This window comes from Podarcis gaigeae, assembly GCF_964106915.1.
Source record: "Podarcis gaigeae genome assembly, chromosome: 8".
NCBI classification, from domain to species: domain Eukaryota; kingdom Metazoa; phylum Chordata; class Lepidosauria; order Squamata; family Lacertidae; genus Podarcis; species Podarcis gaigeae.
In genome coordinates this window covers 32,853,839-32,998,017 of record NC_139684.1, presented here as the reverse complement: position 1 = coordinate 32,998,017, position 144,179 = coordinate 32,853,839, and the positions used below count along the sequence as shown (strand labels likewise).

General features: G+C 44.5%; 2 protein-coding genes and 1 long non-coding RNA gene across 8 annotated transcripts in view; 1 reads left to right on the top strand and 2 right to left on the bottom strand.

Annotated features, from left to right (window-relative positions):
• Window positions 1-50,432, bottom strand: part of LONP2 (lon peptidase 2, peroxisomal) — a 51,786-nt gene extending 1,354 nt beyond the window's left edge. Inside the window, exons 1-14 of one of the 3 annotated variants that reach the window (XM_083750493.1) lie at window positions 50,401-50,432; window positions 44,363-44,597; window positions 42,537-42,668; window positions 41,318-41,440; window positions 40,673-40,836; window positions 40,071-40,165; window positions 39,642-39,900; window positions 28,528-28,669; window positions 17,414-17,564; window positions 17,042-17,168; window positions 16,210-16,343; window positions 8,025-8,167; window positions 4,380-4,587; window positions 2,143-2,333 (exon numbers count right to left, since the gene is read on the bottom strand). In XM_083750493.1, coding sequence (XP_083606619.1) covers window positions 2,143-2,333; window positions 4,380-4,587; window positions 8,025-8,167; window positions 16,210-16,343; window positions 17,042-17,168; window positions 17,414-17,564; window positions 28,528-28,669; window positions 39,642-39,900; window positions 40,071-40,165; window positions 40,673-40,836; window positions 41,318-41,440; window positions 42,537-42,668; window positions 44,363-44,597; window positions 50,401-50,417 — 2,121 coding nt within the window. In that variant the 5' untranslated portion in view covers window positions 50,418-50,432. Of the gene's footprint in view, window positions 1-2,142; window positions 2,334-4,379; window positions 4,588-8,024; window positions 8,168-16,209; window positions 16,344-17,041; window positions 17,169-17,413; window positions 17,565-28,527; window positions 28,670-39,641; window positions 39,901-40,070; window positions 40,166-40,672; window positions 40,837-41,317; window positions 41,441-42,536; window positions 42,669-44,362; window positions 44,598-44,878; window positions 44,976-45,890; window positions 46,227-50,400 lie in introns of those variants that run through there. The other 2 variants (XM_083750492.1, XM_083750494.1) reach the window with 2 other exon arrangements.
• Window positions 27,195-28,515, bottom strand: LOC310849847. The gene is made up of 2 exons (XR_014567130.1): window positions 28,238-28,515; window positions 27,195-27,993 (listed from the first exon to the last, which is right to left on the bottom strand). It is a non-coding gene; the product is annotated as an uncharacterized lncRNA (long non-coding RNA).
• Window positions 50,433-60,199: 9,767 nt separating the features above from the next.
• Window positions 60,200-117,701, top strand: LOC310849783 (ATP-binding cassette sub-family C member 12-like). 4 transcript variants are annotated; one of them, XR_014567087.1, is made up of 29 exons: window positions 60,200-61,684; window positions 63,320-63,475; window positions 65,865-66,012; window positions 66,216-66,449; window positions 67,388-67,561; window positions 69,439-69,586; window positions 70,430-70,578; window positions 71,852-71,959; window positions 72,365-72,637; window positions 73,851-73,922; window positions 76,749-76,873; window positions 78,912-78,984; window positions 82,123-82,326; window positions 83,720-83,854; window positions 85,069-85,153; window positions 85,233-85,298; window positions 88,615-88,704; window positions 89,671-89,774; window positions 90,607-90,744; window positions 93,106-93,332; window positions 95,173-95,310; window positions 97,129-97,315; window positions 102,550-102,639; window positions 103,376-103,565; window positions 105,681-105,826; window positions 108,700-108,778; window positions 111,287-111,400; window positions 114,495-114,659; window positions 116,540-117,701. XR_014567087.1 is itself a non-coding variant. In XM_083750443.1 (29 exons), exons 1-29 carry the CDS (start codon window positions 61,659-61,661, stop codon window positions 116,630-116,632), a joined length of 3,951 nt encoding a protein of 1,316 aa, XP_083606569.1. In that variant the 5' UTR covers window positions 60,200-61,658; the 3' UTR covers window positions 116,633-117,701. The 4 variants fall into 4 exon arrangements, 2 of the variants coding, with proteins under 2 accessions (XP_083606569.1, XP_083606570.1); XR_014567088.1 differs by having other exon boundaries at window positions 105,681-105,830; XM_083750443.1 differs by having other exon boundaries at window positions 105,681-105,840.
• Window positions 117,702-144,179: the final 26,478 nt, after the last annotated feature.

The following is a 144,179-nucleotide window of genomic DNA, read 5'->3' as shown; positions in this document are numbered from 1 at the left end:
GTTTTCTTGCCAACTCTCTTGTCTCCATGTCCATTTGTTCCCTTCATTCCTTCCTTAAAGAATCCAAGTTATGTGAATGTTTGTCAAACAGATAAAATGTATTAAACATATACATAATTTGGGTTTGCCACGTACAGATTTGAAAGGGGGGGGCACACAAAAACACATGTAACCCTGGACTATGTGTTATTTAATCAAATTTATATTCCACCTTTTCCCATCATTAAAAACATACATGAGTTTCCTAGATGGTCTCTCACCTAGGAACTGAACAGAGCTGAAGCTATTTTGCTGCAGAAGGCTTGCTTTGTGATGTGTGTGAGCCTTCAGGTCATTCCCTGGGATCATTAACCAACAGGACTGCCTTTAACCTGAATCACTTGTTTGCCGATCTACACAGAACAAAGCAAGTGTAACAGTTATGCAGATTCTGGTTTTTGTTTCTTGTGTGTATTGGGGATGAGAGCAGTTAGCCATATTGGTTCAGCCACCCCATTTTGGCCCCAGCCTGCAAAATGAGAACACTTAAGACTACAAATACTGGATTTGCACAAGACCTGAAACCAACCTCAAGGGAGGGAAAGGAGCAGAAAAGCCCCATCATCAGTTTTAGCCCAATGACCAATCCTGAAAAGGTCTCGATTGGAATAAGGGCTGAAACTGGCAAAGGACTAATTCCTGAGATTAGTCAGTTTCTGGTCCAGTGCAAACTTGCTCTTTGCAGGCTTGCATGGCGCCTTGCGATGTCATATGGAAGAGGGAATGTTTTCTTGCTTGCTGTTGGTGACGTCAACCAACACTATGCACATTCCAGAAAGCACTTCAGATCACAATGGCCTGGGCTAGCTGAGGCATGTGTCAGTTTTGTATTTTTATTTTTGTAGCAAACCTATGATAGATGATTTTCAGCAAGTATAATGAAATCCCCGCAGAAGAAGTGCCTATACTGCCCTTCCATCTGAGGGTCAGAGTGGTTTACAGTTACATAGATTGTTTAATTTTGCCTAGCATCTAAATATATGTAACAAAGGTGCCAGGTGAGTCCCCCTGGGGAGAGCATTCCACAAGTGGGGAGCCACCACAGAAAAGGCCACTCATATTCCTACCCCCGGCACCTCATGGAGGAAGCACATGAAGAGGGGCTGAAGGTCGGTTCTTGTGAAGAAAGGCAGTCCTTGAGGTATTGTGGTCCTGAGCCAATTAAGGCTTAATAGGTCAAAACCAGCACTTTGAACTGGACCCGGAAACTAACCATCAGCCACTGCAGTCAGGCCAGGATTGGCATATGTTCAAACCATATTGCCCCAGTGAGCAACACTTCCAGTTCTTGGAAGTGGTGTTTAACCAAACGTCTAGGGCAGGCACATCCAACTCCCAAGGGACTGCGATCTACTCCCATTGTAAAAAAACAAAACCTGACTGTGATCTACCCATTGACATTAGAGGGAGGAGGAGCCAGAGTTGTTGAGCTTTTTTGGGGGAAATGCCATACATCTCTCACCAAAAAAACCCATAAGAATACAAATGCATGCACTGATTAAGTCAATGATCATATCCACGATCGACAGCAACAAACACCAAACACTTTATTTTAATCCCGAGATCGATAAGGGCCCCGCGATCAACCACGATTTACCAGGAGCACCCAGGGATCTACCTATAGATCAGGGTTGACCGGTTGAAGATGTCTGATCTAGAGGTATTCCTAGCTGTCATCAAGACAGAAGTGGGAAGGAAGTAAAACTGGCTGAATCTGGTAAAAGAATTGCTTCTTCAACAGCTCCCCAAAGAACAAAGTGATGATGCGACCACAGTTTTCAATTAGGCAATATCTGACAATATAAGCCCCACCCGCTGGAATAAATTACTATTATCTTCTCTGTTGTCTTGCAAATGTTGCCTGTGGCAGATCTCTAATGTAGAGCAGATCTGAAAAATAAAGTTCATGTGCTAACTGTTTGCTTTGTAGAACTGTGTTATCTTTACCAGACAACCTTCAGTAGCGTGACTAGATTAAAGAATTAGAACTAGTATTGGAATGTGCGGTGTGTTGGGTTTTTTTGTTTTGCAGGGGGTGGGGCAGGGGATGAGATAGAGAGATAGAAAGCCTCAACAATATCGTTATCTGCAAAGAATACTTACTGGAAGAACAAGGCCTCTTAGAGTAATTTCTCCAGTCATGGCTACATCTGAACGCACGAGCCGCCCACTGAACAAGGAGGCAAGGCAGGTTACTATGGTAACACCAGCAGATGGTCCATCTTTTGTGACAGCTCCAGCTGGGAAGTGCAGATGGATGTCTGTGTTGTCAAGGAGATCAAAACTTCCAGAAGCTTTAAGAAAGAGAATTGGGGAGGGGGGATGTTCAGTGTGGAAAATTCAAACCTGCGGTGCTTCTGGTCTTTTGTTCTTTGGGGAAAAGCAAACAAACAAATAAACAAACCACATCACTGGAGGACTTGCATTCCAGACGCTTGTTCCACTTGGCAGCAGAGCATTTGAAAGGAGATCTGCTCCGGGTGGTGGAGGAGGGGGAGGAGGAGGAGGAGGGGGAGACAGAAGGATTAAGGAAGAAAACACCTGTGTCAATATACTCTGCTACACTTTGAATCTGGAAACACTTTCCCAGATAAACCGGTTTAACAGCAGTAGGAACACTTTCCATGGTACTAAAATGAATTGATTGGATTAAAAATGGTGCCCTCCACTTAACTGGGCAGCAGATTTTTTTTTTTTTAAAGTTACTTTTAATTTTTTTTTAAGTGTTTATAAGAACTAGCTGAATAAGGTCCATCTCAGCAGAGGCATTCCCTTCCGCACATGTGGGAGGAGAAATGCTTCTTAGGTGATGATACGGGGTATGCAGGCAATAAAAGCACTGGTTTCTTCCAGAATTGCTGGTTTTGATCAGGCAAAAATGTATGCTGTTCGAAGTAGTCAATAGTAAATTCACTTGGATAAATCTGAATGATAAAATTAGTTAGAACTGTTATCTACTGTGGCTTGCAGAAGGTGGGACACCCAATTTTTGCCAATCATACCTACCTGCCTAGGCACCCCTCCCCTCAAAATTCCTTGTTGCTGAGGTTGGGGGACACTGAAATAGTATGAGCTATGGCACAGAGGGCTGCACTAGTCAGGGCCCCAGTGGAGAAAATCAGCTGCCCAGGTGGAGATGCTTTTTGCTAAGCCTAAGGCAAAGTTGGATAAACACACTGAGCATCGCTAGGAAGTGTCCTGAGTTTTCAAAGCATACTTTGAAAACACACACCACCTTTGGGATCTGTAAAGTGGATCTGGACTGTAACTCGCGAGTAGAGCACATGGTTTCGCATGCATTCAATCCCTGGCATCTCCAAGCAGGACTGGGACTCACTATAAGGTAGCTTTCAATGTTTTCATGTGCCTAGTATTATCTCCATGTTACAGATGAGGGGCTGAGGCTTAAAGCACATCTTTAAAAAGCAGCTAGAGGGAAAACAGCATTCTTAGCCTTTTGTAAAAGCAACCTTAAGAAACCAAGGTGCAGTTCATTCACATGAAGGCAAGTCCCTCAAAGCCAATACCGTGCTGTTTTTAATAGCGGCACTCTTCTTAAATATAGAATTTCCAGCTGAGGCCATTTACAAATTCTTTGTTTATTTGGAAACATTTCTATCTGCTTTTCAGTTTATGTATGTCCTGAGAACTGGAGTTAAAAAAATACAATCAAAGCAATTACTGCAGCAAGAAGAAAGAATTCCCAGACTAATTTAACCAGACAGCAGTTTCAAAATATACAGTACTAATTCAATTCCAAGCACTCTTAAAGATCAAACCCTTGCCCAAAAGATAAATTTAAAAAGAAAAGCTTCTGTTTTACATTGGGTTGCTATAAGGCTCTTTGGGTTAACCAAAGTGGTGCATTAAGATATTTAATATAATAAAATGGAGACATGTCAGTGCCTTTCTTAGCCAGCCTACTGTGTTTCCAGCCTGCTAATCATAAGCCTGATTTTAACTGGTAAAGGGTTGGTAAAGTTGGGACAGACTGCCCTGTTTGTTCTCTGCCAGGTCTTCTTATGGGTAAAAAGTAGGCTAGTAAAAAACTGAGCAGGCTAGTATTGTTTGGCGGCTTATTTACATGGGGTGTGATGAGGCCCAAACCTGGGACCTTTTCCATGCAAAGCACTTGCTCCCCCACTACTCAACAGTCTCCTTTTGCAACTTGCCCCAAGCTAAAAATGCCTTCCACCAAAAATGTATGGTGTCTGCCAGAGGCTTGATGGCCTCCACTTCTATAGTCCGAGGCAGGCAGCAAAAGCCAGACATGTTCAAAACCTATTCTATGCATGCATGAAGTATGCGCCAGATCTTTCCATTCATGCCTTCTCACATACCATTTGTCAGTAGGTATTTCTTTGCATTACTGCGCAGCCAGCTGATGGCAAGATGTGCCGACTCCTTCATGACATCGCCCAGCTGCCCGGTCAGAGTCAGCTGGCCTTCCCCATCCATGCGGCTGGCTTCTACAAACATGATCTCCCCTCCTAAAGGAGTCCAAGCCAAACCTATTGCTACGCCGGGTTGATTCAGCCGCTCGGACACCTGAAAGAGAGAAGCACAGTATTTCTATTGAAAAGGACAGCTCGGCGCCGAAAATAAGGCTCCCACTTGAAATAGGTCTTCTGATTTCAGTACTGCAGAAAGGCCAAGATGGGTTTCTCCTAATGACCCTAATAAGTGGTTTCATGTAAATGTTAAATAGCATAAGCAGGGGTGAAGCTGCCCTCCCCAATCAATGAAAATACATAGCAAACTAAGGTTCTGCTCCCCCTAACAAAAGGTCAGCCCCCCTGACAAAAGCTAAAGAGCATCTTGAACTGAGCCCAGAAACAAAAAGGGAGCCAGCAGAGACAGTATGCCCATGCTATTAGAGCATCCTTGATAATTATCAGAAATGGTCTTAGTTCACAGGCATTCTGGACAAGCTTCTAGGAACATTCCTAAGAGGATCACAGGAGGGGATCTCAGAAATGACTTCTGCTTATTGACTTCTGCTTATTATTGGGTGCAAAATAACAACAATAATAATAAATTTTTATTTATACCTCGCCCTCCCCAGCCAGAACCCGCTCAGGGTGGCTAACACCAATAAAATTACAATAAAATGTAATAGAAGGGGGGGGCCAGTTAATTAAAATACAGGTTAAAATACAATTTAAAATACAGCCTCATTTTAGTAGTGCCCCATAAATCAAAACCATAAGGGGAGGGAAACATAAGGGTTAGACTGAGTCCAAACCAAAGGCCAGGCGGAACAGCTCCATCTTGCAGGCCCTGCGGAAAGATGTCAACACTTTTGCAGCATGGATCATTTCCAGAATCCTAGTTTTTAACAAACAAAGCAAGCAAAACTTCAAGTGAAATGTTACCCTTTCAATACACACATTAATATTTTCTGGCTACACATATTTTTTCTTCCCTGCATCAGACCAAGGAAGCTAAGGACTGAAACAGCACTGACAATAGCTTTCTGAAAGGGTGGAGCTGCAAACATATACTCTGAGGAAAGTTTCCTAAGGCTAGGGTGCATGTGGGTGGGGGCTTAAAATGGGTGCTTCATAGAGCAGAGAATAGAGTACTGTTTTTTTTTTGTGTTTTTGTAACAGCAAAAATGAGTTAAAGTTTTTTGAAGTTGGCAGATGGAACTTTTCATTTATGCAGCAACCCAGAGATCTACCCTGTTCTTCAGTTTCTCCAAGTAAGGAAAGGTCAGCTCTTATACCTTCAACTTTAACTGCTATAAAGGAAGATGCTTTTTAAAAAGGGCTCTATCAAACCTTCACATGGGCCATCTAGCCAAAGCTAAGTGCCTTTCCGTCTCCCTGAATTAATGGGAGAGTTCTACAGAACTCAATGGGATTCAGAAGTGTTCCAACTCTGGTAGGTAGTGTCTGCACCCACAGAACTTCAACTGGCCCAGGCAGCTGTTGTACAGCTGCCAGACTGTTGACTGAGGCTGGCTGAATAGAACACATCTCACTTACAGAGCATCACTGCCTAATAGTTTGTCTCTAAGTACAATCTGAAGTGCTGGCTTAAAACCATTTAAGTCCCATATGGTTTAGGGTGTAGATATACGAAGGGCAACCTACTCCCAAATATTGAAGCCACATTTAGAGGCTCCCTGCTGCACACTTCTGAGACAAAGGGCCTTTTCAGTGGTGGCACCTCAAGTGCAGACTTCTCTGTGAAATTCTCTCCCTGGAAGGGCACACCTATTGCCAAGACTTGTGTCCTTGTAGCACCAAGTGAAGACTTTCTTATCCACCCAGATAATTCTATCTTAAAAGTTTAGTGTTAATGCTGCAGACAAACACCCCGCCCTGATTTTTAACCCATTTTCTGTTTTGCCACACATATGAGAAGTTTAGCTTCCAAATGGTGGGATGAGCTGCCACTGAATGCTCAGAGGAGTCCATTGTTGTAAACCTAAGGCAGCATTTTTAAAGCAAAGTGCTAGGCGAGTCAGCCTTACCCCCCCTAAGTCTGAGGGTAAAGCCTGCGGCTTCCCAGCTGCTGTTGGGACCCCCATCAGCCCTAACCAGCATGGCTGATGGTTAGGAAGAATGGGAGTTGGGCTCCAGCAACATCTGGAGGACCACAGGTTTCCAACTCCTGTCCTAACCTACAGCTTCCAGGTTGTCAACAGTCCTATACACCTGCTGTTTCCAGTGGCCATTAAGCAGCCCAGGATGCATCAACAATATTGTAAAGAAAACATTGCAGTTGGGACCAGGGTGGCAGCAGCCCTATGGAGCAGCAGAGACAGATGTGAGAAGAGGCAGGCCACAGGGTGTTCCTGGGCACACAAAGGGGTTTCGCATTTCAGGAAACCATCATGAGTTAATCATCCTCAGCCAGCACTGAGCCATCTCTCTTGAGAGAGGCAAAAGGGTGCTTTAGATATACACACTCAGACTCTGCCAGGATCGGATTTCGAAATTCCAGCAAGTGACATGTATCCGTCTGGGGTGTGCCATATTCTGATTCCACCAAAAGAGGTTTTGACTCTAAAAGCGAACTGTGACTTTGGAACAGCTGATTGAATTGATTCTTTCCAAAGCACCCTAGCTTATGAGATTATAGGCCTAACTTCTCTCTAATATATATATTCATTTGAAAAGGGCCTTTCCCTTCCGGAAGGGCCAGTCAATTCAATTACGGGAGGTTTTCAATTTCTCTCTGCCGGGCCTCCTCGAGCGGAGCGCTGACATGTGACTGGCCTTTGCAGAGTCTTGATTTCCAGCTAGTTATTGATGGCAGAGCGAAGGTTAGAGGTGAGGCTTTCTGAGCCGGGGGTGGGGTGGGGAGGGAGAGAGGCCCCACTGCAGACTGCAGCAAAGAAAAACAAACGGAACCAATCTGGAATGTTTTTCACAGAGACGGAAGTTCAGCGCTCCTCGCTGCAGAGAGAAGGGCAGCAGCAGCTTAAGAAGAAAGAAACCCCTTCAAGCATGCCAAAGCCTCACTTCTTTTATGAGGCTGCCATCCGGTAATCTTGGCCCCTGGATGTGGCCAGATCCTGGTGACAAAATCGCAAGGAAAAACACCCCAATGGTTCAAAGTTGCACACACATCTACTGGAGGTTTGACATTCCATTCCTAGGTTCTAATTTTTTCACTGGCCTTATAAGACCTACAGTTTAGTGGGAGCTACGTGCTACTGCATGTAATAAGAGGGGTTTTACCCTTGCGCCTGAGCAGAGCTCAGAGGCTTCAGATGTAGTCTGGATGTAACCAAGTAGCTTCTGGAAGAGCTTAGATTTCGTGCCACTAGAATAAGGTGGAGAACAGCAGGCCTGGGACCCAAATTCAGACCCCACCCCAGCCTTTCTATCTGGCCCATGGGACTCTCCCCAGAAGTCCCTTCCCAACCTGGCTGTTCTGAAGGTGGGGAAGCAAGCAAACCACCACCAACAACTAATTTATACAAGCTACAAAATAAAAAAGAGCAAAGATAGAAAATAGTCAATAATTACCTCCAGTTCGTACATTGGTGGCCCAAGAATGTCCTTCAAGGCATCTAAGTCAATTAGAATGGGCATTTCAGGTGGTAGAGCCAGATCGGCAGTGTCACTGAGAGAATCAGGTTTCGCATCTTCTGCAACATGCTCTCTACACTCTTAAGGTTAGAAAAAAGGTCACTTCACAGATATGATCATAAGAAACATTTTCTGGCAACTTCTAGAGCAGGCATAGGCAAACTCGGCCCTCCAGATGTTTTGGGACTACAATTCCCATCATCCCTGACCACTGGTCCTGTTAGCTAGGGATGATGGGAGCTGTAGTCCCAAAACAGCTGGAGGGCTGAGTTTGCCTATGCCTGTTCTAGAGAGAATCTTGACTGGCTCCACTAAATGGATGGGCAACCACTTGATGGAGCTACTCCTAAGGATCAATAATTCAGTCACATCACTTAACACAGCTACACACACACACCCAACCATTGTAGGGAAGCTGCATCTTCTCTCAAACACATATTCGTCCGAATGTGTGCGCATGAAGACTGTGCAGAGTGTGCAGCCTGCCACTACTCCCACAGCAGCTGGTAAGGTGCAAGTGAACACAAAGCTGTTTTACACCAAGTCAAGACCACTGTTCTCATTGAGTCTATTACCATCCACTTTGATGAGCAGCAGTTCTTCAGGGTACAAAAGGCAGGGGTCTTTCGCAACACTTGCTACCTGATCCTCCTTTAACAGGAGATGCCAGCTATTGAGCATGGGACCTTTGGCATGCAAAGTATGTGTTCTGCCACACAGCAATAGTCTCTCCCTGACGTATGTTTTGAACAATGGATAACACATTGTAGGAGATTTTATGTTCTTCGAGAAAAGAAGTGGAGAACCTTTGCCCCTGTTGCTGGACCAACTCCCCTGCTCCTTGCCCCCACTAGCTGGGCTGATAGGAATTGGGAATCCAACAACATTTCTGTGTGTGTCACAAGCCCCCACCCATGATCTAGGTCAGTATTTTTAACCAAAAGAACAAACACGTTCTTTGTTTTTTAAATCAACAAAGGAGAGAATAGAAGTCCATGAGAATGGATCTGTCCACGAGGAAGGCTTGGACAGGACATCTTTCAGAGTGATGGGGAACCTGTGGCCCCTTCCACATGTTGATGGACTTGAACTCCCATCACCTCTGACCATTGGCCATGCTGGGGGGGGGGGGGAGGCCTGATGGGAGCTGGAGTCCCAAGACAACTGGAGGGTCTCAGGTTTCCCATCCTAAACTGTGTGGGGCTTTTGGTCTGAAGGGAGCCTAGAGAATTCTCAGAAGATTTGGGCTCAGAGAGTCCTGTCTCTGAGGGTCCCAGTTAGGTGTGGGGACCTGCACTTGGATATGGTACTTCCACAGTCTGTGTTGCTAGGAAAGAGGGGCAAATACTGTGACCCAGCTTCTTGGAGGAAGCCCCACTGAGCTCTGTGGGACTGACTGCCAAACATGCAAGCACAGGCTTGGGGAGCAAACTTAAGACAGGGTGTATGTATAGTTTGGGGGGGTTGACTGGGTTCCCTTCCTGCAGTCCCATTCAGCACTCCAGGAGTTGCATTCCATGAACATCTGGAAGGCACCAGGTTGCCAGCCCCTGCTGTTGATATTACTCCCTTACACAGAGTGTTTGGAACACAAGCTCTACTCTTACCCAGCTCCTTGCCATTTTAGTGGGCCCAGCACCAGATAATTTTCTGGGCAGATTGTGCCAGTAGACTTCGACTTTTGCAACAGGGCAGAGTGAGGATTCTTTTGCCCTCCAGATACTGTCAGACTCCCATCATCTCTGATTGCTGCCCATGCTGGTAGGGCTGATGGGTCTTTGAGTTCAACAACATCTGGAGGGCCACAGGTTCCCTTCCCCTGCTTTATAAGCGATGGCGGGGGGTGGGGTGGGGGGCTTGGAGAGAAAAGAGAAGGTGCCAGAGACTGGGGGCCCTATCCAAGTGTTACATTTTTGCTGACATTCCTTTAAGTGTGTTAACCACAGTGCAGCTTTATTCAAAGCTCACAGCTGCCTGCAGCCGTATCACCTTGGGATTTGCTCTCATCAGATTTTCGTTAATGTTTCTGCAGCAAGATTGGCTGAAGTTGAACCCTGTGCTCTTTAGAAGGGGAAGGGGGGGAGAAAGCCCCAAGGCAAATAAGAGAGACTGGCTACTTTTTGTTAAAAGCCCAGGTGTTTTAAAGCCACATGCTTGCTATGCAAACAAATGCATTTAATAATAAAAAAATTGAGATCCCAGGATTTTATACCCTTCTCATAAAATTCCACATTTTAGCCAAAACAGACCCAAGACTGACTTTAAAATCCTAAGTATGAGGCAGTGTGGGTTATTAAGAATGGTGCCTAACTCGCAAGAGGATTTTTGCCTGGAATTCATGCTTTTCAGATTTCCTTTCAAATTAGTCGGGTCAAAAAAATGATTGCAGCAAATAATTCAATTCTAAGTAGTAACTACTTTGTTATATTTCTCTGGCACACTAAACAGGGAATCTCAATGTGTTAACTTTTTGTTTTAGTCATGCAATGCTAAGGGTAGTTTGTGATATGAGGAATCTGGCATTTGGCTGGCTTGGAAATCCTAACTCTCTCATTCATCTGGGTCAGGGTTGGGCCCTCCAGATATTGCTGGACTACAGCCCCCTTCCCCATCACCCCTAACCACTGGCCATGGTGGCTGGAGCTGATGGGAGTTGGAAGACTATAGATTAGCTACCCCACTTTAGGGCCTGCTTTACACCATCTGACTTTAGGGTAGCTGAACCCACTTCATCCTTGGATTTATCAGGGTTAAATTAAATTAATGATGAATAAATTTCACACTTTACATTTTGATAATGTAGCTTAAACAGTAAAAAATGATATTTTCAAAAGAAAAGAAAGAGAACATTAGAATCATAGAATTATAGAGTTGGAAGGGAACCCCCATGCAATGCAGGAATTCTGCCTACAGCTGTCTCTGGGTGATGCTCTGAATTCTGCGCTACACAATTTAAAGTGTGCCATTTGTCCAGTTTCCTGACTTCTCTATTGTTTCCTTTTAGGAGAAGGGCAGGCACTGTATGAGAAGTCAGGCAGCCTCTATTTGAGCTTGAATACTGTATGATGATATTTTGAGATATTTTTCTACAGAAATCGCGAGGTTTAGCCCCTGCAACTGGGGGCCTGAGCTGAAGACTTCCTACCAACTACGTAGTACAGACTGTTGGGTGGGTGGGCTTGATAAATCTCCTGGCTTTTGGCTGTGAGGTCAACGAAGACTGAAGAAACTGAAATGTTGCCAAGAACCCAACAAGTCACAATACATGGAGGGTGGCTTGCATTGGGCTAGGTGTTTTGAAGCTGGGCAGGCCTGAGCAAGGTTTTCCAAGACGGCTTGATTCATTACAGCTCCTTACAATTGCAGGGCTTGCGTGCTGCAAAGCATTTGCCCTCCTCTTCTCTCTCTCTCTCTCTTTTTACAAAACAACCCACCTCCTTCTGGGGCTAAAGCAGTGCGATTCTAATTCCAGCACAGCCAAACATCAAGCCCTTTCCCCATTTGTCAGGCTCTCTTTTATTTTGCACTGTTTTGCCTGCTGTCAATTTCAGGCCACACAAAGACAACTGTTCACAGATTAGGATTTCTGGGTTCTCTCCAGATAGCCAAAAAAGAAAAAAGACAACCCTTAACAAACTGGAGTTTTACACCATTTGGAAGCACTCAGCTTGCTATGACTTTCCTAGCTGGCAGCGATTGCCAGCTCTAATTTTAACACTGTAAATAACTCCTTCGCTGGATTAGCTGGAATGCTGAAGACAGCTTCCCTTTTGTTCGGCGTTTAATAGTAAACAAGTCACTGTATCATGTGAAGGGAAGAGCTTCCAAACTGCTCTGCTAGAAACACAGGAAGCTGCCTGCCTCATATTGCTTCCGACCATTGATCCACGTTGCTCAGTGCTGTTGTCTACACTGTCTGGGAGTGGCTCTCTGGAGCTGCAGTCAGGGAGTCTCTCCAAGCCCTACCTGGAGATGCTGGGAACTGAACCTGGGGCACCTTCTGCAAACAAAAAAGATACTCTACCACTGAGCTTTGGCCCTCTCTCTAGTAAAACTAGATAACTAAAATGTTATCTTTCCTCAAGTCACAAAGACCTCAGGGCTCTTAAACTGATTACCAGCACTACATGTGAGGTTTTTTTTCTTTATGAAATATCTTAGTTTCTTTATCTTCTCCGGGGCTCCACATTTTAAACTAATTAACTGGGTAGATTAATTACTTATATTAAAAAAACCCACTATAACAAAAATCAGTACATAGGCTACATAAAACCAAAAAAGTACAAATAATGGCATTCAGTAAAATCTTCTGTGTGGGGGACGCAGGTGGCGCTGTGGGTTAAAGCCTCAGCGCCTAGGACTTGCCGATCGAAAGGTCGGAGGTTCGAATCCCTGCGGCGGGGTGCGCTCCCGCTGCTCAGTCCCAGCGCCTGCCAACCTAGCAGTTCGAAAGCACCTCCGGGTGCAAGTAGATAAATAGGGACCGCTTACCAGCGGGAAGGTAAACGGCGTTTCCGTGTGCGGCTCTGGCTCGCCAGAGCAGCGATGTCACGCTGGCCACGTGACCCGGAAGTGTCTCCGGATAGCGCTGGCCCCCGGCCTCTTAAGTGAGATGGGCGCACAACCCCAGAGTCTGTCAAGACTGGCCCGTACGGGCAGGGGTACCTTTAAAATCTTCTGAAAGCAGTTAGAAACAGAACAAAACTCTATCACCAATCAAACCAATCAATTACTCCATTTACATTATTTTTAAATGGACTAAAGAATCCCCAAACAAGCAACATACTTAAAAAGCAACGGTTTTAAAAATGGTTAATGTGCTTTAATATGCATGCTTCATCATAGAAGAGTCACTCTCTCATTCTCACCTAGGAGAAGATGCCTTTTTCTAAGATGACACCCGTCTGTGACTTACACATCAAAGCAAGCATGTTTACCCACCTTCAAAACTTTTTTTTTGGTTATATGTAGATTTAATTTAATATTTGATTAACACATACTTTTTATTGACTAGGATTTCTTTAGACAAGATGTAGCCCTTGCCTTGCATTATTGGAAAGCATGTGGGCATTCAATGAAATCTGAGATGACTGCAAAGATTAAACATATTTGAGGTTTTCCTGCCTCTCTCTTGGGAGTGCTAAAGAGTACACATACACGGGGATCCTCCAATGACAGCTTTCTGCAACTTAATACCAACCAAATTGTTTGGACTACAACTCCTATCAGCCTCAGCAAACATGACCTTTCAAGGGAAAAAACTGGCCTTTTTAAGCAGGGATGATGGAGCCAAAAAAGCCACACAAACAACTTTTGACTCGAGCAAGGATGCACTAAAAAGGTTTGACAATAAGTGTTCTGTATAGGTAGTGCAGTTCTGGACTACAAGGCCCAGCTATCAGATTCCCAGTCTGCTCTAGCAGGCACTTTGGTACCTGGGAAAAACCAAGCACCGTCATGAGCTGCAACTTAATGTTTTCCGAGGCTCCAGTGCACACAGAGAACTTCAGATGAGCCTGCGCTTCACTTCAATTTTGGGAACACTAAAGAGAAGAGAACAGTGTGCATAGCAAACTCCTGATACAGGAGCTCCAGAGTACAGGACAAAATTTTGAAAATCAGCATCACTCTCTTGAAGCAGCCCAGAATAGCAACATGGGCTACCAAATACCAAAAGGTTTTTACTGTATGCCTTACATAGGTCATCCTGCTGCTATGGATGTATGGCCTGTATTCAAAACAGTTCACGGACTTGTTCCCACATGGGGGATTTTCTATTTTTTCCCTACCAGCTCCCACTACGAACTGTTTTTTTGAAACACCCATTGATTCTAAACAGAGGTTTGCCATGTGGTGGCGACAGACACAAGTCCAAATGGTTTGGGACGTTCTGGAATTAGTTGCATTGTTCTTTGACTCCTGGTCGAAGTATTCATAGAACTGAAGAGCTGGAAGAGACCCAAAGGGTCATTTAGTCCAACCCCCTGCAATGTAGGAATCACAGCTAAAGAACTCTGACAGATGGCCATTCAACCGTGATTTAAAAACCTCCAGTGAAGGAGAGCCCAGCACCTTTTGAGGGAGTCCACTCCACAGCTCTTACTGTCAGAAAGTTCTTTCTAAAGTTTAGTCAAAATCTCCTTCCTTGAAATTTGAAAACACTGTTTCGGGTCCTACCCTCTGGAGCAGCAGAAAACAATCCATCCTCCATGTGAGAGCCCTTCAGATATTTGAGGGTAACTATCATTGCCAAAATACTTCTTGTTTTACATATCTTGTCTCCAGGCACATACAGGCAGCCCCTGAATGTCAGCTACACCCTTTCTTAAATTACAATAGGGCAGGGTGTCAGCATCTGAGTGCACATGCCATGTAAGATATCAGTGGTACATTATCTTTTTAAAAGGTGTATTAACTGTTCAATTTTATTTCTGATTATTAATAACAAAACAGTTAACAGAGGGCTGCTTTTTTTGGAGGGGGGGGGGGAAGAGTATGAAATGCTTGTACAGACATCTGGGTCTCCCCTGTTCTCAGATCTGAAAAAAAGAAATTGGCATAAAGCCCTTAGCTGGCAATCACTGTATCAACAACTCAGCTGCCAACGAAGCCCCCGCCACAAACAGTTAAAGGAACCTGGAAATGAGGTAAAAGTTCAAGGGCGCAAGGCTATTCTACACTGCACAGATGCCTCGAAAAACATGCCTTTAAACTGCCATGTGGTAGGTAGAATGGTGAAGAGTTCTCCATAATGTCTTTTTGCTATCTCCCAGACAAGAAGCGAGTGCTAAATGATCATATTTAAGTCTGCCAACCAACACAGAAGCATCTGACTCATCAGCAAGACTGCAGCCCCTGATTATGTTTGTGTGTAGGCGGTTTATAGCAGGTATGCCCAATTGTAGTACTAATGGCCTCCTCCTTGACAACAGCACGTCGGTGATTTCATGCAAGCTTTTAAAGGATTTCTGAATGGCAGCATCATAACCCACGAGTAAATATCCACTGGAGTCAAAGGTAAATATCTACTGTCACTGATCACTTCTTGTTGCTTTCATTACTCTAGGTCAGGGATGAGGAACTTCAGGTCTGGGGCTCAGCTGGAGCCTGCCAGGCCTCTACCTAGCCCTCAGGACTCTCCCAAGCCACCCCCTTCACTGCCCTGCTTCGCACCCTCAAGTGTTTTAGCCTGGCTAGAACGCATCCTTCAGTTCTGATCATGCCTCTTGCTTGTCTACACAGAAGAGAGAGGGGTGTGTGACTGTGTGTAGGAAACTATCCCACTATACCAAGGTAAAATTCATATTCATTGCTCCACCTACTTTTGCCTCTGCACCCACCCACCACTGGCATGTGGCTCCTGAAAGGTTGCCCAGAAACAAATCTGGCCCTTGGGCTGAATAAGGTTCCCCACCCCTGCTCTATGCAGAAATCCTTTTGGTGCTACTGTTACAGGAAACGATCTGGCCACATTGCTCTGGCAAGAGGACTCAGGGCCTCTTTTTTCACATGACTGCATCACAGCATAGGTGATGCTTCTGTTATTGCTGGAACCTTATTCATCACACTAGAGGGGCCTGGCGATGCTGGTTTATCTGCATCCTTAACTGTTCCTTCCCATGTTATCTCCAAACTCCCAACATCACCCAAGCAGCAAAGGGTGACTGCTCAGGCTCTATAGTGTATTCAGGTGTTCAATGACTGCGGATAGCTCTCTGGAAACTCCTCTTTTTCTCCCTGCCTTTTTGGATAGCACTTGCTATGGGGGAACATAACAGGATACAGGACAGGAACAGCTTATCAAGGATGCTAGCTCCAAATCATTAACGGCTTCACAGTTTAAAACATGGTCTGAGCAGCCAGTCCTCACTGTGCGCCCATTTCTCAGCCACAAACTTGGCTTGAGTTTTCCTTTCTCCCCAGAGATGCACTGCAAATAATTCTATCGCTCATCATGAGCGATCGAAATGAAAAACACTGCATATTTATTTCAGTCGAGGACAAAACATATGCAAATCTACAAACTCGGAAATGTTGACGGCCCCCTTCCTTGGGCAACCTTCCAAGCCAGAGAGCTGGCAAAGGCTTGCGACTGGCAGAAGGATATAAAAGGCACACAAACCTCCTCCTTCTGTCACTTCAGAGCGATCTGGCTTTGCCTCCTTGTGCTGGCCTTCTGCCACTTTCACGGCAACTGCTCGGCAAATGGCTCCAAATTTGCGATCCAAAGAGCGGACTCCTGCCTCCCGGGTGTATCTAGTACAAAGAAGCAGCCAAGATTGTCCTTTTCAGTGCCCGTCTAAATTGACACAATCCTGGATCTGTCTAAGGGCCCTGTTCCACAACAAGGAAAGTTATCTCTTAGTTTGGGGAACATATTTCTATGAATTTGCAAAAAGGTATGGGGGAAAGGCTTCGTTGGACATTATTGCATCCTAATGAGGGGATGAGGAATCTGTGGCTCTCCTTGTGTTGTTGGACTCCAACTCCCATCAGCCCCAGCCAGCTTGCACAATGGCTAGGGATGATGGGAGTTGGAGTCCAACAACATCTGGAGGGCCACACAGCCCCCATCCTGGCAGGAATGAATCCAGGTGCCAAGGAACAACATTTTCAATGCAAACCTAAATTTATCAATTTTCCTAGGCAGCTGCAAGAACATAGGAGAGCAACTAAATGTACCAAACAGAAAAATAAACACATACAGTCGTACCTTAGAACCCAAACGCCTTGGTACTCGGACATTTGGCTCCTGAACACCGCAAACCCAGAAGTGTGTGTTGCGGTTTGTGAACATTCTTTGGAACCCAAACGTCTGATGGGGCTTCTGCAGCTTCCTGCAGCCAATCAGAAGCCGCACTTTGGTTTCCGAATGTTTTGGAAGTGGAATGGACTTCTGGAACAGATTCCGTTTGGCTTCCAAGGTACGACTGTAAATACCTTTTTAATATTACCGGGTGATGATTGCCAGGGTTGCATCTTGAGGAATCTGAATCTGTTGAGGAGTCAGTCCATGTTGCTCAAGCTGCTTTGGAATCAAGTGGCGATGTGCAATTTCTATCTTCTCTTCTTGCGTGTATCCTTTGAAAGAAGACACATCCTTTAGAAGAACTAGGATATTGAACTCAGATCAGAAGTCACATACAAAGCCAGATTTTTAAAGGAAATGAAGTTTTAGCCTCAGCTGGAAAGAGAGCGAGATGGGAGAAGATACCAGCAGTGGCCATCTATGATATACAAATATGGCAGGCAGCGCCAACAAGCAGCAGGAATCATTGATACATCCTGCCTTAACAACACCCACACCCTGGTCAGTTCTACATCACCTGGAACTTGGATGATCTCCATTCTATCCAGCAAAGCAGGTGGGATGGTGGCAGTCGTGTTGGCTGTGGCGATGAAAAGTACTTGGGACAAGTCAAAGGCTACGTTTAAGTAATGGTCTGTGAAGCTGTGGTTTTGCTCAGGATCCAAGACCTTAAAAAGCAAATGAAAAAGATTTGCAAATTTAATTCCTCTCAGAAAGTATGACCATAGTCATTACAGCTACATATGCAGTTACATTCTCTAACAGTTATATTTAGTTATATTTTAGAAGACAGTTGGCGGGAATTTTTTTTTTAAAAAAAATAGGTAAAGGACTCCTGACCATTAGGTCCAGTCGTGACCGAGTCTGGGGTGGCGGCGCTCATTCTCGCTTTATTGGCCAAGGGAGCCAACGTTTGTCCGCAGACAGCTTCCGGATCATGTGGCCAGCATGACTAAGCCGCTTCTGGTGAACCAGAGCAGCGCACGGAAACGCCGTTTACATTCCCACCGGAGCGGTACCTATTTATCTACTTTCACTTCATGATTTCGAACTGCTAGGTGGGCAGGAGCAGGGACCGAGCAATGGGAGCTCACCCCGTCACTGGGATTCAAACCGCCGACCTTCTGATCGGCAAGTCCTAGGCTCTGTGGTTTAACCCACAGCGCCACCTGCGTCCCACACTTAAAAAAAAACACCTTTGGTCATCAAGGAGTGGACCCACAAGAGAGTCACACTAGTGGCACCACAAGCTTCCTCTTTTTTATTTCTGTCCAAAAGAGACCAGGGTGTGGGAAGAGGAGAAAGAGAAAATGAAGGCATAAGTACACTTCCCGCTTTTATTTTATTAATATTATTTATTAACAGCCATCTACACAACAGTCTGAAGGTGATATACAATAAAAACAGCAACAAAAAAAACCCATTTAAAACACAAAGAACAGCCGATACAGTTAAAACAAAACTGAAACAACACAAAATAGATGCTCATGGCAAAGACCCAGTTCTCCAGGTGGGAGAGCCTGTCAGAACAAAAATGTCCTTCCAATTGTTTTCAGAAAGTATAGACAGACGGTGCCTGTTGTATCTTGACAGGAATGCTATTCCACAGAACAGAGGAAGGCACACCAAATGTATACAGGTTCTCCATTTCTTTCACTCCTGTTATTCCCTCATGACACATTCCTCAGAATTTCAGTTTTATAAGGATGGGAAGAATTCTCTGCTAGAGCTCCCTAAGTGCCACCACCTGAACTTCAATTCCCAGAGCTCTCAAGGCAGAAGAGAGGCTCAGGGATAGACAATAGATCAGTGGTAGATAAGTAATGGAACGCATGCTTTTCCTACAGAAGGTCTTCCAGCTTGATGTCTAGCATCTCTATTTAAAAGAATAGACATGCATGGTGCTTTGAAAAATTGCAATATGCCATATAAGTGCAAAGTATTATCTTAATCTCTGATTCTATTATTCCCTGGGTTGTAGCCAATGTTAGCTCCACTCCGAGTAAACCCATTCAGATGAATGGACATAGGCCATTAATTTCAGTGGGTCTACTCTGAGCTGGTTACCTCCCATTATTATTATTATTATTATTATTATTATTATTATTATTATTATTATTATTATCATCCTCTCCTGGTTGAGAGCAGGAGAATCAACAGCCAGTGAGAAGGTAGGAGTGAAACTAAATTGCACTTGTGATTGGACAGTAGAGCTGCCCATATAAAGTCTAACCCTGCCCTATTTTCTGAGTGTGCTCAACTGAAGGAAGTGGAATGGGCAGAAGCCAAATGAGCGGAGTAAAGGGTGAGCAACGCTCCAAAATCCAAGTGTCAATAATCAATTGCTGTTTTTTTTTTAAATGACTTTTAAATGGGTACATGTGAAAATTTAGGGTGAAAAGGGAAATTAGAGCGCATCGGATTCGAGAAGCTACTTTGACTGTACACAGCTAGGAGGGACGCAGTTAAGTCACTAGCTCTTATTCTGGTTGAGTGCTTGCAAGCATGGATCTCTGTTGAGGCTATCAAAAAGGACACAGCAGGGTAATTTACCATCCATTAAAGGATGAGCCAGTGTCACTGATACAAACACTGACACTCCAAGCACCTCCCTTTGCTTATTTCTCTGTCAAACAGCCACCAAGCAAAATTGCCACTGTCACTTGAGTAACGGGATGTTAATTAAGGATAAATTAAAATGGGCACTCCACTCTGGTTCCTGCTGTGTTTCAAGGTGAACACTGGAGCTTACAAGCGCTCACAATATGACACTTGTTTCAAGCGGTCACTTGGTGAATTATTTAGGAGTGTGGGGCCATTAGGTGGCCAATGGCACAAGGACTTGCCCGTTTAATTCTAGGCACGTTCTCAGAGCTGACCTTCACATCACAGGCGATGTTGGGAGTCTAAGACTCCTGCGTGGAAAATATGCTGCACCTTGCAAATAATTAGCAGATTGCTTTGAAGAGAAGCGCCACTTCCAGAGGGGTAGTTGTGGTTGTCTGCGGCAGCCCAAACATGAAAAAGTGTTGAAGCACCTTAAAGAAATGCAGCATCTGAGAAATTGCAAGTTACGTGAGCCTGCTTTTCTGGAAGTCTTTGCACTATAATGTTTGGATCAGTCTCAACGTTGCTGCAACCCAGTGATTTGGGCTCTGTTTTCAACATGCGTGTTAGTCAAGGCTTTTCTCTCTTATTTTCTCCCCTCCACCTTTCCTTCTCTCTCTTTTCCCTCTCTCGTATCCTTTATGCAGGGAGGGAAAAGCTTCAGGCTAGGTAGGTAAATGAGCATATGCTGGTGAGAGGGCAAGGATAGGGAATTTTTTTAAAAAAGTAGATCCTTTTGTTTAAAAACACTGATATACAATTTAAGTACATTTTTAATTTTTTTTTAGAAGAATGGGATAGTGGAATTCTGTACCATTCCTGATGAGAACAGAGTTTTGTTAATGTATAAGGGCTTATTTATGCAGAGAAAAAGGACAAGTAAAAGTTAGGTTTGCTGGTTAATTGGGGGGGGGGGTGTTTGTCCTGCACCTGCAACTAGTTTAGGGTGGCCATGCACCCAGAATTTCCCAGACACAGCCGGGATTTGGCCGTGGGAAACTGCTTGGGTGGGAATCGCTTAAATGTCCAGGAAAATCCGGACATATGGCAACCCATGTTGGTAGTGTAGATTTTGGCAGCTTTCCGTTAAAACAGCTCAAAAAATTCCTCTTTTTTTGAGATTTTGCTCAACAACTTTTGTGTCTGGATTTCCACCTTTCGAAATATGGCAAGCCTAAACCAGTTATGCATGTGAGAGTGAGTCAGCAAGCATGTGAGAGTGACTCAGCATAATCTAAAGTATAAATATACTTGTGTTTGAAGCAAGCTTGCTCTTGGCCTTTGCCTTTGGCCAGAGCCTAGTCTGTGTTGGAAAACTGCAAGGAGACTGGAAAGACTGCTGTAAAGACTGTATACTACACCAGTACGTAACTGCTAAGCTGTGGAAGTGCATTATACTGTCAGTAACGGAACCCACCCTACCCAAACTGTCTGGTGCTTTTTTCTGTTCCATTGGCACACTCCACTGGCGTGTTGAATGGGCACTCGGTACACGCCTCAACAAGTTTACATTTTCAAAGGCTCTCCCACATTAAACATTACCTGCACTTGGTAAACTCACACACCAGAGAAGAAGCTTTAGCATAGGTGTGGGGAAACCTTGGCCCTTCGGATGATGCTAGGCTAAACTTCCATCAACTCCAGCAAGCACGCCAGGAGGGCTAAAGATTCCCTGCATAATTCTCTCTCTGGTTAATTACTACTAACCATGAGGACTGTATTCAATATTAAGAGGTGCGATGGATCTAAATACCAGTTGCTGGGAAACATGGGAGAGAGTGACATTGTGCTCATGTTTTGCTTATGAGTTTACCAGAGACATCTGGCTGGCCACTATGGGAACAGAAGGCTGGACTAGATAGGCTTGGGCCTGATCCAGCCTTCCTACGTTCTCTTATGATGCAAGTTGACTATAAGGAGTTTTTCTCTGAAAAGGAGCATCCAAGATTATTAGCAATCCACACACACATAAAATATACCTGTAATCAGAGTGGATACCACTCAGAATACTACCGCCTCACTTTACCACCTCATGTCAGGTATTGTGCAGAACTGCACTAAGAATCCCAGGATTTGGGGCACCAGGATAAAACACTACCTTACATGCTTCTGCAACTGCTTATGCCCACCTAAGGGCAGGTGGGAACACAGAAACTTGAAATAAAATGTTAAATCTATTCATAAGGCACTGCTGTTCTTCACGGTGTTTGCAGAAAGGAACTTCTTAATCATTTCCAAGCTTTCTTTTGCTTTCCTGAGTTGCTGCCAGAAGCATCAGTTAAAGCAGAAGGCAAAAGCCCAACTAATGTAATACAGAGGAAACAGCAGAATGATGCTGAATGAAGGAAACAAACTGTCTTTATGGAGGTGCATGGCACCAGTCATCTTTAAAATGAGATCCGTTTCCTAAAAAGCAGCACAGCTTTCCAGAAAGCAGCCTGCAGTATCCATTACATTCCAAAACAACATTCTAACTTGAAGGAGTAGGGCTGGCACTCAAAGTGAACATGCAGTGCATAGAAAAGAAAATCCTGTAATTAATGTAATGAGGGAGGGGGATTTAATTTGTGGGTGTGGCTGAAGCAGAGTTCCAGCATGTCTGAAGTCGAGCACCCTCCATTTCACCAAAACAAAGACTCACTAATTTCTGTATGCCTCGGAGCGGGTTGGACAACCCTTGAGTTGGTCCATGCCGTATACACTGGGCTGTATATTAAGATAAGGCTTCAAATGAAAACTGATTTTAGTTTCTTGCCCTAAAAAATAAGGAAAGTTGCTTGCGTGTGCAAACCTAATTCAGTTAGTGAGATACTTGCATAGTCTAGTTTTACTATATGATAGTGCATTTGAATGGAAGGCAGTTCCACAGTACTCTCCTATAACTGATAGTGCAGAAAGGACAATGTGATGTTGAGGAAGAGTTACTCGGCAGGGAAGAGGGCTGGGGAAGAAGGAGTGTGAAGTACCTCTGATCCCACCCACTGCCATTTCTGGCACAGGCTGGCAATTTTCTGAAGATTAATAACAGTACGGAAGAGCAAAACAAAGTTAATATTTATCTGGAGGCCCCCCTTCCTGCTGCTTGGCTGATCAATGACAGGGTAGGTTGTTGGCCATGTAAGATTAAGCAGTGGGCCAGAAGCAGCCCAGGGGGTGTATGCTGCACAATTTCTGAACAAGAAATGCAGAGTGGGGAAACATGTTTTGTGGAGACTATGCATATTGACTGGAGAATATTTGCATGTTACCCAGAGAATGTACAAAATTCAGCTGAGATATGCACATTCCTCGAGGCTATTCCATAGCTGGAAAATATACAGAATTCAACTGATAGATACACATTTCCCAAGGCCTGCTGGAGACTATGTATACAGATGGGGAAATGTGCATCTTTCCCTCTTCATGGAAGGATTATATGCATATTCTCCATGAGGGCTGGTGAATGGGCACAGCGACTGGTTGTTGTGCACATTAACTACTCAACTTGCATTCCCCTTAACATACACACTATCTAAAATTAAGGGCAGACAGAGGATCATACAATGAAGCTCTTGTTATATAAACCTTGATATTTGTGGTTTCCTAGGTATCGAAAGGCAACACAACTCCCCTTCCTTAGTCACCTTCACTCCATCTACATAGAATTCTGTGATCCACACCCGTCGGCAACATCACACTCAGCTAGCACCTTTCTTCCACCACCCTTCCCTTGAACTCTAGAGCTCTTGCTTGGCGCTTGATAAATTATCAATGTGGCTTTGACATGAAAAGTTCTCACATAACACATGACAGGACCTCTGTGATGCCCAAGCAATTGCATGCTGCTGTCAAGATAATTTATCCTTTCCATTATGGCATGAATACATCCCTTTTGCTTTAGCGACTTGACTTATGGACCCAGAAGAGTGCTGCTAATTAAAATTATATATCACACGTACACACAGAGAGTTTGAACATTTGTCAAGAATAGAAAGCCATCTCACTTAGCTTTCATTGCTGAAACTTAAAATATATATATTGAAGAATGAGGTAAATATGAGTAAAAACAAAAAAATTTTTTCCTTCCAGTAGCACCTTAAAGACCAACTAAGTTAGTTCTTGGTATGAGCTTTCGTGTGCATGCACACTTCTTCAGATACACTGAAGAATATCTGAAGAAGTGTGCATGCACACGAAAGCTCATACCAAGAACTAACTTAGTTGTTCTTTAAGGTGCTACTGGAAGGAAAAAAATTTTTTGTTTTGACTATGGCAGACCAACACGGCTACCTATCTGTAACTGTAAATATGAGTGAGAGAGTGAGTGGGGGGGGGGGACCTTTAACCCCACGTGAATCTAAAATAGTGTGGAAGCTTCTACTAAGGGAGTTTCTTCTTTCTTGTGCTGCCGCTGACCCATTTTGAAATCAGAGATAAAGCTATAAGGAATGTCTACAGCCTGCTTAACAGAAAAGGCTTGTTACATTCACTGATGACTGGTGGAGGAGAGGGTGGGGGATTAATTATGAAAATGGTGCTTGGATTTCAACAGGTAAGACTGGGAAGGCTCATCATTTAAAGCAGGTAGCCCATCTGTCGTAGGAAAGCAATAGGCAGCTCCGACAGACATCTGTTGGCATTGCTTAACCTCTTCATGTCCTCATTTGAAACCAAAGCTTGCACACTTCAGTCCTCGGTGGATGGAAGCCCTGCTCTACATCCCAGTCCTGACGCAAGGGCCTCCACCAATATGGCCCCAGGCTCTGGTATTAACTGCTGCAAGATGCCTGGATGACCCTTCTTTGGTGATAGAACATCAAACATTATTCCGTCAGGCCTTTGGTGGCATTTTTTATCTTATGTCATTTGGCCAAGGGTAGGGTGCTTGTGGCAGCCTAGATATTGTTTGCACTGAAACAGATGCATTGGAGGGGGTTGGACTAGATTACCTTGGGGTTCCTTCCACCCCTGCAACTCTAGGGTTCTGTACATTGCTATGAGTTGCCTTGGGGTTTCGGTCAACAGTTTGGTCAATAAACGAAACTTACCATATCTGGTGAAGATTAAAATGTAAAATGATCAAAAGCACCAAAAAGAAGAGCATACATGGTAATGGTAATGAGACCCCTGACCATTAGGCCCAGTCGTGGCCAACTCTGGGCTTGCGGCGCTCATCTCGCTTTACTGGCCGAGGGAGCCGGCATACAGCTTCCGGGTCATGTGGCCAGCATGACTAAGCCGCTTCTGGCAAACCAGAGCAGTGCACGGAAACGCCGTTTACCTTCCCGCCGGAGTGGTACCTATTTATCTACTTGCACTTTGATGTGCTTTCGAACTGCTAGGTTGGCAGGAGCAGGGACCGAGCAACGGGAGCTCACCCCGTTGCAGGGATTCGAACCGCTGACCTTCAGATCGGCAAGCCCTAGGCTCTGTGGTTTAACCCACAGCGCCACCCGCGTCCCTTAAGAGCATACATAGTAAGGGTGAAAGGGAAAGTTTTTATGTATTAAAAACCTCTTCTGTATTACATTGTTAGGGGAAGTACATTATGTGCAAAGGAAAAAGATATTTTCTCTGGGGATCGCCTGATTGCAGAATGTTTTCCAGAGGAAGATATGCCTGGCATTGATCCTGTATTCTTTTCAGCACCAGGTTAAATGTTTATATTTGCTTAGGCATTTTGTATTACCTTATCTTTCCCACGTGACCTGGAAGTGTCTGCGGACAGCGCTGGCTCCTGGCCTCTAGAGTGAGATGAGCGCACAACCCTAGAGTCTGTCAAGACTGGCCCGTACGGGCAGGGGTACCTTTACCTTTACCTTATCTTTAGCTGGTTGAATGGTTTTGATTTCGCTGTACCATTGGTTTGTGTTATAATGTTTTTGTAACTTTAAATTTCTTTGTATACTCACCTTTGCACTTTTATGGAAGAGTGGTTTCTAAAGTTTTTAAATAAATTATTATTACTATTTTAATTAAGCTCCTTCATTTCCACAACATACATAAAAACCCCAAGAACACTTAGTGGCCTGCCCACTTGCTTTTTGCTTTGTATCTGCCTACCAAGGTTTTCCATCGAGACACACTTGGAACCTTTTCTGTCTACTCCGACCTTCAGTGGGGTCATCCAAAAATAGAACAAATGTTCTCTTGTTGATGGACAGTAACTGGAAATAGGAAGACGTTCTGCTTTGCTCAAGCAACACGGCACCTCAGTCCCACCATCTGAACTACCAACATTACCCAGCAATGGACAAACTGGGTCTTTCTCCCTCCCAGTGTATAGGGCAGGGAATATTTGGGAAGACACCATAAGTCCTTTCAGTTTTATCACAGAGGGTTGAAAAAAAATGAGCCCCAGGCAATGCTGGTGCCAACATATCTGGGGTATCTTGTTCAATGCTGGTGTCTACAAAACGAAAACATTTCTTCAGCCCTAGGATACGAATTTGTTCCTCAGTGAGAAATATTTCAGCACAACCTAAGGAACGGCCCAGCCTGAGGTGGGGAACTTTGAGCTGATGGTGGACTCCATCAGCATCAGTAAGAACATTGATGGGAGTTGTGGTCCAGCAAGATCTGGAGGCACAAGTTTCCCCAATACCAGGCGCAGCCTGTGTTAACCTGCCCTGGGAAGCTTTAAGGATAAAAGCAACTCAGGGATGCCTTGAGACTGTAGTCATAAAATCGTTTCATTCACAATCAAACTAACTGCAATCGTCCATAGCTAGATAGCAACCCCAGGTTACACAAAGCCGGCCTTCTCTTGTCTTCAGTCACACTAAAAAACAAGAGTTTTGCCACAGTGCTAGTACAATGTAGGCACAGCGCTTGGGGATCCTCCATACTATATGAAGACAAATTGCTTTGCACAGCCTCTGCTGCGGCAAAGCATTTGCCATTCTGCGAGATCATATTCATCCAGTACTATACAAGCTGCACTGGCTCCTGGTGGAGTACAGGATCAGGTTCAAGGTGCTGGTTTTAACCTTTAAAGCCCTATACGGCCTAGGACCCTCGTACCTACGGGACCACCTCTCCTGGTATGTCCCACAGAGAAATTTACGGTCTGCAAATAAAAACATCCTAAAGATCCCAGGCCACAGAGAGGTTAGGCTGGCCTCAACTAGAGCCAGGGCTTTCTCGGCCGCGGCTCCAATCTGGTGGAACGCTCTGTCACAAGAGACTAGGGCCCTGCAGGACCTGACATCTTTCCGCAGGGCCTGCAAGACAGAGCTGTTCCACCAGGCCTTTGGTCAGGGCGCAGCCTGACCCCCTCCTCTGGCAACCTGCACAGAATTTTGCTTGATGGTTGCCATTAATTTGATTTTAATTAATTTTATAATGAATGTTTTTAGAATGTAGAACTATTTTGATTGTTGTTAGCCGCCCTGAGCCCAGCTTCGGCTGGGGAGGGCGGGATATAAATAAAATTTATTATTATTATTATTATTATTATTAAATGGAGCCGGGTCATTCTGCCTGACTTCCTTCCTGTTGTTGCATGTTATAAATAAAAATGCCTTTTTGTAAGAATGTCAGCTAGTCCCACGGCAATCAGATGAAGGATCCAGCAGCTGCCCAAGGACTCTCCCTTGTGTTGTTGTTTTCTTATCTCAGTGCTCCAAAATAGCTACCAATCTCAACATGCCAGAAAGTATCTCTGATATCATCATAACACACACACACACACACACACACACACACAAAAATATATCGAACCAAAGCAGCCACTTTACTTTCAATAGCTCTTCCAACACACAGGGCCCAACATATGGATGCAACACTGGCTTCATGTTAAACTTGGTTAAAGGACTGGAAACCAGGCTCAAGAACACAGTCGAGTCATGATGGGGTTATGTTCCAAGGGTAGCATGCCTATGTGAAAATTGTGTATTGCCAAAATGACCTTTTCATGGCTGGTTACTGTCTGGCAAGCTCCACTGGGACACCCTTTCCTTGTGTACCCACTGCCTCTCCTCACTCCTCCACCTGCAAGGGAGGAGGACGGAGAAGGGCAGAGAGAGAAAGCATGGCAGATCAAAATGGCTGGAATAGATTCTGGAATGGAGATGCAGCCAAGGGCATACAGTTGAAATTGTGTATTATTTTTTTTAAAAAAAATTGAATTTATATACCACCCCATACCCAGAGGTCTCAGTAAGTTTATGCACATTAAGATGTGACCTGACTATATGCCCCTGTCCCTACGGCACCCCCCTTTACCTGGAGGAAATCTCCACCCCCACCCCCTTAATGGTAGTTAAGCCATTGACTTCTGATGTTAACAGCAATGGGGCTAACCGGACTTTCCCTTTACCCTGGATCTGAAGCCCATATCAAACATTCAGATTAATATGCTGTCAAAAAGCAAGTCACTACTTTAGTTTTTGATGCAGAAGCACACAAATCCCCAGTTGTTAATACAACAGTTTTATGACTACCAGAACCTGGGGACAACAACATGAGATGGTTCTTGTTCACTCCCTGCTAATGCATCTACAGTGGTACCTCGGGTTCCATATGCTTCAGGTTCCATATGCTTCAGGTTACAGACTCCACTAACCCAGAAATAGTACCTCAGGTTAAGAACTTTACTTCAGGATGAGAACAGAAATTGTGCTCCGGCGGCGCGGCAGCAGCAGAAGGCCCCATTAGCTAAAGTGGTCCTTCAGGTTAAGAACAGTTTCAGGTTAAGAACAGACCTCCAGAACGAATTAAGTACTTAACCCGAGGTACCACTGTAGTTGGTAACTGAGGGGAAAACAAGATGTTGAGCTAGACAGACTTTGGTCTGATCCAGGAGGTCTCTTCTTATGCTCTTAATCATCAAATACCACAGTTATTAAGCAACTGATGGCTCCACATACACAAATGGAATTGGCTTTCTTATTTTTTTTGTCCAGTGTTATTTCCATCTCCAAAAGCCCTACACTGTGATCAGGAAAAATGATATCTCCATTTGTCAAGCTCAGAATTAGACAGCTGATCTGAAGAAAAAGGTGAGCTACATGCAACAGAGAAGGAGCTCGTTTCACTTCTTACCTCAAGCAGAGCAGCTGCAGGATCCCCCTGCAGGCTCTTTCCAAGCTTGTCAACCTCATCGAGCAGGAACACCGGATTGTTAACCCCAACAGTCTTCAAGCCATTGATGATCCTCCCTGGCATGCTGCCAACGTAGGTGCGCCTTGTGGGGAGCAAGGGATGAGGTTGAAATACGGAACAGCAAATTGGAAGCAAATTGTTTTATGTTCTCTTTCCAAAGTCACCCAAAAAACCACAATCAGCTAATCATCAGCCTTCTGCAACCTGTTGCTCTCCTTCGTCCCCAACCATTAGCCATACTGCTTGGAGTTGATAGGAGCTGCAGTCTGTCTGGAGGGCTCTAGGTTGCAGAAGGCTGATTTAGATATTGGCTGTGTTCTGATGTTTAAAATCAACCAAAGCCAAAATACAAAGAAGCTTCAGACGCACACATGCATATGGCTCCCTACACCTTTTGAACAAATAGGGAAACAAATGGCAGGAAGTCACAGTGAGCTGCCCTGTTATGTCTGGCTTGAGAAGGGTGTTTAATGGCTTCCAATGAAACCTGGAAGCCAACTTCAAACTATGGTTTCCCAGTTGGGATCTTTTAGAAGCCATGAACCATATTTCCTGGTTTGGATGTGCGCCAACAGAAAAAGTGGAAGCTGTGCCTGCAGGGAGGAGCCAACAGGGGGTGTAGAAATCCAAAACAAGGGAGGGGCAGAGTTGAAAGGAGGGACGCCCCTGCTACTTGCCCCAGGTGAGCAGGCACACGGCAAGCTCTGCACCTAGTCCTTCTATTTCAAATTCATCGCTGCTAAATTAGCCAGTGTCACACAACCCTCAAGGAGTTTTACATGATACCGCGGTGCCTTTGATGATTCTCCTCCTCCTACTGCCCAGATACTGCTCAAGGCATCTATGAATCAAAAGTTTTTAAGTGGCATTCGTGGAGCATGGTTAGGGAAAGGCCCTTAATCAGCAAAACATTTCGCCTGAATATCAAGTAGCTGGAGAGAAGCTTCAGCCTCCAGCGTTGAAACCAAGGGGGCAGAGGCATGATCCCATGACTTCTTCACTCACCCTTCCCTCGGGCCCTGGATTCTTAGTGCTCTGCCTCCTCCCTCCTCCCACCACCTCCCTTGCCATGGTGAGTCCTGGAAAATGTCAAGCAATAAGGAAATAGGTTTCTTTCTGCACTGGCCTGGCTGTTTACAACCCCACACACACCAAAAACCTTTGCTTGGAATCTTTATGTTGGTACTATTCCCAATGAAAAAATAAACTGTTCACCCACACTGCATCCAAACTCTAATATTTCCACTGTCCCTCCAAAATAAATAAAAGTATTTAATACATTTAGACAATTTAAAGGAACAAACTGTGAGCAAGTTTCTAAGCACAAAGCAAAATCATTTAGTTTCTGCTTCTGCATGGAGGTGGGAATACTTTGATCTGGAAAACAATAGTAATCAGAATTAGACTCAGTAGCCTGTAATGACACTCTTATTTGCAAGAGATCTCCATAAATGGATGGCATCAGCGCTCTCTCTCTCTATGCCTGTAATTATCCTAATCTTGAGGACTGGTACTACTCTAGCCATATTAAAGCACTACATTGGCCTGAATCAGATGTTATGACTAAACCAGGGTTTGGTTTGTAGGAATGTGCTGGGGGTTCATTCTCTCCATTTGTCTCCAAACCAATTCCCTGCTCCGTTTCCTGGTTAGTGGTAAACACCATTTGCCAGGGCATCCAAACTGGGAAAAGTATGGTATGATGGGATAATGAGCTGCTTGTGCGTAAAGCTTGATCCCTCCGGGTTTTGGCTAGCCAGCCAACCTCTGTCTCTAATGGAGCCCCCAAAGCATGGCTCCGTCAGTCGCTGGTAGAATCCGACAGTGGGCGTCTACGGAATCTATTCCAACATAAAAGTTCCTTGACGGAAACGCGTCGTCTGGATTCTCGGCGCGACAGTTTCCGGCGAGGAGTGGGGGTGCTTATGGGAGGATCTGAAACTCCTCCGCTGTTACTGCTGGAAGAGTCCCTGAGCCATGCCTCCATCTCTCTCTCCTTAAGACTTCCCGATTTCCCCCTACTGGTGCCTTCCTCCGCTGCTGACTCTCTCCTGCCTTCTGAGAGCCTCTCCACCTCCTGTTTTTCCGATGGCAGTTCCCTGACATATGGATACAGCTATTATTTACCACCAAACCAAATCTGAAAACCCACTTCAAATTACTGTTTTCAGTTTCTGGTTTGTAGAGAAACTCTCTGTAGCTTGCTTGATTTGGACATCACGGTGAACTACAAGTAAAAAGGGTTGGGGGGGTGAGACAAACGAAGCCAGTCTGAGAGTCTGCTCCAGCTGGACAGCTCCCCTCCCCATCACAGGACAAGTCTACCATCAACCACCCAGTGGGAAGGATCCTGATCACTATTCACGTATTGCTGCTGCCAATTGCAGCTTTTAAAAATAACAAATGCCTTGGAAATATCTGCACCATGAAAAGCGAGAAGGTTGGGTAGGCCTAAAGGGGGTGTACAGGGGGTGGGCGGAAGACAGATGAACAGTGGGCCCATTGGCAGTCATTCACAGAACAACTTTAGCACACACAAGTTCAAAGGAATTTGCTCCCTTAAGTCAGCTCCACAAAAAATCAAAAATCAATGGGACTTCAAAGTGCTTAACATCAATAGAACTGTGTTCCTGGAAAGTCAGCAGGATGCAGTGGACACAGGGTTGGACCTTGACCAGGGAGATCTGGGTTAAAGTCCTTGCTAAACCATGGGTTACCTTGGGCCAGACACATAGGCTCTCTGTCTCTCGGTGTAAATTACTTCGCAGGATTGTTACAATGATAACCATTTAGGAAGGGGAAATAACAATTTTGTAAGAGGTCTCCTTAGAGGCAGGGTGGGATAAAAATGTATCTTCTACCTTTATACAAAGCTGATTTGTTGAATCAGAAATTTAAATAAGGAGTCTTAATATACTGGCACAGTGCACTTGATCCGTATCTTAATTAACCTATGCTGATTTCACTTTTACCCAGCCAAATAAGGAGATGCCTGACTGTGTGGCTTTCTTCCAAAGCCTCTGAATCTGCCCCCAGAGTATTTCTTTTTAAAGAAGGAAGATATATGCTAAGAATGAAGCAGAAATTCTGAAGCTGTCGCCAGTTCTATTTTCCCAAATAAGCTTGGTCTCTAACATGATGGGGCAAACTTTTCACACACAAGCACGGAACAGCTGCCCAGCAAAAGCAAAGGACAGCTGGAAAGTGTCAGTTTGGGTTCTCTATTACGAGACTAACTTTGTTTGCAGAATGGAAAACAGTAGTGAATCCTCGGAGCCCAAATGGAAGGCAGATTCACATGCACGGCAAACTCTAAGCACGTGAGCTGCCCTTACATGGCAAGTTCTGGGTGTTCCCTTCTTCCCATATCTGAATATCACATGAGATGGTACTTAAAAACACACACACACACACACACACACACACAACTTCTGTGCAACACAATGCTATAAAGAGCTCTCATTTCCTTGTTGATACTGTCGTTCACAGTGCAGATTTAGGAATGGACCTCATCAAAAATGCTAACTCAGTGAAGATCCAACCTATCTTTTACACAAAAGAGGGAGAGCAAGGAGCATGTCTTCATTAGCGGATGAGGGAATAAACACTTTGTTTTTACTTTATTTATTTTGTTTATATCCCACCTTTTCTCCAATAAATTTAGGGCAATGTGCATGATTTCTTCCCAGCCCCTCCATTTTATCCCCATAATAATCCTGAGAAATAATTGAAGCTGAGAGTAATTTCCCCAAGGCCACATAGTGAACTTCACAGCTGAGTACAGATTTCAACCCAGCTTTGCTTGAGAACTATCCCAACACTTCCAGGAATCTGGCTTATGCTGGTGTCAGATCACTGGTGCACTTAGCTCAGTACACGGATACACCTAGCTCAGCTCCTAAACATGTAAACTTCTCTCCAGGGTTCCAAACAGATGCCGCGGACTGAACCTGGATCATCTGCATGCAAAGTATCTCCTCTAACAGTGAGCTACAAGTCCTTCCCCAAATACAACACAATGGCATGCCTCTGGCAACTCTTCTTTCACTTTTGGCAGAATCAGCTGGGTTTTCCTAGAGGCTAGCTTTGCGCAGGAGTGACACACATAACAAAAACAGGTCGAAGGGTATCAGCTGGTCTTGCTGCTTATCAAACTCGGTTCTAAAGAGGAATTCTGGTGCTGTCAGAGCACTGGGTCACAAGCCAGAGACTACTGTGAAGAGATCAATGGTGCACAGTGAAGCGACAAAGTCTTCTCCTGCCATCCCCCAACAGCAGACTCAGAATTGTTTGCTGCTCTTAAAGCTGAACATTTTTTTAAGGGGGCTTAACGAAACCCAAAAGGATACATGTGGATGTGGGGAAAGAGAACTCCCAGAAAGAGCCACAAGTCCTTTGTGGGGACACAAAGGTGGAGAGCTATTTATTGCACTGTGCTCTTTTAAAACTTTGCTAGCATGTGTTCTAAAACTAGCAGGCTTCAGCTGGAAGTCCAAGCTGCCACTCTCTTCATAAAAATATGTTCCCTTCACACTTCCTAAACATTGGACAACCTCTAGTGGTTTCCACGTGAACAGCAGCATGCTGTTACCACTTTGGTAGAGCACTGTCAACAGCAGAGAGAGATAAATTGTAATGTTTGCCTGCTTCAGCTCCACATCAATGGCCAACATGGGATGAGAACATCATATCACCTAGATTTAGTGCTTGATATATGTAACAACAGCAAGTCAGTCCCTTAAGGGGGGGGGGACGCTTGGCCACTCCCATGTTTAGCATGCTAAGGAATATGCTGTATTTGGACGTCTAGAAACGTCAAAGTATATTCCACAATGCCCAGATTGTGCAGGAGGCCTTCTCAAACACACACAGGAGGCTGCAATGACTAATTGTGTTGTCTGGGCTTATTGTATTAATCCAATTATAACAGGTGGTGGAAGCTGTGAAAAGAGCCTAACAAAGCTAACTTGAAGTGGAGTGATTTGCGGAGATATGAATGGGGTCGTATCAACTAATATGGATAAGTCACAAAGTCAAAATGTCACGAAAGATGGCAGACTACCAAAGACCTTTTTTGAAATGACAGACAATATGGACTGGATTGACATCTGGAGAACGAAGAACCCCTTGGGAAAAGAAGGAACATTCTTCTCTGAAGCCCAGCTGACTTGGACAAGAATCGACCAAATTTGGATAACTAGAGGTCTGGCACCTAAGGTCAGGAAAGTGGAAATCTGCCCAAAGACCTGCTCCGACCATAATGCACTGAAAATGGACATGACATTATTACCAACCGGTTCCTTTAGATGGAAGATGAATGACAATTTGTTTAGAGATCAGGAGACCATTAAGAAGGCCCAAAAAGTTTTGAAGGACTACTTCGAGATAAATATGAACACTATGGTGGAAAAAAGAATTATCTGGGACGCAAGCAAAGCCGTGATGAGGGGGTTTTTGATACAACAGAATGCTGTAAAGAAAAGAATACAAAATGAGAGGAAAGATAAGATCTTGGGGAAAATTAAAGAGTTAGAGAAGAAGTTAAGATCAAACCCGAAGTCACAGCCGATTCTGAGAGAAATTAAACTCCATCAGGCACAATATTCTAAACTGATGAACCAGGAAATAGAGTGGAAGATTAAATTAATGAAACAAAAAACTTTTGAATCGGCAAACAAATGTGGGAAACTGCTGGCCTGGCAGTTGAAGAAGAGACAAAAGTTAAATATAGTCACAAACCTGGAAATTGAAGGAAGAAACATTCAGAACCCCGTGGAGATTAGAAAGTGTTTTCAGAAATATTTCAAAAAATTATACTTTCAAGGGCCGCAGGATGAGGTTGAGATTAAACAATTTTTGGAAAAAAATGGACTTAAAAAACTTTCACAAGAAAATAGATCACTCCTGAACAGCAAAATAACACGACAAGAGATCGAACAAGCCATTCAGAACATGAAATTGGGCAAATCTCCAGGGCCAAACGGCCTGACCTCCAAGTATTATAAGACACTAAGAGACTATTTGATACAACCATTGATGGAGGTCAGTAATGAAATTATGGAGGGAAAGAAGGCGCCGGAATCGTGGAAGGAAGCTTTCATCACATTGATACCAAAATTAGAAACTGAAAAGACACAACTCAAGAACTATCGTCCCATCTCCCTTTTAAATGTGGATTACAAAATATTTGCTGATGTTTTGGCAAGCAGACTTAAAAGAGTTTTAAATGAAGTAATTCATAAAGATCAGGCAGGCTTTCTCCCAGGTAGACACATGTTTGCTAACACAAGGAACATTATTGATATTTTAGAACTTTTGCAAACAGACATAAATACAAAAGCAGTGTTAATTTTTATAGACGCGGAGAAGGCCTTTGATAATATCTCTTGGAAATTTATGAAGGGAAATTTAAAAGAAATGGGAGTGGGACGGGGTTTTGAGAATGGGATTGATGCAATATACTCAGAACAGAAGGCAAAATTGATAGTTAACAATGTGGTTACAGAAGAGTTTAAAATTGAAAAAGGTACACGACAAGGCTGCCCGATTTCCCCTCTGTTATTTATTTCGGTTCTGGAGGTGCTCTTGAATATGATCAGAGGGGACCGGTTGGTGCAAGGGATTCAGGTCGGAGCGAAACAATATAAACTTAAAGCTTTTGCAGATGACCTAGTTTTGACTCTGCAGGAGCCAGAATCTAGTACAAAAAGAGTATTACAACTGATTCAAGACTTTGGTCGGGTGGCAGGATTTAAACTAAATAAACAGAAAACTAAGGTGTTGGGAAAAAACTTGACAGATACAGAGTCAGAACGGTTTCAGAGAGAAACAGAATTAACTGTGGTTAAAAAAGTAAAGTACCTAGGGGTAAATATAACAGCAAAAAATCTGAGTCTATTTAAGGATAACTATGAAAAACGTTGGTCTGAAATTAAGAGAGACTTGGACAGTTGGACAAAATTGAAGCTTTCTTTGTTAGGCCGAATTGCTGCTATTAAGATGAATGTATTGCCAAAGATGTTGTTTTTGTTTCAAACATTGCAAATTGTGGACAAGACGGAGTGCTTCCGGAAGTGGCAGAGAGATATTTCTAAATTTGTCTGGCAGGGCAAAAAGCCCAGAATTAAGTTTAAGATATTAACTGATGCGAAAGAAAGAGGGGGCTTTGCCCTGCCAGACTTGAAGCTGTACTATGAAGCCGCAGCTTTTTGCTGGCTAAAAGACTGGCTACTTCTCGAAGACACTGATGTATTGGATCTGGAAGGTTTTAACAATGCTTTTGGTTGGCATGCATACTTATGGTATGACAAAGTTAAGATCAATAAGGCCTTTAAGAACCATATTGTCAGGAAAGCAGTATTTAATGTCTGGACAAAATACAAAGACTTATTGGAAAATAAAACTCCGAGGTGGCTTTCCCCTCTGGAAGCTAAGGCCCGAAAAAGACCCAATATGGAGGCCAAATGGCCAAAATATTGGGAAATATTAGAAAAAGATGGAGACAATTGGAGATTGCAGAGTTTGGAGAAAATGAAGGATAAAGTGCGAGACTGGTTACATTATGCTCAGATTAAAGAAGTTTTTAAAAATGACAAAAAGTTAGGGTTCCAGGTGGAGAAATCAAAGTTGGAAACAGAATTGTTAGAACCAAAGACTAAGGTACTATCAAGAATGTATAACTTGCTGTTAAAATGGAACACACAAGACGAAATGGTTAAATCTGCTATGATAAAGTGGGCACAGGATATTGGGCATAACATTATGTTTGAGGACTGGGAAAGGTTGTGGACCACTGGGCTGAACTTCACTGCATGTAATGCGTTGAAGGAAAATGTAATGAAAATGATATACAGATGGTACATGACCCCAGTTAAACTTGCCAAAATATACCATTTGTCTGATAATAAATGTTGGAAATGTAAAGGAAATGAAGGAACATTCTTTCACCTCTGGTGGACTTGCCCTAAAGTGAAGGCCTTCTGGGAAATGATATATAATGAGTTGAAAAAGGTATTTAAGTATACCTTCACTAAGAAACCAGAGGCTTTCCTCCTGGGTATTGTCGACCAGAAGGTGTTAAAGAAGGACCGAACATTTTTTACGTATGCAACAACGGCAGCAAGGATACTCATCGCTAAGAATTGGAAAACACAAGATCTACCCACACTGGAAGAGTGGCAGATGCAGCTGATGGACTATATGCAATTGGCGGAGATGACTGGCAGAATCCGAGACCTGGGAGAAGAAAGGATTGAAGAAGATTGGAAGAAATTTAAGATTTATTTACAAAAATATTGTAATTTGGTTGAATGTTAAGAAGGATGCTTGATCATAAATAATTGGCCACCACTAAACTAGATTGGAACTTGATGATAAGTGAGATTAAGGAAAACATAAACCTTTCGGAGAATTGCTAGACTATACTTAAATGAGTGGATATAAGATTGTAAACAAGATGATAATTTGCTTGAAAAAAACCTTTTAACGATGTAAGTGGGAGCAGGAGACGTGAGGAAGTCCAAACAAGTTATGAAATGTTGTTATGACATAAGTAATGTTGTTTATTATCTATGTATTTCTTTTATAAAAAAAACCTTAATAAATATTTATATATATAAAAAAGAAGTGGAGTGATTTGCAATCACCTGGAGGATGTTCTGTCTTGGTGTCTTGATTTAGATGCAGGGAAAAAGCAGGTGGGCCAGGTCATGAAAACTGCACAAAAATGTATGCAGGACTGCCTACAGTGCCATTTTGAAAGTCTATGTGGGGAAGGACTAAGGACCTTCCATTGCTTGGTAAAATTTGCCTTTTCATGTTGCATAAACACACCATTTCCCAAGAAACTACCCACAGTAAATTCAGGAATTTGTATTCTAACAGGCCCCAGATATATGACTAAACAGGAAGAACACATTTTGATGTATGCTTTCCCAAATCATTTTCTTGAACATAAATCTCAATTTGCTAGGCAACTTTGGCAAAGCCCTAAATTTTATTTGTTCATTTGAAGTGTCCCATTCCAGCAAAGTACAGAATGGCAGTTGTCACAACTTGTTGCAGACAGTCAATCACCACCTTCAAATCTCCTGTAGCAAATATGTTTCCACTACTCTTTTTTGCTTGATGGTTTCTTAATGGCCCATTACCAAACACCCTGAGGGTATATTCCTCTACTACTAGCCACTACAACTTGGTCCTAAAGCTGGTTCCTGCCTAGCCTTCTTCAGGGCTCTCCATAATCCTGGAACCACATTGGTATTTATTTTTTAAATGAAAGGCAATATATAAATCATCATCATTGCCATCAACACTGTTTTTTTAAAGAAAGGGAGTTCTATAACAGGGATCAGCAAACTTTTTCAGCAGGGGGCAGGTCCACTGTCCCTCAGACCTTGCGGGGGGCCAGACTATATTTTTTGGGGGGGAAATGAACGAATTCGTATGCTCCACAAATAACCCAGAGATGCATTTAAAATAAAAGCACACATTCTATTTATGTAAAAACACCAGGCAGGCCCCACAAATAACCCAAAGATGCATTTTAAATAAAAGGACATATTCTACTCATGTAAAAACATGCTGATTCCTGGGCCGTCCATGGGGTGGATTTAGAAGGCGATTGGGCCGGATCCAGCCCCCGGGCCTTAGTTTGCCTACCCATGTTCTATAAACTGCAGGTGGAAGGGAACCATCTTAGAAGAGGCACCCCCCTTCAATGTCACCCACAAAAGGGGATGCCTCTTCGGAGAAGAGCCTCCTGCAACATATGCATGCACAAAGGAGTTTTAAACACAAAGTTATGCCCATTTCCTTTGCAGAACTTTTTTTTAGTCACATGCATATTTAAATTGAATCAATCTGTCAAAACCCACCTGACTAGTTGGCTATCATTTGTTTGTTTCGGTGGCAGGATTCACTTCCAAGTATCTCACCCACCTTTCCATACACTCCTGAATTCAGTTCCGTCACAATCGCCAGTCACTTGTGAACACTGACTCCGGACAAGTGCATACCAAAGTCTCCCAGTGAGGGTGGGATACAATATATCAAATGAGGCGCAACTTCCAAAGATTAAATAGGATGAACAGATGCTGTTTTTGAATACTGCCTTTGTGTACCCCACTATAAATAAATAACATTATCTGCATCTATATTTACATGTAAAGAAACACCCAACCCTCCTGAGACATTTAAGATTCATTTTCAGCCTCCCAATTAAAATTGTTCCTCATTTCTACAAAAGGAAATTAACAGCGTATCTACTCAGAAGTAAATCCAGTTGAGTTCAACAAAACTTACCTAAGGCTGCAGTCTTAAACACACCCACTAGAGGAAAACTCCGACTGAAAACAGTGTGGCTTGCTTCTGTGAGTAAACTTGCATAAAGGTAAAGGTACCCCTGCCCGTACGGGCAAGTCGTGACTGACTCTGGGGTTGCGTGCCCATCTCGCTTAAGAGGCCAGGGGCCAGCACTGTCCGGAGACACTTCCGGGTCACGTGGCCAGCGTGACAAAGCTGCTCTGGCGAGCCAGCACCAGCGCAGCACACGGAAACGCCGTTTACCTTCCCGCTAGAAAGCAGTACCTATTTATCTACTTGCACTTAAGAGTGCTTTCGAACTGCTTTCGAAACTTGCATAGGACTGCACTATAAATTAAGACCATTTGTAGCAGAATTTAAGGATGCTGACCGTTAATTTTTCCTCTGCTGCAGAGACTGCTCCCTGGGGGGGGGGGGGGGAGATGTATGTAGCAAAGCAGACTTCCATAACCTGAGCCAGATGCTTTGGACTACAACTCCCATCAGCCCCAGCTAGCAGAGTGGTGCTGGCTGGGGCTAATGAAAGTTATAGTCCAAAACACCTTGAGGGTACCAGGTTGGAGAAGGGGCTGTTTGTAATGCATGAGTTGCAGTGTGTCTTTCTCCATTGGGAAGACAACAATGATGTCAAGGTAATAAAAAAGGGGGGTGGCGTGGCAGAGCTGGGAACAAGCTGAAAACTCATCTACGGTTTGTAAATCACCACTTCGCAAACGGAGCACTAAAGATACCTGTGTCCTCGGATATCAGACTGGTCACACACTCCGCCGAGGGCGATTCGGTGGAACTCTCGGCCCAAAGTCTTTGCCACGGATCTTCCCACACTAGTTTTTCCAACCCCAGGAGGTCCCACAAAGCAAAGGATCGGGCCCTTCAAGTTGTTCTTAAGCTGTCTGACTGCCAAATACTCCAACACCCTCTTCTTCAACTTCTCCATAGCGTAATGGTCATTGTCCAGAAGAATCCTGGCTGCACGGATATCCAGGCGATCTGTTGACCAAATGTTAATTGTGTTTAAACGCCAAGCTTAAGCGTCTCTGCTGGTCAAATAGCCACAATAACGTATAACCCTGGTAACACCACCAATATTCCTTCCCTTTGCATTTTTCAAACAATTTGTAGTAGCCATAGTCTACAGAAGCATAGAAGACTCCCTTTACCTTTTGTACTTTTGCTCCATGGCAGTTCCACCATCAGTTCCAAGTAATTTCTAGTTAAGGCATATTCTGGCATTGACTGAGGCATTTTCTTTAATCTAGAAGAAGAGATAAAACTGAAATGTGTAATTTAAGCATATTTGTTCCTAAAGATGTGTGCTCATCAGTTCTGTATTTTTAAATCCTAGCAAGTAATCTGAACATGCTAAGCTTCACTTGCAACTGTGCTGCACATGTTTAACTGTTTTTAAAGCCACTGTTACTGGATTCATCCCGATTCACTTTGTGTTCCCATGATTTTGCCTCTTCTCTCAAGTATAATTTATCAGCCATATGTGTGGTTCCCTCCAGATGATTTGGACTACAACATCTGTAAACCATGAACCTGGGCCACACTGGCTGGGGTGGATGGAAACTGGTGTCTGAAACAGCTGGAGGGCACTGGCTTCAAAAGGCTGGATTGCGACGTATTAAAAGTGTGATATTCAAGAATACAGAAAACATGAGAAGTCAAGTAATAGCGTCAAAGATTGTAAAACAGATTTTAAAATCAGATTTTAAAACGTTACAAACTGAGAGCTTCAGAATCTAAATAAACTACCTACCTCTTAACCTCTTTTACACACACTTTTAGAGCCTGCTCAGGCATACTGGAGGTTCGAATTTTCTTTTCAAGGATAACAATATCATTGTGGTCTTCATCCTCCTCCTCGTCTTCAGCAGTGCCTGGAAAGTGGGTGATCCTTCGAATGGGACGTATCGCTACAACCTACAAAGTTTGAAAGGCTCAACAATAGCAGGAACTTTCTATGTGTGAGCTTGTGGCTACTGCACTAAGCAACCACTTACCCAATTCATTCATTAACTTTATTAAAAGATTTCTATACCACCTTTCATTCACAAAAAAAAAATATTAAAACGGTCCGCACAATAATAAAATAAAACAAAAATCATCATTGGGAAAATCAGTAAAAACCATAATAATGACCTGCTAAAATTTAACTGCTAAAATTGTTGCTATTTAAGGATGTTTTAACTGCTGGCTTAGTGATCTGATAAAAATCACATGGCTTTATATTCAGGTGAACGTAAGCCACCTTCGGACCAGCTGATAAATGCCAATGGAAAATAAATAAATATTTCATAAAATACATTTAATAATGCTTTTGTCTTTATCACCTACTCTAACATTATGTCAGCATACAAAAGCCTTAAAACACATTATTTAATTATAATAATTGAGAGATTACCCTTTTGTCATCATCCTGTTTGGATTTTCTAGTTTTCTGAAGTAGTTTCAAGCCTTCAATCTGCCTAACAAGCAATGGTATGGTCATCTTGAACCGTTCCTCCAGCCCAACAGCATCTAAAATCTAACAGAAAGGCACAACATATTAGGTGTTTTTCCTCACCTACTACAGTTTCCAGACTCTCTCCCACAAAATACATTTGCTCTATCTGAAATGTGTCAGTGCCGCTGTATGGAAAAATCAACAGGTGGTTAGCTTCAAGGAACATATCGGAATGCTTGCAAGGGGATAAAGGAGCAAGGAAGCTACGTTGTAATATGGAGATGCTGAAATGAAAACCTGTCCTGTCTGCTGATTCTGTTTTTTAATCTCATATGTATCTCTGAGTTTAGCCACTGTGTGTCTGCCTAGTGCAGGGCTGGGGGACCTGAGGCTCTCCAGAGGTTGCTGGACTGCTCCCATAATCCCTTCCTATTGGCTATACTGGCTGGGGCTGATGGGCATTACTAGTCCAGAGACACCTGGAGGCCCACAGGTTCCCCTGCTTTACCTGGAGATTGAACCTGGGGCCTTCCGCGTGCACTTTACATATTCGCCATTCCTAGCAGTAGGGTAGCCAGACTTCCCCTAAAGAAGCAGAAAAGCCTATAACCCATGACCCCAAAAGGAATGTGCTATACTTAATGTACAGAACAAATCCACTTTTATTTCTTTATAAACAATGCATTGCTTAACTCCAATCGTCTCTAAATGGTTTACAACACAAAAATATAAATCAGTTAAAACTGTAAGATCACACTACAATTTAAAATGCCTGCGGGAATAAGAAAAAACATTCAATAGGCACTGGAAGTTCAGTAGGGAGAGAGCCTGTCTGGCCTCAGCTAGGATTTCCATAGAATTGGGCCCACAATACTAGGGAGAGGGAGTGTTTGCCAAAGACATAAGTTTAGAACGGATGTTCCATGTCAAAATGTATGAGAACAGTGTGGTTTTCAGGATGTAGGCGTATACCACTTTATCACCAAAGCTACACATTGTGATGGTTTATAAATTTTTATTTATTTATGGCAAAGGGCTTGAGGCATTTATTTCTGTGCCAGCATACTCTTGCTTCATCCTTTTGATAAGATGGAACACTTGGAAACTGAGCAGAGTTGACTAGAACAGGAGACACTCTTTTTCTTTGTTCAGTCTGTGCAAAGGCAGCACACCCTACCTGAAGCTTCTCCTGGTTGCTGGTGCGGATGATGGAGGTTAATATATCTGGTAAAGCTTCCCTAGGAAGGTTGTCTAACAGGCGTCTCAGTTTAGCCACTGCAGGGATTGACATATCCAACATCTCAACCAGCTTCGTCATAGAAAGAAAGAAAAAAACGTATAGTGAATTTTCAGAACAGATATCATTTTGGATAAGCTGCACAAACCTGTACCATTACACAGCTCAGAAAGGAATCTGTCTGAAACTTTCTCAGTTGCAGCAGTTTACAAAACCATTTGTCTTCAGGCAAATCTCCTTCATGGATCTACCTGAACAAAGAAGGATGATTGGCATCAAGAAGTCTGTCAGCACTGCTGACTCAAGAAGAGCTTGAGGGGCTTTTTTGCTGTACAGTTTGACTGTCTTTCTGATGCAATTATCCTCAGGAGTTCATTCGCTTTGCATAACATGCACATCTATTACTCAGGGCAAGCAGTAGCTTGCAGCAAGCCCTATAGCCCTGCCAGAATGAACCACATCTTAAAACCATGTATGGAAGCACTTAGCTTATGTGCTCCTTTGCTGAGTCCAAAAGGATCAGCAAAACAAAGAGACACAAGCCTCTGTTTCTGATTATAAGGTAGGCAAGCCCTTAGGAGTCCAAAAGGATTTCCAGCAAAGGACTAACGAGAACCTTAACAGCATGGGGGATGAGGTAAGTCACCATATACCACACAAGGAATCAGTTGGACTGAATTTTCCTATCACTTCTTAAACAGCCACCACATGAGTCCCTCTTCCTGTTAAAGGCTTTTTTTTGTAGAGAACTTTGCAAAAGCAAAAATGGTGCTTGTTGGGCCCACTAGAGATTTCTGAAGTGGTGGTTTTGAATATCATCAAAAACATAATTAACAAGAAGTTACTGCCCCTGCTTATTCTACTCACCAATTCAGCCTACACCCTTTGCCCATCCCCAACAGCTGACAAAGCACCCTCCTTCTATACCTCACTCACTCACCCACCCCCCAACCAAAGTCTCTCCCCCCTTGCCACAGTTGGTGTGGTCACCAACTGGCAGCCTCATAAACATGACGACACCTTACATTTTTATGTGTATAGGAAGAAATCCAACTATAGTTGGAGAGTAGACACATACTAGACAAATACTATTCATTCTGGCTGGCAGCAGCTTTCATGGATCTCCTGCTTAGTTCTGTCCTTGCTACCTGAGACTGAAATGCTGTTAACTAGAGATACCAGGCCCCCAATGCATGTGGTCCACCAGTGAACTACAAGTCCTTCCTCTATAATCAGACGGGCGGGATACAAATAATAAAATTGTTGCTGCTGTTTATTAAATTTTTATACTATCCTTCAGCCAAGTATCACAGGGTGGTTCACAACATAAAAACATGAAATGAGAACATAATACATACAAAGTTTTTATCTTGCCCTTCCTCCCTAAGGAACCCAGGGCGACAAACATACAAATTACAAAACAACTGAAACATCTAAAAGCAATTCTGGTACAGATGAAGACTGGGTAGCGTCTCTACCAAAAAGGCGAATTGGAAGAGTAAGGTCTTCAGCAGGAGCCAAAAAACATCAGAGACAGCATCGGTCTAATATTTAACAAGAGGGAATTCCAAAGGGCAGGCGCAGATTGTGAAAAGACAGACCTTTTGATAATATGGTATCTGCAAGAGGCTCTCTCCTGCAGAGTAGAGTAATTGATTGGGTATATAAGGGGATGAGACAATCTTTCAGCTATCAACATTCAACACCCAGGGCAGTTTGCTCAACAGCCACCATAGATCAGCATTTCCTACTTCCAGCTACCTAACCTGCAATGCATATTTATAGAACTGCTCTGAGAGCTCTCCCAGTTCCTCCTCGGATGTAGACTTGTTGGTGAACTGTTCCAGCCGATCCAGCTGTTCCACGTCAGCAACAGGGTAGGGCTTCTCCTTTACCAGTTGCAAAATCTGGAACCTGCACAGGCCCGTTATCAGCAAAGTGTAATGTGGCTTTGGCCAGTTGCTGCCAACCACCTGGACTGCCAGTGCTGCCGTGCCGATCCTGGAAGCATTAAGAGGATGAGTTACTTGCTGTGACACAACAGGAAGAGTGTGCTTTGATTGGAGCAATATAGCTCCATCTCACGATTTTGTTGTTATATTGCCATTGTTTTAAAAAACTATTGTTTTAGCCACTTCGTTGTTTGCCACACTAGGATCCTTTGGCAAGACAGACAGAAGACATTTAATAAATAAAGAAAGCAGTTTTATTGACTATAGGTGCAGCTAAGATTCATTTTTTTAAAATTGAGTTATTAGACCAAGGAGTGCAACACTACCTACCACCTTCTCTTCCATCATTGTCACTTTTCTTGTGTCATGGGAATGTCCTGACCCTCTTGCCTAAAATCCTGAAGAGCTGCTGCCAGTCCATGTAGACAATGACTGTAATATATCATTGTTCTACATGTAACAAAATGTAGCAGAATTATCTGCATGCATTAGGGCGGTGACTTTGATTGTAAAATTACTACCGTCATGCTGCAAAGTCAGCCCAGTGATTGGCCAGGGAGTGATTAGAGCTGGTGAAAGAGCACAGTAGAGCACATGATTTGCACGCAAAAGATTCAGGTTCAATCCCTGGAGCCTCCCAGTACGGTTGGGAAAGTCCCTGTGTTTGAAGCCCTGGAGAGCCACTGCCAGTCAGTGTAGGCAACACTGACCTAGATGGCCCATGGTTTGGTTCAGTACAAGGCAGCTTCCTCTTTGAACCAGCTTTGCACAAAGAAGGTCCCAGTTTCAATCCTGGGCATCTCCAGGATGGGCTATGAAATACCCCCTGCTGAAAGCCCGGAGAACTGCTGCCAGTCAGTGTAGGCAATACAGAGTTAGATGGGGACAAATAGGCCTGACTCTGTCCAAGGCAGCTTCCTATGCTCCTATGGTGGCTGGGGGGGGGGGGGCAGCTAACAAGGCAAGTGCAGGGACGGACGACTCAACAACAACAACAACAACAACAACAATTATTATTATTATTTACTTATACCCCGCCCATATGGCTGGGTTTCCCCAGCCACATGAGGGAGAAATAGCTGTGGCAAAGAAGGGGAGGGCCGTCGGAAGAAAGAGGGCGCAGTTGCCATGGCGACGAAGACCAGGCCCCTAACAGGCAGTGAGAAACAGTTCCCATGGCGACAGGGGGTGTGTCTCTGGGAGGGTGGGCAGCTACCATGACAACAACAGGGGGCGCACCGCGATAGGAGGGGAAGGTAGCCATGGCGACAGAGGGTGGGGGGGGGGGTAAGAGGCTCCCGGCGGTTGCCGTGGCGATGGGAAGGGTGGGCGGGGCTCCGACCTGTGTAACGGGGGCAGCGCGTCGAGGTCGCTGGGCGGGTCGCTGGTGTCGGGGATGACGCCGATGATGGTGCTCTTGAGCGACGTGCCCTTCAGCAGCCGGCTCCGCACCAGCTGCATGTTCCGCGGCGAGTCCACGCTGGCGCGCATGGTGGAGCCCGGCAGCAGCACGGCCTCCGGAGTCAGCAGCAGCGGCAGCCGGCTCGGGATCTGGATGGCGCTGCCGCCCGACGACTGGGACGACGCCATGGCGAAGAGCTCGGTTCGGCGGGGGCAAAGGCCGCGTCAAGCGTTTTACAGGCCGCGCTACGGCGGCCGGCGAGGGCCAAGCGCGCACGCCGCTGCCCCCTGCAGGCTGCAGGGAGCGCTGCGCTGCGCCGTTTGTCCCCCCGCTCTCTGAAAATTAGTTCATCAAAGGAAGCGAATAAAAACGATTAAGTGGGGAGAAAAATATTCAGCTTAATAGAACCACCTGGCACTGGGTACATAATTTGAAAGTTTCCTAAAAAAACAAACTTTGGTCTACAATGGTTTTTTTTTTAAAGCACTTTCTATTAATTGTTTTGTCTTGCAATCCTGAACACACTTAACATTTGAGACTCGCATCTGAGTAAACTTGCATAGGATGGCACTGTTAAGAGAATGCTTAATCTCACCAGTGTGGTTGCATTTAAGTAATAGTAAAAACTCAAACCACCATGTGTATTAACTAGAAACTTTGCAGCTATGATTGATTTTCTAGGAATCTGCCAGAAGAAGGCTAGATCAATGAAGACAAATATTCCTTGCCTTTATCACAGGGCAGCTGTCATGAGGCCTGCATAGGAAAACTAGCACTAAAATGTATTGAGCCAGTCCAGAACAACATAGAAATATTCATCACATAAACTCAGTTATAGTATTTCCTACCTGGACATTATTTCTGCCTGGGAAATTTGTCTTGTTTTCTCCATTTATATGTTGGAAGGGACTTATTTCAGGCAGCTTATTCTGCAGCTGAAAACTAGAAATATTTGTTCCGCTTTGAATACTTTGATTGTCATCCAACCTGTTGCTGTGTCTACTACATCCACAAGATGTCAGGACAGCACACAAAATTCAATTTCTGGAATTTGTTGTTGTAAATAAACTATATTTTGTGACTACATCTTTTACAGCAGCCTATAAATATATATATATTTAATGAATAAAACATTTCCTTTGCTTAAAACCCCATCAAATATTTAAAATATATATAGAAAATAAAGCAGTGGTTGAAAACAAAATAAATTGTGCACAGGTGCATTTAGAGCTAGCTGAAATCCTTGAGTCTTAAGGGCTGCTTTGAAGCTGCTATGTCACTGGAAATTTGCCATCCCCCCCCCCCCCCCGGATCATCTACATTCTGAAATGTGTGAAATTATGTTTGGCAAGTCATTTAGTCAGTTTATCTCTCTTGCATTAATGATAGCAAAGTGGCACATCCCAGATTAATAGGTGCTTGTGAATCAAAAAAGCTTTGTAGCATCACTTGTTGTGAAAAGCCTCTCAGCCTCCTCTGCTCACTTTTTTGAACAAGGACAGTAATTATGAAATGTTGCAAGCTTTGGGAGATTTTATCACAGCTTTGCTCGTTGCTGTGCTTGTGGTGTGAAGTGATGCAATCAACTAATGCCATTCAGCACTTGAAAATTGCATCAGTTTATAGTCTGGAGGGGTAACCTTGTTTCTCAATTGCAGCAAAAACTTCTCCTTCAACCCCACATTGCCTATGACAAGAATGTCTCAAAATGACTGTAACTGACCAATATGAAGGACCCTATGACTTGAAAACAGATGCTGAATGTACTTTTGTTACCTATGAAAAAAATCTTTAAATAAAAAACAATTTTAAAAATGAAGAGTTTTGTGGCACCTTAAAGACTAACATATTTGTTATTCCTGGGATAGGGAACCTCAGGTCTGGAGGACAGATCTTTCCAACTAGTCCTTGGAACTGTCCCCAGACTATACACCTCAGCTGTTTTTCACACCCAAAGGGATTTTTTTATTGTCTAGAATGTGCACTTGAATCTTGATGGTGCCTTTTGCTTGTCTGGATGCTGAATAGGGGGGGGGGTGTTTAGAAATTAGCCTACTATACAAAGGTACCATTTGCACCCATTGCCTTGCCCACTTTTGCTTCTGGCTCCACCAAATACTAACATGTGGCCCCTGAAAGGCTGCCCTGAAGGAAATGTGGCCCTCAGGCTGAAAAAAGTTTCCCAAATTCTCATGTATGTGGGCTGCAGTAAACACGAGTTGCAGGTGATTTGCAGGTAAAGGAATACATAGGAAGAATCCTGATACCAGTGCCCCATCCATACTATGCATTAGTATTCCCACAGAGCTGCAGTTCTCAGTGATTCAATCCCTCTTCCCAGTGAACATTGGGAATTGTAGTTCTGTGAGAAGAATAGGGACATCCTAACAAATCTTAGCATCCTTAGGAAACTACAGCTCCCATGATGCTTTGGGTGGAAGCTATGGCTCTTTAAAGTGGTATGATAGTGCTTTAAATGTACAGTGCTGATGGGGCCAAAATCAGATTATCGGTCCATCTAGCTCAGTATAGACAACACTGACCGACAGCAGCTCTTCAGGGATTCAAGAAGAAGACAATCTCAGCTCTGAAGGTGTCAGGAATCAAACCACTGAATTACCAGGCTCACTAGAGTGCGTTATTTAAGGATCCCCTGAGATCTAGGAAATGTGAATCAACTCCTAGTTACAGCTATACTGGTTCCACAGTGTTCTCTTACGGCTGCACTTTTTAAAAAAAGCTCTGGAATCAGAGAACCCGCAGTTTGCCCCAATCTGATTTATGAGAAAAAGCAACAGTCAATGGATTACTGTTTAGTTCTGATCCAACAAATCTCAAAAAGTCAGTCGTTGCTTTGCTACTGTATTTGATAGAATGAGGTCCCATTATTCAGGACTCCAGGTAGCCCTTTCCAGGGGAGAAACTTGGCTTTATTTCACACAGGTCAAAGACCCAGTTTGGCACCCCACCCAATGTGCATTTCCATGCACACACAGGCTGGGAACCTCAATGGTGCCCCCTTGAGGCTTCACCCGGGGAAAAACCTGGGCTAGTTCCACCATAGCTACAGCTCTGCCCTTTCCCAGGATACTCCATTCCATAACACACACCTTGCCTGGATTTCAGTTCCCTGCCCAACAGCATTCTGTGCTCACTGAGCATGCTCATTCTTACTGAAGGGTAAAAAGGTAAAGGGATGCCTGACCATTAGGTCCAGTCGTGACCGACTCTGGGGTTGCTGCACTCATCTCGCTTTATTGGCCGAGGGAGCCGGCGTACAGCTTCCGGGTCATGTGGCCAGCATGTTAAGAGCGGTAGTCTCGTAATCTGGGGAACCAGGTTCACGTCTCTGCTCCTCCACATGCAGCTGCTGGGTGACCTTGGGCCAGTCACACTTCTTTGAAGTCTCTCAGCCCCACTCACCTCACAGAGTGTTTGTTGTGGGGGAGGAAGGGAAAGGAGAATGTTAGCCGCTTTGAGACTCCTGAAGGGGAGTGAAAGGCGGGATATCAAATCCAAATCCAAACTTCTGGTGAACCAGAGCAGCACACAGAAATGCCGTTTACCTTCCCGCCGGAGCGATACCTATTTATCTACTTGCACTTTGACGTGCTTTCGAACTGCTAGGTTGGCAGGAGCAGGGACCAAGCAACGGGAGCTCACCCCGTCGCAGGGATTGGAACCGCCGACCTTCTGATCGGCAAGTCCTAGGCTCTGTGGTTTAACCCACAGCGCCACCTGCGTCCCTCTTATTGAAGGTTAGGGTGTCCCAATTTAGGATTCCCCTCTCTATTTTTTTCTTTATTTCTGTTTGCTACATCTGATTGATTACCATGGGAAATGGATGCCGGACTACGTAGGCTTTTGATCTGATCCACCAGGGCTCTTCTTAAGGGGTAGCATTTTCAACCCCTTTGCCTTCTCCAAGGTTACCCATTTCTTTCAACCAGAACTCCCATTTTAATCCAGAAACAATTAAATGCAGACATGAACCAACCGTCTCAGCTATCAGAAGTCTGACAAATCTTGGGGAAATTAATTATTCCTAGCTGTGCTATGTCATCTGAGGCAATAGCCTTGCCATGCGATTCTTAAAGGGTTGGAGGGATCTCAGGGTCTTGATCTGGAGAGCCCTCATGCATGACTGAGAATCGTGCATCTGCAGTTAAAACGAACCTTTGGACTAATTACACTGGCAACTATTAAAACTTTTGGACATGGAATAGTTGTTTGTTAAATGAACTTCATTCTTTGACTGAACGGGAGAAGGAAGTTAGCTGGATCTCACATGACACGGTAGGTAAGAGGTTAGTCTTCTATTTTATTTTAGCAAGTTGGGTAACCACTTAATTCTAGGACTTCCTTACCCACACCCATATCATCAAAAAATTCTTGTTATTTTGGAGCCCGAAACCTGCAAGAGTGAATTATTGATTCTGGAAATACTTACCAAATGAGTGTTTTCATTTGGGAATACCTTTGATGTGTAGCCAACCCAAGTAGATTCTTGTTTTCAGTTGTTCAAATCTGGAGTGCCTCATTAGTTCTGTCTTAGTCCTTTGAATTACTTTCTCTAGAAATAATAATTATCTGAAAGCGCTATAGGAAAGTAAGTTAGGAAATAATGTGCTCTTCTCTGTAATTCTAAACTCGTCTAAGATTGTAGTAAATCTGAGTACTGAGTATGCTTCAAAGAAACACACACTTTCAGATTATTCCTCAGCACCTCTCATTATGCTGCTTGTATTGAAAACATTTGTTTATGAATGCTTACAAAGGGCCATTGCTTAGTGGCAGAGGAAATGCTTCGCTTCTACAGGGTCCCAGGCTCAACCCCTGACATTTCCAAGTAGGGCAATGAAAGACTGTTGTCTGAAGGCCTGAAAAGCTACTGACATCCCCTTATATAGACTAAGGGAGGAGGAATTGCAGCCCTCCAGATGTGTAGCTAAAAGAAATGTTCCCAGGTCCAGCTGAAGTGAAGAGATGATTCGTTCTCACCTGCTTAGTGAGCCTGGGTAGGGAAGGCATTCTTGCTCACCTGAAGATACAAGCCCTCTCCAGGTTTCTCCTGCAAGGTCTGACAACCCTGTGATCCACTTCCAAGCAGTGTTGAAATCCTGTAACTTCTTATACCGCAAATGTTCCAGGTGGGGCTGTTTTTCTGCTCCACTTTTCCTAAGACCATATAACACCAGTCCTGAAAGACCTACATTGGCTCCCAGTACATTTCCGAGCACAATTCAAAATGTTGGTGCTGACCTTTAAAGCCCTAAACGGCCTCGGCCCAGTATGCCTGAAGGAGCGTCTCCAACCCCATCGTTCAGCCTGGACACTGAGATCCAGCGCTGAGGGCCTTCTGGCAGTTTCCTCACTATGAGAAGCAAAGCTACAGGGAACCAGGCATAGGGCCTTCCCAGTGGTGGCTCCCGCACTGTGGAACACCCTCCCATCAGATGTCAAGGAAATAAACAGCTACCTGACTTTTAGAAGACATCTGAAGGCAGCCCTGTTTAGGGACGTTTTTAATGTTTGAAGTTTTATTCTGTTTAATCTGTTGGGAGCCGCCCAGAGTGGCTGGGAAAACCCATCCAGATGGGTGGGATAAAAGTAATAAATAACAACAACAACAAAGTATTACTAAGTCTTAGTGAATGAGTGCCTCTCTGAGAAGCAGTTACTATTCCCAGGTCACTCAGTGAGCTTCAGGGCCAATTGGGGATTTGAACCCTGGTCTCCCAGGCCATGGTCCAACACTTTAACCACTGTATCACACTGGCTCTCTAATATATAAAATCCTACCCATCTGGAGGAGTCCTGTTTAATGACACTTTCCATGCAAGGTGGATCTTGCCCATTGTTTACAACAGCCAGTCCCTGGGAACAGCTGCTAACTTCATGTGAACATTTTTGTTCAATTACGCTTGTCCTGTTCTAACACTCAGTTAACAATGCCCTTTTGCTCTGAGGTTTTGCTGCTTCTCTCTATCAGACAGTTTTTGCTGCAAAACACGTCCACAAAACCGACACCTCTTTTTTTTTTTTTTTTGAATCACAGCAGCGTGGGGTTTATTTTTGCTTTCTTTCTCCTTTTTCCCCCCTAATTGTCTTGCAGACATTTTAAATAAATATCCTCCATGTTAATGACCAAAGTGAAAAAGACAAAGTATGTAATTTCCCAAATCAATATGAAGAAAGCGAAGAATGACTAATAACACTAATTTCACACTCATTTGCTAATCGGCACGCTCTGCACCCTGTGCCAAAAAGATTTGCTTCTTGTCAGTCAGAATAAAGTGTGCAATTTAGCCAAATTTGCATCCCCTTTGCATAATTTGTTGTTCCACTTCCAAAATGTGGGAGTTTCAGTCGATTTAGAAAGATTTGTCAAGAAGTGAGGATGTCAGAATTAAGCACGGAGGTTCAGAGATGCTCTTTGCAAGGATATTAGAACCCCGTGCAGAACCCCCTTTCAGAACCTTCACTCTTATAGTTAATTAAGAGATCCTATGAAGGAATCTGCAAATAAGCAGAAGAAATCTGTTTACATAGGACCATAAGAAGAGTTTGCATAGGAACATAAGAAGCTGTCACAACAAAAATACATAAATACTGTATATGCAGTAAAAAAGAATGTTTAAAAAGTTAAAAACAGACATCAATTTACCACTGTGGGAGGATGCATTCTTAATTCTCTGCAAAGGCCTGGCAGAATAGAAAAGTTTTCAGCAGGCATTTCAAAACAGAAGCAGAAGGCACCCACTGAATCTTTATTGGCAGAGTGTTCCACCGAACTGGTCCAATATCACTAAGGATTTGGCTTATTTTGTCATCAAGTGAGCCTCGCGAGCTCGGGGAATGACCAGAGATACTCCTGCAAATGATCTTAGTGATCAAGCTGGGATAGAAGGGTTCAGGCGGCCCTTCAAGGTACCGGTACCCAGAACCTAAGTTATTCAGGACTTTGTAAATTAATACAAGGACCTTGAACCTGGATTGGTAGTAGATTGTTGTGTCACAATACATACAAGATAATGTAGGGAATGCAAGAAGCGATAACAAATGCAAGAGAAAAGCAAGGCAAATATTTAGTGCAATGGATGTGCCATTTCTCATCCTCAACCACAAATCCACAGCCACACCACTGGCCACCTAAATGAAGCTGCTAGAGCATAGTCTGGGAACCCTTGCCATAGATGAAAATGGGCTCACACTTGAATCATCTCTCTTGTCTTAAAGGATCATTGCCTGAGCTTCTCTTCTTAGCATTTGGATGAGTTCCTTGGGAAGAAGGGTTGATTGTTAAACCACTGTGAGAATGGTAGCTCTGTGCAGGGAACAGGAGCTTCCCAACCACTGTCAGCACCCTAAACATTCTCCATTTACCCAGATTCTTTGGGAGAAGCCACTTTAAATGTATAGTGCAGATCATGTGGCCTGGGTGTTGACAGTATGGAGGTCAGATGGGCCAGTGGCCTGACTCAGAATAAGGCTGCTTTCTCTGATCCTAGATGCAACAACCAGTAGATCAGGCAACTGTTCTATCTGGTAGAATGCCTTTCCCTTACAAGTATGAAAAGCACTGATGCTGTCATCATCTCAGTGCCAAGTTACAGCTTATCTGTTTTGTGCAGGCGTTTTAGGTGTTCTTAAGTGGCTGACTAATCAAACCTATCCATTCTGAAGGAAATCAGCCCTGAGTGCTCACTGGAAGGACAGATTGTGAAGCTGAAGCTCCAATACTTTGGCCACCTCATGAGAAGAGAAGACTCCCTGGAAAAGACCCTGATGTTGGGAAAGATGGAGGGCACAAGGAGAAGGGGACAACAGAGGACGAGATGGTTGGATAGTGTCTTCGAAGCTACAAACATGAGTCTGACCAAACTGCAGGAGGCAGTGGAAGACAGAAGTGCCTGGCGTGCTCTGGTCCATGGGGTCACGAAGAGTCGGACACGACTAAACGACTAAACAACAACAACAAGTGGCTGACTGTTTAGCCTACCCTTGTTGATTTTAGCAGCCTCCATCTGTGTTTATTCCTATCTATTTTCGACAAGCTCATTCTAGCATCTTGTTGATGGTTATGTATGAATTTGGCTTTGTAATTTATTTTACATTGTACACCCCACTTGGTACAAATGTTGAACGGTGGGCTGTAAATCTTCTAAAGAGAATCACAGAATTGTAGAGTTGAAAGGGACCCTTAAGGGTCATCTAATCCAATCACAACTAAAGGATCCCTGACATGGCCATCTAACCTCTGTTTAAAAATCTCCAGTGAAGGTGAGTCCAACACCTTCTGAGGAATTCCATTCTACTGTCAAACAGCTCTCACCAGAAAGCACGTTCTTCCTGATACTTAGTTGAAATCTCATTTCTCATTTCATTTGGTCCCTACCCTCTGGAGCAGAAGAAAACAAACTAGTTCCATCTTCCATATAGCAGCCCTTTAGATATTTGAAGATCGCTATCATACCTCTTCTCAGTCTCAACCGTTCCTCATAAGGCTTGGTTTCATAGCTGTCTACATTTCCCTTTTTTAAGGGAAATTCCCTTATTCCGAATAGGATTCCTCGCAAGAAAAGGGAAAAGTTGACAGCTATGCTTGGTTTCCAAACCCTTTATTATCTTGGTCACCCTTCTCTGCATACATTCCAACTTGTCACTATTCTTCTTAAACTCTGGTGCCCAGAACTAGACACAGGACTCTTGGGGAAGTCTGGCCAAGGCAGAATAGAGTGGTACTATTACTTCCTTTGATCTGGACACTATACTTCTGTTGATGCAGCCTAGGATAGCATTAATTTTTGTTTTGTTTTGTCTTTTGCTCTGCTGCTGCTGCTGCAGCACACAGTTACCTTCTGTTAAGCTAGGGGTCTACTAAGATACCTAGATCCTTGCATATGTACTGCTGCCCTCCATCCCATATTCTGCATCTAATTATTCCTGCCTAATTTGTCCCTAATAAAATTCATTTTGTTAGCTTTGACCCAGTTCTCCAGTCTGTTAAGGTCATCTTGAATTCTTATTCTATCTTCTGAAGTATTAGCAGCGCTTCCCAGTGTGGTGTCATCTGCACATTAGGTGAGCGCTCCCCTAATGCATACACCCAAGTCATTTATAAAAATGTTCAAAAACACCATCATGCCCGGGACAGAACCCTGCAGTACCCACTTCCCCCCAGGATGACAAGGAACCATTGGCGAGCGCTCTTTGGGTTCGGTCAGTCAAGCTTCTTCAATCAGCTGGAGCATGTGCAAGGAGGAAAATGTATGAATAACCTAATAGAAGGGAAGAGTTTCAAATGCATATCAAGCAACCACACCCACTCTTGTGAATGGCAAGATTCAGAATCAATCTAGAATGAAAAGCAGCACATTGAAGATGAGCGAGAGCAATTATGGACTGAGCAAAACTACACTTTATTTTTGCTACAAATGGGCTCACGGGCAGGCAGCCTACTCATACCAGCTTCTCTTTCTCGATCTGCCCAGTTCAGTGGTTACTCTAAACCAATTCAGCTCCTTTTCAGTAACAAGAGCAGCAGCAACCATTACCTATATTGTGTAGTTGAGCCATCCGTGATTCCTTAATCAGTTTTTGTGCCCTGGCTTGAAAGAATCTCTGTTCATTCCTCTTCAGATGGATTGGGAATTAGTGCCAGTTGGTTGTTTAAGCTCTGGGCATGGAATTTGTGCCAAGACCTGCTGGCAGCTGCGGATACTCATCAACTGGCAAGAATAAAACCTCAAAATGCTCTTTGCAGCTAACACCATGCAACAGAAAGACATTTTCCCCCCCCCTTTGCTCTACCCTTTCAAAATCAGTCTCCACAGCTTTATAGATTTCCTCCTTATCCTGCCTGCATATTTGTTGGCTGAAGGATGATCATTCCACAATAGGTACATGCTAGGAATATCGGTTTATGAACCTGACAAAAAAAAAAAAAAGACAAAATAGAAATCTAGACAGTGATGTTTTCTCTACCAGGAGAATTGAGAGATCGACAGGGAGAGAGTGTCCATTGATGATAATTTCTTTTCTGAATTGTGGATTCTTGGTTGTGTTGAAGCATCAGCAAAACCGTCTGACTGAGGGGTGTTATTAATTGCGCTAACCTGAAGTTTTTATTTTAGATGCAAAGATTAAACAGATGCAAACCATCCCATGGCAGGGAATCAACTCCATTGATTTTATTCTCCCTGGAATCTGCTGTTTGAGTGCAAACCTCACCATTTTCCCTGGGCAGTTCCATCAATTGATACAGATGAATATGCGTTTCTGATCTTTTGTAAAGTGTTTGCAAATAATGTTTATATTTAATTTTCTCCCTCTGCAGAACCCAGAGCTCTGATTTCATAAGACAATGTCCAGGAAAATTTGTACATGTGTTTCAGAATCCAGCAATAACAAGGCTGATGAATATAAGAACGGGGTCACTGGTTTGACCTATGTGAGTAAAATTATTGTTAGGGCAGCTATTGCTTTGCTAGTCAGATTATTTGTTAAGTCTGGAAAGGTCTGTTAAAGGTAAAGGTAAAGGTACCCCTGCCCGTACGGGCCAGTCTTGACAGACTCTGGGGTTGTGCGCCCATCTCACTCAAGAGGCCAGGGGCCAGCGCTGTCCGGAGACACTTCCGGGTCACGTGGCCAGCGTGACATCGCTGCTCTGGCGAGCCAGAGCCGCACACGGAAACGCCGTTTACCTTCCCGCTGGTAAGCGGTCCCTATTTATCTACTTGCACCCGGAGGTGCTTTCGAACTGCTAGGTTGGCAGGCGTTGGGACCAAGCAGCGGGAGCGCACCCCGCCACAGGGATTCGAACCGCCGACCTTTCGATCGGCAAGTCCTAGGCGCTGAGGCTTTAACCCACAGCGCCACCTGCATCCCGGAAAGGTCTGTTAATGTTCTATTAAAGGGAGTTTATAGGTCACAGAATGACTCCTAATAGCTAGGAATCTCTCCCTCCCTCCCTCTCTCTCTTTCTCATGAGATGATCAACTGATCTCAGATAATATGACATCCCTTCACCTGAAAGAAGTAAGCAAATGTGTGCCCCCAGGCTGGGTGCCCCAGACTCTCACTATATTGTTAAAGGGATTCATGCCAGAAATTTACGCAATTAAAGTGGATTAAAGCATCACTAGTACAATAAATCCACTTGGGAGAAAACCTGACTTTCTGAGGTTAGAGGAGTGCTGAGCAAATGCTCCCCAAAGCGTGAGATGATAGGAAGATGCAAAAAACAAAACAAAACCCTGCACTGTTGTATAACCTCTCCTCCATAAACTAAACAGAAAAAAATGCTCAATAAAGGCTGGGCATAGTCTAAACTCTGCATTTGCTTTGTTCAAGCAAATCAAGATGGATGCTCCATAAACAGCTCAGCTGGAGGAGCCCAAACACAGCTGTCCAAAAAGTCAGAGAGAGAAAAAGCTGCATGCTTTCAGTTGGAGTTAGCCAGAACTGAAGGTGCAGCCTCCAGGGCTCCACAACTTGCTCCCTGGGGAGGATGTCCTGTTTTGGATAATCACCCTTTTGCCTCATCTCATGTTCTGCCTGCATATTTGTAAATAAGCAAATGTTAGAAAGACGCCTTAAGCCTCTAGGATATGGGGCTTCAGTGCCTGTCATCCCCCAGGCAGCTGCTTGGGGCCATTGCTGATGGTGACATCCAAGGGGCTCCTTAATTCCAGGTTACCTGCAGCTGTGTTTGTGGCCACCTTCTAAGTCCCCCAAAATGTTATGCCCTGGCTCCATGGCTTTGTGGGTTAAACAATGGTCATTGTCCTAAAAACATGCAGTGCCCCAGAACTTCCATCATCCAGGAACTGGGGCAGGTTTTCAGTACTCTTTTGCTCAAAGGAAAGTACAGTGGTACCTCGGGTTACATACGCTTCAGGTTACATACACTTCAGGTTACAGACTCCGCTAACCCAGAAATAGTGCTTCAGGTTAAGAACTTTGCTTCAGGATGAGAACAGAAATTGTGCTCCGGCGGCACAGCGGCAGCAGGAGGTCCCATTAGCTAAAGTGATGCTTCAGGTTAAGAACAGTTTCAGGTTAAGAACGGACCTCCGGAACGAATTAAGTACTTAACCCAAGGTACCACCGAATATTCAGTAGCAGAAGCTTTTGGAAACGTTGGCCACTAGAGGGAGCAGGAAACAATATTTAAGTTAGAAACAAGAGGCTGTACCTGCTGAGATTTTCCATTCCTCACACATATTAACTTGGGCTCCATGTAGGATAAAAGCCCAAAACTAGGGACAGGGAGTAGAGTGGGGGTGGAACTGGGTTCATTTTGCATATAAAGGGAAACTTGCTTAATTACCACTTTCCGAAGTGTAATGGGGTTTGGGGTTGCTTGTGCGTAAGGCGCAAACTGCTCCAAGCTGAGTAGTTTGGTTAAAACTTTCCCCTGGCTGGACAGTCAGTACTCTGTCAGTACATCTTATTTATACCCCGCCCTCCCCAGCCAAGACTCAGAGCTCAGGGCAGCTAACACCAGATATAAAACAATTGATTGAAATACAACTTTTTAAAAAAGATTAAAATACAACATTAAAACACAGCCTCATTTCAGCAGAAACTCAAAAACTTTTGGGGGGATGAAAACGTCACGTCTTCACCAAGGCTAACTATCCAGACTAGTCCTATGTGGGCCAGAAAAAAAGCCAGGGAAGTCCCCAAGTAGGAGTTCCATCACAGAAGGAAAAAGGAAAAAAGAAAGACGGGGAGGGGATCAAGTTAATTCCAAGCCAAAAGCCAGGCTGAACAACTCTGTCTTACAGGAAAGAAATCAGATCCTGCAGGGCCCTGGTCTCATGAGACAGAGTGTTCCACCAGGCCAGAGCCAGTGTTGAAAAGGCTAAAAGAGGGTTAGTCAAATTCACAGAGGGGAGGGTTATAGATGGCTGCTAACCATGATGACGATGCTCTGCCTCTCTGGTGAGAGGCAACAATGATTCTGAATATCCGTTGCTGAAAACCACAGGAGGGGAGAGGGCTCAGGTCTTGCTTGTGGGTTTCCCCAGGCACTTGGTTGGCCACTGTGACAACAGGATGCTGGACTAGATGGGCTCTTGGCCTGATCCAGCCAGTGGTTCTTATGTTAGACTAACACAGAGCATCTCAGTAGACATTTCTGACTTTTCATCTACCCCACCCCCCAGACAGAATGTTTGGGTTGGTATTTCTTTAACAGGAATCAGCACTGCAGAAGGAACTTTGCATGGATGTCGGAATGTTCCGTGCAGGTTCAGAGTGACCGTTGAGCAGGGCAGTTGGAAAGGGAGGAGCTGGTCTGAGCAGAATGACCGAGACAAAAGCTTCCTTCCAGATGGAAGCGAACTAACATGGCAAGCAAGTGAGAAGAGGGACGGAGGGAAAGCCATATTAGAGCACCAAGAAAAGTCACCTTGAAGAGAAGATGGCAGGGCAAGAAAAGAGATAAGTGCTGAACCCACCATATCCAAGGGCAAAGCTAGAGATTACAAGGGTGGGAAATGGGGTTCCCCGCTTTGTGAAACATTTGCAGGAGGGTGGCTTAAGCAGAGAGTAGCCTGCCCAATAGTTTTCTGTTTCAAGTCCCTCCAAATAATTGTATAGTTTCTCCTGAATGGACACACTTTTATTTCAGAGCCCACCAGGAGGAAAAATCAGTTCAGAGATGGGAGGTATTTGCAGGGGAGAATTGACTGGGGAGGTTTGACTGCTGGGAACCTAAGAAAAGCCTGCTGGATCAGGCCAATTTTCCATCTAGTCCAGCATCCTATTCTCAAAGTGGCCAACCAGGTGGCTTTGAGGAACCCACAAGCAGGACCTGAGCACAAGAGCCCTCTCCCCTCTTGTGGTTTTCAGCACAACATGGAGGCAGAGCAATAGCCATCATGGCTGGTAGCCATGGATAGCCCTCTCCTTCATGAATTGGTCACTACCTGCTGTCAGAGCGAGTTCCATACTTCAGCTACACACCACCTCCAGTCCACCTCTCCTAAGCTCCACCCCCTTTGTGAGAATGGCATCTGAAGGGCCACCACACAGGGGTCATGGATGGTCCTTCAGCCCGGGATTCAACTATCTGAAATGGCTGTCACATGAAAATGGAGCAAGCTTACAGAGAAACAATATACAATATAGATGGGAGTTCCCCGAAGGAATTACCTTCTATTATAAAGATAAAAGATTCAGATTGACAGATACACAAGAAGCAGATTTTTTTTTTTTGAGAAGATATGAGAAGGAGACCTCCAGATGTTTTGAGACTACAGTTCCCATCATCCCTGACCACTGGTCCTAGCTAGGGTTCATGGGAGTTGTAGGCCAAAAACATCTGGAGGGCCGAGGTTGAGGAAGCCTGGATTAGATGATGCTTTGGGTCCCTTCCAACTCTATGATGCTATGATTCTAATTATACTATCCCAAGGAGCAGAAGCAGTAAGGTGGTTAGGATGGAGCTGCTATGCTGGCTTCCCAACAGGTGGGTAACTGTTTCTTCCTGGTAGGGGGCAAGGTGAGGCGATGGAGAGGATGGTGCAGTGCAAATGCAGGAGCTGAGCCAGTCTGGTGCTCCTGGTCACCACTATGTTTGTGCTATGTTGATCTCCCACAGCTTTCTCACTCCCTTTGTCACTCCCTTTCCAGGTAAGCAACAGTGAGAGCCTTGTGGCCCCAGCCAGTCTGTCAACACCTGGGCATCTGACTTCCACACTCTTTCGGAGGAAAGTATCATAGCCGAGCAGAGCCAGTAAATGGTGCCCTGTCAGTTTGGGATCCTTACTTGTTGAAGTAACCAACTCTTTCTACCACCTGAATGAAAATGGTTTATTGCAGATGGGCTCTCGGCATTGATAGTTGTGGGTATCTTGCCCCGCAGCAATGGCAAACAGAGACCTCTCTTGCTCCAATGATAGGAAAGTCAACTAAGTTTTCAAAAAATAAAAGCTAAAGTTGGAAGGCCATGTGGTATGATCCCTGAAGGCACAGGAAACCCAGTGTTACATACACCATCCCTGATAGGTGGCCATTGACCTTGTTGTTGTTGTTTAGTCGTGTCCGACTCTTCGTGACCCCATGGAGCAGAGCACACCAGGCACTCCTGTCTTCCACTGCCTCCCGCAGTTTGGTCAAATTCCTGTTAGTGGCTTCGAGAACACTGGCCAACCACCTCGTCCTCTCTCGTCCCTTCTCCTTGTGCCCTCTATCTTTCCCAACATCAGGGTCTTTTCCAGGGAGTCTTCTCTTCTCATGAGGTGGCCAAAGTATTGGAGCCTCAGCTTCAGGATCTGTCCTTCCAGTGAACACTCAGGGCTGATTTCCTTCAGAATGGATAGGTTTGATCTTCTTGCATTCCATGGGACTCTCAAGAGTCTCCTCCAGCACCATAATTCAAAAGCATCAATTCTTCAGCGATCAACCTCCTTTATGGCCATCGACCTTAGTCACCTCCTAATGATGGATGGTCCACTGCTTCAGAAGCAGCCTGTTCCACTGTTGAACAACTTTTTTCTTTCTTGTCGTTAAAGTAATAGCCCCTCTCTCTCTTCCTCTCTTTTTACTTCGAAGAGACGTCTGACCGTAAGCGATGAGCCATGGGATCTGCAAGCGGGCAAGGTGTACGTGTCGGAGTCTTCCTTGAGTCCCGGGTTCAACACAGTCACTGCTAAAAAGTCCTTCCACCAGAAATATTCTCCAAGTTTGGAAACCATGATCCCCATCCGCCTGAAAGCAAGGCAAGTTGTGTGGCATTAGGGTGCTGCCTAACGAGTCAGACCATTGAGTCCATCAAGCTCAGTACTGTCAACACAGACCGGCAGCAGCTCTCCAGGATTTCAGGCCTTGCCTGGAGATGCTGGGGATTGAACCGAGGTGGGGGCGGGGGGTTTCCGCAAGCAAGGCAGATGCACTACCACTGAGCTACATCCCTTCCCATAACTGGAATGCAAACAGCTTAACAAAGATTGCTTTGAATAGCATTTGCACCCTCTCGTTCTTTGCTGAAAAAGGCCAGCAAAATAAATAAATAAATAAATAAATAAATAAATCCCAAACTTGTGGGTCGGCATAAAACTGTGCACCTTATTTTATTGATTTATTTATTTAGAAAGGTGAATTTCTTTTGTGAATTGCTGGGCTACAAAAATACTCCATCTGTTGAAATGTTAAGGCTTCTCCTTAACACTGATTGATGAGAGACAGACCTTTTGAAAAGATTCTGTTTATGACTCTCTCTGTTTAATGCAATGTTACCATGATATTGAACAAAAGAAGTCCTATTTTATTCCATTGACGTTTATACCCCTTCTTTCTGTGATAAAACCAGAAACTTCCTGAAGCTAGCAAGTCCAGATCTGGTCAGTGCTTGGCGCTCTAGATATACCATTCCAAGTTCTGCCAAAGTCAAGAAATAAATGAATTATAAATAACACATGGGTATGCATAAAAAAGCCATTTGCAGAAGATGGTGGCCCTCAATATGTTTCTTGCACTTCAACTCCCACCAGACTCAGCCAATGGTCAAGGATGATGGGAATTGTAGTCCAACAACATCTGGAGGGCCACACCTTCTCCACCCTTGGTTTTTCATGATCTGGGTCTGCGCTAACAAGCATATTTGCAAATGGAAATACAGGGGAGAAACATACAGGACAGAAGAGTATACGTACATGTGAACAGTGGAATGATCTACGTAAGCAACGAAAGGATAGCAAATAAGAAGAGCAGACTATTACACCCAATTCTTTTGGGGACCTTCAATTGGGGTGTGACTTCCCGCATTAAAAAGCAGAAACTTTAACTAATCTTATCATTTTCAGAGCTTCTTCTCTTTGGCCACATTTATTTGCATTTAGCCAATTATTGATAATAGCTATTGATTTCCTTATGAATTAGTTATGGGACATGTGCGTCAGGTGAAGGTTTGTACATATTTGGTATGTAGCTATATATAAATAGTTTGTGCTTCAAATTTCCTTTACCTTTATGTTTTCATTAGTTAAGAATGTGATATATATATATATATATATATATATATATATATATATATACAGTATAATGAAGTTTCTGGTATCACTAGATCAACTTCATCAACTTTGTCAAATTAATTAAACTGATTAGTTTTAAATGGATTTTGAATAAATGTGCAATTGTTACTGTTCTGAATGATGCAGTTCATAGAGTAGAGGGCACTAAGTTTATGGAAGCAAGGGGCTGTGACCCTGGAAAATTTGCGAACCACTCAGATGTTAGGAGAAAACCCATGAGAGTTTGTGAGTTTGGATGGACAAACTGCTTGATGCAGCAGAAGGCAGCTTGCTAGCAATGCAATAGATTTTGTTTTATTTTACTCTCTCCCCTCTCCCGGGCAGGTCAGCTGTGAATCCAATAGACAACGCGGGGCTGCTCTCATTTGCGACATTTTCTTGGCTCTCGTACCTCATGCTCCGAGGATTCAAGCACAAACTCAGCATGGACTCCCTGCCTCCTCTCTCTCCCCTTGATAGCTCAGAACCAAACACTAAAAGGTAGCAGGGTTTTGACACACCAGTACAGTCATACCTCACGTTACATTTGCTTCACGTTACGTTCTTTCAGTTTACGTCCTGCAGTGACCCGGAAGTACTGGAAAGGGTTCCTTCCGGGTTTCGCCACTCGCGCATGTGCAGAAATGCAAAATGACGCCACACGCATATGCAGAAGCGCCAAATCGCAACCCATGCGTGCACAGACGCACTGCTGCAGGTTGCGCTCTTTTCATGTTGCGAACGGGCCTCTGGAACAGATCCCGTTCACAACCAGAGGTACCACTGTAAATGTAAGAGCTTTTTTTGTGTGCAGGGAACGATCATTTGCATGTCCTCACGCCCATCTCTGCTCTCGAGAACTTGAGTGTAATAGGCAGTTCTTAGCTACAATTGGCTCCCCACTGGGAGGATCGCGCTGCCATGGCGTGATCACACACACCCCTCTCGCCGAGAGGATCGCACCACCGTGCTGTTATCGGCCCATGGGCTGATTGCCCTGCCCCCGGGTGCACGGCACATGCCTCTCTGGTGCTCACCTTCCGCCAAGTCCCCACCTGGCACAGAGCCGTTACCTTCGGCCATGGGGCGGCTTCTCACGCCGCACCCCTCAGAAGCACGAGAGGGAAGGAGCGCCTCTCTGAGGGAAAAGCAGCCCGGTGAAGCCCCTCCATCCGTCCCTCCCTCCCTCCCTCACCCCGGCAATACAGAAGCCGGTGCCACTATCCTTCCTGCTGGTTAAGAAGACAGAAGAAGAGGCGAAGAATGCAGTCAGGGGTCTTCGGCGCTTCTGCGGGGCAGCGTCTCCCTCAGCACAGCTCTTGCCTCAATCGCTAAAAACACACACACACTGGCAGCAACCCCAAACACACACAGACACACACACAGACACAGAAAAAGTTTTATTGTTGTTGGTGTGACATTGCGGCCCCAAATGTGCACAGAAAAAACACCAGCAAGGCAAAAGTCTCGGCTCCTGAGGAGCTTACAGTGTAAATGTGACTTTGGAGAGATGAAGGTGAGCTGTAAGCGGCATTTCACTTTAAAATGTGTGTCCGCATACCTGGAAGCCCATTAAATGTGTGGAATTTGTTTTTAGCTAGCAGCAGCACTTTTAACATGCTCAGGGTAACTAACTTGTGGACCTTTTTTAAAATTAAATTTTCCAAAAATAAAATACAATTACTGTAGTCAAACATTTTCCAATATACGTTCCCTTAGTAATTGACTTCCCTTTCATAGTTTCCTCAAAATTATCTATTGCTGCTGCATAGTATAATTAAACTTTTACTGCTGAGCTTACACCAAACCTACTAGAGTTTTAACATTCCCCCCCATTCATTTTCGCTATCTTTACAATACTATAATATTATTATAACCTACAAACATTTCCCAATTCTCCTTGAAGGCTGTCTCATCTTGTTCTCTGATTTTACTAGTTAAGTTAACTAATTCAGCATAGTCTATAAATTTCAACCACCACCCCCCCTCTTTTATAGGTACTGCATCCACCCACCATTTGGGGGCATATAGTACTCTCACTGCAGTAGGAGCATACAGAAACAAATTCCTTTGATTCTTTGGTACATCTGGTCCAATTATCCCTAGGAGAAAAGCTTCTGGGTTGGGTTTTTTTGGGGAGAGCGGGGAGGCCTCTTAAATATATATTTTTTCATCTCATTATGTCTCATCTCCCCAAATCCCTTAGCTATTCTACAAGTCCACTGCATATGATAAAATGTACCTTTTGTTTCTTTACATTTCCAACGTGTACCTGATTCTGACCATACATCTTTGCTGATTTACTTGTTGTAAAGCACCATCTATAAATCATTTTAACTTGTGGAACTATTTGACCACAGTATGTAATGATGACAACTAGCACAGTTAGAGCTTTCAATAAGGATTAAGATAAATTTCATTAAGGTCTATCTATGGTTGTTAGAGAGATGCTTATCTAAATTAAGGTAACTGGTGACAGCACCCAAGGGAGGAAGGGGGAGAAAGCTTTCTTTGATGAGGGGTGGAGAGAGGGAGGGGGGACTTCAATGGGGGGGTGACAAAAAAAATATCTGTGCCGGGTACCACCTGACCTTGCTATGCCACTGCCCAGAGGTGACCAGGGTGAGGTCTGAGAGCCAGCCAGGAAGCCAGGCACCCAGGGTAGGGTGTCTGGATCTGATGGGTCTGGCCCCCTGGGGCCCCAGCAGCTGCCCAGTGGTGTTGGTTGCCAACTGAAGACTAGGAGTGGTTCGTTGCAAGGAATTACTCCCATAGAATTGCAAAGGTCATCTGTTCAGCACTGACTTTGTAGCTAGCCATAAGAAGTGGGTCTCTTCCAACCAGCTTGTGAGTGGAGGAAATGTGCAGTGCTGCTGTTTGCCTTTGACAGATTGCAACACCTTTGGGAAGAAGAGCTGGCCAAAGTCGGTCCCAATAAAGCTTCCTTACGCCGAGTGGTGTTTAAATTTCAAAGGACCCGGATTCTGGTAGACATATCGGCTAACATCATTTCAGTTATTATTGGTGCTTTGGGCCCGGTGAGTAGCATGGAAATACAATTTATAAACACGCTTGAAATGTGTCTTTCAAAGGTGGGTGGGGGGGTTGTCGGGTGGCATTCGCCAAAGTGGCGCTCTCTAGATGTGTTTGAACTGCTTCTCCCATCATCCTCGGCCAGCATACCTTCCATTTGGCAGATTATCTCCCCACCCTGAAAAGTAACCGAGAAACTCTTTTGCAGACAGTGATCATCCACAACATCCTGGCGCACAGTGAAGACAACTCCTGGGACGTCATCCATGGGATTGGCCTCTGCATAGCCCTTTTCATCACAGAGTTTTCCAAAGTCTTCTTCTGGTCAATGGCTTGGGCCATCAACTACCGCACTGCTATCCGATTAAAAGTTGCCGTGTCGACCCTGACATTTGAGAAGCTGCTGTCATTTAAGACTTTGGCACGCATCTCTGTCAGCGAAGTAAGTTGGCTATATTTTTTCTGTAGCTCACCTTTCCTCCAAGGAGCTGAAGGTGGTGCACATGGTTATTTTCTTCCCATTTTTTGAATCCTCACAACAACCCCACGAGGTAGGTTACAATGAGGGATGCAGATAATATTCGGGCCAATACAGTATAGCCTGGGGCCCAAGTTGGCGCCCTTGTCACTGGATAAGCCTATGAATGACTGCAAGTCATGATGGCCAGATGCTTCCTCCAGGTCTAGAGTTCAGCAATTGATGGGGGAAAACAGTAGGAGAGGGCCATTGCCCTCCTGTGCTATTTGCAGACTTCTGTTTAGTTCTGCTGGGCAGCAGAATGCTGGACTAGGTAGGCCTCCAGGAAGATCCAGAACAGGAGGCTGGCATTATAAACCAGGTGGTTACATATCAGCCGATTTGTGTGTTATACATGCCTTGACAATGAATTGAAAACCTTTGATTACAAGATCACTTCTGACTAGAGACAGACAAACCTGTCGACTTTGATTCTCTGAGTTTCTCATTTTTCCAGTCTGCATTTCCACAACACTCTTCTAATTTTTTTAACGCCCTCATGAAAATTTGACATATTAGTGCAAATTTATCTTAACAGATGTAAGCAATTTAAACTAATAGCTTACATTTTTGCAAGCCATTTCCTCAAGATAATGTATTTTTTGTATATTTTTATTTTTATTAATGTGAGATGTCTGTGCACGTCACTGTAGTATATGCATTTTGTTACACATTACACGTACAGGAGAACTGCATTGCAAAATTCAGAAAAGTGGAAACTTCAAAGATGGCTCACACATTGTTTAAGAAAGTACAAATTTAGTAGGTTTGTCTTTAAATGTGAACCAAACTGAATTTCTCCCTCATTCTTCCTTCTGACTAGTTGGTCACAGCATCACTCTTGGTTCCTTTGTATCTTTCAGATGATCAATTTGCTAAGCAATGACGGCTATCGAATATTTGATGCTGCTTTAGTTTGTCCCCTGCCGCTTGCTGTACCTCTGCTGATGACCATCGGCACAATCTATTCCTGCATCATCCTTGGTCCCACGGCACTCCTAGGGCTGGTTCTTTATATTATATTCATACCTGTACAGGTAACACAGTCATTTCCTACATAATCATGGCACTATTTAGTGGGAAGAAACTCCAATGAAAATCCTCGTTATTACATATTTTTTACATAGCTGTTTATCTGTATATATTTGAAAATTTTATATATGAATGTTTTATGATGGCCTATATTTGTAATGCCTTAGAAAGGTTTGGCGAAGTAGGTTTTGGCAATAACTGTTTTAGAAAAAAGGTCCCTAGAGAACCTCTAGATGGGTGGGCATTTTTGGTGGGTATATTCTGCAACATGTCATTGGCCTCATTCACACCATACATTTAAAGCACTCTGGTCCTGCTTTAAACAGTCATGACTTCCTCCAAAGAATCCTGGGAGCTGAAGTTTGTTGCGGGTGCTGAGAGTTGTTAGGAGAACTCCTCTCTTCCCCTCTTAGAGCTACCATTTCCCAGAGTTCCCTGAGAAGAGGATGCATAGTTAAACCAATCTGGGAAACAGCAGCTCTGGGAGGGGAGTAGAGGGGTCTCCTAACAACTCTCAGCACCCTTAACAAACGACAGCTCCCAGAATCCTTTAGGATAAGCCACGGCCATTTAAAGTGGTGCTTTAAATGCCTAGCGTGTCAATATGGCCCCTGATACAATAATAGTGGTAGATTTATCCCTGGGCGTCCGCACACCACTCCCCTTTATTAGTTGTTCTGTGATGCTTCCCCAATATTATCACGTTACTGCTGCCTGGGGCATCACCCTTGTGCTATAGTACAACATTCGTACAGCGCAACCTGGAACATTAGCAGTATGAAATGTCACAGGATTTCAGCAGGAAGCTACAGGAGTGGATATGAAGCGGTATGTCCTTCTCAAAACTTTTTCAGGCACAAACAGGGCTGAAAGCAAGATCGTGTGTAATGGTCCCCATATCATCACGAGCCCAAATAATCCTGAATGCATCTTGTTTGGAGGGGCCCATAGTCTATTCACTGGATGACACGGAACTTATTAGTACCCGGGCGAAGTTAGGCATTTCCTGCCTCTGTCATGTTCTGCTTGAGGGTTAGGAAGTTGAACAAGAATTTTCTGACTGATGTGTCCTCTAAGCCAGAGGTTCCCAAAAAAATTTTTTAGGCCACAGCCCCCTTGGTTCCATAAACCCATTCCTCTGTGCGCCCTACTCAGCCCTACGAAAAACATTATTCAGAATAGTGGTTAGCATGGCACACTAAGAAAGACAATGGCACAATAAAGTTCATAACAGTAACAATCAATTGCACATTTATTCAAAATCCAGTTAAAACTACTGTGGAACCTCGGGTAGCGAACATGATCTGTGAGGGAGGCAAGTTCGCAACCTGCAGTGTTTGCAACCCGCAGCGCTGCATCTGCGCATGCGTGGGTCACGATTTGGCACTTATGCGCATGTGCAAAGCTTGATTTAGCGGTTCTGCGCATGCATGAGCGCCGAAACCCGGAAGTAACACGTTCCGGTACTTCCGGGTTTGGCGCGATATGCAACCCGAAAATATGTAACCTGAAGTGTCTGTAACCCGAGGTACCACTGTATTTAGTTTAATCGATTCAACAAAACTGATGAACTTGATCCAGTTATACTAGCTTTCCAAAGTCTGATACTGTAGTAATTTAAACCCCCAGCGCCCCCTGCCCCCCTCTTGCATCTTAGTCCCTGCCCACATAATCCCACTGCCCTTTAGGGGTGCTACCGGGCTACTTTCATGAGTAGGGGGAGAGGCACCTTCTCAGTGCAAAGTGTGTGCTCTACCATTGAGCTACTTGGACCTTCCCCAACACTGAAAGGGCTTTTTTGTTTGTTTGTTTTTTAAACAGGCCCATTAGTATTTGTCTCTTAAATTGTTTGCTCTCTTCACATTTTGCCTATTTGCTGTAGATGCTCATAGCTAAGATAACATCTGTATTCCGAAGAGCCGCCATTCTGAAGACGGATAAGCGTGTGCGAGTAATGTCTGAGATTTTAACATGCATCAAGCTGATTAAAATGTATGCTTGGGAGAAATCTTTTGCGAATACCATCAAAGGTATGGGGCACGGCGGGGGAAGAGTTCTTTTGCATCTCAGCTGAGTTCCTTAAGTGGATCGTTACCTGCAATTGTCTTTGTTTCAGTGGTCATCTGAGATTATAATTTGCAAAATTGCATTCCATTTTCTAGAACAGGTGGTGTGGCCAAAAGTGGATGTTGCCGCTGCACACCTGCCATGTGGCACATACAAGCACACAGCCCTCCTTCTCAGCTGATCCATGCAGGTCAGCATGGGAGGGGCATTATATACAAATGATGACAGCCAATGTTCAGATGTCTCACAGTGAAATATGCCACTGTTTGGAATTATTAGTAGCTCTTCAGCTTCAAGGGAGAATATAGGATCCCCAGGGAGAACATCCTGATACCTAAAGACAGAACAAAGCTTTAAAAAGGACAGGTCACAAGCCTCCAATCCCAATAATTATTCTTCCCAGGGATTGTGAATGTGGCAACCTGAATTTGTATCTTTTCCATAGGTTTGCTTTTCGTTCAGTTCTCTCTACTGTATTTCTTATATGTTATCAAATTATATGTTTTTGATAAAATAAATGCAGATAAATACATTTCAAAATATGATTTTCAATCTGATGACTGGGGAAGGAGTGTTCTGCTTCCCCATGAGGGCACCTAGGATTGGAAAAGGGGTTTAAACCTCCCCATTCAACCCAGCTCTGTTAGCTGAAGTGTTACCACTGCCTACAAAATCAGTGGGGCCTTGTCATTTGCTTGCAGTGCGGTAGCTCATCTGGGTAGTGGCATTCCTAGCCTAGAAGGTTCTGTGGTTTACCACTTTGCTAAAATCATAACAGCTTGATATATGTATTTTGCCCTCCCCAGGCACCAGAAAAAAGGAAAGGATAATCCTGGAAAAAGCCGGATATGTACAGAGCGTGAATTCTGCCTTAACTCCAATCGTGTCCACCACGGCGATTGTCTTGACATTCACCTTCCATATTCTTCTGAAGCAAGAGCTAACAGCCTCTGATGTAAGGCTTAGCCCCAATTTACATTTTGTCAATGATCATTTTGTCAGTTTCATATTTTGACCCTGATGTTGTTGACATTACTTTTCTGACACCCTAAAACGTAGGGTCAAACTAACATTATTCCAGCTTTGTATGTGATTACTCACTTGTTCACCATGTAGTTCACCATGAATGACCAGGCATTCTGTGATGGTGAGTGCATAGCATTCTTTGGAGGTGAGAGTAAGAAGGTCAGTGGAGGAAGAATAGATCACTCCATCCCTTGTCTACCAGCCCGCTTTGTTTCCATGCTAGCTGTGAAAGAAGAAAAGTCTCTTCATCCACAACCTGCACACAAAACAAGCATGGGGGGTAGAGATGAGAAAGATCACTCCATCCCTCCTCCAGTAGTCCACTTGATCAAATGCCTTTTTAGAAAAATATAACTCCCCCAACATTCTAAGAGGTTAGCTGGAAACCTCTTAGAGGGGGGCACATAGAGAAGGACCTCAGATGCTCATTGTAGGGTTTGGGTAGGCTCATACCTGGAAAGGCAGCCCTTGGAAACCTTGGGGTATTGGGGTCCTGTGTTATGCAAGGCTTTATAGGTCAAAACCAGTATTTGGAGTTGGTCCTTTTGTCTGCATACCTGTGCTGATGAGCTGGATTCCTGGTTTACCTCCTTCCACAGCAAATTGAAAAGGGCCATAGATCAGTGGTAGGCACCTGGTTTGAATGCAGAATTATTATTATTGTTATTATTAAGAATACCATGCCCATCTGGCTCGATTTCTGCAGCCATTCTGGGCAGCTTACAGCATATACAGAATGCCTCAGATCCAATCCCTGGCATCTCCAGGTTGTGCCGGGAACTTCCTCTGTCTGAAATACAGGCGAGCCACTGCTGCTCAGTGTAGACAAAGCTAGATGGACCAAACGGTCTGACTCAGTAGGCAACTTCCTATGTTCCTATGAGAGCTGCTACTAGTCACTGTAAACAATACTAAGCTAGACGAACGAGCACTTTGATGATAAGTATAATGTAGCTCCTTATGTTCTATATGGCAAAAGAGCTGGAGAAGGAGTGGGGACAGGGGAAACTGTCTCCCAAGCCTCCATCAGAGAAATTCAGTGCAGCATCAAAATTCATATTGCAACCTGGCAGCTTTAGTCCATGTTGCCATTGTCGAGATGGTGTAGCGGTTGGAATGTTGGGCTAGGACTGCAGGGAATGAGGTTTAAAGTCCCAGTCTGCCATGATACCAGCTGCCTTTTAACTCCTTTCCCTTTTCAGGCCTTCAGCATGATTGCTATGTTTAACGTCATGAGGTTTTCACTTGCCATTCTGCCGTTTTCTGTGAAAGCCTTTGCGGAAGCAAATGTCGCTATTAAAAGAATGGAGGTAAAACAACAACAACACAAATGTTTTAGGTTTGTTCAGCAGGAGCATGAGAAACAATGGCCTAGGCTGAGGTTCCTGTACTGGACCACACTTTTGCTGTAGCAATATGCACTTTAATCTATTATTACACCGGAGGCTGCTTGCTGGGGAAATTGCAGGAAACTGTACAAGTAATTTTACTTTGTTCATAACCCTTTGCTCTTGATCTTTTTTTTTAAAAAAAATGTTAGTTCTGACATTCAAGCTAATTCCCAGAGTTTATTAATCCAGTGACTAAACACGCAGCTTCTGGACATCCCATTTTACTCCAAGCATACCTCTGCCACAATCACATAAGGAGTTAATTTTGTGCACTACTTTATTGGGTGCCAACCTTGACCCTGCCTTCTCCTTTTTTTCCTTTAGAAAATTCTGCTCACCAAAACTCCTCCTGCCTATGTGATGGCACTGGAGGACCCCCAGAATGCTGTCGTCCTGAAAAATGCTACTTTGTCCTGGGTGAATTTGCCTACTGAAAGCAGCGCTAGAAGTAATAAGGAGAACGTCCTGAAAGTGAAAAGTGCACGCAAGCCCCAATCCACGACTGGAGTCGCCACGTCTCACTCTCAGATATCAAGTTCTGGGAAGGAGTGCAGTAGTAGCAATGTCCTGTCCAACATCAGTTTTATGGTGAAGAAAGTAGGTATACCTGAACAATAATTTGCAGAAGAGTAGCTGTGTTAAGTCCAGCAAGGAAGAGCCGTGTGGCACCTTGAAGACTGGTACATGTTTCTATGGCATAAGCTTTTGTGGACTGGTGTTTGTCAGATGTATGAAATGTTACCCCGAGTTGCAGATACATGCACAGAACACAGGTTATATCCAGTGCTATCTTTACTCAAAGCAGACCCATTGAAATTGATGGGCATGACTAACTTAGGTAGATTAATTTCAGTGGGTCTACTCTGATTAAAACTTAGTTGGCTATGGCCCATGGTTGGGTGAGGGAACGGTAAAAATTGAGATCAGAGGGAGATTAAAGTCTCATCTGCACTGTATATCTATTGCATCCCTTTGAACAGTCATACTTCTCCCAAGGAAAACAGAAAACAAGAACCAAAAGAATTGTTTCTCACAGGAAGTAAACAAAGCACAGATTTCTAAGCTCTTACACACAATTTGTGCGTAAAGTTTTAGACACGGCAATGTTACTGATGGGCCTTTCTCTGAAAGTCTAGTTTTGATGGATGTCAGAACTTAATGGGCCAATGTTATCCATGATACAGAAAATAGCATGTCCCAGAATCCTTTGGGAAATCCATGAGTATTTAAAATGGTATAATGCTGCTTTAAGTATATAGTACAGATAGGGCCTAGATCAGGCATCTCCAAACTCAGCCCTCCAGATGTTTTGGGACTATAATTCCCATCATCCCTGACCACTGGTCCTGTTAGCTAGGGATGATGGGAGTTGTAGTCCCAAAACATCTGGAGGGTCGAGTTTGGGGATGCCTGGTCTAGATGAAGTAAAGTAGACAGTGATAGCCAGTGCTTTTTTTCTGGAAGGACGCAGGGGTACACATACCCCTAAAAAAATTGTGAATCTTTGTACTTTTATCCGTTTACTGTGTTTATTTTCCCAGATTTGAACTATAAAATGGTGATTTTCTTGAGTCAAAATGAGAGTACCCCTAAACATTTTTTTAAGAAAAAAGCACTGGTGATAGATATGCACGTAACTGGGGTAATTCATTCTATTTCTAATAAATCTTTTCTAACATTTCCTTCTGACTTCTATGTGCTAAAGTTAAGAGTTAAGCAATCACTCTATGCATGTTCATGTAGCATACCAGTTGGGAAAAATGCACAATTGGTATGAATAGATCTGTTTCAAAATAAATTTTATTCGTAGGGCAAGGTTTTAGGGATTTGCGGACATGTTGGAAGTGGAAAGAGCTCGATCATGTCAGCGATATTGGGGCAGGTATGCTACCTTTTAAACATTTTGCAGAAAACGCACACTATCTAGTGGAGTTACTTGTAATGTTGTACATTTTTCTGTATTAAATTATTCTATGGTTGTAATGGTCGAATAAGAATATCAACCTCAGCACTTGCAAAATACAGGCATCAAGCATGTGTTGTGCAGTGTCTAAAGTGTCAGCCTAGGACCCGGGAGATCAGGGTTCAAAACTCCACTCAGCCTCTGTCAATGGGCAGGGAGTTCCAAAGTGTAGGTGTTGCCACACTAAAATATTGATTTGTTACAAGTGAAGAACAAGAATCTCATGGTACCTGTAACAGTGCAAGTTTCGCAGATTGGAGTGGCTGAATGGGCGCATAGGGAGTACAGATCTCTGAGAGAAGTGTTACATGTCAGCAACCATGCTACAACATTGTATTATTTTTATATTATTATTATTAATACTTCACCCATCTGGCTGGGTTTCCCCAGCCACTCTGGGTGGCTCCAACAGAATATTAAAATCACAATAAAACATCAAACATTAAAAACTTCCCTAAACAGGGCTGCCTTCAGGTGACATCTGATGGGAGGCTGTTCCATAGGGTGGGCACCACTACCAAGAAGGCCTTCTGCCTGGCTCCCTGTAACCTTGCTTCTCACAGTGAGGGAACCACCAGAAGGCCCTTGGCGCTGGACCTCAGTGTCTGGGCCGAAGAATGGGCCGAAGAATGGTCCTTCAGGTATACTGGGCTGTTTAGGGCTTGAAAGGTCAGCACCAACACTTTGAATTGTGCTCGGAAACATACTGGGAGGCAATGTAGGTCTTTCAGGACCAGTGTTATATGATCTCGGCGGCCGCTCCAAGTCAGCAGTCTAGCTGCCGCATTCTGCACTAACTGCAGCTTCCAGGTTAGGCACAATGGGAAGCCCTACAATACAGTGCCTTGCAGTAATCCAATCTTGGAGCTACCAGTGCCTGAACAGCTGTGGTCAAGCTCTCCTGGTCCATTCTGGGAGAATGGCCGACATATCTATTAATAGCTATGGCTAGCAGACAAGCTCCTCCCTTCCTCCTGCATGCCTTGCCCACCAAAACTAACAATCCACTTCTGTTTTGCTTAACATTTTAGCCTGTCCCCAAATGCAGCCCCAAACTGCACTGAGCTCTCCAGGTGAACGCAGAGCACATGGTGATGCTTTATAACATCAGATAATGTAATCGTGCTAGTTCTCTAATGTCCATTTTCCTTATTACAAATGTTTGCAGCATCTTCTTTATTTAGTAAACACTGCTTACGTTTCTCTAGACTGGCGGTGGGGAATGTGCTGTCCTCCAAATGTTGCTGGATTCCAACTCCCGTGAGCCCCAGCTAGCTTTGCTCATGGAGGGGGGGGATTGTGGTCCTTTGGCACCTGGAGGGCCACACGCCCCCCACTTCTGCTCTGGAGGGGAAGGATTGCCTATAAAATATGGAAATTCAGAAATGCATGCCACTGAATTAGGAGCAAGCGGAAGAAAAGGAAGCAGGCAGCTAATGTGCTCTTGAAGCTGCTCTCCGCCACTATTACAAAATCTGTGTCACTCACTTAGCACTCAATTTCAATTAGATGTAATCAGGGCACCTCTCTATGCATTTGATTTTCTGTAATGGAGTGATTAGGAGGATCCAGCCTAAACACCAGCAGTGCAACAGTGTCCTCTGAAGCTGTGCTTTTCAGGGTGGGTAGCATGTGCTGTAGACATCAGGCAGTTTTTGCAAGACATTCTCTCAAGTTTGCAGTCGTATGGGCACTTAGGTAAAGGTAAAGGTAAAGGTACCCCTGCCCGTACGGGCCAGTCTTGACAGACTCTGGGGTTGTGCGCCCATCTCACTCAAGAGGCCAGGGGCCAGCGCTGTCCGGAGACACTTCCGGGTCACATGGCCAGCGTGACATCGCTGCTCTGGCGAGCCAGAGCCGCACACGGAAACGCCGTTTACCTTCCCGCTGGTAAGCGGTCCCTATTTATCTACTTGCACCCGGAGGTGCTTTCGAACTGCTAGGTTGGCAGGCGCTGGGACCGAGCAGCGGGAGCGCACCCTGCCGCAGGGATTCGAACCGCCGACCTTTCAATCGGCAAGTCCTAGGCGCTGAGGCTTTAACCCACAGCGCCACCGTGCACTTGCAGGCAAATGCCACTCGGCTCAGCTGGTGCTTCCGAGTAAGTGTGCATAGGATGCATAAGATCACCCTGTTCTTATCCTGAATTGCTTGATCCTGTTCCTAGTTTTATTGCCAAGGTGGGGACCCCCCTTTTTTCAGCCCAAGGGCTCTCCCAGGAAACCTTCTGAGGGCCACATTCCAGTGGTGGGCAGGATCAGAAGCCAAAGTGGGTGGAACAATAAATATGAATTTTAGTTTTGCACAGCAGGTTAGTTGCTGCAGCCACACATGTGCCCGTCTGTCCTCCAGCTGGGCAATCAAGGAGCGTTATCAGAATTCAAGGATGCACTTTAGCCCTGCAAAAACTATCAAGGAGGGTGGGAAGCAGGGCCAAAGAGGGGTATGACCTGGGGGGAATAGGTGTGGCTAGGAAGAGTCTCAAGGGTCAGAGAGAAAGGCCAGGAAGGGGCCTGAGGTTCTCCACCCTTGGTTTAAAGTCTGAAACTTATTTTTGTAGCCTGAGCTGGGATTTTTTATTTTAATGACATTTGCGCTGAATCTATTGTAACCATCTATTCTTCAATGATACGTAATTTTAACTTCGTGTAATCCATTTTGAGCTGGTTCTGTTTAAAAAAGGGGGGGTAAGCAAGACAGAACGTTTTTAACTGATAAAATAATTATGCACTCTGCTTTTTTCAGATGTACCTCCATGAGGGGACTGTCGCGGTGGGTGGGACTTTGGCATACGTGTCTCAGCAGGCATGGATATTTCACGGGACCGTCAGAGACAACATTCTTTTTGGAGAAGCATACAATGAGCAGAAGTAAATATTAAATTAGACAAGAGGATAATGAGGTTGTCACCGTGTGTGTGTGTGTGTGTGTGTGTGCACCTGCCTCAGAAACATTGCAGGTTCCTTCCTAAACATTAGCTTTCTCTGGTCATTTTATGTGAAGTGTGCAGGCAGGTTTCTACCCAACACATTACTAAGGAGCAATACAGGTTAAATAACTATAAGGCTGCGATCTTATGGTGCGTCACAGCTCATTCTAGGCGGCCACATGTTTATTTTGGGATCTTCTTCTCCCAAGGAGCAGGGAGAGGCACCCACCCTTAGAAAGGTCAACCTGACTTTGTCAGCCAGGGGGTCACAATTTCTTTTGCAGCCCATGGGCTCATTTGGAATTTTGAGGAAGTGGCTGCCCCATGTGTGGCATGACATAAAATGGCTTCCCCGTCTAAAAGAGCGAAAGGAGAGGCAGAGCCACAGAATGGGGTGGATACACCAGTCATCAAAATGTGGTAAAGGTACCTACCTCAGCCACTGTTGCCATCGTCCATGGAGAGAAAGTCTTTGCACCTTTCCTTTGTTCAGAACAGGCAACAGGCCTCAAGGAGGCCTCTGTGGAAATTTTGTGACTGGTGGTCAGGGATTGACCTCAGAAGCATCCTGGAAGGCCAATTACCTCACAAGCTCTTAAACTCAGGGGGAGAATTCCACCTCACATGTTAGTGGATCTTGGGGAAGTGTGGGGTTTGTGTGTTCATACCAGAGAAAGACTGCTTCTATAGTTCTTAGTTTGGTTTGTCTTCTCAGCTGGGTGCTTCTCTTGCCAGCGATCCGACATAACGGTCCTCATGTTTCAATTATTACCCCCAGTTTGTATTGTCATGTGGTGTGTGTCAAATTCCAACTGCCACGGGTTGTGCTTTGAAAGTGTAGAACAAGATGGAAATAATAATAACGATTCGTAACAAACTCTGAATGTTTTAAATCTGCCACTGGCTCACCAACAGAGGCATCCATCAGAAATCAAAAACAGCAGCTAATGAGACATGGCATCACTAATTAGTGTCATTTCAGTCTATGCATATTGCTTTTTAATTTGGGGAGATTAATTAAAGCCAGCTTTATAAATGGAGCAAACTGCCTTGTGGTGAGTGACACCCGTCCATCTAGCCCAGGGGGAGGCAACTTTTCTTCCTCACCCCACTATCGATGGCCACATTTCACCCAGCATTGACTTCAGGAGTTCCAGGCACCCAGAGCACCTTCAGCACCTTGGAGAGCTCCTAGGTTTCTGCTGAGCTAACTTTGCAAGTTGTTGTCTCAGCAAGTGCCCAGCAGCAAGTGTTGCTTACTGCTGCGATTCTAACCCCACTGACCTCAGAGCATGTCCCATTGAATCCAGCATACCTCTGAGTAGACATGGTTAGGATAGCCTTAATCTATTTTATGCGATGAAACCCAGAGCAGAATAGCAGCGAGGGAGACAGACTTCAAACCAAGCTAAAAGCTAGACAATTTACAGTTCATCTAAAGTTGAAGAGATGGGTCAAGGTCTGGTTCCACAATTGGGGTGCCACCCTGACCATTTGGGCCTCTGCAAGGGGCAGGGTGCTTGGCAGGACTTCTGATGCTGTGGGAAACAGGTGAGCAGAGCAAATGGGAGGTGGTGGTCCTTTAACTATCCTGATCCCATACTACTTAGAGCAGTGCAGGTAAAAACCAGAGGAAGAGCCATAGCTCAGTGGTAAGGCATCTGCCTTGCATACAGAAGGTCCCAGGTTCAAGCCCTGGCATCTCCAGGTAAGCTTGGGAATGTCTCCTGTCTGAAATCCTGGAGAGCCCCTACCACTCCATATAGACATTATGGAGCTAAATTGACCTAAGGTGACTCCCAACATTATGTTAGTTCCACTTTGAATTTTGCCTGGGAGCGAACTGAAAGCCAGCGTGCTATTAGTGATTTTTATGTATTAGTATATACTTAATTCATATCTACAAAACTAGCACAGGTTCTCTCGCTTCGAAAGAAATAGTGATTTGCAAGAGTCTGAATGCTCCATTTTTTTTAAAGGTACAAATATGCCATTGAAGTCTGCAGCCTGAAGTCAGATATGGACCTTCTTCCATACGGAGATATGACTGAAGTAAGTGTCTCAATACAAGCTGCATTTAACTTGGCCATTCAGTGCATGCTATCAGGCGCCATTTTCTGACAAATGCCCTCCTGTAAGGGCTTTAATTCATAGTGAAACAGCTTTCCTATTCTTACCCTATCCGTCAAGGCATTGTCAAATTAATCTTGCCAAGTCCCTTTTGATTTCACGGGCTGGGGCTGGGGGATGGGGAGGTGCATGAAAGCACACAAGGGCAACAATCAATCTAGCCTCAGTGTACACTTCCTGACATGTACAATAAATTGCTATGTGGATTATGCGTCCCTTATGGGGAGTGCCAGGGTGGCAACCGTGGCACACATCTGCCTGCAGAGGCATTCTCTAGTCCACTCCTGCTGTTGAATGAAGCATTTTGTTGTAGCCAGTAGAATAGGTTGCTCTCTCTGTGTGTTTTCCCACAACAGTTTCTCTGGTTTGCAAATTGGCCCGTAGGCCCAAAATGGTCAGTCACCACTTGTGACATGTTGCTTAGCCTGTGTGACATGACCACCAGGACATAAGAATATAAGAAGATTCCCTACTGGATCAGGCCAATGGCCTGTCTAGTCCAGCATCCTGTTTTCACAGTGGCCAGCCAGATGCCTGTGGGAAACCCGCAAGCAGGAGCTGAGCGCAAGAGCACTTTCCCCTCCTGTGGTTTCCAGCAACTAGTATGCAGAAGCATTACTGCATCCAGTTGTGGAAGCAGAGCATAGCCATTGGTAGCCTTGTTCTCCATGAATTACCATATATACTCAAGTATAAGCCGACTTTTTCAGCACATTTTTTATGCTGAAAAAGTCCCCCCCCCCGTCTTATACTCGAGTAAGGGTCCTTTTGGGCTGCTCCTTCCTCCTCCTCCTCCTCCTCCACCTTTGCCGCTGTCGGCAGCAGTGGGGGAGGAACGAGCAGCTTGAAAGCAGCCCTTTTGGGCTGCTTGTTCTTCCTCCGCCGCTGCCGCCACCACCAGGTTTGTGGTGTGGTGAACCTGCTTATACTTGAGTCAATAGGTTTTCCCAGTTTTTTGTGGTAAAATTAGGTGCCTTGGCTTATACTCAAGTATATACGGTAGTTTAGTCCTCTTTTTAGAGTCATCCAATTTGGTACCCATCTGTGCCTCCTGTGGGAGCAAGTTCCATAGTTTAACTATTTTCAGGTAGGTAGCCGTGTTGGTCTGACGCAATCGAAATAAAAAAAATAAAAAATTGTCCAGTAGCACCTTAGAGACCAGCTAAGTTTGTTCTGGGTATAATAAGCTTTCAAGTGCATGCACATTTCTTCAGTTTAACTATGTGTTGCATGAAGGAACACTTCCTTTTATTTGTCTTGAATTTTCCTGCATTCATCTTCTTTCCTTATGCCCTCCTAGTATTATGGGTAGGGGAACCAACCACTTCTCTACTCACTTTCTCCATGCCATGCTTAATTTTATATATTTTTTTCATGCTTCCACTTACCTTATTCTGCAAACTAAAAATCCCCCTAATACCATAACCTGTTCTAAGACTTGTTAGCTAGCAACCCACGGTGTGGGTGGGTCCCTTTCTTCCCACCTTTCAAGGCAGCCTTATGATTGAAGATGAGACTCTAATTTGTCTTGGGGCCAAGACACCCTTTGCATGTTTTGTCTCAGACAGTTTAATGGGAGCAGAATAGGGAAGCTCTGTCTGGATCTGTTTTATTTTTTAAGCACCTCACCTAATTTTCAAAAGAGCCACAAAAGCAGCAAACAAAAATCCCAGGGTCTTCCTATTTCATTTCCATCTGGTTTGCTCTGTTTTTCCCTGTGACTGATTAAAATGAAAGCAGGTCCATATTTAGGGAAGGGGGTCGGGGTCGGGGAGGATAGAAACACTACAATAATAGATTTTGGCACTGTGTCCCCCACAGGCCACCTCGTCAGAGTAAATTTATATTAAGGGCACTCTCTTCCTGGGATTATTATTATGTGTAATCTCAATTGTATTTGAGCTATTTCTGTACTGCCGTGGCAGATATTTGAAAAAGACACCAGGTGCCTCATTGGAATGTGTGTCTGCAGATCTGTCCAAGTGTCTGCCACGGGACATATCCCCAGAAGAATAATCTGGAGAAGCACACATGCAAACTCCCTTTATAGACATCCCCCTATAAATAGATCTCCTCTTCCATCTGAGCTGCTATTGACTGCAGAAATGTAGAGGTATAAGAATGTGTATTTATATAGTTGCACATCACCCCATTCTCCAAGCCGTGAAAGTCTCCAGGGGTTCCCGTGCTTATCCAGGGTCCAGTTTCCTTGGAATGAAGGTTAGTTGAGACTGTGCTGGTGTTAGGACACACATACTGTATATGCAACCTCTGTATAAGATGAAGGGGCTCACAGCAATAATACCCCACCAGACCTTGCTTCTCCATTAGTCACAGGTTTCTTCTAGCACAGAGCAAACATGTCTCTGTGTCTCCAGCTTCCAGCCTGCGTCCAGCTCAGCTCACACAGACCACTCTAGCTGCTGTTCTCCTACCCAGCAGCTGCGAGGGGCGGGGAGAGAGGAAGGCACACCCATTTGTTCTATAGCACAGAGCAACTTATTTGGTTATGCTGATTGCGGTGCTTAACTAGTCGGCCAAAGCCACTACCTAGGCAAAATGGACTGGTTTGGCAAGCTTGCTCTTGCGTTAGCAGGCAGAATGGTTTTAATGTTGTGCACCAGAGGAATCCATTGCAGCAGTTGCACTCGTGGAAGCACGTTGCACAACACCCTGTGCATTCCATTGTGCAACAAAGTAACCAGCTTGCTTATACATTCCCTTGTGCAACAGAGTTCCGTGGGTGCAAAACAGTTTCTAGCGGAATAAGGATGCTGCTAAGGGACTTTAACTTAGCACTACGTTGGATACATAGGAGCCAACTCCTAGGGGCTGATGTCCCTTCAGCCCCCTCTCAATAAAATATTTGAGGGAGCCAGCGCCCCCCCCCCCCGATAATGGGCATTGCCATCAAATGGTGTTTTTATGTGTCACATCTTGTGATTGATTATGCCTGGGGGGGACCTTACCTGCCCCTCCATATTTTATTCAGGTTGGCACCCCTGATTGCATACATCACATTGTATATATACTGAATATGGCAATTCTTCCCTTTTAAAGATAGGGGAAAGGGGGCTCAACCTTTCCGGAGGCCAGAAGCAGAGAATCAGCTTAGCTCGTGCTGTGTACGCCAACAGAGATATTTACTTATTGGATGATCCCTTGTCAGCGGTTGATGCACATGTTGGCAAGTATATTTTTGAAGCATGTATCAAAGAAGCGCTCCGAGGGAAGACTATCCTCCTCGTTACTCACCAACTGCAGGTAATGGAAATGGAAGGGAATGGGTTTCAATAGCTTAGCATATGAATTTGTTTTTAAGTCTTACATAGGACAGACCCAGCAGCTGGAAGCTGCCTTATAAGAGGTAGGCCATTGGTCCATCTAGCTCAGTCGTTTCCACACTGACTGCCAACATCTCTCTGGGGTTTCAGGCAAGGTTGTCTCCCAGCCCTACCTAGAGACGCCGGGGATCGAACCTGGGACCTTCTGCATGCAAGGGAGATGCTCTGTTTCGTTGTTTCATTGTTACTCTCCTGCTGCCAGCTTGATAAAAATGAAATAACAACAATACGCCAGCAGGGGGCACAAGAGCCACAGCTCAAAGCTTAAGGGGTTCAGCTTTATAAAAAATAAAATAAATAAAATTCAGAAGAGAAGGAAAGGTATTTCTTCTCAGCGATGCTGGAAATTTGCTGTTGCTCAACATAGATGGAGCCATTCTGCGCACAAAATATGTGTGCAGTTCAAGCTAAACACACCCTTAGACTTCCCCCCTTCAGTAATATTTAGTTCACCTGCTTCAGACAGGTGTGGGAACAGGGCCGGCCCTAACATTAGGAAGAGTGAGGCAGACACCACAGGTGGCACATGCTGAGGAGCGAAAGTGCTGAAGGGACAGTGCTGTGTGCTACATGTGTCCAGTCTCTGGTTGGACCACAACTTGCATTTATTCCAGATCATTGGCTGAGCATACTGGGGATGATGGGAGTTGCAGCTTCTGGGGCCTCAAAATTGAGGAGTGTTGCCCTAAACTAGCCTCAGGTGCAAGTAGACAATATTGCCTCATCATCTGCATGGTTGATAGTAAGGCCCCCATCTGCACTGTACATTTAAAGCAGTATCATAGCATTTTAAAGAATAATGCCTGCTGAATTTTCATGATTTGGATAGTGCAAACGGGTGCAGGAATGTGGAGAAATGAATTGAATACCGGAAAAACGAGAAATGGAGGGAAACCAAAACTGACAGGTTCATTCATCCCTAGGCAGAACCCAGCTACAGCCTGCTGTCTCCTTGCAGTTTGCACCAAACTCAAAGTACTTTTCTACCTTTATTGTTCCTGAAGCATTGCAGTCTTTACACGTCTCTAACAACTTTGGGAGGGAGGGAGAATCGGGACGCGCTCTCCTCCTTGCTTTGCCTGGTGCACAGAATGTAGCATTTTTTCTATAAACTATAATTATTATCCTCAACAAGGGTGCACGGCGGCAGAACATTTGATGTTTTCCGAACTACAAACTGAAACTTGTCTTTATTCTGAAAATGCATTTTGCAGTGCGTTTTCCCTTCAGCTCATTTCCCGCTTAACCAATTTTCTTTCTCTCCCCCCCTCCACTCCCCATTGCCTTTAAACACACACACACACGTACTCCAGTACTTAGAATTTTGTGATGAAATCATATTGCTCGAAGGCGGAGGAATATGCGAGAGTGGTACCCACGCAGCGCTGATGGCTGCGAAGGGGCGTTACGCTCATCTCATTGAAAACCTTCACTTGGAGGAAACGCCGGTGGGTTCCAGTCCTCAACGCTGACATACCAGGACAAACAACAAGAGGAAGCGGTTGTGTGCCAGATTTTTACAGGGGCCATCTTGCTGATGTCTGTCAGTAACCAGAGGCTGGGTTTGCTGGGCCTTTAAAGGACTCAAGAAGGGAGGACAGGGCTGCCCAGAGAAACTAACCATGATGGCTGTGCTCTGCTTCTGTGGTCAGAGACAGCAGGCCTTCTGAATACCTGTTGCCGGAAACCACAGAAAGCTGGGGTCCTGCTCATAGGCTTCCCATTGGGGCATGCGAATGCTGCTGTGAGAACAGAACACTGGGCTTTCTCCTGATCCAGCTGGCTCTTTGCATGTTGTTATGACTCTTCTTCCTTATATACTTAACAGCTAGAATAAGAGTGGAGGGCCTTTGTTCAGCCTGGGGGCCACATTCCCATGGGGGAATCTTCCAAGGGCCAATGCTAGTGGTGGGCGAGGTCTGGTGGGGGAAAAACACAGAGCAATGGATGTGACTTACTTTTTGTATAGATACATTTCAAAGGTCTCCCTCTTTCTTACACACACACACACACACACACCTCTCTATCTTCCATGCAGGGAAGCAAGAGGCACGATTATAGTTCAAGAACACATTTCTAGCCAGGAACAATGATATAGATTTGAGATGCAAAGCAGGGCAAGTGAAAGGGGTGGCCTGGGGGGGAGTCTGAAGCACCAGATAGAGTGACCTGTTGGGAGAGGGGAACGTTTGGTACCTGGGCCTGAGTTTTCCCCATCCCTGATAGAGCCATCATTTCAAATGCCTAATCAGGCCTTCCTCAGGGGAGGGCAGCTCGTCATAATAAAACAACAACACAAAAACAGTTTAATGCACCATAATGCCCTGCAGACAACAAAATGAGTCATATAAGAACTCCAGGAGACTATTGTCCAAAAGCCTAGACAAAATAATAATAATAATAATAATAATAATAATAATAATAATAATAATAATAGCATGTTTCCTGAATGCATGCGTGTGGACTGTCTGATTTCCCGGGGGGGGGGGGGAGTTAACAACCATGTCCCGTAGCCATAGATAGTCTTCTCCTCCATGGACTTGTCTAATCTCCTTTAAAAGTCACCCACACTGTTGGCCATCACTGCCTACTGTGGGAGCGGGTTCCATAGTTAAACTTCTGTGTGCTTCCCTTTGCCTGTCTTGAATCTTCCAACATTCAGCTTCATTCAGACACGGTGGATGTATGTGTGGAGGAGGATCAGGAGGACGTCCCCGAAATCTCTTACATAGGAACCGAAAATCCCGGTGAGATCATTTAGTATCGTAATCTTCTTTTCGAAATGGCTTTGACTGCTCGCCTGACAGTTCTCTCGCATCCCCCCAGCTTTTCACATTTCTGACGAGCCGAGCCAGGAATCCAGGAGCAACCACAAAATGAGAAGAGACACAGGTACTTTGTGCAATCTCTTGCTAATTGGTTTAAATCGATTAGAAATTTAAATGGGTATTGCTGTAATGCTTGGGATGGGGGCTTGAGCTGGGGGGGGGTGTGTGGTTCCTATGCACCCAAAAGCTTTCAAGGGGTCTGGAATTGCCAGGGTTCGGTTTACATGGATGGCTACATGTGTGCTGTACACGCGAAGGCCACATCACTACAGAATCTGGCCCTGTGCGTGGCATGTAGGAAGCTGCATTATACTGACCAGGATCCTTCTCTTCCTGCTCCTCCTCATTACTGTTACAGAATCACACAAAATCACAGAGTTGGAAGGAACCACGAGGGTCATCTAGTCCAACCCCCCACAATGCAGGGTTTTTTTGCCCAGCGTGGGACTTGAACCCATAACCCTGAGTTTAAGAGTCTCATGCTCTCCCAACTGAGCTATCCCAGGTTAATTTGATTTGTTTCCTGCCCTTCGCCATAACATTCCAGAGCAGGCAGCAGCCATTTGAAATTCAGGGCTGAAAACAGTTTAAAACCAATTGCAGTCTCGGGAATAGGGTGGGTCCACACACACACACACACACACACACACACGCACACTACTGCTGTCAAAGGTCGGGCTGAAGAGGTGTGCCTTTAGCATATAACTGCAACTATATAATGAAGGTTCCAGGTACACCTCTGTGGACACGGAATTTCACAACCTAGGACTTGCCACAGAGAATGCCCTTTCCCAGGTTGCCTGTCCCCTGAGGGCAGTGGAGAGAGCTCCCTCTGCTGATGTTAACACCCAAGAAGGTATGCAGAGAATGGGGTGGTCTATCTGATGTTTGAGACCTTAATCGTTTAGGGATGGGAGTTAAGCAAAGTTCTGGCCTAGCGTGTTGCCTGAACTAAGGGTTGTGGTGATGGCTTCTCTTCCTTAACTACAAGCTTCTAGATTCGGGTAGGTAGCTGTGTTGGTCTGACGCAGTCAAACTATATAAAAAAATAAGAAAATTGTCCAGTAGCACCTTAGAGACCAACTAAGTTTGTTCTTGGTACAATGGTACCTCAGGTTAAGTACGTAATTCGTTCCGGAGGTCTGTTCTTAACCTGAAACTGTTCTTAACCTGAAGCACCACTTTAGCTAATGGGGCCTCCTGCTGCCGTCATGCTGCCGGAGCACGATTTCTGTTCTCATCCTGAAGCAAAGTTCTTAACCTGAAGCACTATTTCTGGGTTAACGGAGTCTGTAACCTGAAGCCTATGTAACCTGAAGCGTATGTAACCTGAGGTACCACTGTATAAGCTTTCGTGTGCATGCACACTTCTTCAGGTATGTGCTACTGGACAATTGTTTTTATTTTTTATATATATATATATTAACTACAAGCTGTAAGCCTACAGCAAACCTTGGGCTACACAGGCAAATGTTCTGGCTTGCTGTAAGGCAAGTCCTTCTGTTGAATGTTCAGCCTGTGTCCTTGATTCTCCACCCTCCTACTTTTACTGCATGGAGAGACTAGAAAATATGGCTCATCTCTTATACTCAATGTATTTCCTCCCCTAAAACATTCTCAGACAAAAAGTGTGCTGAAGATGCTTTTCGAGCTGAATAAAAGTTATGGGAACACTGTAAAAACTTCAGAATGAAAAAAATTAATTGACAGCGATATCCCTGTTTCACATGAACAGCTTCGTAACAAAACCATGCTGGAGTGAAAAAGAGAAACTGGTCCCTTTGCTGAATGTTTTCCTTTTTCCTTTTTTGGGGAAAAAAAGCTGGGTAAAAAATAAGGGTATCTTGGAGCAAAAAACACCATGGAGGCCATGAGTGTAAAAAAGGTCAACATGACAAACGATTGGGCAACATAAAAGGAAATCCTGTGTGAGGAAGATAACCAATTGAAACTTAAGAACTTTGACGAGATAAAAAATAAGGTGTCAAGCTGGCTAGAATACCACCAAGTATATGAGGTATTTAAACAAGAGAAAAAGAGGGGTTTCGGGAAGGAGTGTTCAAGATTTGAGCAAGATCTATTGTATAACAACCAGAAAACCCTATCTAAAATGTATAAAATCTTATTAGAGTGGTCGGTAAAGGATGAGGAGGTGAAGGCAATTATGGTGGAGTTGGCAGTGGACCTAGGACACAATATACAGCTGTCAGAATGGGCAAAATTATGAAAGGAATACCTTAAGTTCACAATCTGTTATACAATGAAGGAAAACTATATGAAGGTTTTCTATAGATGGTATCTAACACCAAGCAGACTTGCCTTTAATGAATTAAAAAGAATGTTTAAAATCTCTCTCACACACACCCAAACCAGAAGCATTTCTATTAGGGATTGTGGGAAATGAGATTCCAAAAGCTTTAAAGAAAGTATTCATGTACGCCACCACTGCAGCAAGGGTTGTGATTGCACAGAACTGGAAAAGGGAATGTTTACTGACCAAAAAAGATTGGTTGACCAAATTAATGGAGTACGCGGAGATGGACATGTTGACTGGGCAGATAAGAGATCAAACAAAATGAAAATTTTAAAAAGATTGGAACATATTTAAATAATATTTGAAAAACTATTATGGGGCAATTGAAATTTTGGCTGGTTTAGAATTACTTCTGTAAGAAAAAAAATACTAAAATATAGTGGAAAAACAGGAAAACAAACTCATAGACATGTTAAGAGAGGCATTCAAATAAATGAAACAGAGGACCCAAGTAAGAAGGGGAGGGAAGTCAAATATAAAAGGAATATGAATGAATCAAGCAATTACCGGTAAGTGCAATTTTTTGTTTTTGTTTTCTTTATTATTATTTAGAAATACATGCTTAGCCATAGGAGAACTGAGATGTTATAATGTGATTCTACAAATGTAAATTAAAAGAAACCAATAAAGATGATTTGCTAAAAATAAAAAGAGAAAAAGAAACTGGTCCCTTTGCTGAATGTTTTCATTTTTCCTTTTTTGGGGGGGGGGAAGCTTTATATTTGATCAGAAAGGAGAACAAGCACATCAATAAGGTTTTGCATTCAAAGGCTGGGGAATATTGATCACTTTCCCGTCAAATCAATGCCCTTTTGCTTTTTAATTCCAGTCACGGATTCCAATTCATTCGACAGCCATTAGGAAAACAGAGGTAGCATTTACCATATGGTTTCATCTGGGGGAACCTGGCAGTGAGAGAGCATTTCGCTGAGGCTCCTGTGAAGCCTCAAATGTTTATTTTAGTTGATAGACTCGAGTGACGTCCAATTTTACTTAAAATGCATGAGATTTGTCAGTGCTGGATAACATTACAGCGTGAATAAATGCTCAATGGTTTCCGCTCCAGCTCCTGCAAATCAACTCGTTCAGAAAGAGGAGAAGCAAGAAGGCTCTGTTAGATGGAAAACCTACCACACTTACATTAAGGCATCTGGAGGTATATCCTGCAACAAGCTTCTTTCTCCCCAAAGAAAACCTTATTTTGTTATTGTAGATTTCTGCTAAAATGGAACCTCTTATAGTATGTAAATGGGGAACTACTCAGGAATCAACCCTGCCCAGAAAATCCACTCTTGATTTTATGCATATGTTGGGACTGGCACCCTAACTACTAAGCATTGAGGACAATGTACGCAGAGGCTATTGAGAATATCTCCTGTACAAATTGGTACAGACTTCTATGTCCCCCTCCCCAAGAATCCTGGGAACTATAGTTGATAAGAGTGCAATACATGATCTGTTGATGATCCATAGCCACCCCTTCCTCTCCTAGAGAACTACAGTTCCCAAGGTTCCCTGGAAGACAGAATTACCATGTGAAGACAATTAGGTTGGCAGACACATGGAATAAATCCCCTCTTGATGGTTGCTGCACAGTTGTGAAATTCGGTGTGAAAGCTGGCAAGCCCTGTCCCCCCAGTATCATCAAATGAGCCTTAAAGATCCATTATTCTTTTTTCGCTAAGGCTTTTAGTGACTAATTATAAACCGAGATTCAGAAGCGGTGCTGTGGTCTGGTTTTAGAATGTCTGAGTTTATGTTGTGTTTTTGTGTGTGAGTGTGTGCTGGCCTTTAAGTAGACATGGATGCTTTAAATGGTTTTACACATCTGGGGACAGAGCTAGCATGAAACTAGTTCTGCCTGTCATGGGCCCTGGCTCCATTTAACCCTGGGTCGCCCTGCCTTCCCCTCCACCAGTCTCAATGGGCACCAGCTCCTCCTGTCCCTTTTTTAAGGAAATGTGCAGCAAATTCCCATGCATTTTTCAAGTTTCACTAATGTTCGTGGGACTTTGCGCCTAAGGAAAATGCCTATCTGATTTCAGCCCTAAATGGGCACTCATTAGTGCATTGTGTTCACCCATTCCCTGTTTACTAACCTGGCCCGATGGTCCCTTCTTAGGATTCATCCTGTGGTTCTTCATTGTGCTTCTCTTTGTTCTGATGATCGGTTGTTCAGCCTTCAGCAACTGGTGGTTGAGTTACTGGTTAAGGCAGGGCTTACGGGTAAGCACACCTTTCAGCGCTATAATGTGTTTTATTTGTATACATTTATCTATTACATATAAAGCCCACCTTTCCTTCAAAAAGCACAAGGTGGCAAAAACAGTTCTCCTCCCTGTTTTGTCCTCACAACAACTCTGTGAGGTTGGTTAGGCTAAGAGGCGGTGATAGGCCCCAAGTCATCCAGTCGGCTTCATGGCTTGCAGGGATTTGAACCCTTGTCTCCCACTTTAAATTATCTACAGGCTAGTGTTACACCCAAAGCATAAACTGCGGTTCATCTTAGCTACAGTTTCTTGAAACAAGCCAGCTTCTTAAACTGTGGCTTGGAGTGGCTTTGTTTAAGCAAATCACAGCTATGATTCATCATGGCCTGTTGGGTTCGGACAACCTGTGGTTAATCTAAAATGAAAATGGAAGTTTTCAAAGTCCTCCCTGTGGCTATGCTGCAGAGGAAGTGGGTGAGCCCAAGTTTGTTCTTGTTGTGCTAAACTATTATATAGACATTATGTCTGAACTGGTCCGATCTCAAACTACGCATAGAAATAAGAATGTATATTTAATGGAAGTGCCGCCCAAGTTCACACAAAGAATACGAAGAGGGTTATATCGGTAAGCAGAGTTCCTACTCTGCCATATATTTTAAATGTTTACTGCAAAACAGTTGGGTTTTGTTCTGTTCGGCGAAATCACTAACTTTCCCGATGGAGTTTTATCTCATTATAAAGTCCAGATAATTGCCCCATGTTCTTGTGTCTCAATTTGTCATTATTTCAGAGAGAGAAAAGTAATCTGCTCTCAATTATAGTTTTCTTTGAAAATCCATTCCTTAAAGGCAAACTACAGCTTCTACCAACTCATCTATGGAATGAGCATCGTTTCCATGATTATCCTGAGCTTCATCAAAGGCTTTGTTTTCACTAAGACAACATTGCGGGCATCATCGAGACTACACGACACCATGTTTAACAAGGTATCGCAAATCTCTAGCTGGCAAACAGGATTGTTGCATATTTAACAAGCTGGCTTGATTTTTATCATCCAATTATGTGCTGTCAGAAAGTCACGGGTCACTCTTTTTACCTAGAAATTATGAAAGGTGTGCTTTCAGAACAGCACCGCATTTTAGCATGCAACCCAAAAGCGGAGAAAAATCGACAAATAGGTGGCAAATGGCAGGCCTGGATTTTGGAAATATTGAGGATGGAAGATAGAGACATCTGTGATAACTCCTTGGGATGATAACTGGGAAACCAAGAAGGAGAAGGAAGGCGGGTACCATAAATAGAGAGGTGCTGGGCACATGTTCTAGCTAAACAGAATGGTGGCATCTAGGCGCTCTGTTGAGCTATCCGTGGACCCCATCACTATAATGACCATTAATGCTGGGCCTGGGCAAACAACCAATAAAGCTACTTGAACAGAGGCAGTCCTTCTTCTGAATACCAGTTGGTGAAAATCGCAGGAGAGGAGAGTGCTCTTGTGCTCCCGTCCTGCTTGCAAGTTTCCAGAGAGCCAGTGTGGTGCAGTGGTTAAGAGTGATAGATTCGTAATCTGGGGAACCGGGTTCGCGTCTCTGCTCCCCCACATGCAGCTGCTGGGTGACCTTGGGCTAGTCACACTTCTCTGAAGTCTCTCAGCCCCACTCACCTCACAGAGTGTTTGTTGTGGGGGAGGAAGGGAAAAGGAGAATGTTAGCTGCTCTGAGACTCCTTCGGGTAGTGATAAAGTGGGATATCAAATCCAAACTCTTCCAATAGGGCATCTAGTTGGCCACTATAAGAAATGGATGCTGGACTAGATGGGCCCTTGGTCTGATCAAACAGGCTCTTCTTCTAGTTACAGATAGGTAGCCGTGTTGGTCTGCCATAGTCAAAACAAAGAGATCTACATCTCATCAGAGATCTACAACCTCTCCTGGACAATGACAGTTCTCTTTCTCAAGCTCTGGGAGGAAGACCTTTCATTGCCTACAGACAGCCACCCAGTCTTAAACAACTCCTAACCCACAATAATACTACAACCAGACTTAACACGGACACTGGCACCAGAGCCTGCAATAAACCCAGATGCCAACTTTGCTGCCACATATACCCGGACAACACCATTACTGGCCCCAACAACATCACACATACCATCTCGGGACTATTTAATTGCTCATCGTCTAACATTGTGTATGCCATCAAATGCCAACAGTGTCCTTCAGCTCTCTATATTGGACAAACAGGCCAGACCTTACGCCAAAGAATAAACGGACATAAATCGGACATCAGGAATCACAAGACAGAGAAACCAGTAGGAGAACACTTCAATCTCCCAGGACATTCTATACAAGATCTCAAAGTAGCTGTTTTACTACAAAGGAATTTCAGAAATAGACTGGAAAGAGAAGCTGCTGAATTACAACTTATCACCAAACTTAAAACCATGGAGAAACCTGGCCTGAACAAAGACCTTGGATTCTTATCTCATTATACATGACAAAGCCATTTTTCACCTTTTCACCCCTTGCTTCTTCCTGTAAGACCTATTGCAGTCGTTAAGAGTCGTCAACAGGCTCATCACAGCTATCTGCCAATCACCCATTCCCACCAGCCTTCTGAGTAATACCCCTCCCCACCTTCTCACTATATAGAAGGGTCTGGAAACTTCTGTTTCAGTGTATCTGAAGAAGTGTGCATGCACACGAAAGCTCATACCAAGAACTGACTTAGTTGGTCTTTAAGGTGCTACTGGAAGGAATTTTTTTTGTTTAGGCTCTTCTTCTGCTCCTGTGTTCAGTGGAGAGAGTTGCCTGGGAGGGGAGAGACTTGGTGAGAGTTTCAGGGCCAGGTAGAGAATCTTAGAGGACCTCACCTGCCCCCTGGTTTCCCCTGCACCCTAGTGCAGTTTGCTGAAGCGCCTGGTCATGCTTCGACTGCACAAGCTCCCACCATGGGTTGCTCTGCCATTTTACATTTTAGTACGGCAGGGATTCCTCCCATTTTGAAACCATTCCCGTTCTGAACAGAATTGTTTTACATCCCCACTATTGCAATTGCAGTGCTGTGATTCTCGTGTGCACGCTTTGTTTTTTCTCCATAACAGTTGTGGGGGCAATGGTGAGAAATGAAACCACGATCGGTGCTTGTCCTTTCAAGTTTGATTTACAAACAAGACCCCACCACTACCACCACCCCAGCCGCCAAACGAAAACAACAGCCCAACGCTGTATTGACACCACAGCTCACATTAAGCTGGCACAGATCTGTGATCCCAAACACCGAGTGCCACAAAAGACATGTCTGCCATCCCAATTTGTTGTTGTCATTTTACCGCACACTTTTATCCGCAGATCTTATGGAGCCCAATGAGTTTCTTTGATACGACTCCCACTGGCAGAGTAATGAACCGCTTCTCTAAAGATATGGACGAACTGGATGTGCGGCTTCCGTTTCATGCCGAAATGTTTCTGCAGCAGCTTTTCATGGTCCTCTCCATCATTGTCATCGTCGCCATTGTGTTTCCTTACCTCCTAATTGGAATTGCTGTCCTAATGATTCTTTTCATTCTACTCTTCCAGTAAGTTGGACGTCCCCCCCCCCCCCGGTATGTGGTTGTTTTTCCAACCCCAGAATTTCTTTTGAAAATAACATCAACCCTGCAGTGTGTATTTGATCTGTGTGTTCATTCTGCCCCTTGCAAGTTAAGGGGACCCACTGGTCTCTAATTCTACCCTCCCCTCCTGTCAGTTTGTAGTCCCCCCAGAACACTTTCCAGAGCACAGTCTCTAAGGGACAGATTCTATTTTGGGCTGCTCTAATCCCCCAGATATCCCTTTTATCCCAACTATAGTGGTACCTTGGTTCTCAAACACCTTGGTTTTCAAACGCTGAAAACCATGAAGTGAGTGTTCAGGTTTGTGAACTTTTCTTCGGTAGCTGAACGTCCAATGCAGCTGTCAGCTATAGTTTCTGGGGCACCTGCACCAATCAGAAGCTGTGCCTTGGTTTTCAAACATTTCGGAAGTCAAATGGACTTCTGGAAAGGATTAAGTCTGGCACTTTTGTTTTTTATTTTGTGTTTTTGTTTTTGAGGCTTTTTCAGTTAATTTGTTTTTGTGGCTGTGTGGAACCCAGTTCAGCTACTGATTGGTTGATTGTGTGACTGTGGAAATGGATAAAAGCCCCTCATCCAAACAATGGCTATCATCAGTGCAGGTAAGGGGGGAAAAATATTATTTTTTATCATCTACAATACTGTCTTATTTATTTTACAGCACAGTACATTGATTATTGCTTTCATTTTATGGATCAGTGGTCTCGTTAGGTAGCAAAACTGATGTTAAATTGCTGTTTTAGGGGTTGTTTTTAAAAGTCTGGAACAGATTAATTCATTTTGCATTACTTTCTATGGGAAAGTGTGCCTTGGTTTTGGAACGCTTTGGTTTTGGAATGGGCTTCCGTAACGGATTAAGTTTGAGAACCAAGATACCACTGTAATTGAACTTTTTCAGTGCTGAGGTCAGCAGTCAGCTCTCTTGGCATTCCTGCCACCCACAGTGAGGAATGACAGCCTGAGAGAGGCATCCTCTGAATTGTAGAAGTCCCTTCCCACAAAGGTGCCTCTAGGATCTCCATTCTGTAGCTTCCACTTTATTTGCTTAGCTTCTTGCAGTTCAGGTATGCTTCAAAGACCCACCTCAGTCTGCTTTCTGTAACCCATTGTGTGCTGCTTCCCTTTGGAATCATTTCCCTTGTTTTCACAAATGCACAATGTTTTCCTAACCCGCCCAGAGACCTTATGTACAGGATAAATTCATTATCCTACAAATAATTATCTTACAGATAATTAAAATAGATCTGGCCTAAGTCTACAATCCTATACCCACTTTCCTGGAGAAATCCCCATGGAACCCATGGCTCATCCACACTTTGGCTTGACCTGTACTGTATTTTGATTGTATTCTTTACTAATTCAATTCCCCTGGTTCCAAGAACTTCTCTTGTTGTTCCGCGGTGATGCCTTGCGAAAATCCCAGTGAACTGAATCTCAGTTAAGCAGAATCTCTCTTTCTGCATATCTGACAGGATCTGATTTAGTGGGTAAGATTGGATTTCCGCAAGGCTCCGATATGGAACAAGAAGAAAAGTTCTCAAACCCAGAGAAATCAGTTGGTACACAATATTTCAAAACACAGGGTCAAGCCCAAGTGTGGATGAGCCCTCTGTGGGACATACTTCTGAGACAGGTCTGAGGTTGCACTGTAAGACCTCTCTTGGGGGTGGTGTGGTGGCCAACTGCTTCAAGTTTGCAAATCCAGAATACTCATTAGGAATATTCATTAGGAAGGGATTCCAAGTCCCCTTCCAAAGCCAGGATCTATCTAACTCTGTGCAATCTTACCTGCATTTTGCTGCAGGATTTTCCAGAGCACCATCCGAGAGCTCAAGCGATTTGAAAACATGAGCAAGTCTCCATGGCTTTCCATGATCATGTCCACTGCCCCAGGCCTTAGCACAATCCACGCATACAATAAGAAGGAGAACTACAGCATTCGGTAAGTTTCCTGGCTCCAAAGTCACATTCTTTCTGTCTCGGTCCCTCAGATGGGGCAGATCAAGCTGTTTCACTCTTCTTCTCTTGACCACCAATCCTGCATCTTTCCCACCTGCCGGGCCATAGATGAAGCCGCTCCATAAGCACTGGCGTCCTGTGGCTTTTCATTTGCGGGAAATGACAAGCTGTGGGGAAGCTTTCCAGATTACGTCACAAATTCTTAGCATTCTCTCAAAGAAAATTGTTACATGTGCAGCCAAGTGATAACCTCATTTGCACCCTTTATAACCCTCCCCACCCACAAAAAGCATGAAGCTATTGTCAAGACCTGGTTTTTAAATCGCAATTATTCAACCCGTCCATGAGTCTTCTTCCAGTTCCCTTGTAACCTGGAGTCTACCAGCAGAAGGAGGGCACTTAACCATCCCAGTTTCCAAATGCTTTCTTCCCCGAGCTGGTGGAATTTACAAAATGGGTCCAAAGAGAAGAGAAGGTTCGGTGATTACCTGTTCAAGTGGGCTTGCAAAATCCTTACACCCAGAAGCTGGAGTGGATGGGTTTGGAGGGCTCTCAGTCAATGGCTATCAATGGCTACCATCCATGATGGCTATGTTCTACCTCCTGTGATGGAGGCGGTTTGCCTCTCCATATCTGTTTCTGGGAATAACAAATAGGGAGAGTGCTGTTGAGCTCAGGCCCTGCCTGCAGGCTTTCCACAGGCATTCGTTTGGCCACTGTGATACAGGATACTGGACCAGATTATTTATTGCAATCGTTAACAGTAAATTTCTGTTTAATTATTATTTGCTGATATTTAATTTTATTGTGTGCTATTATGTTCTAATAGATTAATGAATATTACTTTATTTTATATAAGTTGTTTCTTTTAAAGTTATGTTTTTAATTATGACATTTTTGTATTGGATCAAATGAAGGTGTGCAATCTTGATTTTTCTTCCGCTTGTAAACCACACTTTGTACGGTGATATAGAAAGGCGGCCTACAAATTCAAAGTGAAATGAAACGAGACTGGGTAGGCTTTTCGGGGCTGATCTGCAGGGCTCATAGTATGTCCCTATGTCTGTTCCTGACCGCAAGATGTTGTGGCCACAAACGTGGACAGATTCAGAGGGGGAATAAGACAAATTCATGGAAGATAAAGTTTTCAGTGGCTGCTATTCACAATGGTTGTACACTTCCCCTAGTATCAGAGGCAATGTGCACCAGTTGCTGGGATCATGAGTGGAAGAGTACTGTTGTGCTCACGTCCTGATTAAGGGCTTCACATAGGCATCTGGTTGGCTTTTGTGAGAGCAGTTGGACTAGATGGCTAGTTGGACTAGATGGCTAGATGGGTATTTGGCCTGTCCAGCATGGCTCCTCCTATGTTTAAGCCAGGGGTTGAAGTTGGTTTGCAAAACACAGTTTGCCCTTTGTGTGCTCTCTCTCTCTCTCTCTCTCTCTCTCTCTCTCTCACACACACACACACACACACACACACGGGGAAAGGATAAGAAAAAAATAATAGAAGTTAAGACCCTCAAGTGCTACTAATCCCAATGGTTGCATGCTATTGTGCTCATGTTCTGTATGAACTGACTAGAGAAAGCTTTTATTTCATAAAATTCATATGCTGCTCGATTATTGTTTTCTTAAGAACCTCAAAGCAGTTTACAAAAAAGCTAAAATAACAAAATTACTGAAAAGAAGAACCAACGACAATGATTTCAGGCTTCCGAAAAGCCAAAACAGCAGTAGACTAAAAACAGATCCAAACTCGGGCCAACTTGCTAAGTACTATCCTTGGTTTTGGTTCCAGTTTTAGAAAGCTGAACGACGAGAGCTCCAGCCACTTCATGCTGTTCAACTATGCACTGCGGTGGTTTGCGTTGAGGACAGACATGCTCATGACCGTCATGACTTTGATCGTCGCCCTCTTTGTTGTCCTTAGCCCTTCTTCCATCAGCACTGCAGAAAAAGGCTTGGCCTTGTCTTACACTATCCAGGTAAGTGAATTGCCCGGATAACTCAAGCTTCATTCCAACACACTCCAAATCAGACCTGAAGTGGCCCAATGCACCACTGGGGGTGGGTGGGAAGGATCTGTCTGTTTCAGTTTCTCCTTTTTCCAACCTTGAGTTCAGTTCTCCATGTTTCCCCATTAGTTTGCTTTTTTTTCTAAAGTCCTCGTGAATATTCATCAACATTTTAATTCAAATTTCTCCTCTTAACATAAACATTTCTGTATGTGTTTTTCACCTAAGTACACAGTTTTCCAAACCAATTTCCCTCTACCATAGCATGTTTTATGTATTTTTCCACTAATTTATTTGTTTGTTTTATTATCATTGATTTAATTGGCTTCTAAACAACTGTCTTGAGCCAATTTGCCCACAAGATTATTTAAAAAGCATCTTAAAACATCAAATAAATTTAAAACAAGACTGAAACCCTAACAAGTAGACACTCATGGCAAAGACCCATTTATCTAGCTGGGAAAGCCTTTTGGAACAAAGTGTCACCAATTGTCTCCAGAAAGTGCAGATAGTGTGTACATTTTGCACACCATGCCCTAGTGTATACATTTCCCCACATGTTCCTTGGTTGGACAACTGTGCTAAAATTTTTGGAGAAGGGATAGCTGTGTTTCGGTTTATGCATTGCTCTGGAAAGTGTGCATTAGAAAGCTTTGCCTTTAAATAAATGCAAACAGAGGCCCAAGTGGTAAACAACCATGAAAGAACCTGCCCTCCAACTGTACCGCTTTAATAGGCACAGAACATATTTTCTTGCTGTATTTGTAAGCCCAGCTGTTGGGTCCCCGATATGCAAAGTGCATCCTTCAAATACATCTGGTTGAGTTAGCTTTGCAATCTAACCCCTTCTTGCTAATGTCAAGCACGGATTGAAATGCTAAACACATTGTTTTGGGGGAGCTAGTTTGTTGCTCTTCCAAAATGTACAGATTTGTGGTATTCTTTTGCCATGGTACATGGGGCAATTTGTGCCTCTGTGGAGTTTTCGGCAGCTGTTAAAAGTGTGAAAAGGAGGCATGTATTAGCAAAAACACACAGGAGATCCACGCTGAAGGAGCTGCAGACAATTGGGGATCCTGCCACATGCCTGCTTACTGTTTGCCCTCCAGTGCTTTGAAATGTGTCGCCGTTTCACTTTCTATGGTGTCCACCTTGCCACATAAAATGGTGAAATGGACCTGAGTCCATGCATGGGAAGATGCAAATCTGAAGATGGTGGAGATTGGCCCATTGGGGCAAATGGGACACTGCCCCACCACTCTCCTCTTGGCGAGCCCCCTCATGCCTGCCTCCTTCTTCCAGCCACACCACGGCTGCAGCTTCCTTCTCCTCAATCTCAGCATTGCCTTTGTAGAACTTGGAGGAGGACATGGATGAAACCAGAACTACAGGCAACTCCCAATTTACACAGAGGTTACGTTCCGAGGCGCCACACGTTTACATGAGATCTCTTATATTTGAAACACCATTAGAGAAGCCTGCAAACGCCCTCTAAAACTCTGGAAACCCTTGGGGAAACCCTTGGGAAAACCAGCAGCATTTACCAGTTGTCAAACTGCCAAATTCCACCACAATGACTCCTTCTGAATTTCCTTGACCAAACTCCAACTCTCCACAGTCCTCAACAGTAAGTGCAAGAGCTCCTGGAATTGCACTTGCAAAGGCTTGTGGGATTTCTAGGGGCTGTTTCTGCTCCTTTTTTTGTCTTGTCTAGCTCTTTTAAGGCCGTTTCTGCCATTTGAAAAGCTTCCGGATTCAGCATGATAAGAAGAGAAGAAAAGTTCGGATTTGATATCCCGCTTTATCACAACCCCAAGGAGTCTCAAAGCAGCTAACATTCTCCTTTCCCTTCCTCCCCCACAACAAACACTCTGTGAGGTGAGTGGGGCTGTGAGACTTCAGAGAAGTGTGACTGGCCCAAGGTCACCCAGCAGCTGCATGCAGAGGAGTGGGGAATTGAACCTGGTTCACCAGATTACGAGTCAACCGCTCTTAACCACTACACCACACAAGTGGATGCATGTAAATTGGTTGTTGCCTATAGTTGGCTTTGCCTGTCATAGGCTTCTCTGGCTCCACCTACTGTTGGTCTCCCTTCCACTCCTCCTACCAGTCCCAAGAGGAATCAGCCACCACTATCTGTAGATAAAAAACCTTCTTGCTAAGGCACACCATTGGTTCATCTAGTCCAGTGTTGCTTTACTCTGACTGGCAGCAGTTCTTCAGAGACTCAAACAGAGGTCCTTTGCATCACCTGCCACCTGATCCTCCCTGAACCGGAGATGCCAGGATCTGAACCTGGGACCTTCTAAGTGCAAAGCATGTGTCCGGTCACCGAACCGCCGCCCTTCCTCACATGATGTCAGTGGTCCAAAATTTGTGGCATCCATAGAAGCAGTCGCAACAGTTGAGTGACTGATGTGGTTATTCCTGGAGCAAGTGAGATCACTGTCAGAAGTGATCGCCTGACCCAAGTGATTGATTCTTACGGAATCATCTGAGTAGTCTGGAAAACAGCCAAGGTGGGGATCCATCTTCCACAACCCTCCAGAAATTTGTGTGAACTGACCCTCAGGAATGGAGGGTCCTTGGAATGCCTGAAGTCAGTGACCTTCCATTTATTTTCTTTTTTTTTTTCCAGGTGCTACAAAACCTTTCCTTGGGGCAAAGAAATGCAGTAGGATCTTTCTTTTGTGATTTTCATCTTACATGGCGATCGATATGTTATTTTCTTAAGTCATCTTAAGCATCCTTATCGCGAAACACTCATCATATGCTCCCCCACCCCTTTTCTCCATCCTTAACCTTTACACTCTCAGACTAGTGATGGAAATACATTTCCAGTTGTAATGGATCTCTCAGAGGCAACAAATGGTTGCCTGTATTTGTTGGCTTAACCTTTCCTCGTCCTGACTCAGAAACTCTGTTCCTGACATTTAAGCTTCTATACAGTGAATGCAAGGAGCCATCTGTTATTATCGCAGGATTAATGATGTGTCGCTCATGTCTATGCTTTATGCACGTTAGCACATAGGGGGGAAAGGCAGCTTAAAGTGGTGCTGTTTTCTCTAGAGTGTGAGGCATTTTTATTTTTATTTTGGTCATGCTAAATGGCAAGTCCCTTTATTCAACTCACTTTCCGAAAGGACAGCTCTTTCCTGGGAGTCAGCAGAGCTGCCAGCAGAGCATAGGCCCCTCAAGTCAAATTGTGAACGATATATATATATATATTTCTAGGCCTGTAGTTAGTCATTCTCCACGGGCAGTTGTTAACTAGTTCTGAAATGGCCTCGGGGGTTCATTGTTTGAGAGTGTTGCTGCCAGGCCTGTGACTCACTCTCTTTTCCTTAGCCTGCTTTTCGCTTTGAATATTTCCTGTACTTTGCTTCACCCAGTAGCCATCCATGAAAGCAGATGAAGAGGAGCATCCCAGAAGCTGTAGACAGGGGCGTAGGAAGGGGGGGACGGTGGGGCGACCCACCCCGGGTGTCATCCCTGAGCGGTGTGGGGAAAAATCCCCCCGGGCGGATCGCCGTGCTGCCCCCCCTGGGTGCCAATCATTCCCCTGGATGCCAACCACCGAACTGACCACCCCCAGTGGGTGCCAATCACCCCCCTGAGTGCCGATTGCTGTGCCGGTCGCCCCCCTCAGCAGCTTGCCCTGCCCCCTGGGTGCATGGCATGTTCGCCACTCTGGGTGCCCGGACGGTTAGCTCCACCACTGGCTGTAGAGCCAAATTTGGATAAGCAACAGGTTGTGAGATGATGGGTAAACACACCTATTTGGGAATGAACTGATAGGAGCTGATTGTCAGTATTATCATTCCTCCCATTGCAAGGATCACCGGATCATGTTTGTTTTACTTTCTGTCTGAGAGAAAGGAGGGGGCAGAAGCTATTCTTCCAGACTTCCGTCCCTAGTACTGTGTGGCTTTTTCTTTGATCTGTCTAGAGACAAGATGGCAGTATGAGAGAGCTGTTTCTCTCGTACATGTTTGTTATTGAAATAGAGTCAAGAGTGGATTTCATGCTCTTTATTCAGCTCATAGTGGTGAGGAGGAATAGAATTTCCCCCAGAATGTCTGCTTTATATACATTATTTACACAATGGGCCCCATGTGATTGGCTAATTCCAGGATTTTCCTGTAGGCCAATCAGGTTGTGGATTCACCTCTACCTTGAGCTGGATTGGGTGGTTCCTGTGGACTAATCAGACTGCTGCATTCTGAATCCTATTGTTCTAGGACCAATCAGACTGCTGCATTCTGGATCCTATTCAACTCAGTACATAACAGTTATGTTCTTTTATTTGATTAATTAGAAGAAATAAATTAGGTATGCAACAAAACCTCCACAGATTTGCTTCTGTTACTCTGCTGTTTTGAGGTGCTCACATGAGCAAATGTGAGTCCACTGCACCAGGACTTATTCCTCAGGAATGCTGTGTTGCTGTTCCTACGTTCCTATGATCGGAAGGTCGGAGAAGGTGCTCCTGACACCCAGCCCATGCAGGCGCTGAAGACGTGGGCCATAGACCAGTTGGACACAGAAGAATGGTGGGAGGAGCCAGCTGGGGAACCCACAGGGGAAGAAGGCCCAGAGCCTGGGAACTGGTGGTGGGACAACAATGAGTGGTCAGAGGGAGGGGAAGGAGAAGACAAGGAGGAGTTGTCGGAAGCTGAAGAGGTAACAGGGCTTAGTGAGTCGGGGGGGGGGGGAGAGAGTCTGTGGCATCAGAGGTAGAAGTTGAAGTAGGAAAATGGGACGAGGGAGGTCAAGAGGCAGGGATAACTCTTTCCATGGAGGCAATAGCAGGCAGTGTGGTGGTGGCACTCACCTGACCGCTGGTTGGTCATGCTACTGCCAGTACAGGAAAGGCGGTGAGGTGCAGACACATCAGTGGGAGCACCAAATTGGCTCCACAAGTGCATTCGCACCACGCCAACCTCACACCCAGTGCTTCCCAGGAAGCAGCAGCAACAGTGTGGTGGGGCGGTGGAGCTCCCCTGATCTTTCAAAACTGGCACTGACTCCAGCAGCTTCCTGGGTTCCCGTGTGGGAGAATAACAGTCTGGTATATCCTGCAGCGACTGCAATGAATAGAACTGAAATCTTTCTGCTTTTCTGTTTGGCGCACAGATAGCTAAATACCCCCCAGCACAGCTTCCTGATCTTCCCCCTTCCTTTCTTCACCTCCTTCATAGTTGAGTGGACTTCTGCAAGTGTGTGTGAGAACGGGATCGGAGACAGAAGCTCGATTTACACATGTCGAGCAAATTATGGAATATATCACGGTAAGAAGGGCCCCTGGTGAGAGTATTTAAAGCAATTCTAGCTAGGCCCTATCTGTACTAAAGCAGTTTGATACCGCATGGAACAGCCCCCAAAGAATCCTGGGTAGTGTAGTTTGTTAAGGGTGCTGGGAGTTGTTAGGAGGCCCCTAGGTAAAGGTAAAAGGTATTCCCCTCTCAGAGCTAGGGTTCCCAGAGTATCATGGGAAGAAGATTGGCTGTTAAACTACTCAGAATTGTAGCTCTGTGAGGAAAATGAGGTGCCAGCACTCTAGGTCCCAGGATCATTGTGGGGGTGAGCCACTACTGTATAAAGTTTTTAATGACTGATGTTTTAATGTATTTTTAATCTTTTGTTGGAAGCTGCCCAGAGTGGCTGGGGAAACACAGCCAGATGGGCGAGGTATAAATAATAAATTATATTATTATTATTATTAAAGTGGCATGGTGCTGCTTTAATTGTAGGTAGACCCACATTAGTTTGACCTTCCAATGCAGCACAACGTTATGAGGGATGCGGAGAGGGAAGTCAGATCAGAAGTGACATTCTCAACAATCACCACAGCCCTTGAGGACCATTATTTCCAGTGTGTATTGACTTCCACGCAAACACAAACGCACCCCCTCATTATCACAGCTCAGTGCCTCATTGCACCTCTTTAAAGAAAGCCCAGTCCGTGACCCAAGTTGTCGTGATAGCGGATGAATCCCACCAGCCCCCTGTCCTGCTTTCTTCCAGAAATGTGTTCCTGAAGCAGCAGAGGGCAAGGCAGTTGCTGTCCCTCCCCCAAACTGGCCTGATCAGGGTGGAATTACCTTCAAGAACTACCAGATGAAATATCGAGAAGACAGCCCCTTGGTGCTCCATGACCTAAACATGAACATTCATGGCAAGGAAAAAATCGGGATTGTTGGCCGGACGGGCTCTGGTGCGTTACTTTTAGTTCAGTCCCGCTGATTTATTTGCTTATTTTGTGGCTGGGGAGGGTGGGTGGAAGGAGGGCTTCTGTATTTCCCTGACTCTGCATAAATGCTCAAGATAGACCATCGGGTCCTGATCAACCTAGGCCAGGCCACCCACCATATCAGCAGCACAGGGCAAAAGTATTGCCTCTGTGGCAATGTTTTCCATAAGTGCTTATTATGCAAGTAAATGGGTATGTTAAGAGTCACCATCTGTTTGCTTCCATCCCCTACCAGATCAAATATCTGTGTTGAGCGGGGTTTTCCTATCCTTTTTAGCCATGTCCCAGACTGCAGTCCCTTGATCCCATCCCATCAAATCCAGTGGGAATCACTGAGATGGAAGCATGTCCCTATTTGCATAGTCCCACCCCTTCATCTGCATAGCTAAACTCTGAGTTCTGTTTCTTGGTGCAATGCTGTGTTCCATGATGGGATCTTGGAGAAACAACTGCGATGGAATATTTGCTTCTTAAGATTCTAAGGGTCTTACTCAGATTAGACCCACTGAAATTTATAAATTTCAGTGAGCCATGTCCATTGACTTCAATGAGTCTACTTTGAGTTGGACTCTCATTAGGTAACACCCCAAACAAGAGACAAACTGTTTGAAACTGCTTAATATATATTATGTAACATGAAACTCCACCAACCATCCAGCCAAGTCATTGTCCCTATTTGCATAGTCCCACCCCTTCATCTACATAATTCAGTCCCATGTTCCATTTCTTGGTCTGATGTTGTACTGTGGTGGAATATTTGGCTTTTAAGAGTTTGAGTAAGAGACTCTTTGAAACTGCTCATTATATATGATGTGGCATGAAACGGAATCTATCAACCACGCAACCAGCTATTTCCTGTATGGTGGTTATGCGTGCTGTTATGGACTGGGGGAAAATTAATTTGGTTCACATTTTAATGTGAACCTACTCAATTTGCATTCCACTAGACCAATATGCAAGCAGAAACACAGCTCTCCTTTTGGAATTTGCACTTCTCCAAATTTCTCTCCATTATGTTGCTTTGCGGGGGCTTAGTTCTGAAAGTGACAAATAATTGGACCGGATCAATAAATATTCTGCCTATCATCCTATAACTCCTTACAAATGGGCTTAAGAAATGGAAAAAGCATTGAAAGTATAAAATGATTTGTATGTGTGTTTGTAGAATATGGATAGGATGGGTAAACCCTTCTGGGCTCATCAGATTGCTTTGGATTAAATCATTTCCCTCCCACCCAGAATCAGGAAATATCTTGGCTTAATCTGAGACAATCAGACTCCATTTGGATCCCATTGTGATTTCAGCTCATTACATGATGGAATGCAATCTTCATCCCGTGGTTCTCCAACCAAGCCCCTCGCTTACCTTCAGGTTTCTGGAGGGAAATGCTGGTTTACCCTCAGAAATCACCATCCTGCACTCTTGATCTAGAACTTTTTCAGTAGGATGAAAACCCACGTATTTGGTTTTTTATTTTTTATTTTTAAAATATTTATTAAAGATTTTCTTAATACAATAGAAAAAACAAACAAAATAACATATAATTTTACAATAACCATACTTTCTTCACTTCCTTGGACTTCCTCGCATCTCTCGTTCCTGCGTTCCAAATTTTCGAGCTTTACCCAGCAATTTATCACCTTGTTTCAATTCTTATATTATAATTTTCCAATATTGTATCCCTAATTTTAGATAATTTAACCCAAACCTTAAAAGCTTAATTTTAACATAATATTTATCCAAAATTTATCTTTTCTTATATTTTCATTTATCTTCATATTCCTTTTAACTAGCTTATTGGTGCCATATTGTTAATAATCTTACATCTTTCTTAACATTCATACAATTTACAATATTTTTGTAAATAGTCCTTAAATTTCTTCCAGTCCTCCTCCACAGCCTCTTCTCCCAGGTCTCGGATTCTGCCAGTCATTTCTGCTAGCTCCATATAGTCTATCAGTTGCATCTGCCATTCTTCCAGTGTGGGCAAATCTTGGGTTTTCCAGTGCTTGGCGACAAGTATCCTTGCTGCTGCTGTTGCAGTATTTGGTTTTTTAAATACTGCATTCTTCTTTCAGGAAAATCATCCTTAGGGGTCGCCTTGTTCAGACTTGCGGAACCAACTGCTGGCACCATCCTCATTGACAATGTTGATATCCTCACTATTAGTTTGGAGTCTCTAAGGACCAAGTTGTCCGTCATTCCTCAAGATCCTGTTCTGTTTGTAGGTACAGTAAGGTAGCTGTTGTGACGATTATCAAATTAACCTTTGCTGCAAAAGTGAAAGCTAACCAACTAGTGGTAGTTTCAAAATCGCTCCATAAGGGAAGGGGAAGAGCATCAATATGATTTGCCCTCTGCTGCAGACCGGAGGTTGAGAGAAAGTAGTTTGCATAAAGTAACCCAGTAAGTTCTTGGCTTGGGTCATAGAGGAAGGGGGGGAAGGTACAGTGATGCAGAACCTGAACTTCTGGTAAACAATCAAAAGGCAGACCCTGCGAACACCAAGTGGCTGCTGTGGCATCTCTGCGGTGTATGTACTTTGCATTGGAAGTTAGGACGGAAAACCAATTTATGGAATTATTTTATTTATTTATTTATTTAGAGCATCTGTAGCGCACTTTTTAGCCAAAAGGTCTCCTGGAGTGGCTAATATGCAATTTAAAAAGACAATCCTTGCCTGCAGGCTTACAATCTTAAAAAAAAAAAAGACACACAAAGGAAAATGTACAGGGAGGGAAGAGGAAAATCAAAACTCAGGCATGAATTCGTATAATGATCAGCTGGCACAGTTCAAGGGAAGAAGGTTCCTGATGGAGCTGGTCTTTTGGTAAAGCTGATGGAATGAGCCTCCTGCTTCTGATCTCTCCCAGTGAGGCAGCCTGATGGAATGGCTGATTCCAGGTGTCTGTTGAGGGAGATGAGACCTGATGGGGTGAGCTCTGCTTCCCAGAAAACATGCAGATATATGTATGTTTTCTTTACAGTGGTATCTTGGTTCTCAAACGTAATCCGTTTCGGAAGTCTGTTCTAAATCCAAAGCGTTCCAAAACCAAGGCACACTTTCTCATAGAAAGTAATGCAAAATGGATTAATCCATTCCAGACTTTTAAAAACAACCCTAAAACAGCAATTTAACTTGAGTTTTACTGCCTAACAAGACCATTGATCCATAAAATGAAAGCAATCATCAATGTACTGTACTATAAAATAAGTAAGACAGTATTGAATATGATAAAAAAAATTCTAAAAAATTCTTACCTGCACTGATGATAGTCATTGTTTGGATGTTTGACTTTAATCCATTTCCGCAGTCACACAATCAATCAGTAGCTGAATCAGGTTCCACACAGTCACAAAAACAAATTAACCAAAAAAGCCTCAAAAACTAAAACACAAAATAAATAGCAAAAACAAAAGCACCAAACTTAATCTGTTCCTGAAGTCTGTTTGACTTCGGAAATGTTCGAAAACCAAGGCGCAGCTTCTGATTGGTGCAGGCACCCTGGAAATAACAGCCGACAGCCACACCGGATGTTTGACTTCCCAAAAACATTCAAAAACTGGAACACTTACTTCTGGGTTTTCGGCATTTGGGAACCAAGGCGTTTGAGTATCAAGGCATTTGAGAACCAAGGTATGGCTGTGTTTCCTTTCCTTTAAACTATAGTATACCAGAAAGAAAAATGCATGCATACAGAACATTGTACACAGTCAAACAAATATCCTAAGAAGCACCCAGCCCCCCCCAAACCCAACCCCTCAGACATAAGGACACATAAGCCAGTCATTATTAAAATAGTCAATGCCACGGTTTGTATGTAAAGGGGTTCAAGTCCAAATACATTTATTCAGAAGTAAGTCACACAGAGCTCAGTACAACTTATTCCCAAGTAAATGGCTTTCAGATCGCAGTGCCATTGGACGTGGTGGAGCTTACTTCTGAGTCAACATGCATAGGATTGCGCTGTAAGGCAATGGAAACCCCCTTTTCAGTTTCAGAACTCTATGTATTTGCATGTAAAAAGTATAATGTCTCATTGAGCCGGTCAAGGGTTAAACACATGGAGGAAGATGAGAGAAATAGAGTCTTTTTTCCAGGTAAATAAGGAGATCTTATACAATGGTCATGCAGTACAATGTTATCAGGATTTCTTTTCTCTCTGGACTCCATTGGTGTTATTTAAATGACCTTGCTAACACCAATAATATTGGTATTTTGGTTAATAAATTGGTTTTAAATAGTAGAATGAGAATTTCCTGAATGCCCAGATGCTGGTTTGGGGCAAGTACTTGTTGGTGAGAAAGCCCCAGCAAAGATTAAAAATCACAAAACATGCAGCAAAGTAAAGTGTGGAAATATAGGCTGTTAGACCTTTAAAATATCCCTTTCTAAGTTTATTCCAAAGCTCCCACTTCCCTTTAGCATAAAAAGAGACCACACTGTTTGGTAAGTTAAAAATGGTTTACTTACAAACTCTTCAAAGGTCAAATTCATGTGCTTTTCCATACAGCAGCAGCAACAAACAGCAGCAGCAGCAGTTTAACTTAGCTTCAAAATTAGTAAATGTTTCTAAATTATTTGTATAAAAACACAAAGATGGCTTGCTAAACCCACACAGTCTGGCTCGGAGTGATTAGTCCAGACATCCATTCTGGTTGTTTTCATGGTGGAAAAGAGAAAGAGCAAAGTTTTGGTAGGTAACCCTTCCTCCCAAGGTGAGGGGGTGTGACCTAGCTAAGCCTGGCAGGACAGTTTACTCTATGATCTTAATCCCTTCATGCCTTAACTAGAGCTATACATGCTGTTTATATGAGGCTGATATATCCCACAGATAACTTCTTAAGAGCATAGATGTTGCCTTTCTCAAACAAACCAAAGCCCATCTAGTCCAGCATTCTGTTCCAAACAATCCAATATCTCCAGAAGCTGACAAACAGGACATGGCAACAATGTCCCTCCATCTTTCTTGTCATCGGTCTCACCTGTGCAACAAGAATGAATCCAAGGGTCTAGTCCACAAGAACTGCAGCAGCAGGCAATGTTTTATTTCGCAGGGGCAATGTGTTTCTTTCATTCTCATTCCTACCTTACAGGTACAACTTAGATCCGTTTCAAGACCACACAGACGATGAAATTTGGCAAGCTCTGAGCAGAACATTTATGAAAAACACAGTATGTTATATATATATATATCTGTATTTCTTTGTTTTCCCAATCTAATCTATTATTGCCAGATGTAAAATGACAGCATATGGAAAATTTTGATTCCCTGTTAACCATGCATCATTAATCACAAGATACCAAAACAGTAGTGAGAATAATGTGGCTAATATTCAGTCCCATTTAAGATTTGAACAATTAATGTTCACTAATTACATTCTTAATTGTCCTTTCCTCTTTTTATTTTTTTAAGGCAGAAATAATTGATGGCTGGAGATGGCATTGCAAAATTCGGAGAAGTGTAGATTTTGAAGCATGGCTGTGTTTTGTTTCTTGTATTGTTTCAGAAAGCGCAAATTGTGTGTGTGTGTGTGTGTGTGTGTGTGTGTGTGTGTGTGTGCTGGGGTTGTGCCTTCAGTTGTATAAATGAAGCCCCCATATTGCAAAGAGACAATCTGCCTATTCCCAACTCCCTTGCTGCCACCCAGCCATTTACACCTATTGGTGACCACTCAAACTACAGCAAGACAACTTTTCCCCTTGTAAAAAAATTACATAGTATGAGATGTATACCTCATAGTGTTCATAAGGCTGTCAGGCTCAAAAGGCAGTGATCTGGTAGCTCAGGACAGGTAACGAGTAGACAGAAGACCGACAGAATCTTAGCAGAAAAGGAAGAAAAATGGGGAATTTAGCAGATTTAGAAGCTTTAGAAAGAAGTGGAATAGAACAGGTCCGCTAGAATCAATCAATTCCTGGGTCAGCAGGACTCTGGGCACTTGCCCAAGTATCCCAGCTTGAGTTACCTGGAATTTCTCCTCCAACCAGAAGCATGGGATGAGCAGAGAATGGCTTGGAGGCAGTAGCACCTGTCAAAGCCTTAGAGCAGCTCTAATAAAATCGGCTCCCCTGCCACCCCACCTTCATTTTAATTGTAAAACTATAAATGTTTACACAAGCTGCTCTGAGCATTTGCCCAGGTGCCGGAGGATTTCAATTTGTTGTTCTGCTTTGCCACCAGTGCTCCATGTGAGAGGAGGGAAATCCAAACAGATTAAGCTGGGATATTGACTCAGCAGCCAATAATCCTCTGGGTCCAGGTCAAGGATGGGGAAACCTCCTGATGTGGTTGGACTCCAATTCCCATCAGCCCCAGCCAGCATGGCCAATGTTGACCAATTATGGGAGCTGTGGTTAGGAATGGAGGAGAAGTTCAATTCGGTTTACATTTAGAAATGAACCGGTTTAATCTGCAATTTCTGAAACAATACAAGAACCAGAACACAGCCGTCCTTCAAAATCTACACTTCTCTGAATTTTGCAATGCCATTTTCTAGCCAGGGGTAAAGGTTGTATATAAATGCACATATATTCATGGAAATAGCATACAAAGATGCATTATATTAAAGGAAATCGCTTCACAAAAATTTGTGTGTTAGACAAAATTGCAAACAAACTGTCTATATTAGAAGAAATTCACACTTAAGTGCTGATGGATTTCCATGAGGACTTTCACCTTTTTTTAAAAAAAATGCAAACTCATGTGGAAATGTGCAAAACTGAGAGAGAGAGAGATTCACCCCAACCTGTACTTCAGCTGCATCTGGAGAACCACAGGTGTTCTCCATCCTTTGGGAAACAAATCATGTTGAAACCAGAAAGAGAGGTTAGGGTAGGGGGGGAGGGAGAGAGAGAGTCAATCTATTGGCTGGTAGTTAGTTTTACACACACACACACACACACACACACACACACTCACACACACACGAAAGAAATACGATTTCTCATTTTTTCATTAATTCCTTTATTTATTTCAACAGTTTGTATACCACATTCATTTCTAAGCGGTGTGCAAGAGACCCAATATAACAGGGCTAAAATGAGATAAAACTACAGAATCCAAGAGTTCAGTTAAAAAGCCTGATGGAATAATAATATAATAAAGTATTCATTCCGTAAGCGCCAGATGTTCAACAGAGAGGCACCTGCTCTGCAAAATTGGTCCCACCATATGGAACACATGGCTTCTTGTGGGTGCGAGTCGTGCAACTGAGCCATGGGGACCACTAACAGTGATTTCCCCCAAAGACCTCAATGACAGAGCAAGGATATAATAGATCAGGTGGTCCCTGAGCCACCCTGGACCCAAGTTGTTAAGGGCCTTGTAAAATAACACAAGAACCTTGAACCTGTCCGGAATCACCATTGTGCGCTGATTGTTTGCTCAAGACAGAATCTGGTTGCCATCCCAAAATGTCTCCATGCCAGATTTTTTATTCACATCACTCCTTTGTCGTTCCGCCTGCCCTTCAGTTGCTTCCCCCCTCTCTCACCCTTGCCTGCCGCCATCAAACGTTCAAGCGGCTTTTGCCTCTTCCCTCTTGCAGATCCATCTCCTTCTACTTGACAGGGATCAGTGATGTTGTGTCAAAGATGGTTTCCTGCCCTGTTGTTGTTGTTGTTGTGTGTGCAACAAAAAATAAAATGTATAATCATGGCAGCGTTTCTCTTGTATCCTAGGTTTCAAAACTGCCGGGAAAGTTAGAAGCAGGGGTGGTTGAAAATGGAGAGAACTTCTCCGTGGGGCAACGGCAGCTGCTCTGTATGGCGAGGGCACTCCTCCGAAATTCAAAAGTGAGTTCCCGGAGCTGTCACTGTTTATCAACTGCTCCGGAATGCATAAGGCACCCTCAGTCCTTCTGCCTGCATTTCTCCTTCTTTGCCTTCGTTTCTAAAGGGAAGGCCTGTAGCTCCATGTAGGCCTGTAGAACATCTGCCTTGCATGCAGAAGGTCGCAGGTTCAATCCCCAATTGCATCTCCAGTTAGGGCTGAGAGAGACTCCCCATCTGTTTCCTGCTTGGCAGGGGGTTGGACTCGGTGGCCCTTGTGGTCTCTTCCAACTCTATGATTCTATGAAACCCTGCAGAGCCCCTGCCAAGTCAGTGTAGACAATACTGCAACGCAGGGACACTGACCACCATGAGAACAGGATGTTGGACTAGATGGGCCATTGGGCTGATCCAGCAGGGCTCTTCTTGAGCTCTTGCCTTCAGTGGGAAGCCTGCTAGCAGGACCTGAGCACAACAGCACTCTTGTGATTCCCAACAAATGGTAAAGGTAAAGGTAAAGGGACCCCTGACCATTAGGTCCAGTCGTGGTCGACTCTCGGGTTGTGGTGCTCATCTCGCTTTATTGGCCGAGGGAGCCAGTGTACAGCTTCCGGGTCATGGGGCCAGCATGACTAAGCCGCTTCTGGCGAACCAGAGCAGCACACAGAAATGCCGTTTACCTTCCCGCCGGAGCGGAACCTATTTATCTACTTGCACTTTGACGTGCTTTCGAACTGCTAGGTTGGCAGGAGCAGGGACCAAGCAACGGGTGCTCACCCCGTTGCAGGGATTCGAACCGCCGACCTTCTGATCGGCAAGTCCTAGGCACTGTGGTTGAACCCACAGTGCCACCCACGTCCCACCAACAAATGGTACCCAGGGACATTTACTGCCTCTGACAGCAGAGCTGCTTGCAGGGATGAGTGAGAGAGACCTGCTCCTTTTGAAATCCTGCTGATGGCCTTCCCAGAAGCATCTGCAAGAAACAGGATGCTGAACCTAGGTGGACCTTCGACCTGATCCAGCCAGGGTTCTTTTTTACATTCCGTTCCTGAGTTTGCCAGAGCCCCCAGAGCCGATTTCAATAACTTTCTGTTATTGGACCTCATTCAAATGTTCTTCCCATTCATTCCTCCCCTGCTGTGTTGATACTTCCACCCCGCTTTATTTGTGCTGCTGCACTGATTTATGTTGCCTCATTAATATGACAAACTGCTGAAATTATAGCACAGTTCAAGAGCTATAATAATAAATTTGGGGCACATTTCACGTTCATCATGATGACACACCACCATCACGGAACTTGTCAAAGCAACTGCAAATATTTGCAAATGTTTCAGAGGGTCTGGTGTGGGTGGGTCCTGCTTCCTTCTCTATTGGTGCTGCTACCTGAGCAGACATCCTTACCCTAAAAGCAAGGTGGTGCTATTGCTTTAGATGACTAGCACACCCCCTTGCCCTTTCCCCCTTCTTGAAAAGATGTCGGATTTGTCTGCCCTAGCTAATAATGAATCCCAGTATTGGTTTCTTGTTGTTGTTTAGTCGTTTAGTCATGTCTGACTCTTCGTGACCCCATGGTCAGATCCTCCTGAATGCTGAAAAACTTCACCACGTCCCTCCTTCAAACACTGGGAAGCCATGATTTGTTTGAAACCTGTAAACCAAATTATTAGTTGGCACTGGGTGTTCACCAGCTGCACTGCCTCTAGGCTTGTTTCTGGGTCCCAGTCCTTATGTCTCTAACACAGTTCAGAACAACAGACGTTTCTGTATATCAAGTTGGTCCATTGGTCTATCTAGTGTTGTCCACACTGACTGGCAGCAGCTCTCCAGGGTTTCATATCTACCTGGAGATGCCAGGGATTGAACCTGGGACCTTCTGCATGCAAGGCAAATGCTCTACCACCAAGGCGTGGCTCTTTCCCAAGCACAGGTGGCACATACTTCATTCTGTTGCCCATTTCCAATTGGTTGCCCATTTCCAATGGGTGTCTGTGAGTCCTTGCGAAGTCTGTGTCCACGGCAGTGTCTCTCTGCCATTTGGGAATGTTGATGTGTATTGCTTGTTACTCCCACCATTGTTAAAGGGCAGTATCTGGTTTCCCAAGCAGGGACACCACTGGCTTTCTATCATTATGTTATGTCTGGAAAATTGAACTGAAAGGCATCAAATTTTTCTTTTCTTTTTAATGGTATATGAGAACGAAGACCTTAGCAGACCCACTGAGAGAGGCTGTTTCGGACTGAAATGTGTTTGGATGTTTATTGTATATGAAACAACTCCTTTTATTTTATTCAACTTCAAATTTGTTATACGTTTCTCTTATAATTTGACTTCCCACATTCCCTTCCATGTTGTTTTTATACCCATCCCTTTTATATAGGGCATAACACCATACTTTTCACCTAATACACATTTTTCCATTACGTTACACATTTTATCTAATATATGTTCCTGTTTCATATATTGCCATTTCTTCTCGTATATGAAACAACTTCTGATTATCTGCCCTAGGGCAGGGTTTCCCAAGCTTACAATAACCTCATATCCCCTTTTTAAGAGTTCAGTTTTACTGCCCTGCCCCTTTTCAAGCAAAAGTAATTTGGGGATGCTTCTAATAATACTATTTTTAATTGCCGTGTGTAGCTAAAAACAACTATGGTCAAGTAAAATAAAATAAAAATTCTGCCTTATGCCCTTTGAAACCCTTTTGTGTACGCCCAGGAGAATGCACAACACACTTTGGGAAACGCTAACCTGGAATGACTATTATCAACTGCAGGTTTTATATGAGGTGTTTTACGTAAATTTGTCTTAGAAACACGCCCCCAATTGTCACTCTTTCTTTGTTGCTATGAAATGTATCGGGGGATTTTCGAAGCCCTGGCTGACCTCTGGAACATCTGAATGGGATTTGACCAAATCTGGCGCATGGCCTAATATTTACACATGTCTAGGTGTGCCCCACCTAGGGAAGAGCGATGGCAAATTTAGCCCTGTGACATTTTGCCTGCGAAAATGTGATGGTTCCCACTTGCCAGCATTCTGCAATGCTTGCTGGGATGTATGTGTGGCTATATTCTAAAATTGTTAATGCAAACATCATTACTCCTGCAGATAATACTTCTCGACGAGGCAACTGCATCCATCGATTCCGAGACGGATGTGCAGATTCAGCAGACCATCCGGGAAGCTTTTGCTGACTGCACCGTCTTGACCATTGCTCATCGTATGAACACCATCCATGAGTGTGACCGTGTGTTGGTGATGGATAAGGGGAAGGTACGTAGCCATAGAAGTAAATAATAATAATAATTATAATTATAATTGTCAGGGAACTGCCATCAGCTCAGAGGCGAGAGGTGGAAGGGCAGTTGTGTTACAGGGAGCCTCCGAAGATCTTGCAAAGTAGTTCCTCCTCTGGCGAGGAGGGAAGCCCCACCTCCAGTGGGGAGGGGGTGCAGGGACCAGAAGATGCTAGGGAGAGCCTCAACACTGAGCCTGAGCAAAGCAGAGGGGAGGCAAGTCCTCCTTTGCCAGTGCCCACTCTGGCATAACGACTGTTATGCTGGGGAAGGTATAAGGACCGCCCACTCCCAGATTCTGCTGGTGACTGAGCAGACATGGACTTGCAACACTCTGCACTGTAAATAGTTTGTACTAATAATAAAGCCCGAAAAAGACAGGTTAGAGTCTTGCCTGTTTGCTCTTGAGCAACCACACCAACACCTGACAAGAATGATAATGATAATAAGCTTCATAGCTCCTACCGAGGACCAATAAAAATGGTTTGGAATTGAGCTATCTTCTAAACATAGTTTCTAAAGCTTTTGCAAGAGTCTCAGTTCCTTTGAGTCTCATAGCTCTTCTATGGCAGATGATATCAGCGGACCTTTGCTCTTGCATCTCTTGTTGGAGACGCTGTTGGGTGCTCCAGGGGAGGTGTGGCTAACTGCTGGCCTCCTAATGTTCAGGGATGATGACTGGAATTGTAGTCCAGCAATATCGGGTGGGGGCACAGATTAGGCACCCCTGCCCCAGGGGAACAGTGTCGTAACATGTCCTCCCCCTTGCCCTTTCATTGCTCTTGTTGCCTCTCCAGGTCTCCAGTGGCCATAGGGGAGCAGCCATCCTGCCCTGGAAGTCTATTGCTAAGCACCAGGCCCAAATTATGCAAAACCTGAGTGTCCAAAGAGGGCAAGGACATTTTTTAAATATAAAAAATTGATGTTATTGGTGGGATATAATAGGGACAATCTTTCACATAAGCAGCATGGACTGATATAGTGGGTTATTTTAAATGGGAGGCACCGATTGCAGATGATGCAAGGAAGATTGTTGATCTCCTGGTGGCAGCAAATACGGTTTTAGCTCAGCTTTGGAAATCAGCATGACACCTGAAACCTCACAGAGGGAGCTGGGATGGCCCAATACATTTTTCTTCTTGAGGCAAAGGGTAAGATGGTGCTCACCCCACTCACAGCATTCCATTCGCAGAGACTGAATGAAATTTCTCTCCCATCCCATTTCAATGCTGGCAATGGGATATTTTCCTCCAGCAAACCTGAGGGCAGAGGCTGGCATGGCGGCATAGCTCTGTGCTCTAACACCTTGCTGCCTGTTGCTTCATCTTGTCTAATGGCAGAAAAACATACAAGTTTAGCACATCAAAGAAATAGCCTTCTAAGGCAATGTGATTATTTTCAGGAATGGTAAGTCTTTGTGCTTACTTTGGGGTAAATGATGCTACCAATATTTTTTTTAAAAGTGTAAATATGTGTGTGTGTGTGTGTGTGTGTACACACACACGTATTCATCAGTAATGTAGACTGGGGCACATTAAACTAAAGGATCTAAAGGAACTGAAAGCTGTAGGCAAACTGCACACTCCACAATTAATTTTAGAAATCCTCTGACAGACAACTGAAAACCAGGGCAAAGCAAACCCACAATAAAGGAACGGAACTGAGAAAATCCTTTCTTCCCTATTACTGTACTATATATTCCCCCCCCCCCCATTGCTATTCCCCTTCCCCAAGGCAATTTTCACATGATAGGATACTCATAAAAAAACGACCCCAACTGCACTGTATTCTTGCTTCATACTTGACATTTGCTAACGCACCTGACATTTGTTCAATTTCTTTCCCAATGACTTTCAGATAGTGGAGTTTGGCAAACCGGATGAGCTCCTTCAAAAACCCAATTCCGCATTTGCATCACTCCTAGCTGCTACAAGCAACGTCGGATCCTAGGACATGAAAATATTGAATGGTGCTTTCTCTGTGGACTTGAGAAAAGAAGGCTTAATATGGACAGGAAGAACAGAATAGATATCTAACGTCTTGCCAACAAAGAAATATGATAACCTTCACTGAAGGCCACATTTAAGGGCAAACTCTGAAGCTTGATAGAACCAGGGGCAGCTGAAACTAAGAACTAAATAAGGGGAGCAAGAAGGACTTTGCAAATACACATGGCATTGGACTGCTGATTTTGGAATTCATTCAAAAATATAGCCCACCTGCAGGGAAACCTGTTAATATGGTGTGTTGGATCAGCACATTTTCAGAGGGTGCTAACATGATCGGCAGACTTACCAGAGGGTATTCACCCTTAGCACCCCACCACAGTTAAACATTGTACGTTCCATACAACCTTTAAAGGCAAATGATGTAGACCTGATCACTGCATAGTCACAATGGCTGCAACTCAGCCAAGGTAGGATGTGACTGAGCCCCACCAAAATCAGTGCAACGAGTTAGTTACAACTAACTCAAGTCCCAGGAATTTCAGTGGAACTTGTGGCAACCGGTCTCTGTTGGATCAGAACCACCACGTATCACTTAGACAGCTGAAAAATTCCGGCTGGTTTTTAAAGGAACAATTCATCTATTTGGCTGTCATACTGTAAGCAGATGGGCTTCTTCAATTCCATTGACTACAGTGGGATTTAAGCAGCCTAGCTGGGTACAGCTTCTGCCTTTAGTTTGTATCTGGTGCTTGCAAGGAAAATGCACTGCCGTATTTGGGTAAAAGGAGCCCATGCAAACCAGCCTGTTGAGCACCTGAAGGATCCAATAGATTTCAACCGGAACAACGTAAGTATATGCTTATCTCACCAATTGGAATCAATCATCCATAAACAAAACAGAACACCAGACGCTTACCTTTGGCTGCAATGTGCCCAGCACTTCTCTGTCTACCATGTGATCTGTTTTCCAAGAAGAGAAGAGAAGAGAAAAAGATACATAGGCTCCAATGGAGGAAGCACTCTTGTAGTTTGTCATTGAAGTATGCAGTAAAGAATACCGTCCACTGTAACATCACTTGTTAATTCACTTTTCTTGCAGTTATAGGTTTTGGAATTATCACATACCAATTTCTTATTTCCAAAAGTCATATTTCATGTTGGCACATGCCCACTGTTGCAAACATATGCTTTTGTTCTCTGCACAGTACTACAAGCAAAAGCATCAATATTGCATTATATTATATTATATTATATTATATTATATTATATTATATTATATTATTAATCTGTACTGCCTTTCTCCCAAGCTGGGATTCAAGGCAGCTTAAGACATTTAAAAACATTATATAATACAAACTAATAAGAACAAACTAGTGAAAACAATAGTTAAAATACCTCAGAACCCAACACATTTAGACCCAGCAATTAATACAGTTTCTCCTGACAGCAGCCCAGCGATAGGCAACACCTGCACCTCAGTTTTCAAGGATCCATCTTAACAGGGAGGTCTTAACCTGCCAGTGGAACAACAGCAAAGAGGGACCTCTTCTGGGAGGGAGTTGGCCAAAAAACAGCTCAACTGTGTCCGGATTTTTACTTCTTGAAATATGGCAAACCTAACAATATGGGAGAAGAAAAGTCTCTCTCTTGCCACCAGCTGTGCTTCCAGTGTTGGTGGGACCGAGAGAAGGTGTTCACTGCCATGTGGCCCCCAAAAGGTTGCCCAGAAGGGAATGTGGCCCTCTGGCCGAAAGATGTTCCACATCCTGATGTATGACTTAACTGCAGGTGTCGGGGTGTCTGCTGCCAGGGTCCTGGGGCCGAGGGCAGCTACCCAAGGATTAGAAAAGTTTTCAGCAGGTGTTTACAAGTTAACACAGAAGGTGGCTGCTGAGACTCTGTCAGCAGGGCAGTCACAGGATGACGGCACTAAGGACTTCTCATTGTTGTCAAATGAGCCTCATTAACTTAGGGAGGCACCAGCGCCACTCCTGCAGATGATCTCTGTGACTGAGCTGGGATATAAGAGTTTAGGGAGATGGACTGAGGTACCCTAAGCCTAAGTTGCTCAGGGCTTTGTAAATTTATACACCAATACGTTTATAATTTCCATTTTGTTTATTAGTGTTACCTCTAGGTGGTAAGTGAATTCCCACACCAGTAAAGACAATCTCAGTGGCTCTTGAGTTATTAAAGACCAGCAGCACTGCAATGCATACCCACCCTCAGTTAAATTGACATATCTTATGGCTGTTCACATGGGATAAACAGTCTTGTTGGGAAGTCTGAGTATATTAATTTAGTTAATATTTGTCTGTTTCCATGGTTTGAAAGCTCCCAGGTTGCCAGCTCTGTGTGTATCTCTATTACACAAATTGGCTCAGGTTCTACATTAATTCCTGGCTTTGAGTTACCCCAGGTATCTTTTCTCTCTCTCTCTTTTTCCAATCGTTTCACAAAGACGTTCTTTTGTTTCTCGCCAGCACTAAGGAGAACAGAAAAAAAGAGCAAAAGCTGTTTCCGAGCAGCCATAAGCGGAGCTCCGGGTGTGAATCTAAAATGCTCCTAATGGATACTGAAGCTCTACATTGCATGCCTAAGGGATAGTGCACAATTGCTACAATGACAAGAGTCTCATCTGGATGCCTTCAGAAGCTTCAGCAGCATCAAGAGCTGAAGGGAGGAAAGCAAACCCTCCTCTGCTAAATTGATACTGGCTGCATGACTCATCCACAGGGATGGAAGTTCCCAAAGGAGAGCAGCCCACCAGCCAGGGAAAATGATGCTTTATCAGAGGAGGCAGCCAGGGATGCTGGCTGACAATTTGTTTGTTAGGATAATAGCCCATCAGATGGTCCATCAGTGGGAGAAAATGGCAGGAGATGGCCTCCTGAGAGCTGGAGATATACCCCGAGTGTTTTGAAGGGGACAGTTCTGATGTGCAACAGAAACGTGACAGAGTGGAGTTTACCAATCCAGGTGCCCAGCCAGTCAAGCACGTCTCCCTTCCCAGGATACTCCATTCCACCCCCCCACCCTTTTCTGCCAAAGGCCTTGCTTTTCTCCAAGCCCACTCATACCTCCCTCGAGTGTGGATGGTGCTGTTTTGGCTACATTTGGAGAGTGAAATTGGTATTAATATACGGCAGCAGCAAGGGTGTCATAAGAGGTCAAAGGACTGTTGCTATTTCTGCAGCAGGGATCCTGTCTCCAGTGTCCCAGAGCTGCCAAATCGGCATGAAAGACTTTTCGGCTACTGAGAAAACGTCTTCTCACCCTTTCTCTTGATTGCAGCCAGTCAGAATAAAAGGAGGTGAGCCCAACCACTGAAGAAAGAACTGCATGCCCGTTGACCACCCCAAATTTTGCCTCTCTAACTCCCTCAAACTGATTTTTTCTGGAATTAAATAATATGGAAAACATGTAAAAATGTAAGAACACAAGAAGAGTCTGGTGGATCGGGCCAGTGGCCCATCTAGTCCAGCATATTCTCACAGTGGCCAACCAGATGTTGTGGGAAACCAGCAAGCAGGACCTGAGCATAAGAGCCCTCTCTCCTCCTGTGGTTTCTAGCAACAGGTATTCAGAAGAACTGCTGCTTCTGACTGGAGGCAGAGCATAGCCATCATGGCTAGTAGCCATTATTATTATTATTATTATTATTATTATTATTACCCCACCCATCTGTCTGGGTTTCAATAATAATAATAATAATAAATAATAATAATAATATTTTATTTATACCCTGCCAATGTGGCTGAAGACAGAAGTGCCTGGCGTGCTCTGGTCCATGGGGTCACGAAGAGTCAGACACGACTAAACGACTAAACAACAACAACAACAATGTGGCTGGGTTTCCCTCCTCCATTAATTTATCTAATGCTTTTTAAAAATCTAATCCTGTGGGAGCAAGTTCTATAGTTCCATAGCATAGCTAACAGCTAAGTTTTCCCTGAGAAACAGAGCAACAGGCTTTGGCAGCGACAGAGATGAAATAATAAGCAATCACCGCTCCCTTCCATCCCCAACATGCAGCTCATACCTCCTGCCGCAGCTCCTGTTTGGCAGTTCGGTGCAGTATACCAACAGAGATTCCCCTTAATGCATTTATTGGCAACCGTCTGCCAGCTTGAACAATGGCTGTCAATACATTGACTAATCTCTCATCATGCCTTGAAATGCCAGCAAAAACCCCCGATAAACACACAGAATCTGCGCTGCTGCAAAATGAACTCCATCAAGCCAGCCTGGGATCGTCTCAGTCACCTTCAAGATCACAACATATTCCTGAGCCCTGTAATGTCTTCATAAATTTATGCAGTCCTAGGAACACGTACTAACAAGTTCTGTGGAACTTAGTGCAACACACTTCCAAACAGTTCCAGGAGAAGGAGAGTCGGGGGGGGGGGCACTGAAAGTGTCTTGCCCTTCCCAGAACCTGGTGTCAGCACTAGTTTGTGGAAACTTGCCCACTTGAAATATATGCATGTTTTGCATATGCACACAATCTTTCTTATTGACTATAACCTTTGAGTCATCTCCATGTGCTGTTCTTTAAGCTTCTAGCACTGCTTGGGGCTCCCAATATTTTGAGCAGAAGAGGCTCAAAATATTGTGTCTGTAACCTCAAGAAACAAAAACTCTCAACGTGGATTTTCCACAACATACATATCTGCAAAAGCTGGAGATATAAGCATGGTAGCAATTACATCTTGCAGATAATTACAGTTTCTAGCCAAATATGAAACTTAGCTAGTTACTATCCAAGTGAGACCAATCTAGTTTCAAAGAGAGAGGCAGCACACACCTGCCTATGAAGATGCTTATGAAGAAATGAGGTCCAAGCACAGGAACCCTCTCACCTCTTTTGGCTTCCAGCAACTGGCATTCAGAAGCATTGCTGCCTCTGATTGTGGAGGCAGAGCACAGCCTTGATGGCTAGTTGCCATCAATATCAGTTTCCTCCATGAATTTCTCTAATCCTTTTTAAAAGTCATCCAAGTTGGGGGCCATCACTACCTCCTATGGGAGCGAGTTCCATAGTTTATGTACATGCTGTGGGAAGAAGTCTTTACTTTCATCTGTCCCGAATCTTCCAATATTTAGCTTCATCACAATAAATCAATAAATCTGGGAACTGTAGTTTACCCCTTACAGATCTGCAATTCACAGCACCCTTAACAAACTTCAATTCTCAGGATTCTTTGTGGGTGAGGGACATGTGCTTTAAATGCGCTTTGAAGATATGGTGCATACACAGTGCAGAGCCATCATTTCTCTGGGCCTGGGACAGACTTCGAACATGGGCTTGAAATGATAAGAGCTTAGGATTCAATGTGGATTTAAATGTGCTTTAAATGTGTGCAGTGCATGCAGCCTCAGCAAACAAAGGTTCACTAATAGGGCAGGAGACAGCTGCAAATTATAGAATAGTCCCTGGGGGGTGGGCTGTCCTCTGCTCCCCTTTCCCAATTAACTTCCCTCTCCAGGACCCATCCCCATGACCACTGGCGGAGGAAGAGGAGTGCAGGGGGAATGCACCATCCCCGGCAGGGTGGCACCCGGGGGGGTGCCATCGTGGCTGCCCCCTGCCCACGCTGGTGCCACGCCCCCAGAATGGGCACCAGCCCCGTCCCTCCTGCTCTCCGCCCCCGGTGCCGGAGCATGAAGCTCCACCACTGCCCATGACATCTCCAAGGACTGCCCCTAAAATCTCAGGATCTGGGTTGTTCCAGACCTGGCAACCTTATTCAGTACTAAGTAAACAGTTCAGTTGGTACCTCAATGAAATATTCTCCAGGTAGGCATTGGCTTCTGGTATTGCCACAGACTAATTCCTTGTTTCAGCGTTTGAAGGTGAGATGATCAGTAGGCGAGACAACCTGCCACTGGCAAGAGGAAGCCCTACCTGAGTGTGAATGGGTGCCAAACCCAGAAATCACCCATGCTACAAACTCAGGAAGCAAGGGTCGAAACCAGTGAAGCAACAGTGAGAAGGGGGAAAGCCGATGAGGACCCATAACAGCAGGTTAGTTGCTTGATGCCTGGTTGACATTGACACAAGGGGAGCTGTGCTATCGGATGACAGTGATGTATAGCAGCGATTTCCAAGTCCTGGCAATATGAAGTGAAGATAAAGGATAATAGACGAGGAAATAAAATATGTGAGAAGAAAAACAGGAAAGTGAGTGCAAACAGGGATTGCCAGCTGATTCTCTTTTTTCCCTTTCTCTTAAACTGCGTGGGTGCAAGGCAGTGATGTTTCCCTGGAGCAGATGCCTGATGCTGTAGAAATTCTGGTCCTTGATCAGAATGAAAAACAGGGTCGTTTTAGCAGCTCCAGCAAAGAGGAGGAGGAGGAGGAGGAGGGGTGGGGGAGGTGGCAGATTGATGTGACAGCAACCATAATTGCAGTATAGCAGAGAGCAAATTCCCCGTAAGGCCCATCAAGAAGCCTGGCATTTCAAGCCGCCGTGAATTTAGCATCCCTGCTTCCCCCACCCCTCCAGCATTCAGCTGATGGGTGCCACATTTGCAATGGGGGTGGGGTGAGAGGCGTTTCTGGGTGAGGGTGCAAATGCATACTGGTTTGGCAGACAGAGTGACAGCTCTGACACAGGGAAGCAGAGTTCATCTTAGCACCACACCATCACTCTACATGAAGGCTAGGAGAACTGCGCCTCCTGCCCTGATGCTGCTGAACTACAACTCCCATCATCCCTGATCACAGACAGTGTTGGCTGGAGCTGATGGGAGCTGGAATCAATTGCAGCCTGTCCCATTTCACCACCTGAGGTGAAAGAGAATTGCCACCTCCTGGCCTGCCACAGCCCACTTCTGGTGCCTCTGCTCCCCAGCTTTAGCCAGTGGCGTGCAATCACTAGACTAGGGGAACTAGGCTAGTCCCCTAAATGTCCCCCTCCTGCCACCTTCCCCAAGCCCACCCAGCTTTGGGAAGGAGGCAGAAGGGATCCAGTATCCCATCAGAGACCTGGCGCCTCCTTCCTAAAGCCCAGGAGGCTTCTACCCAGCTTAGGGATGGAGGTGCACCGCATGCCACTGGTTCTCGCCAAACTCGGCAGGACCTGGGATGCTCCTTGAAGTGTTGCCAAGCAGCTTTCCCCATGGGGTGGTGGTGGAGCTGAATAGCAAATGGAACAGCTTTCCCATGGGGTGGTGGTGGAGCTGAATAGCAAATGGAGCAGAGAAACACCTTGCCAAACTTGGTGGGAACCAGGGTGCTCCTCAAAGTGCTTGCTTGGCTTCTCCACCCTTGACGAGCGGCAATGCCGCATGCAGGAATGCCTCCGTCTTGGTGGTGGAAGCGGTGGGGCAGCTGGCAGAGCCAGGGCCATCTTTAGCAGATGCAGCGCTGGGGTGCAAATATCCACCCAGCGCCCCCAAATTACCACAGATAGTGTGGGGGGGGGAGCTGCGCACTGCCAGCCATTGGGGGGGGGTGCAACTCTCCCCCATGCTGCTGCGGAAGAGCAATTCCCACAGAGGCTTGGGAGGGAAGCTGCATGCCCGCCAGCCATATGGTTGATTGGGTGCAGCTGACGGGCGTGCAGGGAAATGGGAGGCCATTGGCAAAGCCGCACAGCTTCCCCACTTGCTGGGGCGCCCCTGAGAGGCCGGCACCCTGGCGCAATGCACCACTAAGCCCTATGGGAAAGACGGCTCTGGTCAGAGCACCGCCTCTTGTACTTCCACTTCCTGAGGCAGGTGCTTCATCCTGTGTAATGGGTGAGCCGGCTCTGGTTTGAATCCGTCAACAGCTGGGTTCCACAGGTTCCCCAGTCTTGGTTCAGTCAGCTCAGAGTGTCATACATGAACCATAGAGCTGCCGGACCCCACCGGGCTGACCTGAAGTCTCCAGGTTTGCCTGCCTCTCTGCAGGTAGCATGGGAAGGGCTTGAATCTCTAGGTGGGCAACAGTACCTTCCCTGCCCAGGAAACAACCTCTTTGACTGAGGTTTCTTTCTTAATGCCCAACCAGTGACATATTTGCTCATTTGTTAGATTTTGTGTGTTTTATTTGAATGACATGCTCTTGGCAACCGTGGTTCATGCTTAATGTGCCATGCTTAATGACATCACTGGGGCCCACTCACCCATGGTATCATCAGGCGCCACCGCTAGGTCTAAGGTCTGAAATCTCAGAGCCTGGGATGTTTCTGACCTGGCAAGCCTATTCCCCAGCACTGCTGTACATGGAAATTTTTAAAAAACCAACTAACTAACTTACGGTATGCATACCAAAAGGAGGTAGGATTCTGCTGCAAGGGAAAATATGGACAGCAGTAGAAGGTTACCAAGAGGAATGATAGAAAAGGCAATGATACCTTGAGGAGGTAAACAAGGGAGGAAAGAGATGATACCTGTTTAAAATCTCATCTGTTCACCTTGTTTTTCCCCCAGCCTGATTGAGCTATGTTGCTGTATTAAGCTGAGCCACCGATTCGCAAGGCATTTTGCATGTGGTTTGATGAATATCATTTTATTGCTGATCTTACACCATTCACTAACATGCTATTCTCCTCACCCGTCAATATGGACTTTATAGAAATGTTGACAAGTAAATAAATAAGACGTGCTCAGAATAGACCCAATGAGATCAATGGACTTGAGTAACGGACATCCATTCATTTCAATGGATCTCCTCTGAACACAGCTTAGTTGGAGATAAGCCATATAAAAAGAAAGATGTTAAATAGGGGAGTGGGGAGCTGGGGACTTGGCAGGTCTTAAATTCACAAATGTGTTGGGGAGATGTTAATAGAAAAGGTGAGAAGGGGGAGAAAATGAATTGAAGGAGGGCATCAGCGAAATGGATGAGAGAATTGAATTCACTGTCACAATTCTTACATGCATTTGGTGTTTGTTCTCTGTCAGGCACACTCCATTTTTCTTGGGCAAACCTTCTGAGCACTTTCTCACAGACATTTTGTTTTATTTTGCTGTCTCCTCCAATGTGGCCAGTTTTTCAAAATGCCCTTTTTTTTAACCTATTGATGATACCAAAGATATACTAGGTTACACCATTGCCATCCCACAGGGAATAAATAAAACAAACCAATGTTTTCATAGTTTCTGAACAGGTACACACACATACCCCTCCAAATACCTCAGAAGATAGAATCAGGATTCAAGATGACCTTAACAGTAGAGGCAATTTTAAGGTAGTATGACCAGTGTGGCTGCACTGAGCATCACACTGCAGGGGGCACCACAACAGTACTGTAGAACAGAGCGCAAAATGTGTGTTTGTGTGTGGGGTGTGTGTGTGTGTGTGAATTTTAGCATTGCACAGGGTACCACTGAAATTTGAAAGCCCCAAGTCCGCCACTGTTAACAGGTTGGAGAACTGGACCCAAAGTAACAGAATGAATTTCAGTAGGGACAAATGTCTGGTTCTACAGTTACAACAATACAAACACAACATGTAGGCAAATAGTCAAAACAAAAAAAATTCCTTCCAGTAGCACCTTAAAGACCAACTAAGTCAGTTCTTGGTATGAGCTTTCGTGTGCATGCACACTTCTTCAGATACACATTTCGTGTGCATGCACACGAAAGCTCATACCAAGAACTGACTTAGTTGGTCTTTAAGGTGCTACTGGAAGGAATTTTTTTTGTTTTGACTATGGCAGACCAACACGGCTACCTATCTGTGTATGTAGGCAAATAGTTAGTAGAAAACATACAGTAGAATAATGATGATGATGATGATGATGATGATGATGATAATAATAATAATAATAATAATAATAATAATAATAATAATAATAATAATAAATTTTATGTATATCCCGCCTTCCCCAGCCGAAGCCGGGCTCAGGGCGGCTAACAACAATCAAATAAAACAATCAAATAATCCAACATTCTAAAAACATTTCATTATAAAAATTAATTAAAATCAAATTAATGGCAACCGTTAAGCAAAATTCTGTGCAGGTTGCCAGAGGAGGGAGTCAGGCTGCGCCCTGACCAAAGGCCTGGTGGAACAGCTCTGTCTTGCAGGTCCTGCGGAAAGATGTCAGGTCCCGCAGGGCCCTAGTCTCTTGTGACAGAGCGTTCCACCAGATTGGAGCCGCAGCTGAGAAAGCCCTGGCTCTAGTTGAGGCCAGCCTAACCTCTCTGTGATGGCCTGGGAATCCGATTCAGAGGCTGAACCGGAGGAATCCCAGCCTGCACAGGAGTCCCCGCCTCCAGGGCCGGCTGAACTGGGGCAGGGCCTTGATTCTGAAGCGCCTGCACCTGTGCTGGATCCTCAGGAGCAGGCACCAGGTGAATCCACTCTGGCTCCAGAGGTGGCTGAAGACTCAGTGCCTACAGGTGAGTCTCCCCCTGGGCCCAGTAACCCTTCAGCCTCTCCTGAACTGCAGAGGCTCAGGGCAGAGAGGCGAAGGGAACTGGTTTCTCCCAGGAGGAGTGCTCGCCTTAAGGCCAGGAGAGGCGGGTCTCCTGGGGGCCGGGACCGCCCCTGGCCTCAGAGAAGATAAAGGCCGGTCAGCCCGGTCCCAGGTTGCAGGAGCAACGTCGTTGTTGAGTACCTGTTCCTGCCTGGACCCAGACCGGACCCTCCAGTGTTCCTGTCCCCACTCGGCTTCCTGCTTCGAACCTCGCCCCGCTGCTTATGAACTGTTTCCAGGCTAGTGACCCAGGACCGGACTTTGGCTACGCCAACGGTAACCTTGCCCCCGGGACCAGCACACTCTCTGTGGCCTGGGACCTTCAGGATGTTTTTATTTGCAGACCGTAGGTTCCTCTGTGGGGCATACCAGGAGAGGCGGTCCCATAGGTACGAGGGTCCTAGGCCGTATAGGGCTTTAAAGGTTAAAATCAGCACCTTAAACCTGATCCTGTACTCCACCGGGAGCCAATGCAGCTGGTATAGTACTGGATGAATGTGATCTCGCAGCGAAGACCCCGTAAGGAGTCTCGCCGCGGCATTCTGCACCCGCTGTAGTTTCTGGGTCAGTCTCAAGGGCAGCCCCACGTAGAGCGAGTTACAATAATCCAGTCTGGAGGTGACCATTGCGTGGATCACAGTGGCTAGGTCAGGGCAAGAGAGATAAGGGGCCAACTGCTTAGCTTGGCGGAGATGAAAAAATGCCGCCTTTGTTATAATCTGCGCCTCCATAGAGAGGGAGGTATCGAAGATTACACCCAAACTCTTAACGGACAGTGCTGGCACTAATTGCACCCCCGCAAGAGATGGGAGTTGCCCCCCCCCAATCCCATATCGTCCAGTGCCAGCCAGAGGACCTCTGTCTTCGAAGGATTTAACTTCAACCGGCTTCCACATAACCATCCAGCCACAGCTTCCAAACATCTGGTGAGTGTGTCTGGGGCCGAGTCAGGATGGCCATCCATCAACAGATAGAGTTGGGTGTCATCGGCATACTGATGGCAACCCAGCCCAAAACTGCGGACAAGCTGGGCGAGGGGGCGCATAAAGATGTTAAAAAGCATCGCGGAGAGTATCGCACCCTGAGGCACTCCACACACCAAGGAGTGGCGGGATGACAATTCCCCCCCCAAGCGCCACCCTCTGTCCCCGACCAGAGAGAAATGAGCACAGCCATTGAAGGACTGTGCCCTGGATCCCCACGTCGGCAAGGCGGTGGTCCAGGAGTTCGTGATCGACCATGTCAAAGGCTGCTGACAGGTCTAGAAGAATCAGCAGCCCTGACCCGCCTCGATCCAGCTGCCTGCGGAGATCATCTGTTAGGGCGACCAAAGCCGTCTCGGTCCCATGACCAGCACGGAAGCCGGACTGGAATGGATCCAGAGCCGATATCATTCAAATTATAGGAGGAAGCCAATCAAAGTTCATATGTACAATATAACAGAGTGGTGGTGAGGACCGTCAAGCCGTGTGTTCAAAACAGACGTCTAAGGACAGTCTCACAATTGTCTTTCAAAAGTTTCAATGGAAGACGTCTCAAAAGCCTCAAAAGGACAGTGTCTCTGGAATGATACTACTGTTTCATGATAGTCTTCATCAGATGGAAATAAGATACAGGAAATAAGAGGGGAGAGAGGTACCTGGCTTGGCAGCAAAACATGTGAAAAGTAACAAGATTGATGTGAGTCAACAGTGTGATGCAGCAGCAAAAAACAACAACTGATGCAATCCTAGGCTGCATCAATAGAAGTCACAAAATGAAAAGACGCCTGCTTCTGGGGAGAAAAGCAATGGAAAACCTAGACAGCATCTTAAAAAGCAGAGACAGCACCTTGCTGACACAGGTCCATATGGTTAAACCTATGGGTTTCCCAGTAGTGATGTATGGAAGTGAGAGCTGGACCATCAAGAAGGCTGATAGCCGAAGAATTGATGCTTTTGAATTATGGTGCTGGAGGAGACTCTCGAGAGTCCCATGGACTGCAAGAAGACCAAACCTATCCATTCTTAAGGAAATCAGCCCTGAGTGCTCACTGGAAGGACAGATCCTGAAGCTGAGGCTCCAATACTCTGGTCACCTCATGAGAAGAGAAGACTGCTTGGAAAAGACCCTGATGTTGAGAAAGGGAGAAGGGGATGACAGAGGACGAGATGGTTGGACAGTGTTCTTGACGCTACCAAAATGTGTTTGAACAAACTGCGGGAGGCAGTGGAAGAGAGGAGTGCCTGGCGTGCTCTGGTTCATGGGGTCACGCAGAGTCGGACATGACTAAATGACTAAACAACAATAACAATTCTGCCCTGGCTAGACCCCACCTGGAGTCCTGTGGACACAGCAGTTTCAGAAGGATGTTGAGAAGCTGGAGGTGGATAACAAAGATTTTAAAGGGTCCGGAAACCAAGCCTTATGAGGAATGGTTGAGGGAGCTGGGTATATTTAGCCTGGAGAAGACAAAGCTCAGGCTTTTTGTTCCTTTCTCTATGTTTTATCACAATGCCATTTGGGATTTTTGCCACCACTGTCCCTGTGCTTGGGAGACCGTGAAATGGTTATAAAAATGTTTGCAAATAATATTAATAAACAGATGTCTTTTGCAAAAAAATAAATAAAAAAAAATCTTGTTAATCACAGCTAGAGCTGTATGGGTGAGAAAATGAAAATACTCTCATGTCCGTCTTTGGGGAAATGGCTTTTGAAGGGCCTTTTAATTAGCACAAACAGACAAGTTGACAGATTTGGTCCATAAGAGAAATGACAGTTCCTAAAATAAAATAAAAAAATGTTTGACAGGTGGTCATACTTTGCAAATTATTGTGAGATGAATCTGAAAAATATTAGGCATGAAAGATGTTTATTTATGTAGATATGGTTTGTGTAAATCTCTAAAATAAAATAATTATAATAATTTTAGATTTCAGCCAATGTTTGACATAACCTTGACTCACGTACATTCCTACAACTATAATCCTGTGTACAGTGTATACAGAAGAGGTATTTTCATTCCTGAGTGTAACTTTTGACATTATAGAGCAATGCCATTAACACAAGATTTGCAGAGTTTTTATTTGCCCCTAAATTCTTACAGCAACTGCTCTATTTATTTTCTTGCTTTCCCCACTAATGCTGATCTAAGAGTTTCAGCTCCGTAGGTTGCCAGATACAACCCTCTTCCTCTCCCCCACTCCCCACCAAGATCTCCTTGACCAAATTGTCTCAACGGTTAAACACCGCCTTTCATTAGCTAACCTCACTTGAGAAGACTAATTGCCATCAAAATTATACATCTCAGTCTTTAGCTTGTCTTGAATAAACGGGAACGTTTCTCCATGTCAATTAAGTGCAGATCAAGAGTTACAGTTCCGCTACTCAAAATGTAAATTTCCCATCAAATGGAATGCTAAATAAGAGGTTACCCCTTTGCACGGAACAGAAAGATAATATAGAAATCCAGTAGAATCAAAGGGCCAGGGATGCAAGTCACTTAGGGGGTGGAAATCAACTGAAATGCCTGAAAGAAGACATGAGCATGGTATGCAAATGAATTTCCTCTGGATTAAGTTAGCCAGTTATATAAAGAAAGGATGGGAGGGTGGGTCCACCACCTTCCTGTCCACCACCATTCTCTAGTCTCAAGAAAAGACTCATTACATGAATGTAATGGACTTGCTTCTTAAGAACATAAGAAGATGAGAAGAGCCTGATGAATTGGGTCCATCTAGTCCAGCATCCTGTTTTCACAGTGGTCAACCAGATGCCTATGATGGGAAACTAGCAAGCAAGACCCAAGCACAAGAGCCCTCTTCCCACCTGTGGTTTCCAGTGACTGGTATCTAGAAGCATTTCTGCTTACAAACTTTGGAGGCAGAGCATAGCCTTGATGACTATTAGCCATCAACAGCCATCTCCTTCTCTTTCTGTACCCCTCTGCCCAAAAGGTTTCAGAGACACAGGTTTGAACTGATCGCTTGCAGATGTATTTGGACATTTTCCCACCCCTGCCACAAGGGGTTTTAGGGGTCTAATATTTTGATATTCCACAGCAAGGATGAATATGGCCCTCCAGTCCTCTTCATCTGGCCCTTGGATCTCTCCCCAGGCCACGCCTCTCACTGACCCTGCTCTGTGCCCCTGTCATGTGATTTCCCTTTGTTAAGATATGTGATAGGATGTCTCTAGCTTGCCTGGGAGGAAAGGTTTGTGTGTCTGGAAACCTCTGGTTTGTGCATATCTACGGCATATACAAAGGGAGAGTCAGATCCTGTGCTTTTTGTATGGTACTCACTGGTACTTGTCACTTTTTTTTGCTCTTGACCCTGCCCACTGCTGGCATGTGGCTGCTGGAAAGTTCTCCATGAGGGAAAATGTCCTCTGGGCTGGAAAAAAGCTCCCTCACCCCTGTTCTATGAGGGAAGAGGGGAATTCAGTACAGTTGTTTTGTTTCATAGAATTGTAGAGTTGGAAGAGATCCTGAGAATCATCTAGTCCAACTTCCTTATGCAGCTGGAGCATACAGGGATCGAACCTGCAACCTTGGTGCTATAAGCATCACACTCTAACCAACTGAGCTATCAGTTTCTATAGTGGCTAAGAGGAATTTCAAGTGCTTAAGAGAAACTCCAGTTAGCATTTCTCCTGAAACTTACAGAGATACTTTAAATAAATAAAAAAAGAGTCAAGGGCTATAAATGTCTGATCAAAACGTTTGCAATTAAGGTGCTTCAGGAGAATATATGTATGCAAATGATGGCAGCTCTTTGCTCATCCATGCTGATCTGGCTGTAAACACTACGGAAATGATTCCATGCATGATCAGAAGCCGTCACACAAGGATGCAGATCAACGGCCCATTTCAGCCTTGGGGTTCTTTTTCATCTGCAATGTGTGCTGCTCTAGTTAGGGCGCCAGAAGAACACCCAGAAATGTTAAGTAGAAAAGGGAGAAACCCAAATGCTTACTTTTTGATGGGAGTAGCTGCTCAGTTTCAAGGTACTTGGTTCCCAAAGTCCTAAGCTAGGCTGGTTCACACAGGCATGTACTTTAATTGCTTGATTATTGCTTAATTATCCAATAGCCGAGCATGTAAATTGTGGACTCCACTGAAACATTCTCTCAATGGCAGCGAGGGGGAACCAGTGGCTCTCCAGATCTTGTTGAGCTCCATTTCCCATCAGCCCGAGCCAGCAAGGCCAATGGTCAGAGAAGATGGATGCTACAGTGAAACAATATCTGTAGGGCACCACACTGGGTATCCCTACAGTAGACCAAGTGTGTTATAGTGTGTTTATCATTTAAGCTTCTCCATAATTGTATTCATAAAATCTCCAAGACCTTCTGTTCTAACTGAGATCTGAAATGAATGGATACCGTTCTCACAAAGGAACAATGGGAGCTATTTGATGCCAGGTCATACTGAAGAAGAAGAAGAGTTTGGATTTGATATCCCACTATATCACTACCCGAAGGAGTCTCAAAGCGGCTAACATTCTCCTTTCCCTTCCTCCCCCACAACAAACACTCTGTGAGATGAGCGAGGCTGAGAGACTTCAAGAAGTGTGACTAGCCCAAGGTCACCCAGCAGCTGCATGTGGAGGAGCGGAGTCGCGGACCCGGTTCACCAGATTACAAGACTACCGCTCTTAACCACTACACCACACTGGATCCCAGTAGTGTCTCCTCTGACTGGCAAGAGTTCTCTGGGGTTTCAGGCAGGGGTCTTTGACATCATCTGCCACCGCCTCATTGGGAAAGGGCAGAGTATCTGCTGTAGGTACAGATGGCCCCAGGTTTCAACACCAAGTAGCATTGGGAATGTCCCCTCTCTGAGACCCGAGAGAACTGCTGCCATTCCGTGCAGACAGCACCAAGCTAAATGGACTAATAGTCAGACATGGCAGTTTCCTGCATTCCTACTAACTGGTGATGCCGGGGATTGAACCTTGGACCGTCGGCATGCAAGGGAGTTACGATCCCACTGAGCTATTGTACCGCCTTCATTCCAGACACCAGTTGGAGCTGCCACTTTCCACCTGCTGCTTGACTGCTCAACACCACTGTAACGTCTCCAGCTGCCAAGTCCATTGGGTTCTCTGAAAATAAATGAGCAGCCTGCCCAGTTCCCCCACAGCTGAAAAGAGGAAGCACAGCAAGAATTACAGCGCCTGTCACAGGGCACGCATCTCGGTTTAAATAACTGAAGCAAAGGAAGTGAGTCGTGCCTGAAAGATGGATACAGGGGCTGCACTGCGAACGATAGCTGCCAAGTCTCCTCTCCAGCAACATAAACATGAAAGGAGGAGAATGTGAGGCTATGGAACAGAAGGTAGCGGTTCCTAACAATGGTAGCGTGAGCAAAAGCTGCTCAACATCTTCCACAAGTGTCTGCCCCTGAAGATGATCAAGACATTACAGATTGCAAAGCAAAGTATAACCCACATCAAGCCTTCCAGAAGTTGTGGTCCACAACTCCCACCATTCCTGACCATTGGGTGTTCTAACTTCCCTGCAGGGAAGCTCCCCGTGAAGGAGCAACAACCTGTACCCCACTTGCCCCCTATGCAGGGCTGCTTCAGGGGGTGTGGCATCAGGCAGGAAGAAGGAGAGGCAAAGTAGGAAGGAGAGATTCAGTGGGAAAGTTGGCACCCTGCATCCAAAAGCATCCATTTCCCCTTCTTTCTGGAAGATGCAGCTGTTGAGGTATGTCGCTCTACTCTCTCTCTCTCTCTCTCTCTCTCTCTCTCTGTGTGTGTGTGTGTGTGTGTGTGTTTGTGTGGTTTCTTGTTCTCTCCACCAGATGCCTGCCTCTCTTTCATCTCTGATACCCCCTGACAGCCCCAGATCTCTCTGGGCCACCCAACCTGCAGCGATCTGGGGCTATCTCAACCTGGTTCAAGCAATGCCCCTTCAGACTGGCCCAATTCAGTTCTGGGACGTCCATGGACGTTTTATATAATTTTATGTCAACTGCTGAGATTTTTGTTAAAAATTAAGTGGTATATGCACCTTTCTAAATAAAGTAAATAAAATACATTTGTTGGGTGTGCTGTTTTAACATGCACTCCTAAGCACTGATAAAACAGCACCTCTCCTCGAATAATCTTGATGTCATTGCATCACAATTCTCCTCCTTCTCTGAGAAACAGAAGCTGCTGCAAAGGGTAGGACTAAAAGGCTCTCTGGCCTGGTCTGCCTTCTGTGATGTTCCTCTCCCAGCTCACTCAAATGAAAAGTGGCTGTATAAAAGGCAAGATGGAGGAGTGTTGGGAGAGAAGGCCCACGAGATTTATGAGCAGAAGGGAACAGAGGATGGAAGAAGGAGGAAAGGACAAAACAGGGAAAGTAAGAGGGAACCTGGAAAGGCAACAATTCGAGCCAGAGCAGAAAGGTGTTTGTTTCTTGTTACTGTCCTTGCCAAATAACCATTTTAGCTTTACTGCTTGCTTTCTGCTTGGTGAGTCCATAGACTGAGATATTCTGGGAGCTCTGCTTCCTTCCCAAGGCGTTTGCTGTCCTGCCTTCACTGCTAGCGGGCCCTGAAGTGGGTCATCTGTTCGCAACAGATCCTGTGGGGGAAGAGCCACTCAGCCGCTGAATGCATCCCTTTCTCCAAGAAGCAGTACAACTGTTCAAGGAGAGCAATGGAAAACACACCAGTGGTTTTTTCTTTTTTTACTTTTAAGTTTTTTTGTAGAAACCAAATGGCCTATGAGAGAAAGATCAGGAAAATCCACAACAACACCGAAAAAGAAGCAAATAAATAAATAAACTGGCAGGCTGCAAAAAGAGTGGGGTAAAACATTGGCTAAACACTGATGACCAGGGAAGACAGTCCCTAAGGACAATACACCAGCCACCGGAGGAAACAACCAAATAGCATGCCACACCACACCACACCCACTTAGAATAAGAAGAGAGAATAAAAGAGCAACAAGCCCGAAAAAGCCAAAGCAAAAGGCGAGTAAAAGGCCAAGTGGTAGTAAGCTGATAAGGGAACATTGCAGAATAGCATGGGCAGGTAAAGGAATGACTATGCTCTAGAAAATTAGACACAAGTGTAGATAAGAAAGTCTTGCACCTTGGAAATAAAAATAGAAAAAGGGGTCCTGTGGTGAAAAAGGCATTTCCAAGCTCTTGCATTAAGTTTCCCACCAGGCAGTCTCTGGGACTAAGGATCCTCGGGACTTAACAAAGAAGCTATCTGACAGCTCTCGGTAGAAAATTCCAGTGCTTTCTTTCTTTAAAAAGTGTTTAGGGGTACTCTCATTTTGACTCAAGAAAATCACCATTTTATAGTTCAAATGGGGAAAAATAAATACAGTAAATGGACAAAAGCACAAAGATTCACAAAATGTTTAGGGGTATGCATACCCCTGTGTACCCCCAGAAAAAAAAGCCCTGGAAAATTCTGAAAGCAAAACATGGAAAACATGGAAAACTAGCACATGACTCCACTTGAGGAACAAGTCTGGCTAATTCAAAATTCCAGAACCCAGGAAGGATTTTTTAAATGAGGCTTTTGGAAGCATCCCTAGGTGTTTCTGTCTTCCCAGTTCCCCATCACACCACTCAATCCAAGTTTGCTTTCGTAATCAGCCTCTGCAGGCTTGATCAGTGAGAGAGCACCGCAGTCCTGACATCTTGAAATGGATCCAAGTGAACAGTCGCTGGACTTAATGTTGTTCCATTAATGCTCTGGAGGGAGCTGAACATGAACAGCTCTTTGGTCCTGTGTCAAGAGGAAAGAGTGACAGCAGGAAGCACCATAAAGTGCAGTTCCTAACGGGCCCTTCCAGTCAATGAATCTCTAAAGATACATAATCAAATGCATATACATGCTATAAATCCCACCTCAGACACTTTGTTTTCATACTGCTCCACCATCTAGCACTTGATGAAATATAGGAACTCCAATTATTTGTTCACCTAGCCCACAGATTATTCTTTTTAAGGACATGCATTTGTGTTTACATTTCAGGCACAGCCTGTGAATAGCATGTGTGTAATAGACATGCACTTACTCTCCCCATTGTTTGCTTTACCGGCAACACACATGATGTGCATTTGGTACCCAATAATTACAATGTACAGTGGTACCTTGGGTTACAGACACTTCTGGTTACAGATGCTTCAGATTACAGACTCCACTAACCCAGAAATAGTACCTCGGGTTAAGAACTTTGTTTCATGATGAGAACAGAAATTGGCAGTGGGAGACCCCATGAGCTAAAGTGCTACCTCAGGTTAAGAACAGTTTCAGGTTAAGAACAGACCTCCAGAACGAATTAAGTTCTTAACCCAAGGTACCACTGTATATTTTTACCACCTGTCAATGCACTCAAGACAATTTTCATACTTCCATACTTCCACCACTCTGTTACTTAACTCAGCATCTCCTACTGGGATGCTGTAGTTCTGGGGTGGCCAACGTGATGCTGTCCAGATGTTGTTGGACTCCAATTCCCATCAGCCTCAGCCAACATGGCCAAAGGTCAGGGGTTATGGGTATTGTAGTCCAATACTGTCTGGAGGGTACCACAGTGACTACCCCTGACATTTTAAATCTTGCATTGACTGGAGACCAAATTCCCTTCCAGCTCTGAAGTTCTATGACTCTATGAATACTGTATACCAGTAACTGTAGTCCAAAATCAACTTCTCTGACTCAGTAATATTTCCCAATTGCTCCACATTTGTAACAAGACTAGACTACTGTTCTCAAAGATTGCATGGCTGAGTCGGTTTGGAAAATATTGTCATTTGTGTATGCCTTGCTAAGTAATCAATATTTGGCAGGTCAGGTCAACACGCAGGATTCCGATGTATCGATTCAGTGTGTTAACAGCAATGGGCACCATTTATTATTATGTGCAGCTTAAATAATGGATTATCCAAAGTTTCTTATGATTGATAAGTGACCTTGTATATTTCCACCCTTTGACAGCTTTGATATCCACAGGAGTTCTTATGGCATCATGTTGAAATGACATTTCCTAGCAAGTCCTGTTTGGGTGGCCATTAAACTAGCATCATGCAAGCTCTGCAGCCTGCTGGAATCTTACCGAAACCACCAGGGGGTCTTTCAGATACTGACATCCTCATACACATTTGCTATAGAAATATAGTAGAGAAAATATTGGGTGTGTATATTTTAAGATGTGGAAAAAGAAAGAAAAGAGTTTTTGAAAGAATAAAGAAATAGCCTTCTTTCTAGTTTAAAGCTGGAAATGATTGACTTTTGAAACACACTAAGCTTCTCCAGCTACAGCCCGTACTGTCAAACTTGCTTTTCCACTCGGCAAAATCCTGTCACGAACCCTAAAGCTTCTCGACTCTGAAAACGCATGGCTTTTTCCCCCTCAGCAGCCAAATCTACTGCACTGATTATTATTTTATTTGCTTCAAACACATTAGCCTTTTGACCAACAGATTCACTCACACACTGGGAGGCCTTTCCCCCCCTTTTCTTTTTTTAGAGGAGCTGCCCACCCCCCACCCCCAAGACACAAATAAGTTTTCCCTTTGTTATAGCTGACGGTAGACAATTACTCATATATTCTCATTGGGAAACCATTTTGGGACAAATCTTGTTTTCAAAGCCTCAGAGAGAACAATTCCCCTGCAGTTACATCCTGCTTTCCCCATTGCTCAGAGTTCCTCAGCCAAGATTAGGCGCCGAGTATACAGAATGATGCTGTGGGAGACTCCTGCTTGTGGACTACTGCTTGTAGGTGCCAAAGGATTGCTACTTGTGTGGAACAAGGACTCTCTGGTGAGGCCAGTTCCATTTGTTGTTGTTGTTGGGATGGGAGCTGGGGAGAGAAGCTCTTTGGGGGGGGAGCCTCTTAATGGCACCCCTTCCCAAAAATTTCTTTCCTTTTCCCTTCAAGTCCCATTAGCAGCAGCATCTCACAAAATGAAAGGACAACGGGCGCCAATATTGTGCCAAAGTTGTCAGCACTGAACCGCCTGTGTTTGCTGTTATAGGGACTGATGTGAAAACCAGCATTTTAGCACAAATATCACACCTTTCTATATGTAATCGCCTCTTATACAGAGCGAGTCCTTTAAAAGAGGCCCTGTGAAACCTTGTATATGCCAGGAGCTCAGCCTACACTCGAGTAGGACCCTGGCAGAGACACATGCCCAACTGGCATGTTCTCTCCCTCCTGGTCGATCGTTTGGGAGATTCAAAAGCTTTCTTCAGCCTGAACATCACAGCGACCGATGCCAACCAACACCGGCACACTTAGGGATCCGCAGAGTCTTCGCAGCTTGCGTGACAGACCTCAGCAACTCAGCACTTTGGCTAATCTACTTTTATTTACATATAAACACACACAGAGCACTGCAACATGGCTCTCTCTCTCTCTCTCTCTCTCTCTCTCTCTAGCATCAGACAGCAAAAAATAAATAAATAAAAATGAACAAAGGACAATAGTCCCACTTCACGGAACACAGTAACAAAAACATCCTGTCTCCGTCACTTCCCACTCTGTGGAGTCAAAACATACCATGTCATGTGAAAGACAACAGTCCCATGACTGCAGTCATGGAGCAGGAATTCTAATAGTATATACACTCTATTTTATATGCACACTTTGCCCCCTACCCCCACCCACCTATGAGACCAAAGTACTGGGGAAACAGTTTTATATTACTTGGAGGAACTGCAAACCAAATGAGTCAAAAGATGCCAATCCAGAAAGTATGAGCAGGTGGGGACTTTTGCTAACTCAGGTAAGGAAGCATCCCTCCAGACCCCAGGGCATGTGATAACAACCACAGATTATGGTTCCATAGCAAAGGATGGGGGAGCGGGGATGACTCCCTCCTTGAATATGAACCCAGCACATGTGTCCAGGCCCTGCTGTCCAGCATTCACCCAAAATAGGCACATCGGGCGTAAAGGGCCAGAGGGGTAGACATTGAGACTCTTTATCTCAGGGTTGTGGGTTCAAGCTCCATGATGGGCAAAAAATTCTTGAACTGCAAGGGATTGGTCTAGATGATTCTAGTGGACCCTTCCAACTCCAGGTTTCTATGAAAGGGCACCATCCCCCCACAAGTCCCATCAACCATATTATTTATTATTTGCTTTGCTTTGCTTATTATCCACCCTTCAGCATAAGGGTCTGCCTTTTGTGTTGAAAGCCAACCACCATGAATTGGCCTTATGAAACTGAGGAACAACCCTGTATGGCAGCAAGCTATTGTTAGCTTGGCTTTCCTTCCCGTTCCCAATCCATATAACTCAGAGAGCAACAAACACGTCCTTTCAGAGCCCACACTAATTCTGATAAATTGAGCGTCCATGAGACACGACGGGGCTTTAAAGAGACAATTGATCAAAAGCTGCAAAGTGCTGACTACGTCGTGGGTGGCCAATACGGATCAGCTGGAACATTGGAGTCTCTGGCAAAACTGCAGGGATCAAGAGAAATGCCTACGGAAGCAGATCCCCATGATGCAGCAGGAGGGGCCTCCCCAAACTCTTGGATATTGAAGGAGACAGTCACAAGAACACCGAACAAAGGGAACTGCCTTATTTCAAGGCAGACAGACACTCCATCTAGTTCAGTACTGTCCACACTGACTTGCAGCAGCTCTGTAGGGTCTGGGGTCTTTCTCATATTTATCTGCCTATGCCAGGGATTGAACCTGGGACCTTTTGCATGCAAAGCTGGTGCTCTGCAACTGAGCCACAACCCTTCCCCTGTCAAGCAAAGGGCACCACAGTGTCTACATTCTTGCAGACTATACTGAAGAAGTCATCTTCTGTGTGGATTCAGAGTTGGGAGAAAAGGAAGTTCTACCACGACAAGTTCAGCAGCTATTAGGGATGCTAAAGGGATGAGCTACAAAGCCACAAAATTAGGCATTGGAAAATCAGGTGCAGGGGCATTGTTTGCCTAGGAGGGACACGTGAAGCCGATGGGCACTCAGTGGCTTTCGTGTGCCTTAAGGTTTAAACTGTGGGTCCTCCATCTATGCTCAACCTGTCTATTTGAAAATGCACCAAATATTACAAAACACCGGTACAAGTCTCCAGCTACTTCCTCCCAAAGGGAGCCAAACCCAGTCAAGCACTGGAACCCTGAAACTTCTCCATGCTTGGGGAACTCTGGTGAAGGTAGCAATGGGCTCATCTTTGATCGCTGAGATAAAGTAGTCCTGAACTCCCCCAAATCTGTTTTGTCCCCCCTGATAAAATTCCCAATGGAGCTCTGAATCCTTAGAGCATTTGTTCAGGGGTGGCTTATTGCATAGGATGGGGCACCGTTCATTTTCTCACAGAATGATACTATTTCTGCTTCAACAGTTGGCTGGCAGAGTAAAAGAAAAAAAAGAAAATAACTAAATGTAGAGGGTGGTGGGGAACTCTGCAGAAGACAGCAAGGCTGCCCTTACTATTGATTTATCACTACAATTGTAAATTAGATATGTCTGAGCGATGTACAGCATTATGGCATTATTGTCAAATTTGTAGCTAAATTACAGTCTTAACTCATGTATTAATTTAATTGAGATCTTGCTTGTGCAGTGCTGCTGGACGATGCAGGATTCTTCACTCAGATATTCATTGCAAATAAATATAAATGTGGCTTTCTTCTTCTTAAGCTCTGAGAGAAAAGCTCAGGCTGTATAAATATGCCCTTTATTCCATTAAATTAAATTAGCTACCCTTCTTAGATTAAGGGAAAAAATGCCTTCCATCAGGAGATGGAACAGCAAAGAGGTTATAACAAAGAGCCTCACCGAGCCCAGCTATAAGAGCAGTCATTCCGCCAAAGTGACATTTCCAATTTCCTTCTTAGGAGCTGAGCGAGCTTAGAATTTGGAAACACATGTTAACTTACTGCACAAATGCTCAGCCAGTTCGTAACAGGCTGGATTTATAAATGCTTACAAGTCAACTGTCTCAGTTGAATTGGTATGGACTCCCAAGTTTCAAAGGGGTGTGCTATATAGCTCTTGAAGGGGGGGGGGTGTCATCAAAGGTTTCAGGAAGTGGGTAGGGGGCAAAGAGAAAACCAAACACTCCTGACTTCATCTCAGGGCTGTGGGCAGTGGTGGGAAGGACAACAGAAAGAACAAGGGGACTCAAGAATGGGAGAACTTACAAACATAGGATGAGCCATGCTAGAACAGCTAAAGGCAATGGGAATTCTAATTTTGTCTCCATCTTCCTTCCTGCTGATTTTTACAAGGAACAAACCTGAGACCACAGGAGAAAGCTGACAGTCCTGGCCACCCTCTGGACTGGTTAAAAGGCAAGAAGGCAAGCAGGTGGGGGCTGGCTGAGGACTGTGTGGAGTTGGTAGGGCAGTGCCCCGTTGGCCCTCATGGACCAGCCCCCAGTGGTAGGCTACATTCCAGCCATGCAAACACCAGAGGTTTCTCCACCTCCCCATCTTTCCATCCTTCATCCAGGCCAGCAAGAGGCATGTGTTTAAGAGCACATTCCAGCCAGGCAAAAGCCCTCAAGGGTGTGTAGAACCAGTGAAGGGTCTGCTTGGGGCAGAAGCATGACCTGATGTCATGGGTTGTCTGGATGCAAAGGAGTGGTAGGAGGAACCAGCTGGGCAACCTTCAAGGGAAGAAGGCTCAGGGCCTGGGGACTGGTGGTGGGCCGACGATGACTGGTTGGAGGGAGAAGAGGGAGCAGACTGAGAGGAGGTGTCAGAAGCTGAAGAGGTAACAGGGCTTAGTGAGCAGGGGGAGTCTGTGACAGAGAGCAGTGCAGCATCAGAGGTAGAAGCTGACGTAGGAGAGGAGGGAGGCCCAGAAGCAGAGATGAGTCCAGCTTGTGAAGAGGCATCAGTGTTCCTCCTGCTGTGGCAAACTGCTCTCCCCTTGATCTCCCAGAACCAGGGGCAGCATGAAGAGGGCAGAGGAGAAGTTAGCTTCATGCAGGCACTGTTTCAGATTGCTTGAGGAAAACAATGGAGAGGAGACAGGCAGCGGTAGTAGGTGAGGGATCTTCTGTTCAAGCAACTGCTTCATGGGGGCAAGACCTGCCAGCGATGAGTTGCTGTGCTCATTAGGCTCGACACCTGAGGAGTATCCCCGGGGCCATACAGAGAGGACACATGGGCTGCATTTAGCCCCCAGGCCCTAACCCCTATCCACATTATCCATTTTCACTCAGCTTCATTAGATGGAAAAGAAGGGGGAAAGAGAAAACCACAACCGAAACAGATTAGAAAGCAGTGTTTTCCTCTCTACCCTTCCCGAAGAAGGGAAAAACAGAGGAGGAATCAAATATTGTGTACAACAACAAAAACTGGTAGCCTAATCCCACCCCCACGATGCATTTGTGCTTTCACATGTCTGAGATTCACTTTGACCCAGACCTTCACCTCTCATGTTGAAATGCTATTAAAAACTTCCAGATCTATTTTGTTCCCTTCCTCTCACACTGTGTGGCACCATTCCCAACAATTTAATTGCAAAAAGGGGAGAATGGGAGAGGTTGCAGCGTTTTAGTGTGGTTAGACACAGTGGTTCTTTCCCCCTTGGCCTCATACTTCTGTGGGTTAGTATGGTTTCCATCACTCCAGCTTGCTCTGAGAGACTCAAAGACAAAATACGTTCCTTTGGTTAGTTTTGTCTAAATTTGGGTTCACAGAATGGGGCAAGAGAGATATACTGCCTGGCCTCCATCCTGAGAACTCAAATACATGCCCAGCCTCTGGAACAAAGGCCCATTCATTGTAAGTCTATATAAGTAAGAAGCTCTAACTCCCATAGGATGTTTTGAAGAGCTTTGCCAGTATTAACAGTATCCAGCAGCTATTTCCTAACCTCTGCCTGTTTAATAGAATTCCATCACTATAAGGCAATAGGGCTATGGTGAGTGAACTTCTGCACCAAATGAATTCATCTTTTGGGGGAAATGAAATGGATTTTCCTGACAGTGGCATGTGAAAATCAATAATAAATGTCCCTTTATCTATCATGCTTTCTTTTTTCCCTTTTTGTCCAATGGCCTCAACAAAACATGAAGTGGCAGCAGTGATTTTTACAGTGCTAGAATTTTGAGGCAAGTGTGAAAATCATAACGCAAAGAGCATCCGTGGCATAATAGGAGAATACCTGGTTGTGGAGTACAATAAGGATTACTGGGGAAATTTGTGTTGTGAAGTGAACGTTGGGAGGGCTCAGAATTTGTCCTGATCTAAAGATGTTTATTCAATTCTGGCTGAAGAAAACTAGAGAATTACTAATCAGATCATGGATTTTAAAAACAATTTTTATTCTAGAAAATGGAGTTACTCTGACGTAAATGGCATGCCAGTTGCAGCCTCCTCATTTTCCCTAACCCCCAAACTTTCAAAGCTTCTGCTCATTACATCAAACATACAGATGGATGAGAATCTTGTTCTGTCTGCATTTTAAAGCAAGCCTACCAAACCTGTCATTCTTGGATTATACTGTACATATAGATTAGATGAGAGAGAGAGAGAGAGAGAGAGAGAGAGAGAGAGATTAGATAAAGCAATGCCCTATCAGATTAACTCCTCTGAATTTTGTGATGCAGTTTTTGTTCAGATATATACAAACTGCATGTTACTGGAAAGTGTGTGCAACAAAATTGTTTTTTTTAGTGGAGCTGCATTGAAAAGCATATAAAACTGCTTTTATATTTATATTTTATTTGTGTGTCAAATGTCCACACAAATACTGCCAACCTAGCAGTTTGAAAGCACGAAGTGCAAGTAGATAAATAGGTACTGCTCCGGCAGGAAGGTAAACAGCGTTTCCATGTGCTGCTCTGGTTTGCCAGAAGCGGCTTAGTCATGCTGGCCACATGACCTGGAACTGTACACTGGCTTCCTTGGCCAATAAAGCAAGATGAGCGTCGCAACCCCAGAGTTGGCCATGACTGGACCTAATGGTCAGGGGTCCCTTTACCTTTACCTTTATGTTACTCCTTTACACCTCAGTTTGGCCAGATGATGATGATTCATTAACTCATAAAATAATCAGTTTTCTCAAACTGCAGAGTTGCTTTGCATTCAGAATCTCCTTCCCTTGGAATAATTAGATGCTAAACTTGCAATGTCAGAACATGCATCTTTTTATCTGTACTGATTTCCTGTTACATCTAGGCTTAATCTCTTTAGTTAACTTTAA

Coding starts and splice junctions, on each gene's coding strand:
- LOC310849783 (XM_083750443.1), top strand. CDS start 61,659: ATGATCCCCATCCGCCTGAAAGCAAG. Junction 63,476..65,864: donor TCAGAACCAAACACTAAAAG/GTAGCAGGGTTT, acceptor TGCCTTTGACAG/ATTGCAACACCTTTGGGAAG. Junction 69,587..70,429: donor TTTTGCGAATACCATCAAAG/GTATGGGGCACG, acceptor TGCCCTCCCCAG/GCACCAGAAAAAAGGAAAGG.